Source organism: Cottoperca gobio, chromosome 4 (assembly GCF_900634415.1).
Source record: "Cottoperca gobio chromosome 4, fCotGob3.1, whole genome shotgun sequence".
NCBI classification, from domain to species: Eukaryota; Metazoa; Chordata; class Actinopteri; order Perciformes; family Bovichtidae; genus Cottoperca; species Cottoperca gobio.
Window position 1 is genome coordinate 14,645,066 of NC_041358.1, and position 144,179 is coordinate 14,789,244.

The 144,179-nt window shown below is 39.5% G+C and overlaps 9 protein-coding genes and 1 long non-coding RNA gene across 25 annotated transcripts in view; 7 read left to right on the forward strand and 3 right to left on the reverse strand.

Moving 5' to 3' along the window:
* Positions 1-6,530: 6,530 nt before the first annotated feature.
* dmbx2 (diencephalon/mesencephalon homeobox 2) lies at positions 6,531-9,568 on the forward strand. Its single transcript, XM_029430145.1, has 4 exons — positions 6,531-6,613; positions 7,302-7,480; positions 8,346-8,521; positions 9,246-9,568. Exons 2-4 carry the CDS (start codon positions 7,309-7,311, stop codon positions 9,402-9,404), a joined length of 507 nt encoding a protein of 168 aa, XP_029286005.1. The 5' UTR covers positions 6,531-6,613; positions 7,302-7,308; the 3' UTR covers positions 9,405-9,568.
* A 2,556-nt stretch (positions 9,569-12,124) lies between these two features.
* csnk1g2b (casein kinase 1, gamma 2b) lies at positions 12,125-49,493 on the forward strand. The gene is given in 13 exon segments (XM_029430543.1): positions 12,125-12,262; positions 15,677-16,471; positions 30,161-30,230; positions 38,797-38,945; positions 39,332-39,566; positions 40,766-40,851; positions 42,752-42,836; positions 42,950-43,098; positions 43,674-43,718; positions 43,720-43,758; positions 45,104-45,205; positions 47,149-47,255; positions 48,362-49,493. Coding segments are annotated over 12 exon segments (1,350 nt in total). The 5' UTR covers positions 12,125-12,262; positions 15,677-16,243; the 3' UTR covers positions 48,417-49,493.
* A 2,331-nt stretch (positions 49,494-51,824) lies between these two features.
* Positions 51,825-59,348, forward strand: mfsd12b (major facilitator superfamily domain containing 12b). The gene is made up of 9 exons (XM_029430542.1): positions 51,825-52,104; positions 53,168-53,378; positions 55,516-55,648; positions 55,729-55,911; positions 56,541-56,633; positions 56,713-56,805; positions 56,943-57,116; positions 57,945-58,039; positions 58,723-59,348. The coding sequence occupies exons 1-9, from the start codon at positions 51,834-51,836 to the stop codon at positions 58,856-58,858; spliced, it is 1,389 nt and encodes a 462-aa protein (XP_029286402.1). The 5' UTR covers positions 51,825-51,833; the 3' UTR covers positions 58,859-59,348.
* Positions 59,349-61,621: 2,273 nt separating this feature from the next.
* LOC115007601 (occludin) lies at positions 61,622-80,451 on the forward strand. 3 transcript variants are annotated; one of them, XM_029430540.1, is made up of 10 exons: positions 61,622-61,910; positions 64,778-64,920; positions 66,573-67,170; positions 68,424-68,615; positions 68,941-69,108; positions 74,047-74,210; positions 76,747-76,965; positions 78,307-78,478; positions 78,749-78,790; positions 79,222-79,320. In XM_029430540.1, exons 3-10 carry the CDS (start codon positions 66,592-66,594, stop codon positions 79,318-79,320), a joined length of 1,635 nt encoding a protein of 544 aa, XP_029286400.1. In that variant the 5' UTR covers positions 61,622-61,910; positions 64,778-64,920; positions 66,573-66,591. The 3 variants fall into 3 exon arrangements, with proteins under 3 accessions (XP_029286400.1, XP_029286398.1, XP_029286399.1); XM_029430538.1 differs by lacking the exon at positions 64,778-64,920; XM_029430539.1 differs by lacking the exons at positions 61,622-61,910; positions 64,778-64,920 and having other exon boundaries at positions 66,592-67,170; positions 79,222-80,451.
* Positions 80,452-81,669: 1,218 nt separating this feature from the next.
* On the reverse strand, positions 81,670-92,504 carry nr2f6b (nuclear receptor subfamily 2, group F, member 6b). 4 transcript variants are annotated; one of them, XM_029430213.1, is made up of 6 exons: positions 91,483-92,504; positions 90,652-91,340; positions 89,525-89,619; positions 86,775-87,109; positions 84,926-85,172; positions 81,670-84,127 (listed from the first exon to the last, which is right to left on the reverse strand). In XM_029430213.1, exons 2-6 carry the CDS (start codon positions 90,918-90,920, stop codon positions 83,853-83,855), a joined length of 1,221 nt encoding a protein of 406 aa, XP_029286073.1. In that variant the 5' UTR covers positions 90,921-91,340; positions 91,483-92,504; the 3' UTR covers positions 81,670-83,852. The 4 variants fall into 4 exon arrangements, with proteins under 4 accessions (XP_029286073.1, XP_029286074.1, XP_029286072.1 ...); XM_029430214.1 differs by having other exon boundaries at positions 86,775-87,106; positions 90,652-92,504; XM_029430212.1 differs by having other exon boundaries at positions 90,652-92,504.
* An 11,976-nt stretch (positions 92,505-104,480) lies between these two features.
* ushbp1 (Usher syndrome 1C binding protein 1) lies at positions 104,481-117,264 on the reverse strand. Of its 2 annotated transcripts, none has more exons than XM_029428812.1 (14): positions 117,104-117,264; positions 115,818-116,041; positions 115,469-115,605; positions 114,992-115,155; positions 114,572-114,760; positions 114,181-114,428; positions 113,179-113,319; positions 112,829-112,917; positions 112,485-112,617; positions 111,967-112,198; positions 107,961-108,119; positions 107,009-107,106; positions 106,297-106,419; positions 104,481-105,832 (listed from the first exon to the last, which is right to left on the reverse strand). In XM_029428812.1, the coding sequence occupies exons 1-14, from the start codon at positions 117,107-117,109 to the stop codon at positions 105,667-105,669; spliced, it is 2,109 nt and encodes a 702-aa protein (XP_029284672.1). In that variant the 5' UTR covers positions 117,110-117,264; the 3' UTR covers positions 104,481-105,666. The 2 variants fall into 2 exon arrangements, with proteins under 2 accessions (XP_029284672.1, XP_029284671.1); XM_029428811.1 differs by having other exon boundaries at positions 114,542-114,760.
* Positions 117,265-117,882: 618 nt separating this feature from the next.
* babam1 (BRISC and BRCA1 A complex member 1) lies at positions 117,883-125,024 on the forward strand. The gene is given in 10 exon segments (XM_029429304.1): positions 117,883-117,956; positions 118,943-119,442; positions 122,188-122,246; positions 122,333-122,453; positions 122,535-122,613; positions 122,724-122,748; positions 122,852-122,981; positions 123,149-123,235; positions 123,601-123,741; positions 123,743-125,024. Coding segments are annotated over 10 exon segments (1,242 nt in total). The 5' UTR covers positions 117,883-117,916; the 3' UTR covers positions 123,803-125,024.
* Positions 125,025-126,784: 1,760 nt separating this feature from the next.
* On the forward strand, positions 126,785-133,636 carry plvapb (plasmalemma vesicle associated protein b). The gene is made up of 9 exons (XM_029429303.1): positions 126,785-127,294; positions 127,704-127,880; positions 128,750-128,840; positions 129,539-129,740; positions 129,842-130,061; positions 131,569-131,718; positions 131,967-132,095; positions 132,572-132,640; positions 133,425-133,636. The coding sequence occupies exons 1-9, from the start codon at positions 127,091-127,093 to the stop codon at positions 133,431-133,433; spliced, it is 1,251 nt and encodes a 416-aa protein (XP_029285163.1). The 5' UTR covers positions 126,785-127,090; the 3' UTR covers positions 133,434-133,636.
* A 3,254-nt stretch (positions 133,637-136,890) lies between these two features.
* Positions 136,891-144,179, reverse strand: part of gtpbp3 (GTP binding protein 3, mitochondrial) — an 18,877-nt gene continuing 11,588 nt past the window's right edge. For all 10 annotated transcript variants that reach the window (XM_029429637.1, XM_029429641.1, XM_029429644.1 and 7 more), the window contains 5 exons: positions 143,341-143,484; positions 140,892-141,057; positions 138,924-139,054; positions 138,343-138,529; positions 136,891-137,745 (listed from right to left, as the gene is read on the reverse strand). In XM_029429637.1, coding sequence (XP_029285497.1) covers positions 137,514-137,745; positions 138,343-138,529; positions 138,924-139,054; positions 140,892-141,057; positions 143,341-143,484 — 860 coding nt within the window. In that variant the 3' untranslated portion in view covers positions 136,891-137,513. The remainder of the gene's footprint in view (positions 137,746-138,342; positions 138,530-138,923; positions 139,055-140,891; positions 141,058-143,340; positions 143,485-144,179) is intronic.
* Positions 140,949-144,179, forward strand: part of LOC115007007 (uncharacterized) — an 8,078-nt gene continuing 4,847 nt past the window's right edge. The window contains exons 1-3 of the long non-coding RNA XR_003832138.1: positions 140,949-141,084; positions 143,204-143,255; positions 143,343-144,179. The exon at positions 143,343-144,179 is cut by the window's right edge and continues 363 nt beyond it. This is a non-coding gene — a long non-coding RNA (uncharacterized LOC115007007). The remainder of the gene's footprint in view (positions 141,085-143,203; positions 143,256-143,342) is intronic.

Sequence of the window (144,179 nt, forward strand, 5' to 3'; positions counted from 1 at the left end):
ATTGTGAAAAAATGGGAGAGAAATGCTAAACTGAGAGGCCCATCTTTTCTTCGGTGTGTTTGCCTGTTAAGCTCCTCCCGTCACATGTCAGTATGTATTTCCCCAGGCCGGGCCACAGACCCCAGGTATTAAAAGAGCCAGTTAGGGATCAATACCTACACAATGTTCCAGTGACAGGGAGGGGGGCTTCCTAGTGTTTATTGAGTGTTGCAGAGATTTTGAACATGTGGAGCAAAGCAGCTTAGAGGGGTCGTCTTCATTATCAAATTCGATCAGTGCCTCTCTTTTTCTCTCCCCCGTGATCACCTTTTAACTAGCGGGGGTTACGAGGGGGAAGCTACAGGCCAGGGCCTCCAAAACTGACCCCATGCTGAGAGATGAAGAGCTGCATTATCTCACCGAGAGCCAGAGCAAATAAACATTTTACAGCCTGCAGACTGAAAGGATTAGTCGATTAACTGATTAGTCGATCTACAGAAAATGAATCAACCACTGTTTTGATCATCGAATAATAGTTAAAATCATTCAATTGAGCAAATATGCCAGAGATTCGCTGGCTACAGCTTCTGTTCTGATTCCAAATGTGAGTATCTGCTGGTTTTGTTAGTCTTCTATAATTATGAATTGAATATGTTTGGGTCTGGGATGTTTTGTTCGGATAAAACGACATTTGAAGACGTCACCTTGGACGCAAATCTGTGATTTTTTTTACTAAACAATTAAATGAGAAAGTAAAGATTGCAAATAATCATTAGATCCATTCAGCACTAATCCCAAACCTACTGCTCATGATACTTAGGGCTGCAGCTTCTGAATTTTATATTCTCGATTTATCTGCCAACTACTTCCTTGATAACTTTCATCTAAAACCTAAAAAATACAAAAAAATCTAAATCCAGAATCTAATGGGACATATTCAAATGTCTGGTTTTGTCAGACCATCAGCTCTGACCCCAAAGATATTCAGTTTATCATATGAGACAAAAAAAGCAGAAAACTCTCAGTTGCCAATTATTTGTCTGTCAATCCTCCTAGCCATCATCTGACTAATACTTTCAGCTCTAAAGGTATTTTAGGAAACCTTTCTTGAACTGTTGCATCCTTAAATAACCGACCGAATAATGAATCGGCAGCGCTGGAAAGATCAACGTTGACTAACTCTGACATTTTATACTCACTACGAGTAGGACCCAGATTCCCCTCAAACAAAACCTGCCTGTTTGCTATCCTGGCTTCAAAATGGTGGAACGACTTCCCCATTAATGTCAGGACAGCAGACAGTCTTCACACCTTCCGTCGCAGACTGAAAACTCACCTGTTTCGACTGCACCTCGGCGAATGAAGAAAACAAATGAACTGTTCTTTGTATGTTGCATTTATATTGGTTTGGCTTATTTATAGCTAATACTTGAATTTGTATTCTATTGTTTCTGTATGTAGCACTTCAAACTGGCTATTTGAAGACAGTGTTCACTTATACGATTGTACCTATTTGAAGCTATTGTACTTACAAGATTCTTGCTGTTCGGAGTTGTATCTCCATGATTGTTTGCACTTTTTGTACGTCGCTTTGGACAAAAGCATCAGCTAAATGAACTCTAATGTAATGTAATTAATGAACTGCAGAAGATGGTTAAAAGTCCATTCAAACATAGGGCTGCAACTAACGATCATTTTCATTATCGACTGTCTTGCGATTATTTCCGCGTCAGAAAACACTGAGAAATGTCCCTCCCAGTTTGTCAAATTCAAGGTGTCTTTAAAATATTTCAGCCAAAGATGTTCAGTTCAATATGATTTAAAACAGATAAGCAGGAAATCTCCTTATTTTAGAAGCTGAAAACAGCATTTTCATCCAAGTCGACTAATCGTTGCTCAAGAATCAAAATACTTCAGGCAGAAAACTTAAGAGAATGTGCAACAATTCCTCAAATGCATTAGAAACTGTGGGAAAAGATAAATAGTCATAATACACAGAAAAGAGGAAGGTTGAGCCATTAAATCCAGAAAAGTGAGAACATTTAATATATGTGCTCTTCCTCGGGCAACATAAGTATTTGTGCACTTATTTATCATATTAAATGTTCTCACTTTCCTGCACTCCACGGCGCCTCCTTTTTCTTAGGTTACTTCATTCAACTTCACTGTGGAGGAAACGCAAACCTAAATCTTTGTTTACACAGTTCGTATTATTACTGGGTCTTAAAAGATGGCGCTGAAAAGACGACGGCTTAAACAGGTCAGGGTCTGTTTTCTCTCTCTGTTGGTCCGAGTTCACCCCTTGCACCCCAGTCTGGCCCACTGTGGGTGCCCTTGGCCCTCAGGACACCCACAGCTGCCTGTCCCCCTCTCTCTCCGTCTTTAATCTATAGCACTCTCGCCCAATTAAGAGACTGATCTTTACTCAGTCCTTCATATTGATCTGCTGCTGTAGCTGCTTACTGCAGCGCTCCCAAGGGCTGCACACGAGATCATAAGAAGCTAATTGGAATGTAATAATGCTCGAGGTCTTATAAAGGAGGAATTATAAGAGTCTAATGTATTTCTCAGACTCATTTTAGATCAATAAAATCAGACTAATGTATGGGTTTGTTCACTTAAAAATGATCTTTCCAACTCTGCTCTCTATATAAAAGCCATGTATGTGTGTGTGTGTATGTTTGAGATTTTTTCTGTGTGTACTTGGTGTGTTTGCAGCCGGGTCAATGTCACTCTAAGCCCTGAGTGTGTCATAGCCAGTGTCAGGCCTCACAGTGTGATCCTGGGGCTTAAGAGGAGCGACTGACCCGCCGCCCGCTCCCCCTGTCTCCCTCAGGTCAAAGGCCAGCAGGCCCTATCGATTCCCTCCAATGAAGAAGTCTTTAGCTCTCCCCTCTTCGGCCCACATGCTCCTGGACTATCATCGCGGCCCCTGAAGGCCTCTCAATTGTGTCTTGCATGCCGATCGATCCAGTTGGTGTCAGAGGGGGGCCTTCCTTTGAGATAACTGACAACTACAAAGGTCCCCTCTTGACAGGCCCTTGTCAATACAAATTTCCACTATTGATAAGTAATTAAAGAAAGCCTGAACATAAGGAGAGGATTGCTTTCTGAAACAGCTGTTAAACAGGAGACATTAACAAAAACCTCTTAGTGACAAAAAGAAGAAGAAAATAAATTTAAATCCCCCTCCACCCTCATTCACTTCAACTGCCTCCAACTTTCCACCAATGCAAATTATATGAATACACTACTTTCACACTTTAGATTGAAACAACAGGTGCATTGAGTCAAGAGACATGATTAGTAGATGATTGCTTTGATAATCAGTCGTTTAGGTCATTTTTCAAGCAAAATTGCCAAATAATTTCTAATTCCAGGTTCTCGATTTTGAGGAGTTACAGTTTTTCTTTCTTTTATGTAATCCTAAACTTACTAATATACATTTAGTCATATCTCCACCCTGAACTGAAACTTTGGTTTAATGGTTTAATTATTTTCTACTGGTGCAAATATGTTGCCAGACGACCCACAGCTGAAATCCTGACATGGAATTTAAAGTTCACTATTCAAGTTTGTTTGTTCATCTTTTCTCTCAGCTGAAGATGTCACCCCCCCATGAAGTAATAAATGTTGCTAAAACCCACAAAAAATAATATTTTTGTCGATTATTTGTAAAAAATGTAAACAGAGGTTTTTAAAGCAAAAATGCTCAGAAAATCACTTTCATCTTTTAAAATGAAAACATTTACTGGTGTTTTTAGTCTCCTCCGATAATAAACAACCTAATAATACAAATATCTTTGGGCTTTGGACTGTTGGTTGTACAAAAGAAGCAACTTGAAGGTGTCACTTTGGGCTTTATATGTTTGTGCCGAGCCAAAGCAATGAATAACGAGAAGAATTGGCAGATTAATCAGTAATGAAAATAACTGCAGCCCTGATTCAGCCTATGTTTGTAACAGAACAGGGAAATTATTAGCCGAACTTTAATAACTTCATGTTATTTGCCATCAAGCAGGATAAAGACTGAATGTTTTGACGGTCACTATTCACGTTGTCATTTTCTTACTGTAATTCCCTCTTGCTATGTGACAACAGTTAATAAACCTGCGCGAGTTTCCACCTGCTCAGCGGTGACACTGTTGTCACTGATGTGACTTGGCCATTTGCCTTTTACATGCATGTCACTGTAATCCATGCATGTGTAAGTAGATCCTCTAAGAGCAGGATAACTCCCTTTAAGCAGTTTTAAACACTACAGGAGGGACTTAAATCCAGTAACTTCTTCTTTACCTCTGCACCTATAAGGCTTTAATGCAAAACACTCCTGGTGATTAGACCGGCTGCAGAGAGGCCTGTTTCTGTCTATGAATTACAAAAACAAGTGATTAACTTGATGGAAGATGAAGTTGCTCAGCGCTCACTGGTTGTTGCAGTCTGTCAGCAGGTTTGGTATGACGGGGCTAATTGAAGAGGCCATTACTCATTTAGACTGAACCCTGGTCGTCTTGAAGGGTAGGAGGTGAAGCCTTGCAGAAGGGGAAATGATCCAGGGAGGAGGAGGGGGCGGTGAATGAGTCAGTGGTGGCAGCTCTGCGATGGGGAGGGTCACACACAACCACACTCTTTGTGTGCCTCTAATCCCCCCAGCCAACACAGCTTTGGCCAGGTTTCATCATGAAAGTGCCATGAAATAACTACTTTTTTTCTCTCCTCGCAGTAAATCTCCCCTAATCCTGCGGGCTGCGGAGACAAAGGCCTCTGGGACCTAATCCTGGAGCTTTTAGTGGGGCTGAGGGGCTGGCCGACAGAGCCTCTTCTAAATGACTTATTTCTATCGGACACTAATATAGCTTGACAGCCAAGAACGGCGAAAGGAGGAGGAAAAAAGAAAAGCTAGGGGAATAAAGAGCACAAACATTTTCACATATTTTGGAAGTCTGAGCAGTTGATTGTGTGCAAGTGTTTTAGAGGAAGGAGTGAATATGTGTGCGCACCCTCAAAGTGCACAACTGTCAACACATCTCACATGTTTATCTGTGATCATTATTACAAAAATAAGCCATTTCTTTATGTGCAGTTGAATGGGGTGGAGGAATGTACCTGTACCATCGAATTTATCATCATTTATGTTTGTTAGATGAGAATGTAAACAAAGGGGAATGTCTCTACAATACTTAATGATATGCAACAAGTTGTACTCACTGCAAAGTGTTATTTTAGAGAATGTTACTGTAACAATTTTATGTGGTAAGAACATTAAGTGAATACAATTACATTTTAAATAAACTACACCTTTAAACTAATAATTACCTTCCTTTCTTCTACAAGTATTATCAACCTTTTAAAGTGCTTTTTTTTTCTTATCCAAATGTAGGATGTAAGGATAGACAGGGATGTTGAATAAGTAATAAGATATTTTCCTTAAGTAAAAGTAGCAATACCTCAGTGTAGAAACGTTGATTGGTGGGTATCTTTAATTAAGTCTTATCTTAATCTATAATAATACATCTTAGTTTCTTTGTTGATTATATTTTGAATCTGCCAATTAACTAGTAACTAAAGTCATCAAATAAATGTAGTGGAGTACAAAGTAAAATAAAATGGAAATAGTCAAGTAATGTGATTTCTTTCTTCACAGGTTCTTCACATGTGTGGGGGCTGGTGTATAGACATATTATTAATGACTATATAGTAAAACACAGTTGGAAAAGATAGAAGTTATAATTGTTGACAAATACTAAATATGATAATAATTAGTAAATGCTCTCTGAAACCTGAATCTGCAGTAACTAGTACATGTTGTCTTATAACTGTAGTATAAAGTAGCATAACATGGAAATAATAAACCTAAACCTAGCCTAAACTGTCATGAAGTAAATGCACCTAGTTATTCAGCACCACTGGAGAATAGTTTATCAAACGTACCAGAAGTGATGGTGATGAAAATGTTGAAGATAAATTGCCCCTTAGAAGACTTCATGTTGTTGATGATTTGATGTTTTTCCTGTTCCTGGGAAGACTTCTAATTATCTCAGCTGGATTTTTAAAGAAATAGTTCTCATTGAAGAGGTTCAGATTAACTTCACATGGTGACAGTTTATGGGCAAAATATGGTGCCTGTTAGCAAAACAAACCCTTTAGAGAAAACCCCCTCCGATGGGGAGACTGTCAGAGCCAGCGGTCTGAGAGAAACAGGACTGAGGAGAGCACAATCAAAGGCTGTTATTTTAATCTGTCCTGCCTCGGAGATTAGCCGACCACATTGTTTTAATTGTTTTAACGGGAGGGAATGAAACGCTCGCTTATAGGGGGATCCTTGGCATAAATCTCTCAAGTTCAATAGTTTCAAAAACTTGAGCTCCTTGCAACCCCCCTCTCTTCCCTCATCCCACCTAATCCCGGCTAATACCTTTCTTTCTATTGGCTAATGGCTGAAGGGAGCCTGGGTAAATGCTTCTTAAATAGTCGTGGGTGAGAATGGTTTCGGAGAAATAGATCCGCGCCACGACAAAGAGCGCTGCTGTGCGAGGATTTAAGGCCCAAACTGGACTAGCAAATACTGGACTACACGGCTCACCAGGTTTAGACTTCTGTGCGTAAAAGCGCACCTGCACGCTCCGGAGCTCAGGTAAACAGCCAAGGACACCGAAAAAACCTGCGCAGAAAAGAAAGGGGTTTTAATCTCTGAAAGAGAGGAGGATTCTTGTTTCTTAAATTTAATCAGAGAAATCCGATTTTGTTGTTACATTTGAGTTCAAAATGCTGCCATTATGGATATAAGATGCTCCATAGGAGTACAATTGGGTGATCTTGTAGTTTAAGAGCAAAGATGTCACCAAATCTGCAAGAAATGTAATACTTATCATAACTAAACATTTTTTAATTAATACTTTGAATCTCCCAAACGAATTTTACAAATTCACACAGACATATTGATTAACTTAGAGAACAGTGACTAGAGAGAAAGTCAAGAAAAAAGGAAAATAGACATTAATAATGATACTTTAAGGAGCATAAGACATAATGTTGGTCCCCCCTAAAATAACTAATGTTCTGTCACAGAAGATGTTTGTATTTATTGGCTTTTCATTCCAACAATTTATTAAATGAACAGATAATAACATATTTGTTATTAATTATGCAGTACTTGCTCCTTTGATCTCAAACATTTATAAATAAATTACATTTTTAGAAACTTAGTTTGAGACTAAGAGTATCCTACATTTCTTCTCCAGTATATTCTAGTGCTTGCTATCCAAATGCAGATATAAAAATGCAGCCTTCACCCAGTAAAATACATCTTTCTGTTTCCTCAGATTGAATATGAACTCCTTGAATTTCTGCGGGACGTCCAGCAGCGGTGGTGGTGTGTATCCCTTCCACGGTGTTAACTCCATGCTGTTCGACCTGCACCACCAGATGGCGGAGCAGTACCACGTGTACTCTGCAGCCAGCCCCGCAGTGCACACCCTCTCTGTGGCTGAGAGACTGGCAGGTGGGTCGTCTTGGTTCTGTAACACTTCAAGTCTCTGAGAAACTTGAATCTTACAGTTTAGTTTAAAGTTTAAAATATATGTTCTCTTTTCAAGACTATGTTGTAAAGTAGCCTACTGTGACTAATTAATACACAATGATGACAGTGATGAATACAAAGAGGGTTAATGGTGTCCAGTCGATGATCATAATAGGGATAACTATAATATAATAACAATATAAAATATAATGTAAACTGATTTGTTTTGGCGTTGTAAATGATTTACTAAAGTACTCTACTTAAGTACAATTTTTAAATGCTCTACTTGAGTATTTCTATTATGTGCAACTTCATAGGCTACTTCTACATTTCCGTGGCAAATATTGTACGTTTTGCTCCACTACATTTATTTAAGGACTGTAGTTACTTGGCAGATTCAGATTAATAACACAAAACATAATCAACAAATAAATTCACATGTATGTTTATAGCGTGAAAGGAGACATTATTGATCCACAGAGGTAAATTCACAACAATACCCAACAATTAAAGTAGCTAAAATTACCAGCTGCAACATTAGATGAACACATTAAAATCACTTCTTCCACACTGCTCATATCTGGCATCCATCTGATACAACTCCACTAATGCAAAGCCTACTATGAGTTCATTCATTATGTCAGACTAAGAAAGGAGGAAACTTTATTTCATCATATAAAAGTCTAAAATCAGGTCAAACCTATACTGCATCCCTGATAACAAAGAACATGGAAATGAGAAAATATCCAATGACTTCACTGTCATGCTCCTTATTACAGTCAGTTGGAGAGAACTTGCTGTGGACTGAGTGTTTATTTTAGTTTTTGTTTCTCTCTCTCCTGCCCAGAGCTTATTCTGGAGGCTCGGTATGGCAACCAGCAGAAGCAGCGTCGCAGCAGAACGGCGTTCACAGTGTCACAGCTGCAGGCTCTGGAGAAAGCCTTCGAGCAGACTCAGTACCCAGATGTCGGCATGAGAGAGAGATTGGCCGTCTGCATCAACCTCCCTGAGGCTCGCATTCAGGTGACAGCACACTCCGCCCAACACAGCTGAGTGTAAACCTGCTGAGTACTGCCTGTTTGTAGTTGTGTTCATTTATGGTACATTTTCAGCTGGGAAACATAAATAAAAACCTGCTGCATTTACCTTTTGATATTGATATACATTCTCAGACATGTAACCTTAATGGGGGGAATACATGGGTTGTTATGGATGAACACTAATACTAAGTAAATTACACTTACTTTACTTCAGAGGGAATTATTGTATTCTTACTCCACTACATGTATTTAGAAGCTTTAGATACTAGTTACCTTGCAGATTTATAATATACTCAACTAACAAATGATGACGTATTATTTTAGATTAAACCACCCAGGATCATTACAATAAACTGATGAAAACATTAATGCCTCAATAATTCTAATCCAATAATATAATATACATTATTCTGAAATGGGCCATTTTGCATGAGTACTTTAATTGTTGTTATCTTTGACAATCTTTCATATGTGGAACAAAAATGCTCAAAAGCAGCTTTAAAACTGTTATTTCCTGTTCATTTTCAGGATTGCCTCTAGATTTCTACACATTCGCATTTTGTATTCAGTCTTTTAAAGTTTTATTCTTTTTTTTCAGTTCACATGCTAAGTTTAAAGGTTTATGAAGCATTGTAAAACTGCCTTGTGTATGAATTGTGCCATATAAAGAAACTTACCTTTGCTGTTTTACTCTCTCGCTCATCCAGGTGTGGTTCAAGAACAGGAGGGCAAAGTTTCGCAAAGGTCAGAGGTGCGCCCCGCTCTCCAGAGACCACATTCTGGAGGAGGCCCCCCATTGCCAGCACGGTGGGACAGGAGGACGTTGGGACCGAAGACAAACAGGACATCACCACATCACACACTGACAGCAACATCCCTGCTCTTCATCGCTGTCCTCCTCCTCCTCCTCATGTGGATAAAACCATGGATGTTTGCCCACCTCTCGCTCCTTCAGACTCTGATGTTTTACGATGCCCCCTCCGCCTTCACTCTCCTCCACTTTTCCCCTTCATGACCGGGGAGCGCTACAGCCACCAACCTCACCGGCCGGTTGTAGGAATGCTGTCCACCGAGCTCGCCCTTCCCCCTGTGTTCTGGCCCATCATACAGCAGCACAGCTCTGCCCTCGGAGTTCATCCATCGTCGGTTACTAAAAACTGTAGCCTCTCCCTTCAGACTGCTTGCTCCATTAAAGGTGGGCTCCACCCTCACCTGGGGCTGTAACTGTAGACCTGCTCACCTGCAGCCCGACATCTCTGCTCCTTGTGGACTCAGGTGCATCTGAAGATAAGGTGGAGAAGCACTTACTGCCTTGTTCCTGTAAACATGACCACAGACAGAATATACATTTTTATTTAGAAATCTTTATTGAATCTGTTTAAAGGGATGTCAATCTGTAAAGTCACATATTTCCAGGTCTAATTTGGGTTTGTTTGCATTAACATCTAAAAGTTGGTTTTAGTTTGCAAGTGGTGTGAGTTTGAAAGAGGCTTTTGTTTAATTCATCACACGCAGCGTAAACTCCTCATTTAAAGATACTGTTGTCTCCTTCAGCATTATTTAGCTGCCTACACTACCAAGTAGCTACACAGTTATAATGTTGGTAAAAGCATTTGAGAAAAGTTCTTCATTGTAACTACGCACTGTAACATAGAAATGTGAAATAAAGTTATTTGTACCTGAATTCTCTGGGGGGACGGGGTTGTTTTGGTTTTTGTGAGGTTTAGTAGTGCTGCCAGTAGGACGGGTTTTTCTCACTTGTATGTATTTGGGACACATTTACAAGACTGCAAGAACAATATATATCATTTCAAGAAAAAAGATGCAAACTAATTGGTACAAGGCTGGGTGGTGATTTAATTGCATCATTTATCAACGGTGGCATTGTGTTGTGATATGATCATAACATATTTCCAACAAATGTATTATTTTAGACGTGATTTTGCATATATCTGCAATATGAATCAATCTTGGATAGATATAAAGGAATGTTTGAACTTTGGATCACTGCCAGCAAGGAGTGGTTTACTTACTCCTATGAGCTGTTCTCAAGATATAAGTAAGCAAACTAAAAAAGAGCCAGACAAATCATGTGGGCAGAAAGTCAGATGGGAGTTTTCACTTGACAGTGACCAAATTAGAAGGTTTGAAGTAACATGGATTTTATTCTTTTTAAATGGATATATTTCCTGAATGAAATACCTACCATATGATCAAAAATATTTCCAATATTAATCCCTGGGAAGTGAATTAGGTTTGGCTACAACTAATAGTTATGTTCATTGCTAATTAGTGTGTTACTTATTTAATAGAACGGTCAGAAAATAATAAAACAATGCCCATCAAATTTCCCCAGAGTCCATATATAAATGAATGGGTTGTCTTCCCAACAGTCCAAAAAGGTATTCAGTTTACTATCAAAGAAGACCAGAACAACGAATATTCACATTTGACAAGCTGGAACACATCAATTATTGGCATTTTTGCTTAAAACATAACTTAAACAAATAAATAATTTCTAAAAATAAAATCTAACCAGTTATTGTTAAATGAATTCAACTCTAAATGTGGTTTTCATCAAACATTTAACTGTAGCATGGGTGAGATCTACAGTGTGCACATTCTCATTTTTTGAATTGATAGAAAGGATAAACAAACTTCAATTGTTGTCGAATGAATCAGGTTTAAATTTGACATCAGAAATTCAGCTATGGGTCCTCTAGCAACATTACAGTATTTTCAGTTGTACAGAATATGTCCAAATATGACAAAGTGGGAACGGCCTGCTTTTGGTTTAAAATGATGATATCAGTGCAGAAATAACAGAAATTAAATATTGACTCCTAGTGAAAGTAACTAAGTACATTTAATCAAGTACTGTACTTAAGTGCAATTTTACTTGTACTTTAAACAGCTTTATACTTCTAATCCAAAACAATTCAGAGGCAAATATTGTACTTTTTACTCAACTACATATATTTATATACATAATAACACAAAATATAATAAACAAGTAAATGATTATGTAATATTATAGATTAAGATAAAACTGCACAGGGGGGAATTCACACGCGACCCAGCAGTGTAGTTAGAAGTAGTTAAAATGATCCACTCTTTTACCAGCTTCAACATTAAAGTGATGTACACATTAATAATAATTAAATAATATAATAAACATTATTTTGAAATGGGCCATTTCTGCATAATGAGTTTAAAGTCAAAACTTTGAATTGATAACTTGCAAGAGAGTATTTCTACATTGTGGTATTGCTACTTTAAACACAAGATCTGAATAAATCTTGCACCACTTTGGAAACACCTGTGGCAACTATACAATATTCCCTTATTTGTGTTAAAAGAACAGACAGAAATATAATTGTGATGCACACGTTTACCAGGTTAGATGTTTGAACGTCTTCACATTATCGTATCTTCAGTTGTATGTGTACATTTGTCAACTAAATAGAGCAGCTTTGAGCAGCTAATCAACGAGCTGAACACGTCTGATGTTTTGCTTTATTCACCAAACCAGTTGCGTCAGTGTTTCAGCGTAACACAGTGGTGTGAGCCGGCGTGACGCTGTGCCTGGGTATCGGGCAGCTGAGGGAGGCTTAAAGAGACAACAGCAAAATCATAGCAACTTGAGGGGCTAGAGAAACGAAATGAGAAAGATACCCACACACGAAGAACCATGACTTTGACTGTCTGTCGCTGAAGTTTAAAGGTAACACGCTTTCCCTTGACGACAGAAATGCATTGCTGTTGCTTTAAAGTAACCGTTCCGCCGTTCGTTAACGTTCTTGCTAATGTTTCGTGTGCTAGCTTGCTAAATGGCTAGCTAGTGAGCTAAGCGGTAAGAGATCCAGGCTGCCGATGGTGTGCAGTCGGTTGTTCAGGATTAAGGAGTTGCCCGTCCGGCAGTGGTCAGGGAAATGGTTATAGCTGGGAACTGAACTAAAAAAACGGCACTCTCAGGTGAAACAACGACCCGTTTTTATCATGAAGTCGGTGACAAGTAGAGTAGTTACAACGTCGCTTGGGACCTTGTTATTTCTCAGTTATTAAGCATTTACTAACCATGTTAATGTAGCACTGGGAATGGCAATCAATGAATATTTTATGCTCTGTCCTGCTTCGACTTGTTCAATTTGCATCAGTTCACTATCGGTTAGCTAGTTTGTGTTTTTAATTGTACAGTGTTGTTAACAGATTAGTCAACGTTACATCGTTTTTTACGAGGCGTTGGGCCAAGAAGAACCGTGTTTTTGGTAGGTGGTAGCTATGCTAGTTTAACACTGCCAATGTGACATTTCCATTAAGCTGCAACGTGAAGACAAATGTCTACTTTAGATAAATGTACCGATAATTCTGTTTTTATTTAGCTAGCACAAGCATACGGTTAAACAGAAACAAACTGACTGCGATTGATCGATATTAAGCTAATTTGAGGTTGCTAACTTACGCCAAGAGTATCTGGCCTAGTAACTTAACCCTTCTGAAGACACGTATTGACGGAGTTTACTTGTACAATTTACTTTTCTTTTTCACATATAATAATGGAAAACAAACCCGTGTGCTATCAAAGAGAGAAAGCAGGACATTTCAAACATCAGAAACTAACCTTACCCGCTTAATGACAGCTGCCAACAACTAACGTTATTGGTAGACAGTTAGCTACTAGCTAGCATTAATATAAGCTCAAAAGGTTGCTGTTTTGTACCATGGGAAATGAAAATGTGTCAATATGGTCCGGCTACGACCGCTTATTGCCGATTTGAGGCTCTCTGTTGATTGTTGGATTCACATTTATAACGTTTGAAATCGTCTTGTGTCGTGTTATTACTGGCTAACTATCGACTACAACGTGAATACCTAGCTGACGTGAGAACCGAACCGGTTTCGTCTCGGCGACGTATCATTCACAGGATTCTTGTCAGTTAGTTTATGTGCCACCTCAACACTTGGAATATATAACGACTCATTCACTATGTTATAAATAACGTGTTAGCGGTATCAAACGACTGACCGTACAAAACAATACACAACTTCCTGAAAAAAAGACGGGTACATATTTGGCAATCTTGGCCCACATGTCTAGACTGAGACAGTAACTTATTTAGGTCTTTGTTGTTTTCCAGGGACCTCTCTATTCTTTCTCATATTGAAACATTATCATTTGTGTTTTAAAAGCATGGACTAGTGTAGTTTTTGGGTCACCTTGACAAATGAGGTGCTTGTAGCACTTTGCTATTTCAGTAGTGGTTATGACCATTTTACTTTGCTGTTATCCACCCCGGTCTTTGTACTTCCAAATCTTGTGAACAGGTAGGCTAGTCTCTTCTTATTTCCTACAGTAAGTATCACCATGAGTCATGGTACACGCTACACGGTAGACATGTCAGTGTAATGATTGACTGCATACCTGATTTATAAATGTGTTCTTTTTCTCAGGTGTGGTGACTGCAGTTGTGAAAGAGTACAGACATACTCAAGGTTTCAGTGGATTTTTATTTGTTGTGTCATTGTTTACTCCACCCAGGGAATGAAATTCACTCCTGCCACCTGCCAAATACAGGGTAAATGTTAGCTGTGCCAGGAAAAAAATTCAGGTCACCTGCCACCATGTCATATTTTCCTTTTTATATTAAGACATAGAGCATTTCTTATTTTAAAATAGTCAGGTAGTAAGGTTACATGATGTATTTCATATTTCTTCTGTCTGGTACCACTGACTCAATGTTCACATTCTAAAGCATTCTACAAAGATTTCAGAAGTGGCTGACACAAAGAAATGTTCAGTCACCTGCCAGGTAAGGGAAAAACTTTATTTCTGACCCTGCCCACAAAACGAGTTCAGACGCTAGTGAAATTTTAAAATAGCCTCCTCAAAAAAATGCCATGTCCAATTGTTCATGGAATAAACTTTCTGTAGTACAGATTAAAATCATGAAAGTATCATACGTTTATAATAACTATTTATTTACATAAAACAATACTTGTGTCTGATTATACTGTTAGTCCTGTGATGGCTGTATTAGTTCTTAGTCTGTCAGATACAGATGAGTTAGCTGTAGGCTAGACCGTATCCAAATCCTTCCAATAATATGCTTCCCAATGATGCAAATGTTAGGATGAGATGAGGCATTACAGCAGTCATTGATCCGTATAAGTGCCTTTCCATAAGGAGGAGTAGCTGCCCGTTGCTAGTGGCTGCATTACCTTCTCTCTTCAGCACCACCAACATCTTAGATCATGGACATCGGGGAGTTATGAGAGCCGCTCTGGACAGAAACGTCTGCATGTGATTGTTAGCGAAAAGCTGCACAGAGATGGTCAATTTGCACTGCCATTGAAAACTGAAATTATAGTTCATTGACATGTGTGCCTGTCATTGCTTCTACAACAGTGTTTGTGTGGCTTAGTGTTGTATCTTATCACTTTTTTGACTTTTTTAATAATCCTGACCTCTTGGATTTTGGATCCACACATCTGCAAAACCTGTTGATGATTGAGCCTGAAACTTAGCTCAAGTGTTTAAACAACATTAGATACATTAGTCACGCTTATAAGAATTCAACTTTGTGATCTAAAAAAGATCGCTGTAAGGCTCTGTGTTTTGGGCTTTCAAAAATTGAGTTTAATTGCAACATATTTTTTTTCTCTCATGCCTGAGGTCCACTGCGGAATATTTCCGCACATATCGATTGCTTTATTGAGTTTGCCTTGTGCCTGTCTGGAGCAAGATTTAATTTCAGCTGTAGTAAGGAACAGCCACAGTAGACATCATTTGATCTTCAAGTTAAAGGTTAAAGTTTTATTCTGAAAATGTTGATCTCTTCATGGCCACGAAGTGTTGTGAGAGCAGATAATGATTAAAGTTTTCCAATATTTTGGCTAATATTGATTGCTTCACAGATTATGCTTATATAGTGTTTGACAGTACTTTTCATTATACGTGTAGAATGGGATAGCTACTGGAGAGGGTATTTCATCTGCAGTTAGTAAACATGGTGAACATCTGTTAAATCGGTTAACGGTAAAAAAGATATTGTAAGAATATGGAATGACAGTGTATTTCTTCAGATGGTCCATTTTGTTGTTACAGAAGACTGATTTCTGTATGTTTTGCTTTTTTCAGATATCCAGCTGACATCAAACCCACCAGTCTTTCCAATTGCTGTTTTCTCTGACTCTGGGTTGCCTTGTATGCTGTGGCCCTGCAACATGGAGAGTGTCCACTGTGTCACTGAAGGCTGACCAGAAGGAATGAGGCACTCCAGGAGATGTTCCCAAGTGGCCTTGTGGACGCAGTAGCTGGGTTTCGGAGTGCTTTTTTATGACTAGTATTGTATGTGCGTCCGTGGGCACATCCTAGCACAACCTGCCTATTCTTCAGGCAGGGACATGCTACTCTGAGACTGGAGCTGGAGAAACACACAAGAAAGGAGCCCCTCTGGTAAACAAGGAACACGAAGAAAAAAAGGAAGCACTCAGCAGGAGACCTGTCTGATAGACACACGGGGCACTTCAGCTCATTTAAGTGGCTTTTGAATTATTGCACATTTTAACAGCAACACCTTTCCTCTGTCTTGCGAGAGTGTGACTCCCTCCCCCTCCCTAAATCGTCCTCTGTCGTTGTTATTGGAGTTTCTATGGTTTGCAAGGCTGGAGAATAACCGTGGAGAGGCCAGGGTATCACAAGCTTATGGATTTTGATAAGAGAGGGGGCAAGGGAGAGACAGAGGAAGGGAAAAAGATGTCTAAGACAGCAGGCAGCCGGACTGGACATGGGGGCCGAAGTTCAGGGACCAATTCTGGAGTTCTTATGGTTGGCCCGAACTTCCGCGTGGGTAAAAAAATCGGCTGCGGGAACTTTGGAGAGCTGCGGTTGGGAAAAAATCTCTACACTAACGAATATGTGGCCATCAAATTGGTAAGTGCATCCTCAGGGTTGGTAACATAGTAATATCTATGAACTTACATTTCCATATATGCACAACACAACTGTTCTGGTACATCTCCTATATCAATCTGCATCCTATACCAAGAATCCTACTTGCCTTGTTTATTCATTTTTTAGCAGTTAAAATGATGTTAAAAGTTTGCAGCTGACTGTCCTAGTGCAGTTGACTCTTTGACCTAAGAGACCCAGACACATGAAGTAAATTGGACTGTCCCCTCCTCCCACAGCTTGGCCCCATGTGCTGTTAATGAGTCAACCATTCTCTTCTTGTGCTTCTCAAAGAGGCAAAGATGTGAAGAAGACTAGACTTGATGTCTTAAACCACATCTTAACTAGTGTGTTTTCCACTGGACATGCATCCATTTTTTTCTTTTACAGTATTTCAAAAAAGGGTGCAAACTATAATATACTGAATTTTCTTCTGAACATTCTTTCCTTGAAAAGGTTCTAAACAAGTTTGGTAAGGCTTACTTGCTGTTAGTTTTGTAAGAAGTAAACAATTCTCTTTGTAAAAGCCAACATTTCTAACTTCCTTTCTACCTATCCTAGCTTTATTTGAGTCAGAGGAGTTGATTTATATTCTTGTGGAAGCTCTCCCACTAATAAGCTTGCACCAGGCTCTATGAGCAATCAATAATTTACTGTCTTTTTGTTTTGTGTCAGCATGAACCCTTTTTTTTCAAAGTCACTGGTTTAATAGCATTTAAACAGGCTGTGAAAAACCACATGAAATGTCAAGGCACATTTGTTTTCTGATTCTAGGCCAGCAGGTGACTACTCAACCATTTTCTCAACCATCTTTTCTTTGCTATAAATGTGTTGCCACTTGTAGTACCGCTTTGATCACTGGCAGATATTTTTTGTCTCTATGGTAATACTTTAATGTAAGCAAGAACTCCAGTTAGGTAGCTCTACTGGAACTGATGGGTGGGCTTGGCGTCATCTCCACCACATCGTATCTCCAGCGAGGTCATTATCTCTGAACGGGCATCCACTGAAGGCTTTGCTAACCACATAGAAGGCAGAGGTTAGCAAACAGCTGTAATTGCAGTTGTCCTCTCCTCTGAAATGTCTAGTTGTGCTGGCTGCCTCTCCCCCCTTGCCTGTGAACCCTCCCATCTGTTTGGGTATTTTTATCTCCATGGCGTCCAGCTATATCTGGATCTAGCATTAGGGCCATAACACTCCTCCATGGATCTTGTGGCCCACTGGACCTGGCGTTTATCTGAATGTATAGTTGTGAGAGGGGGAAGTGTGGTAATGGTTTCAGTCAGCGCTACAAGGCTTGGCTAATAGTATGGCCTGATTGTGAGGGCTCTGGGTTTATTTAGGATTTTTTTTATTTAGGACTAATTTCAGATGGTGATTCATGTTTTCTTTTTATGTATTGTGTATTATAATTGTATTTTCAGATCTGCAATGATGACTCTAATTGTTTCCTTTTGATATTCACATCAACTATCTCTTTTAGGCTTGCATTTCCAACACCAAACTAAACAAATTAGTCTCTTATTGATGAAGCAGTTTTCAGGCCTTGCACTGGTGTTGTTACTCCTGACGTGGAGAGAGCTTCTCTCTTGTCGATTTTTCAGGTTAACCCAGACTCTCGCACAGTTGTCTGTCCACATGTTTCTGTCTGTCCCTGATCTTTCAGCTCCCTGGGGTAACCCAGTGAATGTCACTGCCCGTCCATTAGGGCTAAAGGCTTGTGTTTTGTCAGAGGCTGTTACTGAGCTCTTCCTTATGGACTAACACAAATAACAGCCCTCTTATCTATGAGCACCTGTTAACACATGCTCGACATGAGTAGTGTCTCCTCCGTTGTCTGTCAGTCACTTCAGTGGGAACTGCTCACTTATAGATATAATCTAAAAATATTGCTGGCAAAGTATAGCACTTGGGAAATGCTATTTGTTGATGATGTTTATTCATAAAGTGTGTTTTACAGATGGATATGATCTAATTTTAATTGGATAAGAATCAATATTTTTGTATTAGTATAGTATATTAGGGATGAAACTAATTATTAGTTTAATCATCTATTGATAAAAAAAAATAATGGTCATCACAATTTCCACAATCCAAGATGTTTTCATATTGCTTGTTTTGCCGGACCGATCAGTCCAAAACCCAAGGATATTTTTTATTCTATAAAAAGAGAAATGCAGCATTGACAAGCTGGAACCTGCTTGATACATGACTTAAATGATTAATAGTTTATCATAATAGTTTTGGCCATTAATTAATTTCTGTTAACCAACTAACTGATCATTTTGGCTGTAATACAGACTTTAATATAGACTACACTCCTTCCGATATTCCCCTTGTCATTAAAATCAAGAAGAATTCTTAACTGATCGATTGTTTGCCCCATTGAACCTCTAACGAAGTATGTCAATTATTACTTTGTGACTGGTTGAAGGAAGTGTTGTTGATAAACCAGGAAACCAATGAGGAAACTTTGTTTAGATAGCGAAGTGTGATTAGTTATCTGGCTGGTTAAAACTAGTTTAATCTCTCTCCTTTTGTTGCAACATAATGAATTGTAGACGCCAGCCTCTGCAGGAAAGCACATAGTGATTATTCATTGTTGAGCCAGTGACTTTATGTGCTGAGTGTACCAACTTGCAAAGTCGGGCATGTGGGTAGTGCCTGCCTGCACCTGGGACAAAGGTGAACACCAGTGTCACCCTGCTCCACCACGTGATGGCAGAGACAGAGATGTATGGCTGGCCAGTATGCACAAGATCCTCTGTCAGTGGATCTGGAACTGCTGTGAATGCGGCTGCAAAAAGCAAGAGAGAAGGGGGAAACTGCTGAGTGCTGAAAGGTCGTCTTTGTTAGCAGGCCTTGTCGACACACAGTGGTTCAGTCTTTGGTTCAGCTGGAGGCTTTCTCACACTGACAAACGCTTGTGTGATGGAGGCAGGACCATATAGCCACTGCTGTAAGTACACTGCAGGCTTTGCTCCCAGGGGGAGATCCCAGTGTCTTAAAGAAACGGCAGCATTTAATGTGTGCTTTCTGTCAAGGCCTACTGTAGAAACTCTCACCCATTAGGCTCATTTATAGGATAAAGGGATCCCATAAACACCATCAATTCACTCCCCTGGCATGGTGACATAACTGTCCACTGAGAAAATGACCATCTAATCATTTTGACCCTAAAACATTTTTCACATCACTGTGTTATTCTATTTTTATTTTAATGCTTATTCTATCTTGTTGTAGTGCTTCTCTCTCATTATCTTCAGGGTCTTTTCTTATCAAGGTCATCAGCCCCCTCTTAACCCCATCATTGTGTTAGCCTTGGGTGCAGGACACGTGCTCTGCACAAACCCATCTGATCCATTCTATGGGTTAAAAAATTCAAATCGAATCGGTTTTCACTGACACTTCCTCCAGTCCACTCTACAATGAGTTGAACATGCAAACTTTACAGCACATATTTTATTGTAGTCACTTTACATGTATTTGGTCATCCATTGACAGATAGGAGGTGCCTGTGAGACATGCCTGAAAAGCTGTTATTATCAGTAATAAGTAATAAACCAATTGGAGGCCTACTTGTGGTGACAAACCCTTTTGACAATGAAAACCCAACATGGGAGCAGTGTAATAAGTGAATGTTATACTGTTGGGACTTATTGTACGGCACAGTGCGCCTCTTGTAGCTTAGGGAGAGGGGGCTGATATTGGAGTGACCGTATAGGGAGACAAACACAGTAAACACAGAGAACTACTGTGCATTGTGTGCCAGCCATGTACATACAGAGCAGTGTTTGACCCTACGTTGGACCTGCTTGTTCAAAGCACAGATGGATTTCAGACTTGATAATGAAATTGCCCTTTGCCACCAAATAATACAATGGTAGTCCAGGCTTCCTAATTGTAGCCTGTGAACTTGATGGCTCCGACTGAAATTACAAGTGTCGCCGGTGGACTTTATCAGCTGAAGCTAATTAAGGTTAATTCCATGAGTTGGCTGTTGGCTGTTGTCTGACTGGTGAATGTGCTTTGTTGTTGTCTTTACCATTTACATTTGAGCAAAGATGTTTACCTAGATAAAGAAACACCACTCTGTCATTTTTGTATTTAAAAAGATACTAGACTATTTTTGCTGTTCAAAACAAATGACAGAGAAAAGGGTGTTATCGATGGAAAGGATCTAGCTGATTGCATCATGTAAGTTGGAGACAACCTAATTGGCTAGCTAGGTCTGTAGTTAAGTGTGCTAGGTCAAAGGACAGTGTGTAACATGAGAGGCGTCACCGTATAGATAAATCCACAGATATCACCTGACTCTGCAGTTCCCTTCAGCTCTACGGAGCGTTTGGTTTTGGTTTTCGGACTCTAATTTACTGTTTGATTCAGTCTCACTAATCACATCAGTTTTGTTTCCATCTGAAGCAGACAACTGTTTTCAAAGAAAAAGCCATGAGACAAGACCAAATGGAGCTATAAGGAAAGTGAATATTTGTGTGTGTCAGGTTGCCAGATCCCTGATTCCAAATAAATGCTAATGCTGCGTGTCTGCTGGATATGTAGGCAAATAACACGTTTGCTAACATGTCATAACCATAGCCATAGCAACGTTTTGAGGCAATACTATGTCAAATAATTGCGATGTTTAGCTTGAAGTTCTGCTCCAAAGTCCACAAAAAAAGATGAATGATACTTTAGATATTTAATAAAAGGTTGAGTGTTGCCTCCAAATAGCACATATATACTGTATGGTATTTAGTTGTACTGTATGTATATCAAAGGCTAGAAAGCCTGGCAGATTTTGAGTCAGTGATGCAGAGGCACAAGAGTAAGGTGGTTTAAGTGAGTGAAGCCACTCACATGCTGGTCATTCGTGATACTCTGAAGGAAATCTGAGGGGTTTTACTGAACTGTCCTGTCTGCCTCCCACAGAAGCATGCTAAGCAACTCTTGTTGCAGTCTAGCTCAGCAGCTTACACCAGCTCGCCATGAGGCAGTTGTCAAAGAACTGTGAAGGCACAAAAGCTCTATCAGTATGTTTGGCTGGAATTAAAGTGACATTTTGACGATTTAAGTTCTTCCTCTTTGGGCTCTCCAGAGAGCATGCTGGGCAGGCTATATGAATAAATCCTTGAATGTCAACAGCATGTAAAAGCCTACCTTCAGTCAACTAGCTAATCCTCTAATGAATCAGTAGCCAGCAGCAACACAGTACATTCACACAGACACATTGTTGCTTTAAGGATGATTTAGTATTATCTGTCATAAAACCTTCACAGTAGAGTCTAAACATTGCTGACTTCAGATTAGCAACAAGAACAGAGTTTACGTAGAAATACACAAGTGCAAAGTGTGACTGCACAGAAAATAGGTTTGAATATGGTGTAGGGTGTGTGCTTGTAGAGCAGTGAGTGCTGTGTAATTGTACCTTGTAAGTGTACATCCTGGTTCATGGCAAAGCACGTCACATTTTCCATCTAAGAGTTTTTGGTTTTTTTAAGCGCTACACTCACACTATATTCTTGTGTTTTCTAAATGATATGTAATGTTCAAGGCTATAGCAACAGTTAACCAGTTTCTCACATTTTCTTTATTGTGATTATGGTGTGACTGCTATGACTGCACTGTCCTGTCTTAGCTTTCTTTTAAAGCATCATAATTGAAGTGTTAAACTAGAGCCAAAATAACCAAACCAGAATCAGATGATGGTAATTTAAACAGAGCTGAAGCCAAATTGACCGCAGGTCTATTTTCGAGAGTTTGCTTTGCAAAAAGGCATGGTTTGAGGTTTGGAATTTAAGCAGCTTCATAATACAGAAGAAATTAAAATATGTTGCTGAGTGGCATGGGCTTGACAGGATATGTAGTGCACACCATGAGAAATAGGGGATGCTTTCTTTTGTTGTGTCGAGTCTGTTGATTTAGCATTTTAGAACAGGCTTTTTTCACAGCGGACATTTTAACATGTTATGTGAGGGAAAACCCTGTATAATAAATAAATGTAATAAGGGTTTTTCTCCATTTATCTGTTCCAGGGCCCTACTATTTTGCATTATGGCTCTCTGATATGGCTCACATAAAAGGAACAAAGCCAGCATTAACGGTAGTAATTACACCTTTTCTTCCCCTGCTACGACATGTCAAAATGTCTGCTGTGCAAAAGCCTCGTTACTATACCGAAAATTCAGCTTTCATTGGAGGGTGTTACATCTACATCAGATGAACTATAGGAATTGGAGCCCTTATTTCACACAGTACCCTGATCTTAGGGGAGCTACATGTTTTGCAACTAATTAAAATCTGCTTGAAAATGCAGTTAATGACTCCAAAGTGTTCAGCAGACACAGTTGGTATCTTCCCTGATGATGATGATGATGATGATCCCTCAGTGTTGTACTCCAAGTGTCTTTTGATTCTTGCTTGTTTTAGACTCGTTTTGCCTTCAGCCTGGTCTTCATCAAGTGACACTGATACACAGTTGGTTTGCTAACCAACTTAAACAATCAGGATCATTCCACTTTTTGGCCATAAGAAAATTCCTTGGTTGCTTTAGCTGTTTATTTAGGATCATTGTCCTGCTGCGTTGTCTGAGAATTTCATTGTTTAATTTCAAACCCAATAAACAAAGTAAACTGTACAGACTGTACATTGGAGATCCCAAACAACGAAAATAGCTCTCTGACCTACTATTTAGTGACTGTGTTTACTGTGTTATTACTCCTAGCTCCCATTTATATTGAGTACCGGCTCAAAGTTAAACAAATGAGGAAGTACACAATACAATCCATTGTACTTATGCCACGCCTCGCTCTATTAAATGACAAAGAAGATTTGCCTCTTGGGTACACGTAAGTGGAACTTCCCCTGACTGTGAAGATAATTGGCAACGTTGTTTGCTTTGTTTGCTTTCTTCTGACTATAGAACGTGCTGCAAAAGAGCCACTAAACCTCTAATTTACACAAATGTGGGGTATTGAAAGTTGATATGTTAAATTGACAGATGCTTTTCCAGCTATCAAAACCTATTTCCATTATAACATCGAAATACAATCTGAAGACTTGCAGTTTTTTTTTGAGAAGTACATGGCAGGTCTCTTAGATCCAGCCAAGGCCTGATAATGATACCAGACATTGTATTTGAACTGCTGTGGAAGACATCTTTAGTGTTGACAATAAGATGACATGATACACCATTAATTGTCTCTCCATTAATTTAGCTGTACCACACCTCTCCCATAGCTCCTTCGAATTAGATTTTTTTTTTTTTACACAATTTATGTTAAACATCTGGTCTAAATCATGATAATAATTGTCAGTTAGTACATGAAGCGAGCCTAGGTCAACGGGCCACGGTTACCCCAATCCTGTCAAATTCTCCAAGATATACAATTGATGTCAAATTCTGGCTGATTTTAAGCAGTGCCTGATTAACGCTTTGGGTTTTGGGAGGCAGCTGATGGCTCCATCTGGGTGTGTTAAATCTGAGCTGAAACAGGAGAAGTGCTGGATACCGGCCAGCTGTTGCTCACTGACACCACTCGCTCCTTAACACCACCTCCCAACCATAGACGCCTCCGATCATAAAGGGAAACACACACTTCAATCTTGTCCATTTGTTTTAGCCTTACAGTTAGCAGTTAGCATCATTAATACTTCTATGGAGGCTGCTGAGTAGAAATGCACTATGTTGACATTTGAGTTGCGCTGTCTAAGATGAGGGGAGTCATATGCCAGTTGCATATTGTGAAATGGTTTACTGGGTGTCAGGCAAAGGTCAGGGTCTATTCTTGGCCTTATGCATAATGCTGGGTCTGTTCCCCTGAACATATGCACACATTGAATGTCACACTGGCTTTACAGATGATAAAAAGCACAGATGTGTCAGTCTCTTTTTCTATTTCACCACAGCATGTTTCTAGTAAGACCACACAACTAAATGTGTGAAATCAATAATTTTAGAATATTAGTAAATTCCCAATGGTAATATTAACATTCATCAATTTATCAAGACAGGTGGCTGTAGGGTCGCAACTATTACATTATTTGTTATGGATATGTGTAAATGTACTGATTAATCTGATTGTCAAAATGGTATTCATCTTATTAATTTCATTTATTTATATCTCAGACAGATGCTTTTTATTACCCAATCTGTTTTTATCTCTAGTTAACTGTAGTGAAAACTGCAACAAAATAAATGTATTTTTTGTGTCACAAGATGAAAAATTAGTGATCAACAGAATTAGTGCCTAGATCTAGCGCCTTGAGAATGCTTTTAGCTTTGAAAGGCGCTTTATAAATACAATTTATTATTATTAGTGGACAGGCACAAAGTGCTGGGAATTTATTTTCACAGCTTTGTTCATAGGTCAGCAATATCACATTTGTTGAAATGTCTATATTCTTGTTTTCTTATTTTGAATGCACATTTTTAGTTTTGACTAGATACTGGATTATGCAGCACAACGTGTTTAGGCTGTGGTTTACTGTTGCATCTATCATTGATAGTTTTCTTTTTCCTCTCTTCATTTGGTGGTCATTACTCCATCCAGTCACTGAGGTCAATTTTGATCTTTCTCAGCTGTGTTGGAGCAGAGATCAGATTTAGCCCAGATGACATCATATGCAGAGTTGGTTAATCCCAGTAAGAGGACTTTGTGTGGTGCTGATGGCTTGCTCCATCTACACAACTCTACTGCGGCTACCACAGGTTAAAACACAGAAACCCCCCCCTAATCCGTCATGACATAATCAAGCTTCAAGTGTTTCACTCTAAGAGGGATCCTTCAAATGGCATGTAACATTTCATCTCACACCCGTTCCCAGGCTGTTGTAATTACAGGATTTGATCCTACTTAGGCAGTGTTTGCTGTTAGCGCTGATATTGACAAATCTGTGAGCTTTTCAGCTGTGAGCAGCAGATATTATACGTCAGTTACCACTATTTATATGCTCATGACCATCTTTCCTGCAATCGTCATTGTAATTTGACTGGGAAGCAAGCCAATGAGAAATGGTGGTGTCAGATTGCTTGTTGCATGTAAGGTTGTCTGTTTACAGACACATCAGTGTTTCCCCTACCATTGTCTTGGAGGGAGCACTGCGCCCCCCAATGGAACCCTGCACGATTCAAGGTGTTTTTTTAATTCACATCTCACTTTTCACATTGAACAGGTGCTCTTTTATTAAATAAACTAAACTCTTATGTTATTTATCTATTTATGTGCATGTTTCAGTGTCTACTGAGTTGCTTTGCGCATTCACATTCTCTCCTCTGCTCTGTTTTGCGAAGGGCGGGGCCCCGCTCCCGACACACACACATGTGCGCGCATACTTACAGTCAAAGACAGAGCGGCGGAGAATTAAAAAGTCTGCACCATTTATGTCATTTGATAGGTATGATGTGATAATAATTACATATGTGTCGAGCAGAAAATTAATCTGCAACAGTATCGATTATCTATTAATGGTAATTGAGTAATTTATCTTAAATTAAATAATTTATATTATTTTAAAGGCAAAGTAAATCACTGGTTCCGGTGTCTAAATTCTGAGGATTTTCTTTATATTTGTAAACTGAATATTTTTAGGTAGGGCCTTTTTTTCAATCATAGTAAAACATTTATATAAGTTTCAGACGAACATAAGCTGTCAAAAACCTGAACAGCCACAACAGAACAGTTCCAGAGTTCAAAGTAAGGATAGGTCGACACCTTGACTGAAAGACTGCAACAGAATACATCGCAGGCACGAGCAAATATATCAGGATATTACGGTATTGTCCGAGTGGTGAGTGGTGTGTCATGTCACTACCTGATGAAGGTTAATTTAGGTCCCTAAACTGAAAAAGCTAAATAACTTGTTTCCCTCCAGCAGGATAGAGCAGCTGCTATCTTTGTTGGAGCACATTATTGTGGTCTTAAAAATAGGTTCTCATGAAGCTGGAATTCAAATAATCTTAGATTCAAAACATGTCTCGTTGCTGGTCTCATGCAGAGACGATTTGGTTTCAGATTCACAAAAAACGCACACGACTGCAGTGTGGAACAGCTGAGGTGGAGAGGTTACTGTAGCAGCAGGACAGACAGGGAAGGGCCCTTCTAGCCTGCGGGTCAGCTGCCCTTGACACAGGCCAGCACACTTGGCAAAAAGCTCCTCTCTGCAAGACACCACACAGGGCAACCAAAACTTCCACTCCAGTTTAGTATTAAACAAGATGAAGTTAAAGGGCGAGTTGTTGAATCAGTACAAATAAAATAAAAATATTTTCTTTTCTTTTGACCTGCAAATGTTGCATCTCTAAATGTATGTAGAAGGCAACAGAGGTTTTTATGATACAAATACCAAGGGGATGAGGTGACGGGTGTAGTTTTGTATATGCTTGGGAAAAATAAACCCCCAATTAGGGCTATCATCAGATTTCCACTACACAATTATCTTTCCCGAAAGAATTCACAATAACGATATTATCGCGATATCTGTAGAAAATGTGAAATGTTTTCTACAGTGTTAAATTATGATGTAGTCAAATTCATCTTTAACTTGGTTTATTGTTTGTTTTGTCGTAAGGGGCTGGATTATTTACATGATATTATCATATGTGTATTATTAACATGATATCAAAATATCACGGTTTTCGTCACCCATAGCCCCAATACATTCCCTTTCACAAAAGCTCTGCTCTGGGTGCAGCCCTGCCATGCCCAGGGAGCGTGTCGGCACGGGGAGCAGATCAACGATTATTTGATATGGGCAGGAGCTGTGAAAAATCCTCATCATATGCAAAGATGTTGCATAAGACATTTGCAGCCTGGCCCCGGTCATTTACACAGCCATAGCTTAGCCCATCTGCTAGAAATAGAGTTGACTCTTAAGTACGTAAAGCTACCATAAGCCTGTGTTTCCTATTGTAAGCTGTTTTAAAGGGTCCTGTGGTTTTATGCCATCTGTTTTTACTCATTATTTATATATTTGATATTTTCTTTCCCTCTCCTCGTTGGCATGGCCTGACTTGTGAGACGTGCTCGTTGTCCGTGTTCATGTGGGAGGTGGATTGCGCTACAGCAGTTGCCCGCTCCGCCTCCCAGACTAGTCACGTGTCTTCCACCCACAGTCCTCCACTCCTCTGTATTGCCTCTTGTCTTCCACTCTCAACTTCTATCCCCCAGCATGCTAGTGGCTGATTACTTCTCTGGCACTTTTTCCTGTTGGTATCATGTTGGAGCAGGATCGCTCATCGGTTTTTGTTTTTTGTATGTATTGTGAAGTGTTGAGATAGTAGATTAACAGAAGATAAACACCACAGAGACACTCAAGATGCATTATGTATCTAGGGCTGCTTTGCTGTTGGCACAAGGATACATTTGGATGACGTATTACTGTAAAGGCTCCCTGCATTGAAAATATTAGTTTAGATGTTTTCTTCCACCAGAGGTTTTGATTCTTGCAAAAATATAACAAAAGTGAGAAGAAGAAAAAAGAAGCATTTCTCTTGCTAGACATTGCATGTTCTCTAGCTCCAAATGCAGCTCCCTCCCTCAGAAGACATTCAAACATACAAAACTGGTCATTATCATCAGCCAATCAGGTGTTTGATTACATTGACACTGGGTGTGTAATGATCCAAAGATCTGGATCGATATATCAATTCATTGATCATTGATCCAATATCATCAACACAAAGCGAAAACATTGATCCAGTTCAACATCTTTAAGATACACCTTTTATTTAGAAATTCCCATAGCACGTCTGTTTCACCATTTCCGTCCAAGCGTAAACATTTCTTCCTAAATATTAAAACAGTGCTAGCGCCGGTAGCGAGCAGTGCTAGGGGTTTAACGTTGGAGAGAGAGAGAGAGAGAGAGAGGGAGAGAGGGAGGGAGAGGGGTCAGAATTAACGGTTGAGCTGTGTGTAGCAGTGCAGTGTTTTTACAGTTTATTTGTTGGTGAATAAATGTTACAACTCCTCAAGATCCAAGCCAAGCTCCTGTGTCTTGCTTGCCCCCTGCTGATTAAAGTGAAGAGGGCTAGCCCCGAAGTTACCAATAATAACACCCCAGGCTTGCTTAAGGTGGGCTCAGCTTTTAAGGTGGACCAGCTATTCTCGTTTTATTGACAAGCTGGCCAGAAACCAGACCTCCATAACAGGAGGGCTATTTTTTTATTCTTTTTTAATAAAAATAATAAATTGTTTTCATTTACATGTCTAGAAGAGCCCAGTAATAACATTGTCAAATAATATTTTTGTTGATTTTTGTAAGTTAATATAAATGGATAAATGGATGCATATGATACGGTCTCGCATCGATCGCAGGCCGCTGAAATGAATAGAATCAAAATAGTATCGTGGCAGACTTTGGACAGCGATACAATATTTGCAGATATCACAAAGAAGTTAGGACTGAGAACGGCCATCACAAAAGGATAAAAAAGGGAGTATTTTTGTTGTGTTGAACACAGCTCATATATTGTGTGTGCACTCCTACGTGCTAGCAGGGCACCAGAAGAGAAAATGCTCCTGATTTAATAAAGGCCTAATGGAGTGAATGTGGGAGCTTAACAGCTTTCAGCTTTTAGTTTATATAATTTAAAATAGAAACGCTTTGGAATTAGATGATCATGGGAAACAATTTTTAAGATTAAATCTCACTTCAAGCATCTCTTGAGAAGCTGCTATGCTAAATAAATGTTTAGGCTTTTATGTTTATAAATATGTATTTAGGTTAAAACGGCAAGCTATATATTTCACAACTAATTGACTTTACTTGGTTTACTTAAATTCAAACGGCACCAACATTTACATTTGACTGACTTTGAGGTCATGGCTGTGTCATTCTGTTTAGCATATCAGAGTTTATTCTATCAATTTGACAAACAGAATAATGTAGGATACGTCCGTCGACCTATGTAAAGTGTGTGAAAAGGGGTACTGCATACTGCTATTGTGGAAATGGGCTTTAGCACAGGCTGTGTCAAAGCTATTGAAGATTAAGGAAAGGAATTAAGTAGGGTGTTTGTTCTATCCTCTTCACGTTTGTCTATAATGCCCTTGTCATCATAAGAGTGGCCGTTAATCAGATTACATTTTGGGTTGTAAAGCTGGAGCTAGCGATATAATGAACAATATGTCCCAGTGGGTTGATTATCGGCCATGTCATCACAAAAGCCTGCTGTTCACCAGCTGGAAATGCTCTTTATCCTGTCACATCCCATAAGTCTGACCTGAGACTTAATTTAAGTTATATTAGGCATTGAAATAAGAATAGCATTGTACTGTAGTTATTTAAGTTAATTGCAGGCCGGGGTAATCATGTTGATGTGTATGCAAAGGTTGTCACTACTTTCTTCCCTTGGGGTGAAGCTCTTAACACAGTCATTTGTGCTATTGTGGTGTTGTAGTGAGTCTATAAGTGCCCTTCATTGTGTGAACTGAAAGCCATTCAAGTATTGATGTTTCAAAATTTCGAATGAGCTTTTTTTCCCGCCTCTTTTTTGTTTCTATACACAACACTCTGTTTTCTGTATTGAAAAGAACCCCCTCCACAGGCTTAACTGATCCAAACAGCCAACATGTCATCATACATAAAGAATATGAATACTGTGCATTAACTCATTTGTAAATGATGTAATATTTAACACTTACCTTTCTTTCTTTTTTCTCTTTTCTCTTTCAGGAACCTATAAAGTCCAGGGCGCCGCAGCTCCATTTGGAGTATAGATTTTACAAACAGTTGGGAAATTCAGGTAAGAGAGCTGCAGTCTGTAGATTATTAGCCTCTGATCATGATGTTAAATGTGAATGGGCCTTTTCCCACAGCATTGTGCTGTGCAGGAAGAGAGAACTCAGACTATATATTCAGAAACAGACAATGGTAGTGGATAAATGTGATCACACTGTTTACATACGGAAATGACTTCCACTCACATGCTTTCAGGTCGCTTTTGTGTTTGAGATATTAAAGAAGGCAATGTTATTATTATCACAATGCTTTTAATGTTGTTGTTTTTTAGATAAATTAGCTGGCAGGTTGGGGTAGTCTGGTCTGGTCTCATGAGTGTGACAGGCTCAGAGTATCAGAGTTGGGTAATCGGGAATAATGGCCGCATGAAAATGGATGCCTTTTCTGAGAACAAGTGAACAAATGGGAGAGAGATAGAGGACACAGATTTAATCCCTAAAAAGGTTGACACTCTGATATGGAGTGAGCTAAATATGTTGATTTTATGCCGGGCCACTAGCATTTAGCTTGAATTTAATTGAATGCAACAAATATGATCGTATCCTACCTACTATTTTGCCTCTTATTTGGGAGAAATGGACATGAGTGAATACTTCATTTAAATGCCAGGTTTAATAAAAACATTTTTTTTGCAGTTTCATGTCCAATCAGGTTTTCATTTTGTATAAGTACATATATGATTTACCTTCCTCTGTAGTCCAATTGACACAGATTGTGTTTATTTTCCTCTCTACACTGGAATTACTCGATTTACAGCATCTATTCAGGAAAAGGACCGTTTATTTGCATGGTGTGGATACAAGGCAAACATGAAGAGGGAAAGATACATTTTCAAATGTGGACATGAAACATTGGGGAAACAGACAAACGAAAACAACTGCAACTTCCATTCTACTTAAGGCTAGATTTCAAAGCGTGTGTCTTTCCACATGTGTGGGAGCCAAAGGATGCAATGAAAGCCATCTTCCTCTTTTCTAATCCCATCTCTACAGTACCAGAGTCTTTCCTCTCCTGCAGCACTGCCAAACATGTTAATGTGCTATGATGCATAGCTGCAGTGGCTCCAGGGCAGCGGCTCTTTGATCTGGTCTGGTTGGTCAGTTCGTTACAGAGGGTGAGAGAGAAGGCAGAGTCAGATGTTTGGGAGGGACTGGGACTTGATTTATTTCCACAGCAAGGCCTGGCTGGCTGTTTTTGGAAAGGCTCACCTGTCATGTTTGCGTACGTTTGTGTAGATGCATGTGTTGATTTTACTGGCTCACCACACTCATGCTCAGTCTTTAATGCAGACACCATATGCAAACATGTTCCCACTGCTTAGTCAAATTGACAAGAGCAAAAGGTTTGCGCAGTCTGCAACCACTCAATACTGCATGCCCCATCAGTTCTTTTTTGGTCTCTTTGCCCAGACTAAGTTCTTTTTATAATAAAGTAAATGCAGGTACCAAGTCCCAATTGAAATTGTATTACATAATTTAGCCTAAAGTAAATTGTAAACCAAAGTGTTTTGATCATCAGTGTAACTGGTCTACATGGTGATTACTGTATAAAAATATAGATTTGAAAACTCATATTCATGTGGGTAAGCTTGTATGCATAAGTGCGTTTGTCATTCTCAGACTATTGCAAGTGGCCCTGCTCCTCTTGTTGCAGTGATCCTTCCCTGTGTCACAAATGTGTTTGTCTTGGTCTAATTTAGTGACACATGCCAGCTTCCTGGCTCCTTGTGCCAGAGCAAAAACCCTCCACTGTTGATAAGGAGGTGGGGCATTAGGGCAGTCCTTGACTATTTATAGACGGCCCTCAACAAGCAGTCTGGCCATTATGGTGTGTTTACTTGGATAGCTTCCCACATTATCCTCTGCCTCCCTGATTGACTATGCTGCCTGCAGATTGCAGGAAAACTCTAATGTGCATTGCTAACAGGGTGTGGCCACCTTTTCTTTTCTTTGTGTCTGTTTAAATCTGTCATTCTGATCTTACGCAATGCATGCCAACACATACATAAACTCAAAAGTGACTAATTGTCATCTCCTTTACCATTTTGCCTGAAAATAACAGAGGATTCCTCTCGTCCAGGCTTGTCTCTCTCTGCCTTTGGTTGTTTCTTCTGGTGCATTAAATAATAATAATAATAATAATAATAATAAGCTTTATTTGTATACCGTATTTTCCGCACTATAAGGCACACTTAAAAGCCTTTAATTTTCTCAAAAAGCGACAGTGCGCCTTATAATCCGGAGCGCTTTATATATGGATTAATTCTGGTTGTGGTTACTGATCACGAAGCAATTTTGTGTGGTACACGGCGCTCTGTCAAAATATTTTAGTACGACTTTGGTAAACTACATAGCCACACCGCTTGCAGCATTACGGCTACCGTAGTCCGCGTCGCAGAGTAATACATACTGTGCTTCACCATAATATTACAAGAGACACGCTTACGACGCGGACTTCAAACTCAAGGCTATCAGTCACGCAGTAGAACATGGGAATAGAGCAGCTGCGAGAGAATTCAACATTAATGAATCAATGGTACGGAAGTGGAGGAAGCAAGAAGATGACCTGCGCCAAATAAAGAAGACCATTTGGCGGTATCAGACTGTTTTTTTTACGTGTTACAACTGAACAAGGTTGGGAGTTATTGTGAATACGCTCATTAACGTTTGAACAATGTTGAGAGTTATTGTGAACACGTTTAATAAAGTTTGACTGACTGACTTATCTGACTGTTTTGTTTCGCTTAATGCGCCTTATAGTCCGGTGCGCTTTATATATGAAAAAAGATCGAAAATAGACCATTCATTGACAGTGCGCCTTATAATCCAGTGCGCTCTATAGTGCGGAAAATACGGTAGCACCTTTCATACAAGAATTGCAGCCCAAAGTGCTTCACAGCAAAAACATAGTACAAGATTAGACAGAGCATTTACAGTACAATAATCACAGTGTTGATGTAAATGAGTGTGAAGTAACATTAATATTAATATAAAAATAGCAGAATTAAAATAGTATAAAATAGCAGAATTAAAATAAAATAACATTGGAAATCATGCCTAGTTTCCGTATCTGTGCCGTACTTAACGACCCTCCTGAAACCACATTCATCACACCATTCTTGTAAAAGTTTTATACTATCTGAGCTATATCTTGAAAGCATGAGATCAACAATGGGCCCCTGTGGCCTTTCAACTGGTGTACTCCCTTTGCTACACATTCTTGGTAGTCTTCCCGTTTCATAAACAAACCCCAGTTTGTTAAGTTTTATGAAATTAAACCCATCCTGACCGGGATATCCCTTCTTCCATTGAGACCACTGCTGGCCTTCAGCCTTCCTCTTATTTACTGAAGCCTGGGGTTGTGCAACATGTAAACATATTCCTAGCGCTTACACACAACTAGTTCCACAACTAATGGAACAAAGTGATGTTATGCCATTTACCTGTTTCCAAATGCACGCTGAACATTATTACACTATTATTTGATTAGATTATTCATTTATGATTGCTGCTGCACACCTTTTTACGGATGTACGCTGCAAGTCAACAGTGTGTACAAGATTGACATGACTCTCTTCACTTTTAGAATTTCACGAAAATGAAATTTGGAAAGTGGTCCACCTTAAGTGAGCATGAGCCCGAGCCAAAGTTGTTGCTAACTTCGGGGCTCACCCCCTTCACTTTAATTAGCAGGTGGAAATCAAGGCAAGAGGGACTTGGCTCGGGTCTTGAGGAGTTGTAGCATTTATTCACCGACCAAATAAACTGTAAACTGCGCTCCGTTCAATGCTATAGCGTTACTGCTGACTTCATGCACACCGTCGCAGGCACAGGCTTACTATACACCGACAGAGTGAAGTTATGCCAGGTAGACACACAGCTGACAGCCTTGCAGCTAAACTGTTGAGATGTGGTAGAGATTTACTGGAAAAGTGGCTGCATGTGTCAACGCAGTTGTCTGTTTTGCGCATACACTGCAGCTGGTGATAAGTTTGTGCATCGGTTATTGTTGCAGCTGGGTTCAATTTCCTGCCACCGTGTTTCAGCCTTTTGCTACTCGCATGATACTTTAAACAGGAGACAGACTATTAAGTCGCCAAAATAAAGTTATTTAAATTATCAAAGAACAAAAATCAATTGTCAATGGATTCAGCTAAATGCTGATTCTATGTTTTGTCTTTATTCCAAAAAAGACAATATCTCTAGTAAGCTGTTTACAATTTAAAATCGAGCAGAGGTCTCCAGCTGATGACTGACTATGATGATATGACTGAAAAGCTCACTTCACTGTCTAGCATGGGAGGAGTCATGGCAATAGATTAAAACTACTTATGTTGTCAACTTTGCTAAATGGGGACATGTGACCCTGTTAGTCCTGCATCCAAGTGCCTCAAATATGTCACAGCGTGGAAAACGCAGCGCTTAACGCCCAGGAGGAGCTTATCTGCACACTGTTAATTCTCTTCTGTCCTGAACAGATCCCAGCAGGATCTGCCTCCCAGTTCACAGATGTTTGTGAACATTGACAAGAGACCTGGCATTTCAGTTGCTCTTATTAGTAATAGCAGCACTAATAAAATGTGCTGCTTATAGTAAAGCAAGTCTTGTACCAGCCAGCCTAAGAGTGTGTGGCTTGTTCTTCCGTCACTTGTTGTCAGGGGAATGGCTGCAGAGATGGTTTGCAGTTTTCATGGACCAGCTGTCATTTAACTGCATTTCAGTGGCTGATTTAGCTCATGCAGTCATGGATACACAATTGCATGGCTTTTACTGTAATTAGTGTCACATATAAGGAGGTTTCCTCTTGAAAATTATTCAGTGATGGTTATCATCAGCATGCCTGTGAATATTCATGAGCCCCATCACGACTTTTGAGGGCACGGTATATGCCGTGTCAGTCACACAAGGTCTATGTTGATGATATTATTTCATGCAAATCATGGATTCTTATACATGACATTTGGATACTTTTAATGATAAAATCAGTTTGTGTTGACTGCTGTTGTAGGATTATTCTAGGTTAGATTGATAATATAATTTTATTTTATACTTGTCAGAGCACAATGCAGATGGATGCATGATAGCAGCAAATAACATAAGAAATATCAAAAGGCAATTCATACAAATTGACATGGACATTTACTAGTTTTATTAAGTAAATATTTTGTCATGATTTATAAAAGTAGCCCGCTGCTAATTGTCACATTTTACATTGGCAAGATGATACAGTTTTTGAAATTGAGCGATTTTACTGTGAAATTATTATTGTTTCACTTTAATACTTTTTTTAATGGTGGCTTGACTTAGTGTCTATTAGTAGTGCTCAATTATGAATCATCTCAACGGTACAAGAGTCCTAATGGAAAGGATGCAATGTAAGAAAGCAAATTAGGCCAACTGTGGAACATTATAAAGCAGTGCGATGGTTTGTAATGAGAATGACGACCTGCTTATGGCTAATCTTAAAAACAAAAAGTCTAGTCCGTCTGATAAATAACCTACTTGTTGCTGGTTTTACTTGCAATAAATGAAAGAGTGCTGTGTGGATTCAGAGAACAACTGCCCTAGTTTAACATCAAATCATTGCTTCACTCATTTTGTGTGCAGCTACTGATATAAAAGCTGCAAATATCTGGTAGATTTAATTGTTAACTAAATAAAAACGAGTAGTGCTGTTTTATTCTTCCCCATATTTAGCCCTAGCGTGTTTTGCGGGATTGTTCTGCCCATGAGCTAGGTTGCATTTATAGGTCCAGGATCAGTCTATGCAAGCTCAAGTGCTGATCACATTTCAGCCTTGTGAGAACATATCCAGAGCACTGGGCCTAATGGAAGTCACGTCTTTTACTCCTCTCAGTGCTCTGGACTCCATGTTCTAAATCTTTAATACACACTCCCTTTACTAGACCCTTAACTATGACATTTCTTTGTAGGGCAACATTGTCTTCAGCTGCCATGATGCAGCCTCCCCTCTTACTGTGAGGCCCTGCCTGCAGATACAATAGGTTGAATTGTCTCGAATTCTCAAGACAGCTGGGGTCAGAGCATTGCTGACATTGGCTTGCATTGAAAGCCAGAACATATCCCATAATGCTGAAAACAGTTGGAAGTGTTTTTTTTATATGACTTTATATAATAGATTTACAGACGTTTATCATCACAGAACTGATTCAGTTTGCTTATTGTGTGTCCATTTAGACAAGCCAACTGCTGAAATGGTTTGTTTGGCCTTTTAGCTTATGAAGATAACAAAGTTGGCCGTCATGCTTCATCATTCTATTGCTTTTGAAGTGCTCACTGTTTCCTATTAGAGAACATTTGCTGAGTAATTTCACTGTTTTATTGTTATGGTTGAGTTTGTGTTAACCATCACATCTCACATGGTCTCACATATCCTATTTTACAAAGCTATTGTTTGCAAGTTATATCATATTATATATTAACGTTTAGACAGCAATGACTCCAAAAGAATGTGCTCAGGGCTTTTTTCCCAAAGATGGGTGCTTACACCTGCTGTAAAACACCAATCTTTGCTCTCGTTCACCAGCTGAAGATTGTATTACAGCGTGTGCTTTTCCTCTCGTGATGACTGTGCTTTGAATGCCCTCTAGATTTGGGCCAGGCTTTGATGAGTCAGCCATCCTAATAATCTCTCGTCACTGCCTCATCTGTCATGGGCTTCATTACTAGGAAAATCATAGAGACTAAAGGGCAGACAGGTGTTTGTGTGTGTGGACATACGTGTGTGTGTAGTATGACTTGTTGCCCTGTTGGACTGATGCTGAGGGTTAAATCAGATCAATCCGACTGAAAACTCCCCCCCGGCTCGCTGCTGACACAGAATCCAAACTGAATACTTCCTATTCTCAACTCTCATTTATCTTTATCACACATTTATTCATTTATCTTACAGACAAGTACAGTTTCTATGTCCCATTTTTAATCTGGATCTTTATCTCATTGACTCCCTTTATCTCTCTGTGTAAGTGTCTCAGTGCTGCTCCGCCTGCTGTTGTAGCATCACTGATGTGACTTCTCATGGTTAGTGAGCTTTCAGGCAGATGGCTGGCATGCAGATACACAGTGTTTGACACGTGGTTCAAAGGTCTCTGGATGACTTCCTGGTGACCAACTAACTCGACAAGGACTAACCCGGTAGCGACTGTGAACCTGGAAACGGGTGGTTTTGATTGTGGGAAAAGTGTTTGTAGAAACGTTCTGATACCTTTTTTTCTATCTCGATTCCGAGACCTTAACTTGCGCATCGGCCAATACCGAGTACCAATCTGATACTAGTGAGTTAAAAACTAAAATAGCTGTACGTTACTATTTTGCTAGTTCTGGCTAACGTTAGACTCTCTGCTAACACCTGCCTGATCGGCAGGGTGTAGTGTAAATGAGCTGATAAATTATATGATAACATGATATCGACGTATCGCATTTCCGATGGATCAGAAGTCAACGGATTCTCAGCAAAAGTATCCATGAAAGTCATAAAAGGACCCTGAAATTGTAACATGAAAGTAAATGAGTCTGTTTTTGCGTACGAAGCATTACTTATCTCTTTTCCAGTGAGCTGTTGCATGTTATTTAAGAGTGTTTGTGAAATCCGATGCTGGTTACTCACAGGACTTAGCGGTTCACTTTGTTGTGACAAAGCTGTTAAGTCTGTAGCGGGCAGACATTAGGAATCCGCAGCTTTAGGCCAGTGCTTTTTAGTACCAAATGGGGCGCCAAATTAGTAAGCAATGATTTTTTGAAAATACTCTTAGTATTGTTGAATCAGAAAGATATACTGTAGTGTTTTGCCACGCCCCTGTTTTCCCACTGTTAAAAGACTGATCAACATAAAAATAGCGCCTACTGACATGTTAATCCATCCACATTCTTCAGAAGTCATATACATAACCACAGAGTGGGTGTGGTGGTTTCTAGTAGCAAAGGCTATTTACAGTTCTTGACAGTGTGCTGCTCACGTCACCGGTGTTTCTTTAGACACCTTTCCCTTTAAATCCTACTTTGTTGGAAAAGAAACTGTAGGTCATGCCTGTTTCTGACACACCTGTTGAGTGAAGCCAACGGAGGTTTAGTTTGTCCTTGCTGCTGTACTCACAATGAAGAGTCTCCTCACACACTTTCTTATCATGGTGTGATGAGTCATGAAGCACCTTTCACGGCACTTGCAACGTCTCCTCACTACATATACATACATACATTAGTATTGTACCATGTGGCAATATTTTGAAAGTTTTCAATTCTGTCCATGGTAATAGTACTTGGTTTTGATTCATATGACGCGGAGATGACCTTGGAAAACGGTGCACTAAACACATTTGTATGCTACAAAGTTCCGATGACCTCAGCAGCTTATTCTTGTTGCTCTCTGCACCCTTATCTCTAAGCGACCCCGTGGTCGAGTGGTTGCTGGAGCTTTTTTTACACATTTGCTGTCCATTCCAAAAACTAAAAAAGTCCTTGTCGGCCAAAAAGAATAAAAGTGGCCATTAAAGAAAATATGTTATGATTACAAAGGTCCACTAACTTTATTTGTGTGTATTTGTGTCTCCACAGAGGGAATCCCTCAGGTGTACTACTTTGGTCCTTGCGGGAAATACAATGCCATGGTGCTGGAGCTACTCGGGCCGAGTCTAGAGGACCTATTTGACCTCTGTGACCGCACCTTCTCCCTCAAGACCGTCCTCATGATAGCCATACAGCTGGTAAGGCCTGGAGTAGGAGCGCTGCAGGCCTATATTTAGATGAGCTAGCTTTTGTGATTCAAGCTTTACAGAAAATATCGGGCAACTTTGATAACATTACATGTATTCAGTGAAGGGAATGCTAAGATGCTGTATGCAAAGCATTGAATTGTTAACACTACCCCTAGTTTTGAATAAATATTTGCATTTGGTCATCAAAAATATGTTCTACTTTTTAGCTGAAAGTTTTAAAGTAATAAAGCTATGATGTTTACTAAAAGTGTCTGTCTTTAGTGTATCCTCAGGTAAAATCAGGTTGCTTTCTCTTCATGTTTTTAAAAACTGTGGATAATTGAGTGATTTAAAATGTTCATTGACTAATCTTGACCTGTATATTGTTCATCTAGATAACACGGATGGAGTATGTCCACACCAAGAGTCTGATATACAGAGACGTGAAGCCTGAAAACTTTCTGGTTGGGCGGCCAGGAAGCAAGAGGCAACACACCATTCACATCATTGACTTTGGTCTGGCCAAAGAATACATAGACCCTGAGACCAAAAAACACATCCCCTACCGGGAGCACAAGAGTCTCACTGGGACGGCACGCTACATGAGCATCAACACACACTTGGGAAAGGGTAAGGAAGTCTCTGGAGCAGGGCTGTGGTTTGATTTGATTTGCATAGACAAGCTTTGCTCACATTTACATTCAGTTTAATGGAGATGTCCTAACTGTATTGTGTGCAAATAAATCATCAATATGTACACAGCATTGTAAACAAATAGCTTTTTAAAGCTGATTTTACACACAGTTATTTGTTTATCGATTGGAAGTTACTGTTCCTAAAGTGTTTCAGCATCTCCTCTTTTATTCACCTTGCTGTTGGTCAACAATGTGCCATGGAGAGCCAACAGTCTACATGATTAACGGAGCAGTGTGTAGGATTTAGTGGCATCTAGAGGTGAGGCAGCTGACTGAAGACAACTGAGTACCCCTCCGCTCACCCTTTTTAACTTTGGTAATTACAGTATGGAACCGCCACCACTTCTCTGAACTCCCTTAGTTTAACATAACGCATAGGTCTTCAACAGGGGGTCTGCAGAGGTACTGCAGGGGGGGTCGTAAAAAAAATGTTTTAATTTTTTTTTGCTTTACGCATTCCCGTCGCAGGACATCGTTCCCGACACACACACCTACAGTCAGAGACAGAGCGGAGGAAAGGAGAGGGGTGAACTAAACAAAATTTGTTTGTTTGCTTTTGTTAATCATTTATATTGTTGAAGTAAAAGAAACACAACCTTTTTGAATAATTCCTTTTGTCTTTTGTAGTCTGGTTTTAAGGGGGATAAAATCGGGTGTTGTGTTAAAAGGTCGGAGATTTTATTTTTTGGCCATATCGCCCAGCCCTGTGAAAGGCCCTCTCTAGAGCCAGCGTCGATATGAAGGGCTCATCCTAATCTAATAAATACTCAATTCCTAGTTTCAGGTGATTTCACACTAATGAAAAAATAGTTATGAATATTATATTCCATTGCTGTGAATAGATCCCCCTAAATCTTTAGGAGCTCAGGAGCTCAGCTCAGGAGGTGATTTCACTGATTAGTTGTTCCACTCTACTTGTTAGAGTGCTAATCAGTGGGGAAAAACCTGCAGACTGTTGGCTCTCCATGTCCCCTCCCTGCTTGGCCTTTTATAATGTACATGGTTAATTTGAACTCCTGGATAATTATGCTGCATTTCCTACTGCTCAATCGCCTGTTAACCTTTCCATCTGGCTATGACATTAATGTCTTTCTCACCAGTAACTTAATTCCTGTCTTATTCTTTCTCTTCCAGAGCAAAGCAGAAGGGACGATTTGGAGGCGCTGGGTCACATGTTCATGTACTTCCTCCGAGGTAGCCTCCCCTGGCAAGGCCTAAAGGTACTGTTGTGTATTATTTGACATCATCCAAATGTTGGCACGTACTGATTTACATCAGACTTCTGTAATCCTCTTAATGCTTAGTATAAAGTAGTACCTTTTCCTGCTGCACTCGTCAGTCCATTATCTCTCAGGGACAGAGAGCTAACAACATCATCCTCTCACACTGGTGACATTTCAAGATCTGACCCAATTGTTTAATCTGTATTGTTTATTGAACATAAAAGACCCTCTGTGTCACTCAGACACACAAACTATTGAGACCTCAATGATTGTTTAATTTGCTGTTGTTTCATTCAAACTTAATATCCTCTGCGGTGAAAACATACACAATGATGAGGTGCTCATTTATAGATGACAAGATGCAGGCATCATGAAGCAAAGTTGTGTTCCCTGTGCCAAGTCTGTTATTTTCTTTACCGGGACACTTTGGAGTTATTTATTTTCTATGGTCACTTAAATTATTATTTTTTAAAACTTTTTTATTTTGCTCATTTAGGGATTATTTTAAGTTAACTACCCAACATAAAGTGGATTGTAAGAATATCCCACTTGCCATATTTGAAGCATCATTTTTTTTATCTCACTTGTGTGCTCATGAAAGATCATGAAATATAGTTTCCTACTTTAGAGCTCCTACTGATTGTGTTAGAGCAGCTGGTCGCCTCTTATCACCCCAAACCTTTTCAAAAGTGTTTCATTATAAATCTACAGTAAAGAGATTTTAGTGATTGTGCTCTGATATCCTAAACAATAGCTACTATTGACTTCCTTTTTATAATGTAATTTGTCATTCATTTATGCGTGTCTTTATGTTTTCATGAGAAGTTTCCCCATAAGTGCTCACAATCATATCTATACAGTCCGTGACGAGAAAAATAAATACTCCTGTAGATGTGGGCTATTCCTGGCATGTTCAACACAAACATCTCCACACTTGCTTTGCATTTGAACAGTTTACTAAGAGAGCTTAAAGCACTAAGAAACACAGGTGTGATGACAGGTGGGGGGAGGTTATAGCTGCAGAGTTTCCAGGCTGTTTGCAGCCGTCAAAATCAAAGGTGTACATAGAAAAGACTATAAGACACGACACCTCATCTGAACATTTGCTATGTGGGAGGAAGCTTGTGGTAGATGAATGTGAGGGCTGTGTGAATGTGGGGGATGTCTGGTGGCTCGGGCCAAAACAAGTTCTCACCAACACACAACATGACAGCATCAAAATACAATGAAGGAGTAGAATGTCCAGATGAAGTATAACGTATACACAATCCTACAGGGTCATTGTTGTGTGGAGCAGCGGGTTAAAAATGATCATCACCAGACTGCTGATGAGTGGTAGACGTTTTTCTGGTCTGATGAATCCAGGTTGGTAGTCGACGATAGATTCAGTTTGAAAACCCATCATGCATAGTTGAAAATGTACAGGCCAGTGGGTCAAGTGCAACCATTTTGGATGCATTCGACTGGTGTAAAATGGGTCTATAGATTGACACTGTGATACGCAAGTTTACATTACATTACATTACATTACAGGTCATTTAGCAGACGCTCCTATCCAGAGCGACTTACAGTGAACTAACTACAGGGACAGTCTCCCAGGAGCAACTCAGGGTTAAGTGCCTTGCTCAGGGGCACAATGCTGGCAGCCGCTGACTCCACAATCTCCTAATATGTACAACATTTTTGGTGACTGGGTGAAAGTCTAAAGTGTCATGGCAGACAAAGATTCACAAGCACAAGCCCGTTGTGCTGTTCATATGACTAACCAGAGGATTTTCATTTGCCCAATATATAACACGTTTGAATGTTACACCTATTTCTTTACATTGCCCACAGCTACAGTATGTATTTGTTTATATTTTGAGTGTAATATGTATGTTTCTTGTCTCCCTTGTAGGCGGACACTTTGAAGGAGAGGTATCAGAAAATTGGGGACACCAAACGAGCGACACCCATTGAAGTGCTTTGTGAAAACTTCCCTGGTCAGTAGCACCAACCTGTTTCCTTTTGTTTACCGTGTTATTTCTGTTCTTCCTCATCCAACCAGATTTCAATTTCAAATTCAAATTTAATGATAAGTTCTTATTTGCTACAGAAGAGATGGCCACCTACCTGCGCTATGTGAGGAGGCTGGACTTCTTTGAGAAGCCTGATTATGACTACTTGAGGAAGCTCTTCACTGATCTGTTCGACAGGAACAGCTATGTCTTTGACTATGAATATGACTGGGTCGGCAAATCACTTGTGAGTGCCTCTTACTGAATCCGCTCACCTCCTTTCCCTCTGAAATCCTTTTGATTGGACCGTTGAGTCTCAAGGTTGCCATGGCTTTATTGCTCTCACTGTTATAATTTGTCACTTGGATCATAACTGATTGTTTTTGAAAACCTTGTTACGTAAAATTGCTTACAGTATGGGTGCTAAATATTTTTACATTAGCTTAATTTCAACACTGTAGTTTTTCTCTTTATTTCCTTTTAAGGTGACAGTTCACCCCCAAATCAAAATACATAGACTTCCTCTGACCTGCAGTGCTATTTATTAATCTACAGTGATAAAGTTGCCAACAAGTGAGCATAAACAGATGCACCCTTCCTTCTGCGTGGTGATACGATTGATGGGTCTAGTTTGGTAGAAAGAAAATAGTTCCTACATGAAACTGCTCATAACTGGGTCATGATTTCTGGAAAGCAAAACAATCTAAATTACTAAATAGCCCTGCAGGTAAGAGGAAACATGTGTGCTTTTGATTTTGGAATGAACTGTCCGTTTGAATTGTCTTACTTTTGACACTGTTTGTTTCATTGTCTTACTTATAGCCCACACCAATAGGCCCTATCCCCAGTGACACGCCCCTGCAGCCCAGCAAGCAGAGACAAAGCACAACAGCAGACCAAAAACCAGGTGAGGTCATCAGCTGTAAAAACAAACAAACATCACACCCACCCACCAATCTACCAACCGACCAACCAGCCAACCAACCCTGTCATTCAAGTTCCTCTGCCAGGCTACTCTTGTTGTGTCCAAGTGTTATCAACTTCCTGGAGAAAATGGCTGCCATTCAGTTCCACTTCTCCTTCATTCCTGTTCCTGTCTACAGTCTGATTGCTCGGCAGTAACATCTTTCCTCTAAGTCTCTGTCGGACAATAACACAAAATTGATGTTTTACCAGTAAATGAGCTGACGTGCACGATGATGAGGCAGCTGGGAAACGAAGCACCGTTTCCAGCTTAAATGTATCCATCACACCTTGCCACTCTAAGCTCCAGTCATTGCATGCACGAGTTGAAAATGCAAATAGCATTGTTCATACCAGTAATGACAAGCTATATACTTAGAGTGTGACAAAGTGTTGATTTTTTTTTTGTAAGTCCTTTTATTAGCATGCTATCCGAGCCTTGTTGTCTTTGATTGTTTAGTAGAGGGTTAATAATTCAAGAGTTTCAGTAGAAAATGATAATGAAATCCTTCTGATAGACTTACATCATGTGGTTTTACTGGATGAGTCTGACTCATTGTTACCCGTATAGCCAGACAGGGCATTAGATTTTATGATTGACTTATTACATTGGACTTACTGCTCTCTGTTTAACGTGATTGGCTGGAAAGCATCTTGCCACCTTTTTGAACCTCGCAAAGCAACACCTCCAGTTCCACGCACGTTGCTCATGACTGTAAAAACCTGTAACATCCTGATCAAAACAGTCAGCTGCATCAAAAGAAACACCTGGTCTGTCTCTGTAGGTACAGGTTATATTCGTTGATAAGAGGAAAAAGTAAATGTTTAGGTCGGCAAATGAAAGCACAATGTTAAAGAATAAGTACTCTAAATTGAACCTGATGTTCAAGTAATGCTAGTTCCCAAATACCCAATACTGTAGATAATTCTCTGTGTTGTATTGAATATGCAGTGCTAGTTGAGGTGATCAAGGCTGTTTTCTTTTACTCCTGCATGACTAGTGTGTTGATCTGTGCTTCGCATAAATTTTTGCCTCCCTCTACTCCTCTATTAACATAGTCTTGTCTTAACAAGCCTGCTTCTGCTTGGGAGATGTCTTTAATTTTTTTGTTTTTGTTTTCATTCACTCCCCTTCCTCCTTGTCCCTCCTCCCCCACAACCCCCTGCCCCACCCCCACTCACACAACATTGCCTCACCCCCGACCCCTCACCCCTCAACCTCCCCACTCCTCCTCCTTCTCCCCACTTCACGAACACCTGCCTCAACCCTTTTTGCTCTTTGCGTCAAGTCGCCTGAGCCCAAAGGAAGTGAGTCTCAGCCCACTCCAGTGACCAATAAGGAGACTCTGGGGTCGCACCTCACAGCTGAGCGGCTGGGGGGCTCTGTTCAGGTACTGCTGCTGCTGCTGCTGCTCTGGTGGCTAATGCATGAAGCCACATAGTTCTGTATGTGTCTGACCCCCTCTCACACTGACTCCACACTGCCTGCCTGTCAGGTGCGCTCTCTTTCTCTCTCTCACTCTCACTCTCGCTCTCTCTCTGTCTCTCTCTCTCTCACTCTCTGTCTCTCTCTCTCTGTCTCTCTCTCTGTCTCTCTCACTCTCTCTGTCTCTCGCTCTCTCTCAGTCTCTCTCGCTCTCTCTCTGTCTCTCTCTCTCTCACTCTCTGTCTCTCTCTCTCTCTGTCTCTCTCTCTGTCTCTCTCTCTGTCTCTGTCTCTCTCTCTGTCTCTCGCTCTCTCTGTCTCTCTCACTCTCTCTCTGTCTCTCTCACTCTCTCTCTCTGTCTCTCGCTCTCTCTCTCACTTTCTGTCTCTCTCACTCTCTCTGTCTCTCTCACTTTCTGTCTGTCTCTCTCACTCTCTCTGTCTCACTCTCACTCTCTCTCTCTCTCTCTCTCTCTCTCCGTCTCTCTCTCACTTTCTGTCTCTCTCTCTCTGTCTCTCTCACTCTCTCTGTCTCTCTCACTTTCTGTCTGTCTCTCTCACTCTCTCTCTCTCTCTCTCTCTCTCTGTCTCTCTCTCTCTCTCTCTCTCTCTCTCTCTCTCTCTCTCTCTCTCCTCTCTCTCTCTCTCTCTCTCAGTGCATCAGTGTTTGAATCCTTGTGTGTCAGTGCTTTGCCTGTTCTGTTCGCACTCACTGCTTCATTTGCCTTGTCTGCTGTACAAGCAGCCCACAGGAAGGGCTATGCACAGATGACATTCAACACAAACTGTCATGAAAACATATAATAATACATATAAACTAATAGATAGGCCAAAGGCCATATATTTGTTATGTCAACCCAAGGCCGATTGACTATCATTAGAAATCAGAGGATTCTGTTGTAAATGTGGCACAAATATGCCACCTAGTGTGGGCTAAGGGAATCGCAGCTTTTAAACGATAGGTTTACATTTTTCATTTCTGTCTTAAAAAAAAGTATATTCACATGTACACTGAAACGGGTTTTGTCTGGCCTTCATCATTCCTCCTTGTTCTAATGCAAAAAATTATGTTTTATCTGAAGCTAATGCGACGCTTCAGCAGTCTTGAATTTGTTAGATTAGGGGTTCTCAAACGTTTTGGGGCCATGGAAAAATGTATTCCAAGGACCCATTTATAATCGTAACTATGATTTAAGCACATGTATACTACCATTTGTACTTTTGGATACTACTGTTACTACTGTACTGTTAATACCACTTATATACTTTTAAACAGTTATTTAAACCAATTGCATTTGGATTAAACTTGACATCATTTATACTATACTCAACTAATTGATCTTTAAAGGCCTTTAATCTTTAAATTAACAGTAGCAAGACTGGCATAGTAGTTATAAATCCAGACATTTAAACTTGCGTAGCCTAAAGTGTAAAATAATGGACTTATTGCAGTGTGTTGCTATCGTATCAGAGTTTCTTTTGGTCCAAAGCTAACATGGGTGGAAGAAAGCCACATGTGGTCCCCATCTGTTGGTATGCACTTTTTAATGATACAGCACAATTTTATAATTTATAGCAAATGATATTGCGGACCCCCTAACAGAAGACATCGACCCATGGTCCTTCTTTAACCCTTGTCCTTCATCTCTAACATTAGAAAAGGACTTCTTAATGATCAGTATGTGGGCACCTAACTTAAGTTTTAAGACAAACATGAAAAGATGTGAACCGATCCTTTAAATTTCTGTGAAGTTGCTTTAGTCCGGGCATTTCAGGTTGTATACTGAGCTGCTCTCTTTATATGAGAGGGCAGATAAAAACAGATAATCCAGGTAACATGTTTATGTGAATGTCAGCGGTTCAAAGTGTTTTGTGTGATCAGTCTGGTGTCGTTTTTGTACTCGTGCAGGTGATGAGCTCAACGAATGGTGAGCTGAACACTGATGATCCCACAGCCGGACACTCCAACGCTCCCATCACCGCTCCCACCGAGGTTGAAGTGGCTGACGAAACCAAGTATGAAACAGCTGTACAGATGCTTAGAAAACATTCTGCTAGCAGTAGGGTTGGGCTTTAATAGCATGTTAATGAATCCAAATCCAGGGCTAAATGGGAAGCCACGTTAATTGTATTTATATTAAATAATAAAATATAAGATTTTGCCTCAAGAGGCAAATAGAAGCTTTTCCATTCCTTACTGAATCTCTTTAATTATTTGAAAGTACAATTTGGGTGATTTCAACAGGTGAAAGTGAAACCTGTGATCTTAATCGGTACATTTATGCCACATTTACAATGCATGATATGGCACGACTCGACACGCTCTTTTTTGTTTTTTCCATTAGCAAAAGTTGTGGATAGTACACGGTACTTATTTTACCTCGTCCGAGGTTCAAAGAGAGATAAGCTGATTGAAAGTTGAGTTAAAACACCGCAGGTTCATCCAACGTCTTTACAGCAATACAAAAATTAGCCGATTTAGACTGAGAGGCTACTTTTTGTTGGTTTCTGTTTTAGTCTGACTTCAAATGGAATTATTATAAATAGGAATCTCTCCTTTGCAGTCTTTGTCACGCACATGCATACTTGTAAAAAGCACATTAGAAACCTGGTTACCTGTACAGTGTTTCCCTTTAATTAATTACAGTTTCATAATAAACCAAAACTAAAGTTACGCTGGCCGGCTGGCCCTTAACAAGTGCATTTCCTCATTGCCGATGTTTTGCAGTGATGCAATGCGACCGGAACTAGGTTTGCTTTAAATTAAGTTGTTAGGGACTCTCAAAATCCTGTGGGAAATATTGCTGTATACATGGCCAAGAGTCCGCTTTCTACTACAGAAACCAGGTTTTTACATGTGTTTTAGTACATTACATTATGTTTAAGTAGCCAGCTTACAGCAGACAGCTGGCTGTGTGCATGTAAACACACTGAGTGTTTCACTCTTTGCTTATAAAGAAGTGAAGTTTGATCAGAGTTTAGTGACATTTTTCATTCTAATTTAACCAGCTATTGAAACCTAACCCTAACAAGCAGTATTGTTAAACCATTATCTTATTTGTATAGATGCTTCTGGAAATGTATTTTTTCCTAAATTGAGGTGTTCCTTTGTTTTCCTGCAGGTGCTGTTGTTTCTTCAAAAGGAGAAAGAGGAAAGCCCTCCAGAGGCACAAGTGAAAGAAGAGAATGGAGAGACTTGAAACATTGTGGTCACTGTCAAGTTTTAAATGGAAGCAACTACACAGATCCCCCCCCTGTCCCTTATCTCTTTCCAGCTTCCCCCTCACCTCTTTATCCCTCTCACCTTATTCCCACTGTCACTGTACCTCCTCCCCTCGCGCTCTCTCTTTCTCGTTCTCAGTGCTCCCTGCTACTGGCGAGTTTAAGGAATGTTGCAGTCCTACTGACTCCACAACAGACTCTTGATTCCTTTATTGACGAAAAATAAACGTACCTGCATTACAACGGGCAGGGGGGGGGGGGGGTGATTGAGGAAAAAGTAAAAAAAAGCTGTAACAATGAAACTCGAATACCGTGGCGTGAATATGAAAAGAGATACTGTTTGAAACAGTTGTGTATTCTAGATTCCATAAGAAGGTGTGTTGACAGCTGTTGATCAGGGGGAACCATTTGAGTGGTTCACGTGAAAGAAATCTGCTCCTTTTTTGGGATTTCTTTTCTTCCTTTGGTGTGTGTTTTGGGATCAAGGTAAAGAGGAAAAGGTGATCTATGCCGATGTTAAATCTGAGCGACACAGGAAGCATTTCATCTAACAGAATTTGGAAGAGTTTTATGTTTTTCTTTTTTATGTAATTGAATCCTCAATTTTTCAAAATCAAATCCCTGCATTGAAAACTTACTTTTATGTTGTAGTGTTCTGCAGTTCAATTATTTTTCCTCACTCTGGCTTACGTTTGTCAACATGGACTTTGTAGCACAGTCACTGGCCTCAGGTACTGTGGAAGATTGAGAGAAGCAGATATTAAGCTCTCATTATTGCACTTTTGGAAAAAAGAAAAACAATTACAGTGGAAAACTTAAAGGTTTGAAATTAACAATTAAGAAAACAACTTAATAAAGACTGATCTAGGAAGAGTCCTTCACAACGCTTATATCTGAGTTATGGCCGAAAAATGTTGTCGATTTACATGAAGAAAAAAAAGATATGTCTTTCGATTTTTATTTCTTACATCAAAAATAATTTACCAGGAAATCATAGTTTGTGCCTTTCTAAGTAAAATGTTTAAAGCTCAAGTGAGTGTCCCGCAATGACATTTTATCTAATCTGTCCCAAATGCTCACTGGATTACTGTGTGTGTGTGTGTGTGTGTCTGTGTGTCTGTGTGTCTGTGTGTCTGTGTGTGCTTGCAAATTTGGAGGTTTTTGTAAGTGAATGTGTTTTAATGACTGTGCACATCATTTGCTCTCACGTATAAGCAGTATACATCCCTTCCCTTCATCCTCTGCTGTGACAATCGACACATCTGTACAGTTGTGTTGATGGTTTGAGAGAGATCTGGACTGTGTGTGTCTGTGTGTCTGTATGTCTGTGTAAGAGGTCTAATGGACAATAACCCATTATCTATTATTTCATTGTGTCAGGAGGTCACAGACAGACATGCAGTTCAATGTGGTTTACTTGTTTGTGAGGTACATCCTGTCTCTGTTGTTTCTGAGCCTGAAAACAAAGGAACCTTTCCAATATTCAAAGTGCACTGAACTGGAAAAAACTATTGCTCTTTTTTGAGTTCCTTGCTGCTGCTAACAACTGTAGTTTCATGTAGGGCTGCAACTAATTTTTTCATTATCGATTAATCTGTATACTATGTTAATCATATGGACTATAAAACATTTAAAAGAATAAAACCGTAAAAAATAAAAAGCCCTATATAATATCTGATTAACAGTCAAAACACTAAAATACTAATTTCACTGTAATGTAAGAACAAAAAAGTAGTGAATTCTCATATTTGAAAACCTTGAACCATCAAATGTTTGGCATTTTTGCTTAAAAAATGACTTAATTAACAGATTAGTTGCTGATTAATTTTCTTTTAATCGACTAATTGTTGCAGCTCTAGATTCATGTATCTCTTCGATCATTTCTTTTATGCATGTTCTTTTTGTTTCCAGGCCAAGATGAGATGTATTTCTGGCGTGGTGCTCTGTCTGTGTTAAGGATTGTTTTAAATCTCCCCTAAAGTTTCTAGCTCATCAGAGATTGCAACTTTTATGGCCTTCAGTTATTTTAAGGAGTACTCAAGCAATTTTAATATTGTGCTTGCATAAAGTTGAGGGACTAATGCAGATTATTTGTTTGTTTTTTAAATGTGGTCTAAATCAAAGCAGCATGAGCCAAGATATGTTGACAAGCATGGGTCCAATTCCAAAAACACTGGATCCTACATTTCCCATAATGCAGCTGGATGGTGTCTTTCATTGGATATTTCCTGCCTCTGAAATCCATCCTCTTTTAACCCACATGCCCAGATTGTAATCCAGGCTTTTTGTTAAAAAAAATGTTTGTGCTAAACCCAGATATTATTTTCAGATTTAAGAAGGCTCCCCCCAGAGCTGAATAACTGGACTTCTGTGTAAACTCAGTGCCCTTTAAAAACACCAGCTGAGCTTCATTATCATGATTCGTTCAAGTTTAATTTAAGATTTTTAGATCCCACAACACTGACGACCAGTAATGTCACCACTGTGTGATGAGAAAGATGACCATGATCACCATAACGTGTGTGTCATGAAGGGAAGTTAAGGTTGTTTTCCACTTGAAACTTACAAAAGGACAATATGGTAAATGTATAAATCCATACTGATGGACTGCAAACAAATACTTGACTTCAGAGGCCAGCTAAAATGCTTAAATCCAACATGAATCACCCAAAAATATATGAAATCTTTACCCATCTGCCATTTTGCTTTCATTTAACCTGATCATCTTTTTACGGGTCTACAAACCTAATTGATTTTAAGTTATGAAGGAGGGGTGCATATGTGTTATTGTAAGCATGATTTAGAGGACTACAGTGGGTTTGAATCACTCGCCATGTGAAAAGCAGAAAGAGGAACCAACTGTACTTGGTAACGATGTTGTAACTCACGAGTTTTCACAGCCACTCATAACCACCGCTTGGTTATTCATTTAAAGTAACTACACCGGAGGCGTGTTGTCTACACTGCAGAGCTGTACAATAACTTTTAAGACAGAACAAATCTCCAGATGCTCCGAGGATGTCACGGTGCACCAGCAGCGCGCTATCGTGCGTGAAGTCGTCGGTGTGACGTTAATTTGAGTGCCGCTGATAGCTCAGAAAAGCTTTTGTTGGCGCATTAAATTATTCCTCTGAACGCTAAACCAGTTCAGCTGACCAGCATGGGGACCCAGCTTGGCATAATCCATTACATTGCATTTTATTATATGATTTATAATTAAGGATTTTTTTTTTTTTGGAGATGCTCAGACCAAGGTTGAACTGTGTTTTTGCTCTGTTAGTGTAACTATTTGCATTATGTATTTGTAAATATGACAACGACAGATCTCTAATTGTGAATAAAGGAAGTTTTATCACAGGAGTCAAATCAATCATGGAGCAGTTTGTGCCTGCTGATCGCTCCTTATCAGTCTGCAGGAAGGTATGTTACGCAGCGGGACATTTTCTAAACGACCTGTGCGCCTCTATGTGGTTCACCTACCTGCTGGTCTACCTCCACTCTGTGCTCGGCCTCCAGAGCACCTCTGCAGGTGTGATGCTGCTGATTGGTCAGATAGTGGACGGAGTCAGCACGCCTCTAGTTGGTTATAACTCCGACAGATCATCGTGCATCTACGGCAAGAGAAAAACCTGGCACCTGTTGGGTAAGTACCTGAGACAAGAATTGGACTTAAGTAAAGGTACATAAGTATTTCCAGCAGCGTACACTTAAAGTATCCTAATTATAATCACTGATGGAAGAAGTATTCAGATGCTCTACTGAAGTAAAAGAAATACTGCAGTGTAAAAATACTCAATTAAAATTCTTTCTTTCAAAACTTTACTCGAGTAAAAGTACTAAACTATTTGCATCAAAATACACTTGAAGGACCAAAATAACTCGTGCATTATATTACTGGATTATATAGGTGGGGCTGATTACTGCTGGGATATTTTATCGTATAATAATCTATCATATATTACTTGGTAATTTAAATCTTCAAAGTAACTAAAACGTCAAGTCAAAATATTTGCCCCCAATATGTTTTGGAGTAGAAGTATAAAGTAGCATAAAATGGAAATGCTCAGATCAAGTGCAAGTATGGCAAAATAGTACTCAAGCAGTCCTTGAGTAAATGTTACATTCCACCTCTATTTACAGAATGTAATACAGCAAATATGTTTGGATTATTATTGATGCAGCAACATGTCAGCAGCACTTTATGAAGCTGAAGTCAAACTATTTTTTGTACCACTATATATACTAGGCATATGAGTTTAATCTATTCTAATACATCATATATTATCTGTTAATTATATAGGTAGCTATCAAATAAATGTTATAGAGTAAAAAGTAAGTGTCCTTCCTCTGATATAGTGGAGAGTCAAAATTGCATAAAATGGAAATACTCAAGTGAGTAGGATAGCCTAGGTGTACAGGTCTACAACAACCGTGTACTTAAATACAAAGCTACATAAGTAAAGGTGCTTAATGCTTTCAACCACTGATATTAAAGGGTTATTATATACAGTTAATGTCCACACAGGAATGATGTATTGACTTACAAGAAGACAAGTCCAAAAGCCAGACCACCATATTAATAGCCCAATAATACTTATTATGGTTAGGCTATATGAGAAGGTCTATACAGTGATTTAAACTTAATCATCTTATAATGTTTAATAATATACTATAAATAATACAATTATTCCTTCTCTACTTTCCAGGAACTGTTTGTGTTGTTGTGTCTTTCCCCTTCATTTTCAACCCTTGCCTGGCCTGTAACGACAACACTCCTCACTGGGCTCAGATTGTTTACTTCTCCCCCTTCATCATCATCTTCCAGCTCGGCTGGGCAGCCACTCAGATCTCACACCTCTCCCTCATCCCAGAGCTCGTGTCCAGCAACAGCGACAAGGTGGAGCTCACCGCGTACAGGTGAAATGACGTTACTCAAAAGTTTACTCAGTTTTATTTTGAAGGAAGGATAAACTCATGACATGGCATCTTTTAGTACAAACACAATTGTTTTGATTTGAAGAAAATATAACTTTGCTTTAAAGGTTCAATGTGTAAGACAAGCCAGCATTTAAACTTAAAAGGAACTAACAGCAACAGTGTTGGCGTTATGTCGGACAGATCTTCTGTTAGCAGTGAGCAGATGATACTGATTTCTGTTGTTTCTGTTGCTGCCGTTACACAGGTTAGAGCCCGCATTGACTCCCGGTGCTGGGATATTCACCGGCCGTATCCGAGCCTAAATTAAGTTTTCCATTTAAATAAAAAATACAAAAGTTACTGCTACCTGCCAAGAAATGTTCCGACATACTATTAGCTAACTTCTCTCACTTCCCATAAAACACCAAATTGTCATTTTTACAATTTGGTTTCCGTATGAATTAAACAAACCAGAGTTTAGATGTGCTGGTAGGCAGATTTTGTGACCTTCAGACAGAGCCAGTCTAGCTGTTTCCCCCTGTTTCCAGTCTTCATACTAAACTAAGCCATGCATGGTTTACTGAATGGGCCTGACGTGCACAGGCCCAGGGGCCCAAAGTGTCTGGGGCCCCTGGCCTTCACCTTCAAAATGTCAAAGAGACAACTACCAACCACGAAGAGACTCAAAAACACTAAGAGACTAAAATAACTATGAACAGATACAATACAACAACAAAAAGGGGCATAACAATAAAAGTGTGTGTTGCTTACTCGTATGTAGAAGTGTCTGAGCCCAGGGGCCCATCGTCTCACAGTCGGCTCATGAGCTAAGTTAACCATCTCCTGGCCGTAAGTCTATGGCACTATTAAGTGGTATCTTTCTTCTGATTTATCTCCCTGCCAGAAAGAAAATATTGTTAGCATAATTCCCCAAATGTCTAACTATTCCTTTAATGCTATGTGCCTTAGGATGATTACCAGATCATCATCAAAATATGGTTAAAAATGTTTTTTCTGAATTCTGGGGGCTGCAGTTTCTCCTTTTCGAGGAATCTCTGATGCAGAATTTTACTGCCGTGGAAACAAGCACTCACATATATCCAATCAGGAAACATAGCCGGGGTGACTGAATCAGCAACAGTATCAGCAGTAAATAGTCAGTAATAAACTGGTGTGGTTAAATGTAAGCAAAATGACATGACATGTGATAACAGCTTTCAGACTGGAATATTTGACTTATTCTAAATCTGAAAACATCACTGATGGGGTCAGTTCTCCCGTTGTTTTTCTGCTCTTCATCCATCTTGCTTCCTTTGCAGTCTCTCATCTTTCCTCTGTACAACCCTCGCCTTATTCTCATCTTCAAACATTGTCACGACTTCTTCTAATCGTGTCCGAACTATAAGGGCAGACCTGCTCAGAGAGTTGCAACATCAGATTCATGTACCGGACCATTATTCTGCCAGTGGAAGTTGTTAAGTCATTTTTGGACTAATTCCTATCTATTAATATACATATATTAAAAATATATTCAAACCTTAGACTCTATACATAGTTTGATCCTAGACTATCCTTCTCAATTAGAGGATATTTAGGTAGGCCTTAGGTCTACTCACATCTCGAGTGTCAGGTCATCTCTCTAACACATATAGCTCATCTTTTACTGGAGCTGACGGCCCACAGCTGCAAGATAGGAGTTAAGATGGGCCCAGTGTGTTCAGACTGGTAAGGTCAGGGAGTTGCTATGACTGTCTTACTTAGAATGTGTTGACTAGGATTTGAGGAGCCACCGAGGGGATCCATCTTTAGGTAAACAACTTATGGAGTGCCTTGTTTTAGGATAAATATGGAGGGAGAGTGGCTGGTTGGCAGAATGGATGGGGGCAGACAATGTGACTGCATCTCTGTTATCGCTGGTATTGGTCATGATCTATTCTCCTTGTACAAGATTTTCCCTCACAGAAGTGAAACAATAAGGCGGAAATAGCGGCTAAATTCCTCTTCAAAATAAAAGAGAAGTAACTCTGATTTCATCATGTTATCAAGAGCAGTTCAAATGTCAAATATTTGTCTGTCTTCTGTTATCGTTCCTTTAAAGTTGTAACAAGTTATTGTTTGATTTATATTCCTTGTTTAGGTATGCCTTCACTGTGGTGGCCAATATCACAGTGTACACTGTGGCCTGGCTGCTCTTTCACTTACAGGCTCAGCAAAATGTGGACACCTCCATCACAGACAACCTGAGCCAGGTGGACATCCCCCTGTTCAGGGTAAGAAGAGAGATGCAGCTAGAGAGAGATACTCGTTCAACATCACTATGTTTACCCTATGTCACTCTCTCTGTCTGTAGACGCTGGCCCTGGTTATGCTGGCTATTGGAGCTTTATTCTCGCTGATATTCCACATCGGCACTAAAGAGGACGTGACAGCCTCAAGCAGCGAGAATCAGCTGATCACACCTTCCCCGCAGGAAGCTCTGCCTCGTCCTGTATTTCAGTGGAAGCAGTGGCTGAAGGAGCCCTCCTTCTACCAGGTGACTCCTGAAACTGTGCTGGGTAACTTTCTGCTGATTCAGAAAGTTTCTTGTATGTGAATGTATTTTTCCTGTCGTACCCAGGAACCGTTAGCTTCCATTAATTTCTGTATGTTGGGACAGTCCTTAAGATGAGGGTAGTTGTGTAATCCACAGGGAACATAGAGTCTGCATTCATTTGGGTCAGAGTTACAATAGCATCATCAGGTATCGCAGAGCAGGTTTTTCCAATTTAAACTGCAATACAGGCAATTATAATTATATAACATCAGCAGAACTAATGCAAACTTGATGTGACTGTGAGTGGTGCTGGATGTTGAACCTTAATAGGTTTTGATACTGACAGAAATGTGTTCATCAACTCCAGTGCAAAAAGCATTGAATGATTAGTCAAATTCTTAGTCTTAACCTAATTTCAATCACATCTTTCATAATTATAATGAGTTTTGTTCATTTTAGTATTTTCATCAGCTTTGTTTTAAGAAAAAAATGGATGTCTTCCCTTTTCTTTTCTTTTAATAAAGAAAAGTAGGTTTAAAGTACAACACATTTATATTCCTCAAGATTAGAAATAAAAGTATAATTTTGGTGTCAGTACTGAAACTCATTTGTGTTTGATTTTGTACAAGGTGGCTGTCTTGTACATGTGCACCAGACTAATAGTCAACTTATCTCAGACCTACATCTCCGTTTATCTCACCAACTCACTGATGTTACCGAAGGTAAGGTCACACACCTCATTATGTAGCCTCTGTGAAACGTATGTGTAGCAATTTAAAAACTAATTTCCTCTCTCCTCAGAACTTCATTGCCATCATACCTCTGGTGATGTATGTCAGCGGCTTTGTTTGCTCTCTGGCTATGAAACCAGTCAGCAAGCTCATGGGAATCAGTGTGAGTCTCTACCTAACAGGATATAGTTTATCAACAACACTCCCTTGTGTTATGAATTCATGTCTGTTGCATGATTAATACATTAGTGATTTGAAAGTAAGGTTTTATTAAAATGAAATGTATTTGTTTGTTGTCAGATGACCTATTCGGTCGGCCTGTTGTTGGTGCTTGGCTTTGCCACCTGGGTGTTTGTGGATAAGAGCATGAGAGCTGAGAACATCTACGGAGCCGCCGTGTTGCTGGGAGCCGGTTCGGCTACAATCCTGGTCATGTCTCTGTCCATGACGGCCACGCTCATCGGGGAGCAGACGGTAGGTGGAGGGGAACTAACCTACAACAGTTTATAGTTTTGTAGGAGAGTTGTTGTACGGAGGAATTAAAGAGAACAAGACCGGCCATATTCTGTAGTTTTCTTGTCATCAACAAATCCCATTAAAAAGCCAATACCAATAATGAATTAATCCTATTTACAATGTATTGTCTGTTTACCCAAAGCCTGATGTATATCACTCCTGCCAGCCTTATCCTTCATCAGTTGAGTGCCATGGCTGGGCTAACAGTTTCAACACAGTGTTTTACTAGTGTCAACCCTTCTTTAAAAAAGTACAACACATTGGGGAAGACAAAATAAAAAATCATATGCCACTTCATTCAATTTAAGTTATTTCCACTTTGGTTGAAGTTCAAGACAAGTGATTTCAGGATAAACCTCATCACGAGGCCGAAACAAACAGCTGTCTTTTTGTTTTAGATGTCACAGTAGAATCAGCCGCTCAGTCACAGGAGAGTTAACTGAACATCTTTAGTTCAATAAATGTGTGCTGTAATACTAAGAATATCAAATGAGTCAGTTCATTCTCGTGTCACTGGTTCACAGTCATGTTCGAACATGCTTTGGGAAAGATGTCAGCTGTATAATTAAATGGAAGGGTTTGTAGTTGTGTGACTGTATCGGAGCACATTTTACTGCTGTCACATCTCTTCTCTGTCTTTCTTCACTCACCGTCTGAAAAGAGATGAATGAAAATGCTCACACAGAGTCTATCGTGTGTGATTCACAGAGAATAGTGCTAGATTTCATTACTTTGTGCTTTGCTGCAGCGACTATAATAATCTTTGATCCCTGTCTTGTCTGGCAGCAAAGTGGAGCCTTTGTTTACGGATCGATGAGCCTCACAGACAAGGTGGCTAACGGTGTGGGGGTCATCCTCATCCAGAGCACACAACCATGTAGGTGAGTCTCTCCTCTGCCTTTCGCAGTCCTTTCCACTGATACGCCATTAAAAGTAAAGCTTGGAGGAAGCTACCAGAAAAGACGTGGGCATTTCCCACAGACTGATCAACCACAACACACTGTCTGCTTTCACTTCTCTCTCAGGCCAGAAAAACAAGGGAATCCTGAGACAATTTTAATGATGACAGCTGTTTTATACATATACTTTTAACTTCTTAATTTGAAGCAATATCTCCTTCTGGCTTCTTGTCACAGGTTGCACGTCTGTCTGTTTCTTTTGAATAATAAATAAACATGTTTCTGTGTAGCACTTTCTTTCTTCTTCTTTTCTACCTGGGTGATCAGCAAAGCGAGCCCGTTGTCCATTATTATCCAAAAAACTATTAAAAAAACAAATGAGTCACATCATTCTACTGGGTGACATGTTCCTTCATTACTGTGAATATGGACCCTGTAACCAGAATCCGCTCCAAATGTAATGGGTTCTTCCTTTGCCCATGCCATACTCTTCCACCAAGTTTCATTAAAATCGTGCATGTGGTATTTCCGTAATCCTGACAAACAGACCAACAAACCTACTAATTGAACATAAAACATAACCTCCTTGGTGGAGGTAATAACATATTTTCAAGATGTCAAGAGGCTTTATTGCACAAAGTTTCCTTTTCTTCTCTCTCCAACAGCACCGAGGCCTGCTGCCCCGACTGCGTTTGGTTTTATCGTGACGTCATGGCGACGGTGACCGGGGGCGTGGCTGTGGCTGCAGCACTTTGCCTGTTCACGCTTGTAATCTGGCCAATCAGGATACGGAAAAATTAGGCGTTCAAAATCTTCACTACACTCATTTGTAGCGATTGTGTCATATATGTGCCACTCATGTTAGAGATTTAACAACCTTTGATTATTAATTGTGTTATGTTAGAGGCAGGTGTGTTTAAATCCACTATTACTATTTGGACATTTGTATTTTATGTCCTGGATGATTATCTCTTAATCACTATAGCCTTTATATTACTAATATTTTGACATTATGTACTTTCATTATGATTTTTTTTTTCTAAATATTTTGAGGCTTTTGAGGACAAGCAAAATGGTGCAGAGGACAGAGCCATGCTACCACCTAGTGTATGAATCTGTAACTGTATCTGCTTTTCCTGGAGGGGCAAAAACATTTGCACAATGCACTGGTCATTTTTGATAGTTTGGGCTATTTTGCTTCCATAACATATCTTCTTTCAGACTAGTGGAAAGAAAACATATTTAAACATACGTTTATTTAACTAACTTCGTTTGAACTAACATTAGATAGTGCCTCCTTTGCATAGTTATACATAGCATTTCAGAAAACTTGAAACACAAAATGGAATTGTCCTAATATAAGTATTCAAATGGGGAAGTTTGTGACCAGAAAAAGATCTTTAAATGAACTCAGATGTCTAGAATAAATGGAAAAATGGAAATCACAGTCACACAGACTCATTCATTAGTACAACATATTATATTTCATATAGATGTATAGCAGTCTCAAGGGCAACTCATGAAAGAGAGATATAACATGACCTGGATAGCGGAGAATCATCACTTTTCATATAGATATACGTGATGAGACGCATGTTTGTAATATAAAGATCTCTGCCTCGGCTTTCTACTGTGAACGAAGCCAAAAGCTTTTGTTGACCTGGCAGAGATTTTTGGCGCTGATCCAAGGAACTAAACTATGTGAACTTGACTCCTTGTGTGTGTGTGTGTGTGTGTGTGTGTGTGTGTGTGTGTGTGTGTGTGTGTGTGTGTGTGTGTCTGTGTGTGTGTGTGTGTGTGTGAGTGTCTGTGTGTGTGTGTGTCCTTTATAATGTTGCATTCTTTTAAAACCATTTAGTAATATTTAAACACTATACATTTTCTGTTTTTGTTCTTTATCTTGTCCATGGCATGTTTTCAGTCTTTGTCTTGTGACATTTGTAAATGGTGTATTGGCTCAGTGAACATATTGCATCTCAAAATGTGCCTTTCCCAATTTATGAGCCAACTGATCATACCTGCCCCTCAAGGAGCAATGATAAAAATGTTCAAGTAAATCAGTAAGACTCACACTTCTGTGATTTAAATTCTTCTTGTAATGGAAATTGTTTTAGAAATCATTTTCAATTTCAGCTGGTTCACCATCATTTATGAGTCCAGCTTTCTCTTTATGGAGTATTGGTTCTCTGCAGTTAAAGCAAGAGCTTGTTTTTCACTTTTAAACTTTGATTTGTCACCTTCTCTGTGTCTAATTTTGTATTCATGGGTAACTCTTTTCTGTGCAGCTCCTTCTTTTTTATTTAGACGAGTGAAACGTTTATTTTTACTGGCCTAGTACAGCTAGTGAGGAAATTAGAATGCAGCGCAGTTATTTTGGCTCATAAAAACAGCATTCCTTATGAAGGAATGCAAATTAATTTATACACTGAAGCAAAGTTATGAAACTGATAACAAAAAACTCCTGAGCCAGTGTGATTTCAGTGACCACAGACACCACTGTTATGATGTTTTGACTCAGAAATTAAACGTTTTAAGAGATTTGTAATCGAATCTGACTTAACAACTGTCTAAAGGTGAAACCTACCTAAAAAAACCCACTTCACTTATAGTATTATCTTTACTGTAATCAATTGTGGAGGAACTATTTAGATCCGTAAAAACTCTATTGCAAAGAAAAGTCCTGCATTGAACATTTTACTATTAATTACTATTACTATTAATTATGTATTATTATTATTAAATTATGTTATGATTATTAAGTAATCAGGAAAATGTACTCAATGTAGAACAATTGCTTCTGTGACTGTTATGCTATACTGTTATATATTAAATTATTAGATCATTATTACTATTACTGAAAAGCTGGATTTTACTGTTTTGAATTAAGTTGCTGATTTTGGTTAAATTATTGTTTGGTTTGTAAAAAAATTGAAATATTGTGAGAAACTACCCAAAGTTACACCATCACAATGCTTGTTTACAAAATTCTAAATGATTATTAAGTAATTACAAAAAAACAGTTTCACCTGTACTTGTAGTGTGTGCAAAAATCTATTTGTAAAGTAAAAGTACTTATAATCAGTAGTGGAAGTAGAAATATTCAGATATTTTACTAAAGTAAAATGATCAATACTGCAGTGTAAAAATACTCTGTTACAAGTAAAGGTCCTCAATTCAAAATCTTACTTAACTGACAGTACAATAGTATTGGCACCAAAATATACTTAAAGTACCACAAGTAAAAGTATTCATTATGCAGAAATGACCCATTTCAGAATCATATGTATCATATGTATGTGTTACAATTAGTGATGCATTAATACTACTTGAGTAAATGTACATTGCAACACTGCTTGTAGCTCCTGCTGTTTAAGAACTATATTGTCTGGCGGAATACTATGATGACGATGAAAATAAGGTCTTTATTATAATTGTATTATCGATTTATTGTAATTAAAACGTGTTATTCCGCCAGTGTCTCTGTGCCCCCTATGGTCGCTGTAAGACCCAGAAAGCCCGACCTCTGGCGGTTCAACCTCGTTGGTGTAGCGGTGCTGTGCGGTGGGCCGGTGGGCCTCATCACCGCGGACAGGCGGGACAAAGCACTTGTTCAGAGGCGGATTGTGAAGGAAACCGTTGTCTCTGTCTCCGCCTGGATAGGCAGCTTAGAGTCGCGACTTCAAAAGTTAAATCAAGAGGTTCACTTAAATGTTAATATAACTCGGAGACAGGTTGCTTTTTGACGGAGATAATATTATTTTCTCAACTGTTCAAAAACTTTCAGGAGGAGAGTTTTGACAGGAAACAGGGACGGGCTGTTCTTGAGTTTTTATTCCCCTTCAACGATCCTCAGGTAAGACGACATGACGTTTAAAAGTTAAAGGTGATTTTAATAGCAGTATGTAGAGTTATTCTATCTGACTAAACTTGCATTGTTGGGTTTTTATCATGTTGTTCAAAGGCGCTGCCGTTAAAGTATTTGAGTGAAAGGAGTAATGGCAGATTTGAGCAGGTGGGACCCCTCATCTCAATCACTTATCGCCAGTTAGCTAACACCGTTATTGAGTTAGCAAGAGTAGGTTACAGTTTGTTATTGGGCCTAAAGGAGTCCGTTAAAACAAAGACAATCACATCAAGGAAAACGTATCTCTATAACGGTCACGTTAGTCTATATCAACTAATATACAATCTGATGGCTTTTTGATTAAAGCAAACTGGTTTGAAACACTAGTTAACACGTTAGCCAGCGGTGGAAGAAGTACTCAAATATTTTACTTCAGTAAAAGTAGCTATACCACAGTGTAATAGTATTAGCATCAACATATACATTAAGTACCATGAGTAAAAGTACTCCTTATACAAAATGACCCATTTCAGAATAAGGTAGGCTATATAATATTACTGCATTATAATTAGTTTTGCATTAATGTATCACTAATGTTTCATCTGGTAAAGGTGCAGCTAATTTCAGCTACTTTAAACTTCTGGGCAGCTTAATCTATAATAATGCATTATAATTTATTAGTTGATTTATATTTTGTATCTATAATATCTGAAATAACTAATATTGTAGTGGAGTACAAGTATAAAGTAGCTGAATATTTAAATACTCAAGTAAAGTAAAAGTAGGCTACCTCAACATTGTACTTAATTACAGCACTTGAGTAAATGTACTTACTTACAATGCATTAACATTAACAATTAACAATGCATTAACCAACCTGCGATCAATAACAAACCAAAATCACAGCAGTCTAATGATCTTTAATCCTTCATTTTTATGTTTTCTGAAGATGATGTTAAAGTGTGTTTGTATCTTTAATAGATTGTAAACACAGGACTAAAGCAGTGAAGATGCATAAAATACTTTGTGCCAAAGTGTAACTTAAAAATTTACTTTAATAACTAATTTATGTGGTTTGCAAAATTACTATTAAGGAGAGGTTGTTTTGTTTTGTAACTAGCTCATGACTTAGGTACACCTAGCTAAAACTATTGCATTCCAGTACAGCAGCCCTGCAAAAAATACTACCTTCATGAAGGGTAGAATAGAATACCACTTTATTGTATCCCAGAGGGGAAAGCAACACAGGAACATCCAACAAACAGTATAGCCCTGTAAATACCATTGAGTATAACACACAGTTCACAAATAAAAGAATGTGCATAAAATACATAAAACAAACAATAAAATATAAAATAAAACGCTTGCTTTTGTTCAGGTTTTATGTTGATTCAACATGGTCTACCGTCATAGATATTACTGGGGCGGACAGAATATATATATATATAACAAAAAAAATCTACTTATTATAACATAATACATATCAACAACACAATCGCCAAAATGACAATTGAGTTGAATCAACATCTCTATAAAACAGTTGTTGTATTTATTTACCTTAAAAATCTACGACTGAATGCACAGCATGTTTTTTTTATGGCCCAAGACATTTTTCAGTGGGGTGTTTTTGGGCAGGAAGTCTTGGCTGACTCCTGTGTGTATGCCAGTGGGTCCCAGCCTACATCAGGCAGGGGCCTAATTGTTTTTGACAGATGTGAGACATGTGACTGTATGACTGGAATTCCATTATCAGCAGCAGATGATAGAGTCTCTGTGTTTTAGAGGAGCTCAGGCTGCGGCTGGTGGGTGTCTGACCTGACCTGTGACTGTGGTCCAAAACACTGTGCTTTCTGCCCAGCATGAAAAAGAGATTTGTTATGCAGTTTTAGACAAACACCACTGTACTACTACTGATGCTACTACTACTACTACTACTACTACTACTACTACTACTACTACTACTACTGCTACTACTACTACTACTACTACTACTGATGCTACTGTTAATCATACTATTGCTGCCACGCTACTGCTGCTGCTACAGCAAAAAGGCTTTGAGTAAAAGTACACTACACTTTATTCAGGGAATTGTCTGTTAAATAACTAAAAGGTTGCCCCCTTAAGACAGAGCAAATGTCCCAAATAAGATATTGCGGTTTTGTGGGTCTTTACAACAGTGTGCAAGACCAGGTACTGAGTCTACAGCTGCAATAAACAATTATTTTCATTATCGATTAATCTGCCAATATTTTAAAAATGATCGATTAATCATTTGGTCAATAACATGTCAAAATTGTAGTACAGAAGTACAAAACCCAAATATATTCTCTTTACTTTAATGTAAAAAAAAAAGAACTAGCAGCAAATTCTTACATTTGAGAAGCTAAAACCATCAAATGTTTAGTATTTTATTCCTAGACAAATTATTCAAACCATTGCAGCTCAATAGTCCAAACAACTGTATCTGTGATTTCTGCCTCCCAAAAATTCACACTACTGTGAAACGCTTTAGAAAGTACTTAAATTATTACAATATGGAACATGCACCGGACAAAAAGCCCATTGGGGCTCAAAAAGTTGTACTTTTCCTCATGTAATAAAGTAGAAAAAGGGCTAATAGTGTTGTGAGGCCGTTGGAGGTAGAAATTAAAGTTGTTTGGTTCTAAGTGTAATTTAATTTCTCGGAAAGGGCATGAGCCCCAGATTATTTCCTGCCAGTTATTGATATAATCAAATACTGGCAGTAGAAATTAAGACCCACTGGTTTAAGAGACAGCCTGTTGATCAACAATTAAGGACACCTGACACCGCTGTGTGCACAACATCCACCTGTCCTCCCCTCTTTCTGTCTCTTTCTCCTACCTCACTCCACTCAGGAGCAGCACAGAGGAGCCCTTGTTTGATCCTCCCTGGACAGTGCCCCAATTTTCTTCTCTGTTTTTTTACCCCGACTCCATGGCAACATTGTTCCCGTGACGAAGCAGCCTTGACTTTTGCCCCTCCTGCTCCCGAAACAAAGGCAAGAAGTTAAGGAGGGAGGGAGAGAAAGGGGGGGAGGAGAGTTGGGGGACAGGGGGATGAAGGATATGGAGAAATGAGGGAGGGAATAATGGGAAGGTGTCTGGGATGGAGGCTCTGAGGCGGGACCTCTTCTGCTGTAAGTGCCAGAGTCCCATAATGAGAGGAGAGTTATTATCGGGGACTGGAGACTGTGAGCAGTGCCAGGGACTGTCTCTCTGTCCGTCCGTCTGTATGTCTTCGTTTCTGAATGGCTGTTACCTCCCTCACAATCCCTACAAGGTGACTGAACAGTAGCAAGATGTAGATGGAAGAGATTTATTTTGTTGTTGTTGTTAAAATCACCGCCACTGGAAGACCGAGTTTAGAAAGACAGAGCACTTTGCAAATCCCATGATAATGAATGAATTAAAACTGAAAAAATTAATCAAGTGCTGCAATTAAGATGTTGATTATTTTCTGAATAAATTGATTATCGTTTTGTCTATAAAATGTAATTAAATAATAATAATAAAAGAAAAATGGCCATCAAATTTGTGACATATTCAAATAACATGGTTTATTCTAAAATCAAATATATTTACTTGTCTATTATACAAAAAAACACAATAATGCATCGTAATGTCTTATTTTGTCCAAAACCCAAAGATATTCACTTTAATATAATATAAAACAGAAAAGCAGGAAATCTCCAAAATTGAGAGGCTGAAAACAGCATTTTCTGTTATTTTTTCATGAAAGATCCTTGCAGCTTTATCAATGACAAAAGTAATCATTAGTTGCACCCCTTGGATCAATTTATTAGTTCCCCTATTATGTGGTGTTTTAACAGATGACATGCAACAGTCTGTTACGAGCACTCAGCATTCTTTCAGGCGGAGATTAGAGTTGGAAAAAAAGGAAAAGAGACATTAATGTTCGTCTCATTTTTTGTTCTCTGCAGTAACTTTGCTCTTCTGTTTACATGCCTTTTCACACAACTATGCAAGCAGCCCCCCCCCCCCCCCCCCAATGATCCATGTAGAAGAATGGGCATTGTTAAGTCGTCTAAACTGTGGCCTTAGATATCTCTCTATAAGATTTGTAACCAGAAAGAAAACAAATATTTAGCTAGAGGGCGGGATGTGAAATGTTTAAAGTCTGGCTGGACATTGTGGGGGCTGGAGAGAGACTCCTACAGCCTGTGAAGAGGCAAAAAGGAAAGTATTGTTGTTTGGCTGCGCTCCCCGTCCTGGTACCGACATCTCCAGACTGACTTTGCTGGTTCAGAGACCTCAAAGCTTAAAGTCATTCCACTAATAGTTTTATTTTCTGTTGATGTAGGAAAGTATTTCTGATTTGTTTACTTTATGATATGATAATATTATATAATATTACACAACCTGACAGAAAGAATAAAAGTGCACAAACAAGCCTAACTTGTGCACTCATAAATCACACTCCCTTGGAAATGGTAAAACATTTACACTGTTCTGTTACTAACTCGTTACCAAAGACAGTCACGCCTAACTTTCCCATATCTCCACGTAGCATTACTCATATCAGTGCTGCTGACAAACAGAGCCGGACAACTCTTCCTAGCTTTGTGCAGTACACTTTGCTCTCTCACGACTATCCACAAATTCTTTTTGCTTTGTTGTTTTTGGTTTACAGTTCAGGACAGATTTGAGCGATGTTTGACAAGCAGCACTACGAGAGTCCACCCGTCTACAGTCCTCCTTTCAGCTCGCCATCCAACAACGGCTTTGGCCCACCAGGCAGCTTGCATGCCCCTCAGAGCGATTACAACGCATACCCTCCTCCGCCTGGATCGTACTACATTGAGGACAGACCGCAGCACTTCTACAAATGGCTGTCACCTCCCGGGATAGTCAAGGCCATGATGGCTACGGTGATTGTGTTGTGTGTGGCGATATTTGCCTGCGTGGCCTCCACTCTCATGTGGGACATGCAGTATGGAATGGGAATGGGAATGGGGTACGGCAGTGGATATGGCGGAAGCAGCTATGGCTCAGGATATGGTGGTTATGGAGGTTATGGAAGTTATGGAGGAGGCTACGGCAACAGCTATGGCTCTGGCTCCTACATCTCACCTTACTCAGCCAAAACCACCATGATTGCCATGGCAGCCATTAACTTCATAGGGTCACTGGGCTTCTTCATCGCCAGCTTCTCTAAATCCAACACTGTCCACAGTAGGAAGTTCTTTCTGGCCCTGATGATAGCCAGCATCATCATGGCTGTCCTGCAAGTAAGACTCATTCACATTTCATAGTTTCCTTATGTTTGTGCTGTTCCATTAATCTGTTGTTTATAGAGTCTCCAATCACTTCATGTGGAGGAAACATAAACATGACACTGGTGAAGGGGGATTAAAGTATTAGAGGCATAACATTTATGTGATTATAGTTATAAATAGTACAGTTTTGATTTACTGATTTTCTTAATTCAATACTATACCAGAATAAGGACATTATTTTACATGGATTTTGCAGCTCTTTGTATATTTTTAAAAGAAGTCTGTACCTTTTGTTTATTTTCATATCATACACTCCGAGTGCCCGGCCCACAGAGGCATACACCAAATATTGTATACTGGACATTTGCAATGGAGTGTAAAAACTTTTAAAATTTACACCACTAGACAAAAATGAGTCTCTCCTCTCATCTCTGGTAATCTTCTATAATCCCCACTTCCTAACCAAAACAGGTCAAGTCTATTATCATCATCCAGCTAAAAGACAACATACTTAATATTTAAATCATTGCTGTAAGGCACAATAAAGCTTAAACTGGAATTCATTTTCATTCTTATCTGAATCACACATAGCACACACACAGATTGTTGATCTCTGTTTATATGTGCATTAGCAGCGTTTTCCTGCTGAAACATCTCACATTTACAGTATGTCTAATATTTCATCCCAACTTACTGTTGTAAACGACTCATTCTGTTTGAAAGGTATTTAAATGTGAATGATTTCTGAATACCAGAAGTCTAATCTGAAACAGGACTCTGTGTACTGTGTGTACAGTATAACTCTGTTCATATCCCAGTACTCTATTTGCTGAGCTGGTTTAAACACATGTTAAAGATGTTCTGCTGCTTAGTATACAGTATATATATAATACTATTGTAAATCAAAAAAGTAATAGGCACTAGTCTTTCTGGGCTCTAATATATGAGTTAAATACAGTTGCATAGAGTTTCCAGCTGACTCCCACTGATTAAGCTCCAACAAAGTACTATTACAGACAGACTAGAAAACTCTAGTTTATTTAGTAATCATCTAAATAAATCTCCTTGTTGTTCTGTTCCATTTGCACTTACAGCATGTGCAGGAAATAACTGGGATGATATGATTGCTGCTGAATGTGGGTCTTTACCTGATCTGACAGGCTTAGTCATATTTGAACTGAGGGAGGGAATGAAGAGCACTACTATAAGTCATTTTCAATTAGAGACAGAGTTTCTAATTGTAGATATCAATGATTTTTTTCCAGGGCATCATAAGCATTGTCTACATTGTCGGGGTGAACCCCATGGCCCAGGGCACCTCCAGTATGATGTACAATCCAATGCTTATGATGTGCCAGAACCTCTACCAGACCGGCTACTCACAGATGGGAGGAGTGGGAGGCTTCCCCATGTACAACCAGTATCTCTACCATTACTGCTTTGTGGACCCACAGGAGGTGTGTAGATCTAAATTCAATACAATTAATGTAATTAAAATGTCACACACCATCTGTTTTATGGACATTTTGCTGTTAGAAATGTGGGAAATGAGAGGTAATCTGGACTCACCCACACATTATATCAGTCTCCCATATTATCAGTCCTGTATTGTTTTGTCATGAAGCATTTGTTACATTTTTGGGTACATGAAGCCACAAATTTTGACATTTCTCAGAATTACCCGACACATGTGTATTTGTGTACTGTTTGTACCAGGATAAACCAGCTTTATCTTACAGCTTATCTCCTTGAGATTTTATTCTCATTTTCTTGCTTTTCTAGGGAGTTGCCATGGTGTGTGGATTCCTGGTTGTCATCGCCTTTGGTGTTGCAGCTTTCTTTGCGCATAAAACAAGAGGGAAGATCTGGCGCTACGGAAAACCAAACATCTACTGGGAAGAGCCTCTTGTTGGCGGGAAGGCCTCAGAGGGCAGAGACGTAGAGGAATGGGTGAGAGATAACAGGATGGTAGTCACAGTTTTTATTTAATTATTTTAATTGGTGCAAAGGGCAGTACATAAAACAGAGGTAGTGACATACAATACATAGGAATAGACAGAAACAGGAATATAGACGAAACAGAACAAAACAAAGTCACAGTTTAATAAGGTTGTGTTGACATGGGATTTACAAAGAAAAATCACTTTTCCAACCTTATCCTTAACTGACCTTGAGTTTTTGCATGCACAGCTTGCAGTCAAATGAACTGGGTCACAGAGGGTTTAAATCCAGCCTAAGGAAAGTTGATGGAATACAATGTTCACAGAAGGATTTGATAAGATGATGAAATGATCAACTACGGTGTTTTTTTCTCCATCGAAGGTTCTGCTACCAAAACTGATTGACATGCGTTTCCCCATCTGTTACTAAATATGCTACATGCCAAATTAGTTTCCAACCATTTTTTTTACAATGCAAAGGAGGTACTGTAAGAAGTTAGATCATCAGTGAGGTAGTCATCCTGCTTAGGTAGTCATCACTTATAAACATAGGTTAGGTGACTGTGGTGATGCAGATTCAGTAAATTGCATATTCCCGAGGTTGGTTTGTCACTTGTTGCTGTTTTTTACAAAATATGTCCTGATGTTGTTGACAAGTTCAAACCTCTCATATGTTTTCATTGTTTATCTTTGTGAGTTGAAAGTCCAAAGTAGCATCATATACAGATCTTTATGAGTTTATAGGATCCAGCATGGAAATGGTCATATGACTCTATACTCTGACTGAGTAGCATTATTCAAGGTCAGAGCTGATAGCAGTCAGGGATTGTTTGCTCATGCTCTACTACCTGGTTTCACTCTGAGTAATCATTAACCACCTGTGAAGATAGTAAGCAGGGAGGAGGTTTCTAGAGAGCCTGCCTTTAGGTTTTTAACTGTCAACTTAGCTAGTCACATGATACTGTTACCTGAGATATGGGTTAATTATTGACTCGACCTGCCACTTTTCAAATGATGCCTGTTTCAATGACAATGTGCTCTTACATTTGTGTTTCTGGAGTGCCTACTAACACGCAAACTGGGAAATAAAAAGCCAGTTTCTTGTGGGCTGCCTCGATCTGAAAACATGGGATTCACAAGATTTGGCTTCACTTTTTATGTCACATGCAGGCTCATTAGAATATACCGCCCCCCATCTGAGAATCTCCACCCACAGCTTGAGAACTACCATCGCAATTTTCTCGCAAGCCAATCAGAACAAACAGGGCTTTTGTCGGGAGGGGGGCTTAAAGAGTCGAGCGCTAATGCGGAGCGTTTCAGATAGAGACAGAGTATATTCAGACGGACAGTATGAGAACAATTATGTGTTTATTGAACATTAAAGTATGCAAACAGGTTCTAGTAGAAACTCAGAATACAAGTGTGGACCTGAAAATGATCATTATTGTCATAATGTGCACCAACAGGGTAGTTTGCAATTCTGTAAACTAGGTTTAAAACCCCAGCACATATGTACACTTTTTTTGTTATCAAGTTTTTATTGTTTTGCATCTTAAGACAGGGTATGTAGAATGTCCACATCCAATGTTTGTTCAACATTGTGCAGGGGACAAGAACACAAATCCATACATGCACCCACATGACATACAGTACATGCATGCGAATCGAAAGTCAAAAAAATGCAATTAAATAATAAAAAGCACAATTACCTGAAGTAGACAATTATTAAAATATATATATATATATTGCTAGTTGACCTTTTCCTCTCACCCATCTATTCGACCATGCTTACTGACAGTGATAAGTCTTGCACACCTCATTTAAAGAGAGTGCAGTAAGTGTAAGTAGTTTACTTAAAGGAATCAGTAGTACTAGCTTGAGCTGCGAGTCTCACTTATCACTTATCTTTTGCACTGACATGTACTTAGCAACAAAAGCACTAAACAGACATGGTGTTATATTGGATTATATTGAGCTGTTTGTTTTTGAGAGTGCTTGTCATTGCCTAGAACATGGCATCATGCACACAGAGGTGTACAGGCAGAGCAGAGCAGACGAGACAAGCCTAGAGTGAATCCTATGACTAACACTAGTGTCGAATAATGGAGCCATGCACACTGATGTCATCAGACTTATTGTAGGTACAGTAATGATGATCATCATTTAGAAGTTTCTTTATATTCTTGATGTAAATACAGCTGCAAACAAGAGTAAGAGATATGTTTTGGATTATAAAGGTTGGTGAAAAGAGTTTCAAAGGAATATAAATCTTAGAAGATTTGATGTGTTTGATTTGATTTGATTCATTACAATCAGATCATTGTTTATTCAAGCAAGTCAGTCTCAAAGATTAAAACTTGTATGTTGGTAGGAATATATTTGTCTCTTGCACCGTGATGACTGAATTTTTTACAAAAGCAGGCCAAAATCTGCCGTAATTGTATATTAACTACATATTTCATCTTTGTAACAGCCTCAATAACCCCCTGTCATCATTTCCCTCAGATTTCTAATGTTCCACAATGCATTTCTTTTCCCTTCGTTGCTGCGCTACCTGTATACTGTATCTGTGCCACAAAATGAGTCATCAGGCTTGTTTGGCTCATTTAAACACAAGGCCAGTGACTAAGTCTATGGCTGTGGTTGGTCTGAGATTGGACCCATCTCTGTTGCTGAGCTCTGAGAGGCCTGCCTTGCTCTGATGACCTCACACACTGGTCTCATTCAGCTCGCCCAGGGGGGGCTGCATTGTGTCTGCTGCATGAGGTCATCACAGTCGATTTCTGCACGGCTGTCTGTGCTGGAAACACTGAAGTGTTGCCCAGTAGAATAAAAGCATCCTGGGCTAGTTTCATAGATAGATGTGGATTGAAACAATCAAGCAATAGTATAACATTTAACACATGTAATATGTAAAGAAACACAATTTTGTTGCACCATGAATAACAAAGATTTTGTAATAATATCTTCCAAAGTGGTATCCCTGGTCTGGCTGATGAGGGTTATTGTTTACCACCATTGCTTGTCATTAAGTGTCTTTTAGTGAAAGACACTGGTTGACCTGCTTATCTACTGCTGTCTTGCCAGCTCGACTTGCCCTTACAGATGTTGCAGTCCATGGTCGGCGTGTGGCTCTTATGATTTGAAAATTGCAGCATTCACTCTATTTTCTCTTTTAAATATGTCAATCACTGCTGCACAGTAAAACTTAATGTAAATATTTCCTCACTAACTTTTGCAAAGCACAAGTGCATCATCTTTGTTGAAGCACATTCCTGTAATTGAAAGTGTTTTTTGGTATTCAAGTAGAAACCTTTACCCTTTTCCATCATGACTCTTCTTGCGACCTCTCCCTCCCTTTAGCATGCCTGCCTGCTTATCTTTCCTCGTTCTTCCCTCTTCAACATCCACACCTTCTCCCTGTCTCTCTCTATCTTTGCCTTCATGCTTTTCTTCACCAGGTCCCATTATTACTGTGCTTACACACTCTGCTCACAGCCCAGCAGCCGCTGTGCTGCACACTGAGAGGGCATTGTTGGGATTCCTACATAAAGTGCAGTCTTCAAATGTGGTTCTCCTGCAGCTGCAAGAAGAGCAGCTCTCCCCAGGCACCCAGGCACTCCACCCACCATGATTATTGTTTTTCGGGGGCTAGGCTGATGCTCCTGCACTGTGAGGAATTTAGGAGGTTGCTCAGTAATGTACTGTAATGTTTTTTAGGGTTGTATATATTTGAGAAATAGTCAATTCTCACCTTCTCACGCAGGACTGTTGCGGAAATACATTATAGACATGTACATGAAATAGTAATGCTTTCTTGTGCAGGTGCAGTCGATGTTAGATGTCTTATTTCAAATGAATATATCCAGAAATATGCATTTTCAAAAGTAACATCGCCCCAAACATTTTCAGTGCTATTTCAAGTACAAAGGCAGAAACTGTGCGCCTGCTTAATTTAAAACCTACTTCCTTATTTATACAATTTATTATTTGAACTTTAGTCTCCTTTTTGTTGCGTTTTAGAAGCCTCACTCCTCTTTGTGTTGCTACATTTAAAAAACAACCATGTTTTCTACTTACTTTAAGTCCGTTAGCTTCCATGTAGCAGAGAAACAGTGAGAGTTTAAAGTTTGGACTCAACTGCTTTGTGTAGAGCTTGTGTAAAAGACATCTAATGATTGACATACTTACTGGACCTGGTGGAAGTGGCAGAAACAGTGACCACCCCTGAGGCCTTCATTGTGAGGAATTCCCTCATGCAGGCTTTCTGAGCTCTCAGGAAGGACTTGAAAATACAGATTATGGGGAATTTATTTACATGACACACACAGTTTCCTTTTGTTTGAAGTAAAAAAAAGGAGGAGCATATCCGTTCCAGGTGTTTACAATGACATAAGACAATAGAAAGAAGTGAAAGCAAAGCTGGAATTATTGTCAGACATTTTTGGGTAAATATTTTATCCTTATGACTGATCTTTTGAGGTTATGAGGTCATAAACAGTCTTAAAATATGGGAAAACTTGAGAGCATACTTCAAACAAGAAACTTTCTATCCATATATCCATTTATTTATGTTTAGTGTTGGGTTTATTTTTACAATTAGCCTGAAGCCATTCTTCTTTTTCTTTTCTCTTGACCTTTTCAAGCACGGTGAACAAAACAGGTAACCCTCATTTTGCTGAGCAATTCGACTGTGTTGTCCAATTACATTCCTGACTGCTCTTTCAAACTTTAAGCACTAATTACCATACTCATGTCTCTGGTGAAGACATACCTTTTCCTTTCTCCTAAAGTTAGGACGTAAGGACAAGAGGGGAAAAAAACTGTTTCTTTAACAGGATGTCAGTCCTACAATTAGCCTGTAGCGTGGCCTGCTCTTTGTGAGTGCTTTAGTTGTTTGTTTGTGTTTGCTGAGTCGGATCCTTCTGTTTTTTCCTGCCTGCTGTAGGTGAACAATGTGGAGGAAAGCCGCAGTGTTCAGGACGCCCCTACCCTGCTGGTGTCAGAGAAGGGAGCCGGGCTGCTCAACGCCTCAGCGAACAGTGTCATCTCCTTCCCCCCGGCCAAGGTGGACAGCAGCTCCTATAATGAAGACACCTACGACAACAACGAGTGGGTGAACCCGTATTCTCAGTTCAGAATTCTACATACTAATTAGATGAAGCACGTTTTCTAAACAATTTCTTGACGTGCCAGTGAAACAAAGGTTAGAGTGTCTTCATCTTCTATACTGTGATGTCTTTATGAGTGAAATTAAATATGTGTGCGCCGTTTTATGGGAGGGATTTAAATTCCATCCCTTGATTGGTTGGCTCAAAAGTGGGTGTTGTTTTGCAAACACCACGATATAGAGCTGTAGAGAGGCATGAAGGAGTTGTAGAGGACTACTGGCTTCCACCTACACCTCACTCACCTGTGTTGTTAGATCAGGAGGAAGAGAACGAGAGACAAATGACAGGAAAAAACACAGGCTCATTTAAAAAATGTAAACAAAGTTTTTCATTCAATAACTTTATTTGTACCCATTGGGGGGGGAAATGGGTTTTACAGCGGTGGGACATTTAGCACACGTAAAACACAGGGCCCATAAATACAATACTAATGCCAATAATCCTAAACTAATAATTTAGGAGAGACATGGCAGAGGGTATAAAGGAGTGTTTAAATGTATTGGTTTTAGCGAGTAGAAGTCGGAGGAGGACTCCAGATGTCAGCAACTGAAACTATTGATGTAAAGGATGGGAACAATCAGACAGGATGGATTTCTTATATAACTTTGTTGTACAGTAAAGATCCTGCAAAGTTTGCTGTACACTGCCGGTTATTCTGCTGCAGACATTGACCACCTTATCGAGTACATTCAACATACAAAATATTAATTAAACATTTTCACCAGGGTCCTGTCGACCTGGAATTTAGTTTCCGGAGACAAAAGATGATATCCATCATATCACTCTGCTACAAGAGCACGGTCATATGATGAGTGAGGTTATCAAGTTGCCCCAAATCACATTTGATTTTGATAAATGTACATATACGCCCCTGAATTCAAGATGAGTTGTCAAAAATATTCTAATGTTTTACAGGCAGAGAAAAGAGAGGCGTTGTAAGACAACAATTCTCAGAATGATTTGTTTTGATATTTGGCACATCAGAGCTTGTAAAATATTTTATTTGACCGTTTCTTTCATAAATATTTAAGCTGTGAATGTCTTTCCAATTGGACAGATGTGAGGAAAGTCCAATATCAGAAACGAAACTAGCTGCAACATTTGACTCTGTACACTGTATAGATTCCACACAAACAATGAACCTCTAAACATGGGACTTACTCAAGCAATATCTAATCACTGCTCTGACCCACAAAATGAGCTCTGTTTGTGACCTTTGAGCCCTGGTTGGATTAACTTTCCCTTGTTTTTTTCCCCCTCATGTTCATTAAAATCTCAGGAAGGGAAACGGCAGGATGTTTGTGAACAAATGTATTTGCTTTTCTCCAAAAGCTAGAAATGATTTCTCAAGCATCTTGTTTTTGTTTGCATTATTATCCTCAAGGCTGCAGTGTGTGTGACGAAGTGTACATTGCACAGTTTCTCAACATCTCAGTACCTTTTGAAAAAATCAAGCCCAGCTCGTATCAGAAACATGCTCTGAATGACCTGATAAGGTGGACTGCACTGCATCTTATGTAGCAGGATTTAGATTTGGTTCAAAGTACAGAATATTATTAATATTTTTATGATTTCCTCTCTCACAAAGTAAAAATAGCTGGCAGTGCTCTGTTGTTGACATTGTGCAGCCTTTTTTGTAAGAACTGGTAATATCTGCACCGCTGGATTTGGATTCCTTTACAAATCCCCACAGATCTACAAAATTGAGCTTGTTTCCTGTTTCACGTTATTAAAAAGCTGTACCTGCTTCCTGGTCACTGAGGGCTCTCCACATGGCACAGAGTCAAATTGTAGGGTGTGAGCAACAGTAACCATTAGCGGTGTTTACCTTCCTCCATATGGTATCTGTCTGGGCCATATCTGTTAATATTTGTTTTCGTTAGGCACTGTCTTATATTATACCTTTACTTAAGTTGTTATTTGGGTCATGATGTTCTTTTTGCATAAATTGGTTTATATGGTCAAGGGCATAATTTCCACTGGGAATTGGGAAATATTCCTCAATTCCCCCCACCACACACACACACACACACACACACACACACACACACACAGAGTTTCCATTTCATTTGCTCAGTGGGATTTTTAGTGCGCTTGTTACGTTTTATCGTAAAAATCAATACAGCATAGTATTGCAATATCGCAAATACAAATGAAACTTTTTAGTAACAATTGCTTTTCCGGTCCACTATCGCACACTTTTTTTTAAATCGCAATCGGATCCAATCGTGACTTAAGTATCCTATCATTATAATACGTATAATGATGTGAGTGATTCCAAACCCCTGGAGACAGTGAAAGACACCAAACTAATTGTTGCTTCCAGTCACCTCCCTAACCACTTTGAATAATATCTCTTCAACAAAATCGTGGTCCTGATGCTGTTTTGTGATCAAGACTTTCTCATTATTATTATCAACTTTTGTGTGGATGCCAGTCATTGCAGATTTTTTCATGTTTATGTTGCTGTCCTGCAGGAACTCAGACAGGACCACCAGCAGACCATCAGAAGCCTTCTCCCACGGAGGAAGAACCAGCTCCAGCCCTTCAGAGGAAACCAGCGGGGGCCGCAAACCCTCTGCCAACCGAGGCAAGAGACGCAGACGTAACCCAGAGATGGATGAGTCTCAGTATGAGACAGAGTACACCACAGGAGGAGAAACGGGCAATGAACTTGACGGAGAAGAGTGGGAAAAGTGAGAATGTACTATTGTTTCTCTGTGCAGCTCATACTTTGTCTGGATTAGAGATGGAAATGTCATTATCTAAAAACACAGAATTTAGATTGCAGTCGCTCCCGCAGGACCAGACCTAAATTCTTTCATTTAAATGAAATGAATTACTGTAAGCTCAGAGAATCAAGCTCACATAATAGTGACATAATAGAACATCTTTTGGATAGAAGTACAGAATAGTAAATAACAGATGCTTTAACCGCAAAAGCGTGGAAAAGGGTTCAGTCTGTCCAGGAGAGTTAATCCTCTTAGGCATGCCAGTTCACATGGGCTGTACTCAGGAATAATGAGAGAATTGGGCCAAAGGTACAAAACATGGGAGTAAATGTAGTTTATGAGAGAGCAGTTATATTTGGCTGTGGTTCAATCCACCCACAGTATTCCTCCTTGACGTGTGCACTGCGTTCCTGTGGTTCAGTAGTAAACCTGAACCTCGGTGAAGGTCGTATGGTGAGATGTTCTTGTGCACGAACATTCAACATGTTTTTGTGTCTTTCTAGACTCTTAGAAATAAGGGTTTGAAAAGAGTTCTTCCTAAAGGGCTGAGGTTATACCCAGAACCATTTGCTACTGAAACAACTTGAAGAAAGGGTTCTTTAAAGGTTGTAAGACTAACAGTTCCATTAAGAACCCTTTTCACCCAAAGAACCCTTATTGAAACAAAGAGTTCTTCAATAATTGTTGAAAGCATGGTTGTTAAAAGATCCTCCCAGCTGACACCCCCCAAAAACTGTGATTGTGAACAATGAGTGTTGTGGGTTGCACTGGACCACATCAGTCCGGCCCTTTAATTAGCCGTTTGAAGCCTAAGTCAGCTGGATATGGTTCCCATGGCCACATGCTGACATGTTAAAGTAAAACCAATGTTAGGGGGATAGGGTTACCCTAACCACAATATACTGTATAGGATTCAATAATTGTTTGCCTTCATCTGTAGAATACAATATGGTTCTTCGTAGAACCCTCAGAAGAAAAGAGGGTTTTCTGTGAAACCTTTGTGAAATGCTATTTTAGAGCCCCATTTGTGGGTTCTTGATGAAACCCTTGGAATTTAAAGGGTTCTCTGTAGAACCCCATGGGTGGGTTCTTGTTAGCACCCTTAGAAACCACAGGTGGTTCTAGGCATTACATTACAGATTCTACTAGGAACCAAAAGGGTTCTCCTATGGGAACTAGCCGAAAATTCCTATATTGTTCTGGTTAGCACCTCATTTCTAAGACTATAGTGACTGATGTAGGTTCATCTCTGATGCTGATTTTAACTCCTTTTTTCCCCTTTCGCCCCTCCTGCTCCCCCTCCAGTACGTACCCAGATATAACATCTGCTGCTCAGCGTCATGACTATAAGAGAGAGTTTGATGCCGACCTCAGGGACTACAAGCGCATGTGTGCTGAGATGGACGACATTAACGATCAGTTGAACAAACTCAGCCGGCAGCTGGACACAATGGATGAGACCTCTGCCAAATACCAGGTCAGATACACACAGTGCTCACCTAAACTCACAAGACAAGCATGTATGAGCCTAAATTACAAATCATGAATGCAATATCCAACTCTGGGTGGAGATGAATAAATAAGCCATGAATAAAGAACATATAATTCTTGTGTAGCATATGAACACTGGAGATCCTCAGTTGGCATCAAAATGTTATACTGAAATAGAAGTTTCTTTTAACGTTCAGTTTTATATGTGAGGGACATGGGAACATAACACAGGTTTTTTTTTCTCATTTTTCCACAGGCTGTTGCAGAGGAATATAATCAGTTGAAGGATCTGAAGCAGGTGAGGAGACGTCTCTGATGATACATTTTATAAACTAAACTCCATAATAGTGCAGATTATTATAATCGTTTTATTTTGTCAGTCCAAACTCACAATTAATAGATTATCAAAATGTGGGATTATTGTCTCTTAATTTGACTAATTGTTGCAGCTCTACTCTTTCAAGACTTATTCAAACATTGCAGTTATTTGTGGACACATTAAAATCTTAACATAAACGCTAGAAAATGTTACCTCATTTAGCTTTCATTGAATTCTTTTGTTTTCCTTTACAGTCTATCATAGAGCTTGTATTACTTTGTCTTTAGAGCAGAAGAGATAACATTTCCCATGTCGTATTAATAATACTCTAGTATTATTCAAATAACTTGTGCTTGTATGCTCTGTTTTGTATTATTGAATGAGTGTCTGGTGCTCTCCCTGCTCTGTAGACATCAGACTACCAGGCTAAGAAGAAAGAGTGTCGCAGCCTGAGACACAAGCTGTTCCACATCAAACGCATCGTGAAGGACTACGACAAGAATCACTGATGAACCCACTGAGTCCTGACACTCAGCAAACACTCACATACACACAGGCTAAGATACACTCCAAAACAAAAGACTCATGTGATATGCCGAGACCAAAGTTACCTGTACAGAACCAACACACACACACACACACACACACACACACACACACATATAGGGAACATACTGTATGTTAATAATAATGCTCTTGATCAGTTAAGTATAAAAAACAACATTTTTTTGTAAGAAAATAGAAGCAGTGCGCTCAGCTGTAGCCACTTCCACAGCAAACACTGCCCTTTCTCTAAAGATTCAGCTCAGTGGTTTGCAGTGTTCAGTCACTTGTGAGGAGCAGAGGGTGTGGGGAAATGTCATTTGAAAGTCAACTTACCGTCAGTCTCCTGGGATAACACTGTGCTCGGGCTCTGTTTGCTCTCCAACTTTCCTTTGTGTTATCTCCACAGATTAGAGGTGGAGCAGTATTGTAGAGAAAGTAGTAATGGGTGAGATGGGTTGCTGGGATAGTTTTGTGAGTAGTTATGCAGTTTCTTTAACCCTTGGCATGCCGTTATCTTTGTCACAAATTAACTTTAGTTGTGCTTTTCTCATCTTCTGAGTCTGCCGGGACCGTGTGTCTTCACTGGCTTTTCTAAGACTAAGATTTTTATACTGATTATCATAGCTGCAGTGACACCAAAAAGGGGACAGACTGGCCGTTGAGATATGTGTGAAATTGTTTTATTGTATATACTTTTAATAAATCCTGTTCATACTATGTACCAAGAACACATTTACAGTTATGTATCTGTCTATTAGATTCAGCAGATATCTTAGCATTTGTGATGACATTATCTATTACTTGTACATACTAAAGACCCATGGTGGCTTGTTTTTTAATCATTCAAAATGTGTTTAAGCTATGCAAATGAGTAACATCCAGACTGTTTTTATATATTTTTATCATGCTCCTCAGCAAACTGGAAAACACTGTTTCTGTCACTGTCTATAAGCTACTCACATCTTTTCATTTGATTCTTTGCCAATGAAAAATGACCATCTGCTGATTCCATGTGTGATAATTTATGTATTAATCCACTTGATGTGCAAAGTGTTCGGATCTCGTGTGCATTATAAAATTGTTCAGACACCCTTTTGATTTGTCATGCATTTGTATTTTCTACAAAGAACATTGTTGTTATTTTACAAACCATTTGCAAACCATTTATTTTTGTATGAATTTATTTTCTTTGATGCCATTACAACCATTTTTGTAACTGTGTACTTCCATAAGGTATGATGTCTAAAAAAGTATTGAGTTCAATAATAATAAACATTTCTAATTCTCTTAAAATTAGATAAACATGGCTCATATTTGTTCCACTTCCATGTTTTGCTGACCCTGCTGATTTGCAGATATCTGCAGCTTTGTGCATCTGCAGCGAGCGTCCAGCAGGGAGAGCAGGAAGACTTCAGGGAGCACTGTTGATCCAATCACAGTCAGTTTAAGGTAAGCTGTTGCTGCCCTCTTTTGGTCTTTTTAAAAACCTTTTCCTAGAGCTATTCAGACCAGTATTTGTTGTGTCCCAATTCTTACACACTAATTGTATACTGTATGCGTTTCTATTACTGTTTCTGCAGTGCAATTGAAAAACTACGGAAATGATAGAAAACACAAGTCACATAATGCGACTTCGGATTGCCACTACCAATAAAACTTTGCAAAGAGAAAGCAGAATAAAATACTTACATTACTCTATATTATATTACTTATATCTTTCAGGAACTGTTTCACCACCGTATGCAATTTATTTGACATTTTTATCAGCTGTGTGAAGTGCCTCTGCTTCCTTTTATTCCTCCATTATCTGTCTGGCAGGTCGGTCTCAGTGTCCTTTTCTGAATCGAGGATCAAAGGTCAGAGGGTGTGATATGCTGTACTGATTGTTAAGCCCCTTCAGGCACATTTGTGATATTGGGCTACATAAATACAATTAACTTGTGTGTTTAATGCAAATGTGAACGTCCAAAATAAGAAAAAGAGCTTGAACTTACGATACATTTCACTATCAGCTAAACTGTTTGTTTTTGCGATTAATTGATTAATAATTCAGTCTATAAAATGTCCCCAAAAGTGGAAAAGGCTCATCACAATTTCTGAGGGAAATGATATAAAACATAGAAAAGCAGAAACTTCTCACATTGAGAAGCTGAAGCAACCTTTTGTCTTTTTATACTTCATTAGAAAAATGTAACATGCGATTCATTTATTCATTATTTCAGTTGAAATTAAAATGACCGGCAAAGTGTTTCTGATTTTTACCAATGTGTGCGGTGTCTTAATGTCTCAGATACGCAAATCATCCACAGAAGGAATGTGCATACTTTTATTTCTCGTAATGCAAAATTAACCAGTCATATTAACTTGTTTTGCATTTTTTAGGTTTGGCATGGTCATAGAAACATACTTCTTTTAAAAGTACAGCTACACAGTCAATTCACTTACATCATTTACATCCCAACAAATAACAACGTGATTCAAGGACAGCATGAATAGCTGTGGATGAAGTTGTTTATCAGCATCAGAGATTATTGTTTCCTTTTTATGATGAGTAATACAAAAAGTCATACCAAAAACAAGTTTGTCCCCCCAATTGTCTTTTTCTTTCAGTCAGTTAATTTGGCAAGAAAAACATTTGTCACATTGAGCTGCACTTCATGGCAATAACGCTCGTGATTGTGACTTAGTACCTTTTATCTCAGTACCAACAAACACCATAACCTTTACAACACTTACAACACTTGGAGTACCTTGCACACACATAATAATTAACTGAAAGTGACCTCTGTCCACTTTAGGCCATGTTTTAACACATTGCTTTTAAAAGGGGACCACAAATGTGAAAGAATAAACTACCTCTTCTTCCCCAGATTGCAGAGATAATTCAGAAGGGTTACTTTAAGTCAAACTATGGGTGTCTTCTTACATTACACATTACATTTCAAAACATTTTCAAATATATTTTGGCCAAAGTCTGGTGGACAGACAAGTATATAGGGGATTTAATTAGTGTTTACGGTCTCTGATAAAGATACATTGATCCCTTTATATTTATCTTTAGCACATGAATGTATAATCTTTGTCTTTGATGTATAAAACATGAGGTAATAATGTTTGAGAGGGATGTGACTGTCTGAGGAGCCAGGGTGTGTGAGTACTTTCACCTCCACTTCCTGTCGCAGGAACATTATTGTATAAGAAACTATATTGAAGAAATAGCTCAACATTTTGGGGAAATATTGTTATTCACTTTCTTGCAGAGAGAACAGTGAACATGGAGTTAGAACCAGCAGCTGGTTAGCTTAGCTTAGCATAAAGACTGGAAACGGGGAGCTAACCTGACTCAAACCTGGTAACAAAATCCGCCTACCAACACCTGTAATACTTACTAATTAACAAGTTATAGTGTCTGCACAAAAAACAATGTGCAGAAATGTCAATTTTCTCTTTTACAGGGATATCTGGCTAACCAGTGGAGTTCCAGAAAGTTACTAAATAGTCCAGCACATAACCCCGTAAAACATGTTGTTTTCACAGCTTTTGTTCAGATTACACAAAGGAGACAACATCTTAATTAGAGAACTGGAGAGGTATTTACTTTGTTACCTTTGATCAGAGCCGGGCTATCTGTTTCTCCCTGTTTCCAGTCTTTATGCTAAGCTAACTAGCTGCTGACTGTAGCTTTATATTTATCGTACAGATATGTAAGTGCATTCGATCGTCTCATCTAACTCTGCAAAAGATTTAATAAGCGTATTTCCCAAAATGTTGAACTATTCCTTCAAGTACATCACATAGCCTACAAAATAGACTGTCTTGTATATACAATACTTCATATACAATATACAATACAATACCCATGCCTCTTCTTTGTTTTAATGCTGTACAAGGTGAAACCTTTCAGTCTTCACAAATACATTTGGTAACAAAGGTTGATATTTCATCGCATTTATCAAACAGGACACGACTTAGGTACGATCTGCGTGACATGTCACAGATACAAAGCTCTGCCTGTAAAAGTTGCACCGCTATGGCGTCATTTTGGCTTTTAAAAAAACAAAGCAGAGGGAAAACACACAGAGCCTGGGTTCAAACTGAGTCCCATTAGGGGTGATATGGGAGGAGGTAGTACAGGCACATAGCCTCATGTTAGAGTCTGCATTTTAATTAAAGCCTTGGGTTTTTTGTCCAGAATGAGACAGAGAGAGATCAGATGGAGGTCAGAGCAAAACTGACAAGTGCTGCAAACATATACATATAAAGACAAATACAAAAAAATGTTCACACTGAAAGCAGCGTTTTGGTGTGACTTTCACCAAACTTTACAGAACTAATGTGGGAAAAGCTGACCTCTGCACTCACAAACAAAGACCATAAACGTCTGAGATCCCAGTTTGTATTCATAACATTCAGTTTGTCCTTTGTATGTAATCTTTGTGAGCTCTAATTCCTCCAAATCTGATCTCAGTCCATCTTACTCTGGAGTCTCCAGGGTTCACTGTCCTGGTACGTAGGGCCAGCTGATGGAGCTCCCTGATAGCTGCATGTCTCGGATCAGCGTCTCAATGGGTGTCTTGCCCACCAGTCGCATGAAGAAGAGCTGAGAGATGAGGTTGGCTGGCACGGCGCGCAGAGCTGGAAGGCGCAGCAGTAAGCGGCCAAAGCGCTGAGGCTGGTTTGGGTACTGCAACCTCTCGTACTCTGTTAGGGCGACCTGGGCCTTCTCCTGCAGGGACTCCACATGGGCCGGGTCTGTCAGACCACAAGCATCTGTGAGGCAGAGAAAGATAAGATTAGCACAATTAGATTATTCTGTTGCTCTGTTTTCGCATTTTTTCCATTTTACTCTTGTGGCGCATTTACTTCTATGTACATTTAAATATGAAATTCATGCTTTATATACATTTTAGTTCCCTTTAAGGAATAATGAAACATTTTGTGGAAAATATGTTCATTTGCTCTCGTGCCTAGAGTTAGATGAGAAGATCAATCCTACTCTCATTTCTGCAGGATAAATATGAAGGTACATCCAGCAGTTAGCTTAATTTAGCACAAAGACTGGAAACAGTGGGAAGCACCTAGCAAGCAAGACTTGGTTGTTCATGACCAAATTACAAGCCAACTCTGTCACTACAGTGTTATCCATGTCATGTCCTGCCTCCTGCATGCTCTACCCAGGTGCCTTCGCCTAAACCAGTCTCTATGCTAAGCTAAGCTAACCGTCTCCTGGCTGTAGCTTCATATTCAATGGACATGTAAGTGATCTCAACCTTCTCATATATCTCTTGGAAAGAAGGTGACTAACTGTACGTCAAAATATTCCTTTGAAGGAAATTCTTTCTTTGTTTGTGCCCCCTCAGTGAGGTCAGAGGACACGTTTCTTTCAAATCAAAGGATCCCTGGAGCTGGTGGGGATTTAATGTTTTGCTTCAGAAACCTGAACCCTGCCCCTCATACATATGATTTTGTTTTGGTCTTTTATAAAAACACCTGGGATCAGTTTACATCAAAGACATCCAGTTACAGCAGCTTAGATGTTAGATAACCTTGTTACAAAACCTGACTTACCAGGTGAAAAGAGTGCAATGGCTTTTAGGCAGCTGTACTCGGCGGAGTCCACCTGCAGCCGGTTCAGCTTCTCGACCTGGTCCTGAAAAACCCTGACCTGATCCATAAAGGACACCACACGCTCAGCAGACATGGGAGATGAGTGGAACCCGGCAGCTGCCAGCAGAGGAGCCATGTGTAGAGGCAGAGCAGACTGAGCTGCGTTCAGGATGAAGAGCTCGCTCCAGCTCAGCCTCAGCAGCGCCACCTGTAGTTTCGATTAAGAAAGGGTCACTTAGAGTATCGAGTCCCGTTAGGACAACTGCGCTCCTGACAACTTGGAACTCGAAAATGTCCGAATGGAAATCCATCTAAAGCAGTTGTCTGACATCACACAACAATGGAACACCGTTAACGAGTAATGCGTATTTATTTCACTTAATTTCATTAAATCTGCCATCTTTTATATTTACACCAAGGGCACAAGTTCCTGTGGCAGAGGTCTTATACATTTTCACAAACTAGAATGATTTGCATCCAGTGCTGTAGACTCATGCAGAGTAGGCAGCATGCACAGCAAAAATATTAATATATCTGAAATGAACAAGGGTTGTCAATAAGCTTGCAAATCTGCAGCAACATGCTTGATAAGACGAGAACAAAAGAGACTGCACTGCTGAGAGGTCAACTGTGTGTACACTTGCTATAGAAATATACATTTGTCACGCTCAGCAATGTTTTTTGTTTACGTTTAGTGTCGTGCACCTGGAGGTCGGAAGTTGGAAAAATGTAACTGGGTCATTCCTTGACTTTGACTGGAACGCAGTATTCGATTAATGAGTCCCAATCTCAGTCTTTTTCACACTAGACATTGTTACTTGTCATAGCTAAGGTGTTACTAATAACAATAATGGTGGCTCTGTTGTATTCAAGTGTCCCAGTGAGTCATAACAGTGTAAAAGGGACCCAGCATGCACGATACCAGGACCCCGAGACTAAAGAAGCTAAATGCCATTCAGCCATCATTAATTGTATTAATAACACCTATGCTTCTCCTATTGTGACTTGTCAAAAAAGGCCTCAGAACCACCAAAGGTAAGTAAGATCAAATTAAATCTGAGGGGCCACAAGACGAATAAATGAATAAGAAAGAATGCAAACATTAATCTTTTAATTTTATTTATGTTTTCCTTGGTTTTGCTTTTTTCTTGATAACAATGGATACTTTCACCTCTTAGGTCTCTAAAAATCCTTCAAATTCAACAATCTATCTATTTTATAAATGAAACGCATCGCAAGACATGTTTTTACATCAATATATGAATTTACGTTGGCGGTTTAAACAAAGCTGGCTAACACTTTTTATAAAGTTGAGATTCTAGACCACTGAAGTGAGTAAACCAATTAAGACCAAGTTGCGTCTTTCTTTCACTCTCTTCCAAAAGAATTGCACACGCTAGCCAGATCAAGAACTTTAGGACGAGGCGGTGGTACTCATGGGAAACACTACCGCTTTTTTCCACAGGGACTTAACACATAATGAAAGTTCCTTGTAGACCAAATGCCAAGGATGGCAACAGATGTAATGTTTGGTACTGCTCGGGAGATCCTTTTGTGTTTTGCGGACCTAATTTTAGGGAAAATAGATGAGTCTATGTTGAGTCTATAGAGGTCACAATTAGTGGATATGACATTGGAACTATAGGCTCGTTTATGGTTTAACGTTAGGCTGAAAAGATGGGTATGATTTTATATTGAAATGTCGGCTTCTGTTGTTTAAACTGTAATATTTGCACCTGAATCTGCACTGAAACCGTAACCTGTGTTTTAAAACAGAAGAAGTCACCAGGTACTGTATATCTTGACTCACCTGCTCTGAGACTGGCAGTTCTGGGAAGTATGGGATGTTTCTGGCCCACTCAATGGTGCTGAAGAGAAGCCGGGCAGCCAGCTCACAGATGCTGTCGATGCCCATGACGGAGGCTCCGCTCGCAGATGCCTGCATCTGTGCCTGACCGTACGGGGTCACGTATCGGCTGCTGGGGTACGGCTCAGCCCGGAGGAGCTGGGAGATGAGCTCTGACACCGGCTGCCCGTTGAAGTAGTCCGCCCCAATGTGACCGGGCCCTGCTCCTCCAACCCCACCTGCCAGGGAGTTGGGACTGATACCTGAGTGAGATGGAGGGATTCGTCCCCTCTGGACTGCTGCGGAAAGAGAGGGAGGAGAGACAACACAATAAAGGTCAGAGTCAGGGACTGAACATCCTTAATTGTTCAATAAATATTAAATTTAGTGGATTGTGCAGCATTGGTGGAGGTGTGCGGGCTCTCTTACTTGTCTAGTCTAGTACTTGTCTCTAAAATGTTTTGTGGTTCTCTTTTGATTCAATCACTCAATAAATTACAGTTATTAGTTTGAATTGTGATTTGAAGGTTGTACAAAAGAGATTTGCATTTCTAAAGTAACATGAAACGGAAGGTTTTCTTTTCCCTCATCATCATTCAAGCTGTATTCTCTATTCAGCTTTCTGACAAGGTTTTTCAATCATTTCTTTAGCTGAAAATGTTCTCAACCTATAAAATAACTTTTGGATGTGTGCTTATGATCTGGCATCTCGTCGCTACGTTTTTATAGAGGTTGACACCCAGAAACGTTCCCAACACAGCAAAACATTTCAAGGGAGAGGGCAGAGTCTCTGCAGATACAGACACCGCCACACACTTCTCGTGGGTCATAAGTGATGATTGAGAGGGACCATATTTTGTATGAGTATACTTTTCTTTTAGGAAAACCCTACTCGATGTGCCTTTTTAAAGAAATGAGCGTGTGCTTCCCTGACTGTGGTAAAGGTGAAACAGACGTTTCCAGGTAATGTGGAAACAGTGCAATCTGCGTCACAGGCCGCGGTCAGCATGGTTCATTAATAACCAGGCTCAATATAGCCCCTGGCACAGTGTCACCTCAGTGCACATTATGTATGGGACAGCGGCTCGTGGTGTCCTCTGACACAGACTGAAATACAAGTACGGTTATAGGCGACTAGAATACAATTACAAATGCTTTTGAAAGGTTTATGATGTGATAATGAGGGTAGGATTGCTGGAATGAAAATAATTACACCAGGGGAACTGGGAATCATCTCTTCTTACAACTAATCAACCTCACAGAAATTAAGCCAATCATAGCTGTTATTAAAATGTTGTTATTAAATGTACATATATATATATATATATATATATATATACCTATACATACATAGAGACACAGACATCTCAAGACAAGATGGAGCAGAGTGAACTTGTCAACTTGTTGTTTTTTCTGTTAAGCAAATCAAACATAGTTGCTCGTCCCTGAAGCTCAACAGCTGCAGGGAGTCGAGCTCTGGGGTGAAAACATGCTTCGGTTGACAGTATAAATATTGTGCTTGGATCACTGGTAAATGTCGGTGGCTGTTTTTGTCCATGTGAGCGTTTTCTCAGAGTTGCTGGGTATTTGTGCTTTGCTGAGGGGTGTTTGTACATGAATCAGGGTGTTTGTTTTAAAGGAACGGTTATGATTGGTTTGAACCTCCGTGCTGGAAGGTGACTACATTTGCTGCTGTTGCTTTGAAGATTATGAAATTATAATATATATATGTATAATATGAGTATATTATGAATATTACAAGTCATTAGATACAACTAAAACTAACCAACAGTATATAAAGTTGACAAATTAAATGTATCAAAATGCTGCTTAAAAAAATACATCAGTAATAATAATAACTATGAAATGGGCCATACTACAAAGCAAGCACTGTTAATAATTTATAAGCAATTTTCTTCTAATACCTATTTATTTAAGTAACATTTTTAATGCAGAACTTTAACTTCTAAAGGAATGAGTTTACACAGTTTTTACTCTTTAAAATTGCAGTTTTTTTTTTTTTGGGTCACTTGGAGCAGCACAACAAGCTGCACACATAACACTGGCATGCAGTATTATTACATTTTAAATTGATCTGGCAAATGTGTTAGCAAGTAGTTGCTTATTTACACATCCAGCAGTTACAGCGCAACATTAGTGTTCATTTGAGGTAAATCCAGTTTCCCTCTGTTCTGGTCAGTTTTTGGTCTCCACCCCCTCCTGAGGGAATTATCTGTCTCTTTAGCTGCTAAACGTTGTATTCACCAGCTATCTCTAACTGTGTCTGTCTGCTGTTTGGTTTTTGCCAGGCGGCGTACAGAGGGTTCATCAGAGCCTTCTTTGTTGAAAACATCTGCATGTTGATGTGGCTAATGGGAGCGAACCAAAAAAGTTAAGTTGTTGGTCGTAAAAAACAAAACAGTGAGCTGAAAGATGCTAAAATGGTCCTTACAGCTGACTTGAACTACAGAGTCAGGTGATAAATGTCTTTTTGTCAGTGTCAATTGAATCCATTATTAACATAGAAATAGCAATTTGTGCAGCTTTAAGTAAAGAATCTTCCAGCATTGTGAAACCTAAAAGTACAACAATGAGCTCAGACATCCACATGACACAGTTCAGTCTTTACCTCTAGCAGTAAAACAATCATTCATGTGTGTACTTATCCACAAAAAAACACCTTGCTGTGCACATGAGGGACAAAGCTTTGATACCTTCTTTGCGCATTCCCACACGGAAACATTTCTTCAGGCGACAGTATTGGCACTGGTTGCGGTGATGTTGGTCAATTTGGCATTCTCGATTTGATCTAAACAAAGGAAACAAAAGATGAAACACTTTACAAAAAATACCAAAAGATATCACATATATATTCATGGTTAATATCCTAATAGTAAACAAGAAATACTTCAAAAAGCTAATACAGAAAATAAGTTTGAGTCTGTTCTCCTGCTCCCTCTCTCTCCCCCTCTCTGACCCCTGGTGAGTGAACTGTGTGAGCTGGCATGGCTGAAAAGCTATCAAGGCTGTGACCTTTGTAAATCATCGGCCTTACACGCCCTTGTGTTGCCTTTTACAGCACGAATGAGGTCTGCCAACTTTTCACAGAGAGCCATTTCTTTGTCCTGGATGTGACAATCTGACTGAAAAGACACCTTCCATTCAGCGTTAGTGCATTATTATGTGGAATAAATAACTACATGCAGAGAGTAGTCTTACCAAGAGCAGAACATTGAGTTGCAACATTGTGTTTCTGTGGTAAAGAATAATGAGAATGTTAACCTTCTGAGGCAATCCATCCTCACATGACTGACCTTCAGGGCTTTCATTTCATTTCTTTTTTTTCTTTTTTCTCCTGAGGCTCTTTGTGAGACATATCCAAGGTTGGAGCATATCACTCTGCAGTGAGAAATGGACTAATCTGCTGTGTCTTTTTGTGAAACCCCTGCCACATTATAAGCACTAAATAAGCATTTAATAAATAGCTAATAACCCACTATAATGAAGTAGTTATAATTACATTTTAGGTGTTTATTATTCAGTATTTGTCAACAAATATAACTTCTCCAATAAAGACATATTTTATATTATTACGACTTTATTATATGATATATTATTATCACTCATTGGGTGCTCACAAAAGGAGTTATAGCTTTGACAAATACATTAATAAAAATGTGTATCTTCTTACAACTACCTTATATTGTTATAAACCATATTTAAAGTCAAATTTAAAGTAAAAAGACACTTTAGTCCAACAGAAGAAAAAAAAGGACATTTGCGTTCTTTAACGCCACTGTTGAATGCATTAAAATCATTTAAATCTCCCAGCAGCTCTTACCTGCAGGAGTAATTGAGGTTTCGTCTGATGCTCCTCTTAAAGAAGCTCTTGCAGCCCTCGCAGGTGAACACGCCATAGTGCTTCCCGCTGGACTTGTCTCCGCACACCACACAGTCCACCACGCAGGACTTGTCCTCGTCCCCGACGTCCACATCGCTGCTCCCGGCCTGAGGCGAGCCCTCCTCTTCCTCTCTCCGTAGGTAAGCCTTCTCCCCCAGTCCATTAGTGTCCCCGTTGGGGTTGCCCCATCCCCCGCTCACCATGGCCATATTCTCTGAGACACGCAGCCCTGTGAGTGGATCATACACAGACCCACCCTGTCCCCCGGCTTCCAACTACCCACAAACTCTAAAAAAGGGTTCCAGACAAGAAAACAGTGCCTCCAGGTTTGTATTGAAGGCAGGTTTTGTCCAAGAAGATCTAGAAGAAGGATAAAAGTCCTCCCGGACTTTCCCGTGTTGACCTTTCTCCCCTTTACCGTCTGGTTGTAACGACCTGGAAGTCCTTCCCAGTGCTGTTTTCTCTCTCGCTCCTCTTTAATCCCTCTGCTCTCTCTGTTCTTGTCTTTCACCCTTGTGTTCTCTGCCCTGACCTCCGATCAATGGCTCCCGAGTTCTGAGAAACTTCAGACACACATTGAGTGGTTCAGAGTTCAAGCAGGGGAAAAGGGTGCAGCCTTGCTCTTTTCACTGGAAACAATAAATTACACTTTGACTTCTCTCTTTCTCCCTCCCTCACACTTTTTCTCTAAGTCTCCCCCCTGGAAGAAGTAAAAAGAAAAACACCTCACCTATCCCTAAGTATAGGGACAAGGGACAAAACAAGACTTACTCTCCAAATGAAAAAGAAGCCCCTTTCTCAGTGCTCGACTTTCTCCCTAAAGGACAAGCAAGTGGGAGGAAAATAAAACACAGCTTTCTTTCAGGCTGGGTTGAACTGCCCTGCCCTCTCCTCCAACTTATAAACTAGTCCAACCAGTTCCTGCCGTGCAGAGGTGTTATCTGCTGATCTGAGGCAGTTCTAGTCCAGACTCACTCTTGACTTGTCTGGGCTGTTATAGAAGCAGAGGTGATAGTGATGAAGAGGAAAAATATGACAATATTTTGCTTTGGAAATGCTCAGTCATATATCCCAAAAGAAGAAGAAAAAAAGACTTATGGAGAGTTTTTGGAATTGGATTGTGTTTCTTTTCCACAGAGCAACTTCAGCTTTCATATACAATAAGTATTTTGGTTTAGTGTGCCCAACACATAGCCAAAAAGATCCAGCTGCAAACTAATTCCACACTTGTCATTAAAATAAAAAGTGGTGACAACGACAATACACCACTTTCACTCCTGGAATAATGTCTTTGTGGTCTCTGCAGCAACAAAGCGAGTCAAATAAGTCCTCCTCTTCTGTCTTTGTGGTGAAATTATGTTTTCTTGTGGCTCCTCCAACTCTTTAGAGTCTGTGGCGTGAGAGGCTCGAATGTCACAGAAAAGAAACCGAGCCAAAACAAAAAGCAGAGTTGAGAAATCTCCTCCTCTCAAAGCTGCACAAAGTGTTGTCTCCTGTTTTGTCAGTGCTTGTCCATCCAGCAGTAACAACCAGAGGCCAGAACCTCTCTGCGTTCCCTGTCAGCAAGTCGGGGTGTAATGTTGCACTCTTTACTGTTCTGCCCGTCCTTTTTCTTTTTTCTTCTTCTCCGCCTCTCTCTCTGCTGGCCCCGGCAGGAATAAATTAGGCAAACAAGCGCAGGAAAAACACGGTCATAGACCTTTTAGTGAAAGCCAGACGCTGCAGTGGAGAGCAGCTCAGAGATAGCTTCCTCTGCTGCTCCTCTCAATCCCCTCTCTGTGTCTCTGCCTCACTCCCTCCTTTAGGGAGAATGAACGTGTGTCTGTGTGCTGAGGGATTTGACACTGCTATTCAAGCCCTGCCGTTGCCATGGCACTGGATGCCTTATAAGGCCAGCAGAGTCAAAGAGCACAGAGTGGGCTGCAGCCACACACACACACACACACGCACACGCACGCACACACACACACACACACACACACACACACACACACACACACACACACACACACACATAGAAAGAATGCCTGGCTGCCTGACTGGGTGCCTGTTTCCCCCCTGACCCCGGGCTAGCCTTGGAGCAAAAGGGGAGTTAACCCCAACACTGCCGTGAAACAAAGAGGGGGCCTCTGGTCGACACACAGCGAGCGCATGGCACTCACACTCATGTTCTCCACTTCACTCTAATCCCTAAGAATTCCTCCGACTTTGTTGACCCAATAATAACAGGGAGGGCCTGTTGTTGTTGAGCAACTTGTCAAAAGGTTATATGATACACCGCTGGCTCCTTTTCACACCTGCTGCACACACTCACAGGTCTGTGTGAAGGATGCCAGAGATCCTGGTGAATGGCGGCATCTTGGATGGTACTGGTTGAGTTTGTGTGTCAACATTTTAAAATAGTATTGTATGTCCAAAAACTTGTTGGACCGGTAAAACGGACCAAAGAAAGAAGAACCATTGAGATAGTCTGACTGCTATAGCCCATGTCTTACAACCAGTCCAATGTCCCTATAGGATCTACATCTATACTGGACTATTCTACATTTCACGATTTACGCCCAATGCAAAAGTTCAGAGCGAACTCAGGAAGTACAGTAGTGTGAGGTCAGGGTGGTGTGTGAGCATGTAGCACGCCCAACCTTCATGCATAAGACCAAAGTTCATCTCCCACCACAGACCTGCAATAATGATTGTGTTTTTATGGACTGAAACCACAATGTTTCTCTAACCTTAATCAACTGTTTTAACTGTCATACCTCAAAGTAACATTATGTAACTATTTTACCTAAAATAACAGCTTCAAAATCATTGTAATACTACGCTGACTTGCAATAGGGAGAATGGTGTCTCCTTCAGTCTCACTCCGGCCCCTAACACCTGTTCTTTCACAAAGTGATTTTAGTGAGCGAGTCAGACAATCTCCCGGGAGAAGTTTTAGACTTTACAGCATTAAGTTGATTTTGGTGGAACTGGATAATCTTTTTTGGAGAGCATGTTTTCTGGTTTTTCGCCTGATGTCCTGCAACATCTTTGCCTCAACTCTCTGTGATTTACGCAGTTTCCTGATGGACAGAAAGCTGTCCATCAGGTGATTGTTTCCTGATGGACAGAAAGCTGTCCATCAGGTGATTGTTTCCTGGAAACTTTTTTTCCTGTGAAGGAGGAGCTAAATTTCTAAAGCGCATATGAATGTTCTGGAGGTGTTCATGAATACAAAGTGCAGGACTTTGACAGACTCACATCATGATTCCCGCAATAACAACAAAACATTTAGCATTTTTTAGTTGCTATGATTGGATATTATAGGAAAACCAATGAAATGCATTGTAAACATTTTACATTCAGTATGAACAATTTGTGTCTTTATAGATGTTAATTGATGTTTCATCATTATCTTGATAACACTTAATCTTGGCAACACTACATTTCCTAAACTGATCTTCATATGTAAAATTGATTTCCCCTTAAAATGGCGCAAACAAAGGTATTGTTACATGCACATGCTGCTCCCATTTTAGAAACCTAAAACCCATCGTCTTAGCAGTTTGCAATGCTCCTGTGGAATTTTCTGGCTTGCTTTGTCTGTCATACCAACAGCATTGTCATGTGAAGGGAGGACAAAATAAACAATAAGGGCATGCACCCAGGTTTCCAATAACAGCCTCCAAATACAGGAGAAAAACAACAACACAGAAGGTATTCACTTCCAAGCATGCTTGTTAATAGAAGCTCTATGCACCAAAAAGGGTTTGCTCATCACATGGTTTTAGAAGAATTCCCAGAGTGACAGAAGATTTTGTCCTAATGTCTTCAAAGGAATGTTTTGTCTCTCAGAAGATGCATGAAAGTTAAAGGACCAAAGAGGTAAAAATTGATAACAAGGCTGACGGGAAGGGGAAGGATTTCTGTCATACAATTTTCAGTCAGTGACGTTAATTCAGCCTTTTAAAATGTGAGCATAAGGTAGGCTAACTTTAACCCACATCCGTCACAGCGAGACTCATTGTGCATGGATAGGCCTTTTGTTTGGTTAAGAGGTTATCCGGGCCAAGCTAAGCTGCTGTAAGTTGAATTAGTGTTTTCCTTTAAGCCTCGGTGTTCGTCTACTAGCAGAGAACAGACCATGTGGCATAATATTCACTAATAAACCTGTGAATATTTGCATATGTAAAGATTTGAATTTAAACATCTTGAGTCTAACTGTCATCTGTTGTTTAAAAAAAAAAAAAAGCTCTGTCAAATTTTAGAGAACACCTTTCTGAGAAGAGGAATATAAAAAAAGTATAATAAATAGTTTAAAAAAAGAGAGACAAATTATTGCAAATAATAATTATGATCATGTATATTAGCAAAATAATATATTATTATCAGTTTGTCATAAAAAGTGTTTGTTTTCATGTAATATCAAATGCGACATGGAAACGTGATAAACTTAGACTGGTTCAGTTAAACACTTTCAAGGTACACTGACTGAAGTTAAAATGAAAATTAAAAGAGATTTTGTAAAAACTTTGCCTTGTTGTTGTGAATGTCCTCCAAAGTTCAAAGGTTCATTAAGTTTTTGAGTCTTGTGAACAAAAACTCTGACCCAGTGAAAGGGAGAACAAGCTTTGAGACGTGTGGAATAAATGAAAACATTACAGGATTTGGGTCAAGTACAATAAAATTGTTTAAAAAAGCGAGACAAATGATTGCAAATATTAAAAGTGAACATGTATATTAGCAAAATAATATGTTATTGCCAGTTTGTCATAACAAGCAAACCACAGTAATGAGTGCAGTGTGGATGAAGGAGGTTTGACCATTGACCTTTCTGGCTACACTACGTTTTTATCACCAGGATTCTCTGAAGCGTTGGTGTGTGACATTAAAACCAGAGTGTCCATGTTTGCAGCTACTTCGTTTGTGTGTGTGCAAACAGACACAGTGCATTTATGCATGGTTGAGTGTACATATGTGTACATGTAGCACATGTGTCACTGTGCACTGAAATGTTTGTTTTATATATCTGGGGTGAGCGTGCACGTGCCCCTGTGAATAAGTACATATGCCTTGTATATCTTCTATAGTGTAGGTGTGTGTGTGTATTTGTGTGTGTTATTTGCTCTTTGAACTACAGGTCAGGAATGCAGCTGCTCTCAGTGTGAAGTCAACTGTGGAGGAGTCTGTGCTTTCTCAACACAGTTAAGAGTCCAGAGCCACCAGAGTGAATCAGACAAACCTTCAGTCAGTACACTCACCTGAACACACGCACACACACACACACACACACACACACACACACACACACACACACACACACACACACACACACACACACACACACACAGTCATGGGGATATGACAACACACCTCCAATGTAATTCAGATGTTCCCTTTAAACCTGTTCCTCAGTTTATAAAAAAACTAAAACGTTTTTTACAAAATATTTAGTTTGGCACAACATGGCTGCATATTTCCATCAAATGAAAAAGATCTACAGTAAATGTCACTGGAATATTTCCCCAAGCTTGACGGATTTGCCATCAACTGTTGTCGGTCCAAATTGTCATGGTATCAAGGAAGGAGTATGTGATATATATTATAACATTTCAAATATAAGTGTACAAGTGGTTTTATGTGAGCTTGTGCTTTAGTATATGATCACATTATCATCATGGGTTATGTACTTTTAAATAAAAAAGTTTGATGTTAAAAGTCTGTATGCTTTCCTTGTTTCAAAATGCTGCAAGACAAATTTCCCCTTAGGAACAATAAAGTTAAAGTTAAAGCTGAAGTAAGCCTCAAAAAGGCTTCTGTAAATATGGAAACACACACACACACACACACACACACACACACACACACACACACACACACACACACACACACACACACACACACTCAGTCTTATCGACATGATATGTCCATACAGGTTCAACCAGCTGAAGCCCTGTAGGCTGTATGAGCTGCTGAACTGTCAGCTGTTAAACAAACAGCTCCTGAACACCTGGATAGAGACTCAATCTACGCATTATATATGTATTGCTTTTTAGAGAAAGTGTTAATTAATGATAGAAACATACAACCAATTGGTTGTTTGAAACCAATTGAAACTTGTAAACTTGAAACTGCTTGAAACTATTAAGGTGATTCTCTGCAAATGGCGGCCTGATTATTAGTCTGGAAGTGTGCTAACTGCTAAAGTGCAGAGGAATTTGAAAACTGGGGTTAAACTTTAACTCTGAGGAGTGACTCTGGGTAAACGAACAAGAGCACATGACTCCCTGCTCCTTCCTCATTAGCCCCTGTTGCCCTTTGGCCCAGAGGCCACAGGAAAAAAATCATCCTCTCCCCCTTCTCTCTCTCTCTCTCTCTCTCTCTCTCTCTCTCTCTCTCTCTCTCTCTCTCTCTCTCTCTCTCTCTCTCTCTCTCTCTCCCTTCTCACAACACTCTCTCTCTCTCCCTTCTCACAACACTCTCCCCATCTTTGGGCATTTGACCTCGAGCAAATGATGGAGCAATTTAAAAAAAACAGGGTAGTGGAACCTGCCAAAGAAAAACATCTGCTGCGGTGACTCCACAGCAACACACAGCGTCCAATCAATATTTACCCTCCTCAGTCCCCGCCCAGGTCCTGCTGGAGACGGTGGGAAACCTTCCATTTGGTGTGTGTTGTTGTCATTCAAATCAGCTATCTTGTGTTCGCTGTGAACAAGGTATCAACCCATTGTTTGTAAAGGAGTCAATACAACTGTTTACTATAATGGCAGTGAAGCCACAGCTACAGTTGTATTGACTCCTTTTTTGACTTATTAATATTGACTTAATATTAAGATTAACAATAACAATTTTACTCTTTCTTTTTCAATAGCTTCAAAGTTACATTAAGCATTTTCCCACACTTTCTGGAAATACCCTATACTGCCCACTTAGGAGACAGGAATCCGCCATCTTTGTTATAGAGAACACGTTTATCTAATGTGTTTAGTCTGTACAAAAACTGTAGTGTAAAGAGGAAAATTAGCAAGACACTTCGCCAGCAAGAAATCCAGCACATACATCCATATAAAACAATTTAAAGTAATGTTTTCTATGTCTGGTTGTATATGGAGTAATCAAATGAGATACAGCATGTTAAGCTTTAGAGGCGCTGGTAGACCTATTTTTTTTACTTTGGGAAACACCAAAGCTAGCAAACCTTTACTTTTAAAGCAACACAAAAACATTGACATACAGTGTTATCAAGTTGTTACTTTAAATGTGTTAGCAAACAGTTGCTTGTTCAAACAGATACGGAGCAACATCGTGGCCTACTGAAGGATGTAAGTCCAATATTCATACTTCTTGCTGGTTTCTGTCTGCCGTTTGGTTCTGGGCGGGAAGACTGCAGGTTGTTTTAAAAAAAAAAACAAGATTTTGCTGTAAGAGAGAGAGTGAGAGCAAATAAAACCTGTAGTGTCTAAAGAGCTGAAAGATGCTGAAACACTCAGTAGAGTTGAGGGAAACTGCAGAGTCGGATGATAATTCTCTGCAGCGACAGCTTTCATATCACCTGTGGTTATTTGACCCATTGTGTGTTGTAGGTAACTCCTACAGTAAGTAAAGTAATGAATCATCCTCGTTTACTCTGATGTCGCTGAAAGTTGCAAATACTGACCATCTATCGACTGTCATGCCATTGTTCCAACTTTACATATATTGAAATATTCAAATTGGCTGGCTTTGAGGTCTCTTTTATGTCACCTGTTATCTTGTCATGAACAAAGCATCACAAATAATTACACCCATGACCTCCTGAGCTTTTAGGATATTCAAGATGACATATGATGGATCTCAACTAGATTTTTGAAATGAAACTGATGGTTGGACCTGTGATTGTGCAGACAATAGAAGTTTAAATGATGGGCAGGATCAATGTGGTTGAAGAGGCTGATGTGTTCTAACTAACATTACTTAGCTTTAGATGTAAAATGATTACCGTTGACAGATTGTCAATAAGTTTTCAGCAGATAGCCCATTTGAAAGACAATTATTTTTGCTTTTATCCAACCATGACGCCTGATATTTTCAGACAGGGCATTAACCTAACTCCCTGTGTAGCAACATCAATTTGATCATGTTCCCGATCACCAAAGTTAATCTCTTGCAAATCTGAGTCCAATCTGTTGCTCGTTGCTTGTGCCCTCTGCTATCGGCAGGTGTTACGTTCCACTGCCTCTCCCAGCCTCTTGCAAGAGAGCTGTGTGTTTCTTTGCCTTTGCCTAAAGGTCAACTAAGGTGCTTAGGATGACAGAAAATTAACCCTAATCAGCTCTGTGAAGATGACTCAAATGCTTTAACGGGATTATGACGAGGCCACTGACCTCTTTAGGTCATCTGCCCTGTTGTTGGTCTGTGATCTGTATTCAGCTTGACTCCCATACGATGGCTTTGTCATGTAAGGTACATCACAAAAACATGCTAAACTCCTTTCAACTGTCAGGCTATCAAGTTCAGTACAGCAAACCAATGCTTGTAATATTTTAGTTCATTTACTCACACTAAGGAATTAATGTGATACTTTTCCACTGCACATCATACTAGATTTTATGAGTTTATTTCCCAATCCATTTATATTAATGAGGGTCGGCTAAAAAACAATTACACCTGTTAGCACCACAAACTACATCCTGCGAAATAACCTTCATGGGGGTCAGATTTATTGCAGGATTGTTGTATTATGCTGCATTAGTTGTACCTAATAAACTGAGTGTTTGATTAAGTCAATCCAGCACATCATGCCTAAATTATTTTTTGTCCATTATGAATTTTTCTGTAGCCTAACAATCTGCTGTAACTGTGTAACCATATGACAAGAACACAACTTGGCAATTAGAAAAATAAATGTCTAAAAATTGATTCCTATCTCGGGTAAGCATTATTTATTTTCTTGGGAGACGATTATTTCCACAGTTTGAATTGGGAGAGTATAACAAGTGTGTGCACACTCATGGGCAGTGAGAGAAGGTTTTCAGTGAGAGTGAGGACTGACTACAGGTGAACGCTTGCTACACCTGTTGGGGAAAATTTAAATAGAAACTGAAACTGTGAAACTGTGAAACTGAAGGGCTATTTCACTGTAGACGGCAGCCAAAAGAAGCTGAAATGGGAACATTTTGAGATTGAAAGCTGAATAAAAAGAGTAAACAAATTGATTTACACTATTTTCTTTCTTAATAACTAGTCACTGTCCACATACTCTTTTAAAGTTGTTTATTTATTTGGATCCCCATTAGCTTTTACCGGCACAACAGCTCGTCTTCATGGGGTCCATATGAAAACAAAAACTATAACAATTTCAGCTGATTATCAGAATCAGAAATTCACACAAATTGACCTTGTTACAGCAAACGAACATATGAAGTAAAGTGGTGAGCATACAATAATTAAATAGAATAAAAATAATATAAGTACAAAGTGGTTGATAAAAAATTGTAAAAAATGAATATTGCACATGGCAGTGATAATTGCACAACAGTGGAATAGTCTGTATTGTGTGGTGGTGTACCAGGGGCCGTGGTGATGGTACAGTCTGACCGCTACAGGGAGAAAGGACCTACGGTATCTCTCTGTGAGACACCGCGGGTGAAGCAGCCTGTCGCTGAAGGAGCTGCACAGTGCTGACAAAGTGTCCTGGAGGGGGTGGGACATGTTTTCCAATAGAGATGACAGCTTGGCCGTCATTCTCCTGTCTCCCACCACCTCCACAGTGTCCAGAGGGCTCCAGGACAGAGCTTTTTTACATGAAAGAAATGATGTAAATAAAATTAAGTAATATTACATGCATGTACATGTGCTTACATATAGTATAACATAATATAAAACAAGGTACAGTAGTTTGTAATATATTCAGCAATACTGCAGCTATATGATATGCTGCAATCAAATATCCATAACTATCCAGTCTACAAATATAATATAGAACTGTACACTATATTTTTCTTATATATAATATAATATAATATATATATATATATTATATTTAATATATAATATTTATATAAGTTCTATATCAGTCTGGGTAAATCGACCAATGAGTAATCTCTTGAACTGTTTTAAAAAAGTGATCTTTAGGGATTTTATGATAAATGATGTACACTTTCTTTAAAGCATTAGTTCTGGCATGTGGAAGGGCTACCTTATCCTTTGCTTATTCTTATTTTGTAAAATCAAAATATCCTTTTAAGTTTTGTATTAAATAAAACAAAGCCTTCCTGCCATAAGTGTGAGTGCTCATTAAATTAAACCAAGGATCCAGGATGAGGTTCAGGCATTAAACAAACAACTTTCCTAACCTCTAGACAAGCAGGCATGCAATCCTTTAATAGGAGCTTGAGCATGAGTCCTCCATAATTGGACTCAGTTTCACCGGCAACAAGATCTGATGTGTGTGAGAGCACAAGGCAGCTCTGATCGGCCATTTGATTGAGGTCAAATCTCTTTTGCGCGCCTCCATGCCATTTGTACCCCCCATCCTCGTGACCTCTCAACGGGCTGACTAGTGTCATAAAGCTCAGGAGAGAGGTGTCAGGTCAGCGTGGCACAGAGCAGAGAATAGAGAGATGAAGAGAGGAGGAGGGGATGAGAGGGGATATGAAGTGGTTGTGACAGGTGAGCTAATGGCTTTGAGAGAGAGAGGGCACAGGCTGTGATCTCTTTATACAGCTTACAGCGGGACAACTTATTAAAATCAGGAACGGATGCAGAGAGTAAATGAGTTGACCTAAAACCCCTAGGTCACTGCTCCTCCCTTTCTTGTGTGTGTGTGTGTGTGTGTGTGTGTGTGTGTGTGTGTGTGTGTGTGTGTGTGTGTGTGTGTGTGATTGCCTCCACCCCCCACAATGATTGACAGCCTCTGTCATCTAATAATGGTTTGAGTATTTTTCCCAGGCACTGAAAAACTCCCCTACAGGCTCAAGTGCTGGCTGTTACATGTGGGGGTTTAAAAATGTGTCCGGAGATGTGGAGCTTAAATGTTACCAGTGTTAAAAGCTTGATACCGTCAAAAAGTTCTAATTTTAATCAGTCCGTTCTCATGTTCTTTGTTTGACTTCCTTATCGCAGTTGTTCTTTTGTGCACGTTTACAAAAATGTTTTTAAATGTGTATTGCATCACACACATATACCTACAATCATTTTATCATGAGCGAGATTAGATTAAACCTCTCATGTTAGATCAAGGTTAAAATAAGGTTTTAGTTATTCAACATAGAAATGTTGAAGTAGGTTTGAATAACATTTATTTAAAAGCAGAAACCTCCAGCCGTGTGATAATGTTATATTCTCAAATACTGTGTTGAAGTAATATTTTATGTACTTTAATTTAGTATTTCCATTTGATACTTTAAACTCCAGTACTCCACTGACAGTCATATATTGTGTTAATCATGAGAATTTTTTTTTATTGTATTGTTTACTCCATTTATTTGACATCTATACTTTACTTATTGTGATTTTACATTACAAAATCGTGCAATGAGCTTTTGAAATACAACGCAGTGGTATAAATGAAAGTAATTAACAATATATAAAGTGGTCAAAATGAGCATGAATTAACAATCTTATATTGTAGTATATGATAATGAATAACTAACCAAAGTACATTTTCACATAATGTAGGCTCTTTGATATAAGAGTCACCCTGAGGTTACAACAGTCATGTCGTCTAAAAAACCTTTGATGAACTCAGAAGCTTAACATGGATCTTAGAGAGAGCGTACACCAAAAAGAATGATAATTGTATCATCTGCTCTAATGGCAGCTATTACAACAATAGCGATGGTGACCTGGAGGTATGGGGGGAGCGGCGAGGACAGGCCCTCTGCAGTGACCTCTGCTCGGGAAAGGGCAAGCTCAGGCAAGAGTCAGGGCGTCAGGGGCCCGCCACATCGTCTGGCACTCTGAACTCTCCATTCACAGGCTAACACAACAGCTAGGCATCACTGTGACCCTGTGGGTGTGACACGCAACCTTTGCCTTAACCTCCTGACCGCCGGTCACAGCTGCAGCTGACCTGCTTGGGTAGGTCGAGGCAGGGGGGTCGGCTGGAGAGGGGATGGAGATGATTGAGAGATGAGTGAGGAGAGAAGATGGATGAGAGGAAATAAAGGGTAAAGGCAGAAAATGGAGGTATGAGTGAAAGGTAAAAAGGATGGTCATGAAGAGAAGTTTTTAAAGGCTTTGCTCACCCAAACCCCACAATTCTTTCCCCCACGATTACCTTCAGATTGATCTGTTTGCACAGATAGTTTTTGGTTTTATTTCTACAGACTTTGAAATATCTGTGTTTTGCATTGGCAACAATTCCTGTTGTTCTCTTTATAGGCTAAAGTTAAATCCATGGTTGAAATCGGCAGGAGGAGAGCTAGTTAGCTGTTAGCTGTTAGCTGCTAGTAATTAACTCCCTTAGTAATTAAAACTACTAATACCAAAACATTTTTTTTAATCAAAGCAGATATTTTCTTAAAATAAAATCATTAATTTGGTATTGAATTGGGTATCAAGAATCTTGAAATAAATAAAATAGATTTACATTCTTATTTCCAATTTATTTAAAAATTAAATTGCTAATATATTATTTGAATTTATAGTCAATATTGTTTCATGTAAATTATCATTTTTTTTCTCGTAATTTCTGTCTCTGTTTGAGGCTAACAGATTGAGGCTACATTAGCTGCTACTAGCATAACACGCTAGAATCTCTGAACAAACTGTTGATGGTCGCATTGCATTGTGGGTAATGTAGGCGCCAGGTTCTGACAAGGAAGAACAATTTGTTGAATGAAAAAATTGTTACACAGATTTCTTGTTATAACTTTTTTGCTGGCTATAAGTCAAATGTTTGGTATCTTTAAACATTCCCTCGGTACATCACAGCACCGTTTGGAATGGCATATCTCATAATGTCTTTAAATTATTGCATTTACATTGTTTAAGATAAGGACATGAGTATGTAGTCTACCCTGTGGCTCTCAGCCCCAAGCCCATTCATTCCTGCTGAAGTTGTACATCTAGTCACAAATATATAGTTTTATATATTAAAAAAAGGGTACTCAAGCACTCAAACAGAAACACCTTTTGAATGCTAGAAAATATTTATTGGATCAGGACAGTGTATGTGGGATGGACCCAAATTAGGTGCTCATTTCATTGTGCTGAAGGAACATATCAACGAGTATATTGTGGTGATGATAAAAATTAAAAGTAGTCTATGGCTTTTATAAATAACTGTGAAAAGATTTTTTTTGTGTAAGTTGTTTGACCATTTAAGATAAGTGGAAATAGTTAAAGGCAAAGAGAGAGCAATATGGGGAGAACTATGAAAGTGCTAAGAAGATAAATGGGCTTGCCATATATTTTGTGTGCACATCAGCCATTGTCCTGGCCCCCATCCCCCTTCTCTGAGCTTTGTGACAGCACGGCCGCCCGGGAGTGGCTTTATACAGTTGGCTCGTACGAGAAAAAAGGACATGTGAGCTCTTGAGGTCAGTCCCGAGGTCCTCAGTGGGTTCAGACCTTGAATGAGCCTCACACATTCATGACTGCATGACAGCTGTTTCTCTGAAATAAGGAATGTGTCTTGTGACGTGTGAGTCCTGTTAGACAAGTTAAGCTTTGAATTACTGTGCAGTTTATCGGTGACTCTCACGAGGATTGAAAAGGCAGAACTGACCATGCGCTTCATGTTCTACTGCCCTACATACTCTGTATATACTTCTCAAGAGCGAAACAATGCCTGAACAAACTGCTGTAGATGTCCTTTATGGGTTGACAGATAAATACATGAAAAGATACATATCTCTTTACAAGGACAGAAAACTTAAGTAACAATATAACTTTTACATTACATTTGTCATTTGGCAGACGCTCTTATCCAGAGCGACTTACAGTGAACTAACTACAGGGACAGTCTCTCGGGGTAAAGTGCCTTGCTCAGGGGAACAATGGTGGCAGCCCTGGTATTGAACTCACACTGTGTTCTATTTGGAAGCCTAACCACTACCAATGTATTAACATATCTTATTAACAAGACTAAGTAATAGTTATTTTAATTAGGAAAGTTCCTATCTGAGTGAAATAATCCAAAAGTATCTGAGTGGCCTGCATGATAAAAGATGGTGAAATACTCAAGGCTACGTTCACACTGCTGTCAAAAGTACATTTTTCCCCCGCATATGTAACTTAGATCTGTTTTTTTCAGAAAAGCATGAACAGCACAAATTACATGGAATCTGATCTTTTAAATTCTGATTTGGGGCATTTTCATATGTGATCATAAATCAGATGCTGATCAGATTTTTTGCAATCCAACCGCAATCTGAACACTCATATCGTAATTCACTTTTACGTCACTCTAGATCAGAGGTTTTTAAAGTGTGAAGCAGGCTTTCCCAGGGGGGCTACGAACTGTTTCAGGGGAGGCTCAGTGAATGGAAGTGAAAATAAATGACATTAGTTATTACATTAGTTGAAAGAAGATCACATGGAAGAGCCTAAATGTGTGTAATTTGGTTAAAAAGATAGTTCAATGATACGGTAGTTTTGAATTGTCTTTCCCAATTTCCTCGAGAGGGTGGAGGGGGGGGGCTGCTCTAGATCAACATTTGTTACAATTCTGCGCTGGTGAGAGTCTTGTGGAAAGGCATGTAGTTAACAGCCTTGAAATCCTGACATTTTAGATGAAATCTGTTTCAGGGAAGTCACGACCCCGACTCCACACACACCTCTAGCATAAATGCGAAGGAAAAGTGCTTCAATGCTTCCTTTCATATGTCCTTTAGCATAGGGTACACTGGATCATCCTTTACGAAGGGAAAGGAGATGCTGTCCCACAATTCCTTGCAGCAGCAACAGCTAAAGCGACTGTCCATTATAGTTGATGTGGGTAAATTTGACCATTACAGTCGGACAGCTGATTCTCTGACGGAAAAATCACAGAATAGTCTCTTCCCTCCTCCACTCCAAGGCCTCCCCTGCAACTTTTATCGCTCCACTTTGGTGCTGGTGACTCTCGGTCATGGCCACCACTTTCTGCTCCAGCCTCCACACCTGCTCCCGGTACTTCCTGCGTATCTGCCGGTACGAACTCAAGGCTTTACTGGAATAGAAGTTGTACATGCAGAAAGATGATCATTTTGATTTAGATCATTTAAATATTTCATGTCCAAAAAGGAGTAGGAAGAAGTGAATACTTATCAAGTCGTACCATTTAAAAGAATATTTAGAATAAACTTAATGTTAAACATAAATATTCTAGCTTTCCATCTCAGTGTTCAACATACACACCTTGATCAAATCAAATGAAAATGAAGCATTCAAAACAAAGCAAGAACAATTCAATCAGAATAATACAACCTACATATCCTGTTTCCTGTCTTACTCATAGACTGTATAAAATACTTACTAAGTCTTACTAAGCCAGTTCCTCTATCCGATTATCCATCTCATAGCCATTCAATATGTTGTTTTTAATAACTTGTTTAAACTTGTTGAATGTTCTTCATGTTTTCTCCTCTACATAAAAATCTGCAGTTTATTAAATACTTTTCTTGTGATACTTACCTGTGAGCTTGTGTGAGCCGAGCAGTCTGCTCTCCATTGTCCCTCCTGTGCGAGTGGCTGTCTGACAGAGCTGAGTTTAGTGAGTCTTGGACTAAAGCCAGTCTCTTCTTCAGGGCTTGTTCCCTGAAAACAAAAGTAATATCAGATCAAAGAAAAGGGAGAACATCATGTCAGCCTGTTCATTTTGCTTAAGGCACTAAAGATCCTTACGGTACATAAACCATTTATAAAACCTATCTAAAGAATCATAAATGTCTTTATGATGAGTCTGCGACTTAAGAGCGAATGTGATTAAGTGTGTGATGAGTGCAAACAGCAGAGCTATGTTTAGAAGTATTGCACTCCTCGAGGTCAGAAGAGAAAAAGGATGCTCTCTGAAGCACCTGATGGAGAGAACAAGAAACCCTTTATGTACAAAGTCTGCATTTCCTGCTGATAGTGTTCCTAAGCAACAGATAAAGCCAGGCAACAGATGTCTGAAGGATTAATTTTCTACACTGATTCATCAGGTTCCTTTAAAAATAAATACATCTGGGAAAACCCAGATTTCACCACATTACAGTCAATCATTTACAAGGTTTCCTTTAATATATATATAATATTTAATATATAAATGTATTTTATATGTGCTATTACTGATAGTATTTATATTTGCAGTGTTAGTACTTTAATCATTGGACTGCAGTACGCAGAGCAATGACAGATGCCTCACCTTTGCAGGACGGCCTGCAGCTCTTTCAGAATGGGTCTGGTTCGAGGATCAGCGATGTCCCCATCATTACCTGGGTTAGCTGCATTTTCACAGAGCCTCTGAAACATAATATTCAATTAGGATTATCTTTAAAGCTCAAACCCCGCTTCCCATTCAATGATATATTAATGAACATGCGTACACATTTATCTAAAGCCGTGTCACAGTGTTGTGAGCAGTTCAACCAAATAAGGATTTTTCCCCTCAAAAATTGTTTAATTTTAATGGGTTTTAGAGGCCTGGAGGGGTCAACGTATCCAATATGTTACAAAAGAAAATCTTCTTTGGAGCAGAAATGTGTTTTTCTTATTTCCCATTTTGTTAATCACCTTGTGGCCATTATGATTTATCTTTGTGGGGACCTGACCTGTTGGAAAATAACAGATGTTTTATGCTGCAATCAGAAGCCATTGTCATTCTGGCTGAAATTGTTAACAGGAAGTCTGTTGTATAAATTATTGAGTCTGACCATATGCATCTAGAAAAGCTTTGCTCTTTTAAACCATTAAAGAAATATTGAGGAAGAAAAGACACCAGTTTTAGAGAGACATTTTAACTCTCTATTGTTTCTGATGCTCTGCGTCTACAGTAATAGACAGAAAGCTTCAATCTTAAGTAGCTGTTCAGCTCTTTCTCATTTGACAATGACAGAGGTGTGTGGTGATGCGCTATGAATCTGTGCTGCGGCGCCAGGACAGCCCAGCAGAAGACCTTGTGGAACCAAAATATCCCTCTTGGCCTGGAGGGATTCTGCTTTGGTAGATGTGTGATTTCCCATGTGGGACACCCAGATTTGAATCGGGTCTGTCACAGTAGACCAACGTCCTGCTCCCTCTTGCTCATTTCACCTTGACTTTGTATTATTTGAAAAAAAGATTAAAGTCTCTGTTACTGCTATAGGAGTCTGTACTACCTGTTGTTCAGTCTTACGATCCTCCATCTCATCTCTGAGGCTTTCTGGGACGAAAGCTCCAGCTGCTTCCTGGGCCTTCTGGGCCATTAAACCCCACTCCAGACACCTCAGCTCTTTCTCCTTGAGGCGGATTAGTGCTCGCAGATCTGACATCTCCTCCTGAAGAAGTTAATCATGGTATACAAAGAGATTATCGCAGATACAGCATAAGAAAAGCTGTGTGTGTAGTAGTGGCAGAATAACATGAGGTAGATGTTTTATCACCTTCACTTTTGAGGCTGTTGGGGGAGGTCAAAGCCCCAATGTGTAGAATATTTTCAGGATTTCTGTATTGCTCGTCCTAAGATTGTAATAACGTGTAAATTCATGGTAATCTGTCATATCCCAGGTCCCGTGCTGGAATCAAACTGTGGAAGTTGGGATATGTTGTATGTGCCATGACAGTTAGACTATCAGGATGCCCACACTTTTAAAACAATTTAAATCAACAAGATCCATCCATCCATCCATTGTCTACCGCTTATCCGGGGTCGGGTCGCGGGGGCAGCAGCTCAAGTAAGGAACCCCAAACTTCCCTTTTCCGGGCCACATCCGCCAGCTCTGACTGGGGGATCCCAAGGCGTTCCCAGGCCAGTGAGGAGATATAATCTCTCCACCGAGTCCTGGGTCTTCCCCGGGGTCTCCTCCCAGTTGGACGTGCCTGGAACACCTCCCTAGGGAGGCGCCCAGGTGGCATCCTTACTAGATGCCTGAACCACCTCAACTGGCCTCCTTTCAACGCAAAGGAGCAGCGGCTCTACTCTGAGTCTCTCACGGATGGCTGAACTTCTCACCCTATCTCTAAGGGAGACACCAGTCACCCGTCTGAGAAAACCCATTTTGGCCGCTTGAACCCGTGATCTCGTTCTTTCGGTCATGACCCAGCCTTCATGACCATAGGTGAGGGTAGGAACGAAGATCAACCGGTAGATCGAGAGCTTTGCTCAGCTCTCTTTTTGTCACAACGGTGCGGTAAAGCAACTGCAGTACCGCCCCCGCTGCTCCGATTCTCCGGCCAATCTCTCGCTCCATCGTCCCCTCACTCGCGAACAAGACCCTGAGGTACTTGAACTCCTTTGCTTGGGGTAAGGGCTAATTCCCTACCCGGAGTAGGCAATCCACCGGTTTCCTGCTGAGAGCCATGACCTCAGATTTTGAGGTGCTGATCCTCATCCCAACCGCTTCACACTCGGCTGCGAACCGATCCAGTGACTGTTGAAAGTCACAGACCGATGATGCCATAAGGACCACATCATCTGCAAAGAGCAGCGATGAGATCCTCAGGCCACCGAACTGCAACCCCTCTCCTCCACGACTACGCCTCGATATCCTGTCCATGAAAATCGAGTCCGACTTACTGCCGAGTATCCGGACACAACTCTTGTCTTGGGCGTACAAGGATTGGATGGCCCTCAGAAGTGACCCCCTCACCCCATACTCCCGCAGCACCTCCCACAGTATCACCCGGGGAACCGGTCATACGCCTTCTCCAGATCCACCAAACACATGTAGACCGAATGGGCGTACTCCCAGGCCCCCTCCAGGATCCTTGCGAGCGTGAAGAGTTGGTCCGTTGTTCCACAACCAGGACGGAATCTGCATTGGTCCTCTTCAATCAGAGGTTCGACTATCGGCCGAACCCTCCTTTCCAGTACCTTGGAGTAGACTTTACCAGGGAGGCTGAGAAATGTGATACCCCTGTAGTTGGCACACACTCTCTGGTCCCCCTTTTTGAATAGGGGAACTACCACCCCGGTCTGCCACCCCCTAGCACTGTCCCAGACTTCCACGCAATGTTGACGAGGCGTGTCAACCAAGACAGCCCCTCAACAGCCAAAGCCTTCAGCATTTCTGGACGGATCTCATCAACCCCTGCGGCTTTGCCACTGTGGAGTTGTTTGACTACCTCGGTGACTTCCATCAGGGAAATTGACGATGATCCCCCATCAGCTTCCAGCTCTGCCTCTACCATAGAGGACGTGTCAGTCGGATTCAGGAGTTCCTCAAAGTGGTCCTTCCACCGCCCGATAACCTTCTCAGTCGAAGTCAGCAGGGTCCCACCCTTGCTGTACACAGCTTGGATGGTTCCCCGCTTCCCCTTCCTGAGGTGCCGGATGGTTGTCCAGAAGCACCTTGGTGCCGACCGAAAGTCCTTCTCCATAGCTTCTCCGAACTTCTCCCACACCCGCTGCTTTGCCTCTACCCTGCAACTGTTTCTGGAGTCCTCCCGGATAACATAACCCGTAAGGACTCCTTCTTCAGTCGGACGGCTTCCCTGACCACCGGGGTCCACCACGGTGTTCGAGGGTTACCGCCCCTTGAGGCACCTAAGACCTTGAGACCACAGCTCATCACTGCAGCTTCAGCAATAGAGGTTTTGAACATCGCCCACTCAGGTTCAATGCCCCCAACCTCCACAGGGATGTCTGAAAAGCTCCGCCGGAGATGTGAGTTGAAGATCTCCAGGACAGGGGCTTTCTCCAGACGTTCCCAGTTCACCCTGCACTACCCGTTTGGGCTTACCAGGTCTATCCAGAGTCTTCCCCTACCCCTTGATCCAACTCACCACCAGATGGTGATCAGTTGACAGCTCCGCCCCTCTCTTCACCCCAGTGTCCAAAACATGTGGCCTCAGATGATACGATCAAATGACTAGCACAGACGTCCAGCAACAAACGACCGTTCAGGTTTAGATCAGGGAGGCCGTTCCTCACAATCACGCCTCTCCAGGTGCCTCCATCGTTTCCCACGTGTGCGTTGAAGTCTCCCAGCAAAACTACGGAGTCCCCGACTGGAGCCCCTGAAGGGCTCCATTCAGGATCTCCAAGAAGGCTGAATAGGCGAACTGCGGTTTGGGGCATAGGCACAAACAACAGTCAGAGTTTTCCCCGCCATAACCCGAAGGCATAGGGAGGCGACCCTCTCGTCCACCGGGGTGAACTCCAACGTAGCGGCGCTCAGCCGGGGACTTGTGAGTATCCCCACACCCGCCCGACGCCTCACACCTTGGGCAACTCCGGAGAAGAATAGAGTCCAACCCCTATCCAGGAGTACGGTTCCAGAGGCAAGACTGGTAGCGCTCCACCTCCCACACTATTTCCGGCTCCTTCCCCCACAGAGAGGTGCCCGGGTCTGATCCGTCGAGGTCCCTGACTATCACTACCACCAGTGTGACCGCGCACCCGACCCCATCGGTTTTCCCCATGAGTGGTGGGCCCACAGGATGGATGGATGGGAGGCACCACATAGCTTCTTCGGGCTGTGCCCGACTGGGCTCCGTGGCAAACCCGGCCACCAGGCGTTCGCTGTTGGGCCCTCCCTCTGGGCCCCGGGCTTCCTCTGGGCAGGGTCTCTCCTTTCCTTTCCCTCTGTTTCATGAGGTCGTTGTTGAACCATTCTTAGTCTGGCCCCTCGCCTGAGACCAATTTGCCTTGTGAGACCATACCAGGAGCACTAGGCTCCAGACAACACAGCTCTCAGGTTCATAGGGACACACAAACCTCTCCACCACGATAAGGTGATGGTTCCCAGAGAGGTAAACCAACAAGATAAAACATGTTAATTAGAGACTTTTAGAGGTGATGGTAGGTGGATTTTGTTACATTTAGACAGAGCAAGGCTAGTTTCTCCCTTGTTCTGGTCTTTGTGTTCAAAATGTCAAACATCTTTACAAGTCTCAGGCCTCTCAATGCTCGCTCACCTCACTAGCTATATAAGATGGAGATCTGCCAGCAACGTATCACACACATACTGTATGCACACTTCGAACACTATGTTTTGACATTGTGAGCTAAGTGTAGTATTATACAAAATATAGATTTTGCCTCGAAGATTTCAAAACAGCATTAGACATTAAGACAAAGGCCACTTTTATGTCATGATCTATTTGCATGGAAGGTTTTGGCTGCTTTTTTTCATGTTCAGGATCTTGATTTTTAAACTGTAAATTAGGACACACAGTTCTTACCCTGACAGAGATGAGTTGGTAAAAGGAAGCCTTCTCTTTCTTGGTATCAGGAGGTTTGGCGTTATCTTTAGTCACTTGTCCTCCTCTTGATCTAGCCGGGTGACCAGTTTCGTGGCTCATTTTGCCCTCAACTCCTGGGCTCGGCTTAGGAAGACAAATGGCAGCCCGGTCCCTCTTCAGGCGCTCAATTTGCTGAAGGAGAACAGCCTCTCGCTCCACCAGCTCAGGTGTCCTGTGGGGTTACAAGTAGTGAGTGACCTGACAAAAATGTGACATTTTTTTAATTCAAAGATTTTTCATTGTTGTCAAACTTCATTGAGGCATACTTGATAGCTTTTGAAAGATGTAGTTAATAGCATGTAGGTATTTGGTGGTGAGACAGAATGATATATGCAATATTTAAAAAAATGTTATCCTTTCTTTTTGTGATTTCGGTCTGTCAACATTGACACGCATTTTCCTTTCTATCCATTCCTATTGCTGTGCTTGAATGCACAAAGAGCACTTTAAAACGTCACCTCTGCCCTGTGTGACTCTGTGTTTCCGTCTCCTCTGGGACTCCTGCTGTTGAGAAGGAGGTGGACAGCTCTTCAGGTCCCATTTCCGTGAGCTGAGCTGGACTTTCAGGCTGCTGCCTGTCACTGACCGACTCTGATAAGATACAAAAACTGTGAGCCTGTGTGTGTGTGTGTGTGTGTGTGTGTGTGTGTGTGTGTGTGTGTGTCTGTGTGTGTGTGTGTGTGTGTGTGTGTGTGTGTGTGTGTGTGTGTGTGTGTGTGTGAATGACATGCATACCTACTGTGTATATAAGTGAATGTGTGCACTGAGTTGTAAGCAGTACTAAAACATGGTATTCAAACACCTGCTGAGTCTGTCTGCAGAGGAATGCTTTGCTGCTTCTTGGCGTCATAAAGTGACAGCAGCTCGCTGTAGGCCTCCTCACACTCCTCACTGTCAATCACAACCACAAAAATAAAATACCACCTCACAACATACTGCAAGAACCTAGACTAATACTGTTAGATTGCGGACCTGCGCACATTAATACTAGGATGGGTTAAATGCAGAGTCTAAATTTCACTGTGTGTGCTGTGCTGTGTACATGTGTGTAACTATTAAAAGAGGATTCAAATCCTCAATTTCTATTGAATTATTTTTAATGTCCTTGAATGGCCTTTGTACTTGTGTGTCAGGTGTGTTTTATGTGTGTACCAGTATCTGAGAGCCATCTGTAGGGCAGAGCAGTCCGCCTCCAGTCTGTTTAGTGTAATACTGATCTGCTCTGACTCTCCCTTCCTTTGCTCCAGAGCTGCAGTCAGACGTTCATTTCTGGCCCTCAGCCTCTCAATGCACCTGTAATAAAGAGGGAGAGGGTTAGAAGTTATTGAAATACTTCACCCACAAAATGATCATTTGTATATCAATTACTCATGTTACATTGAATTCTTGAAGAAATCTTTGTTTTTCTAGTATGCCTCCACAGTGAAAGAAGAATCCAAAAATGGAGAAAGGTTTTTATAAATTGATGTAAATGGGGGCCGCGTTTAGAAACAGCCAAACTAAAAACATCTATTTACAAACTCTCACACAACTCGTGCAGTATAATCCAAGTTTTCCATTCACCAAGGATGCATGCGAGAAAAACAACTTTGTTCTTCACAGGCGAGTAATTGATGACAAATTATCATTAGATTTTTTGCCATTTATCCATAATATAAATCTTTGATAAATGGCAATCTATGTTAGCTAGTTAGTCCAGGTGACATTCACTTGCACTAATTAGCTAACCTTAATGACTTATTCAGTCAAGCCTTATATGCTCAGCCAGAATAACTGTTGTCTGTATCTGCATAATTCACAATCCTGTTCACATGCTTTACACAGTAAGTGTGTGTGTCTGCACCTTTGTCTTGGTATAAATGGAAGAAAAACAGTCAATATACCAATATAAAATCAATATACCTGTTTAGTAACTCAGGTTTGTTTTTCAGTTATATGAATACAGTTTATACAGAGTGAGTTATGCATGACAAATGATCTTTACTCACATGTATACAGACAGTAACAGAGAAACAAACATACACTGCCATTATTGTTTGACTTGTATACAATGTTTGATGCCTGACAAAGGTTACTGGACAAAAACATATTCAATAAATGTCAAGTGTCGACAGTGTGCTGTGGTTGATTTTTGTTATTGTGAGACGTCCTCACCTGTTCAGTCGTTCTGTCTCAGACTCCAGGCTGATCGGACTAGGACAAGGACTGCATGAGTTAACAGAGCCCGCTGGAGAACCATCCCCACCCACAGACAGAGGTGTTACAGCTCTGGATGTTCTTCTGTGGAGTAGTGGTGAACCAGGGAAGGGAGGAGAGGCCCAGTCTGGACTAAGAGTTCCTGCAGTGGGCCGACAGGAAGGAGAGCGACAGCCTGACCTCCAGGCCTTATGGAGACCAACCAGCTGAAAGACAAGAGAAGGGGTGCTACATTTATTTTTATCTTTTTGATCTTAGATTGGTATTTATGTACCAACACTTCCTAAATAAATGTATGCTTTTTTATATTTCTCCTTACCCCTGTCTCAGACAAAACCCTCTCTTCTACCTTGTTCTTCTCCTCCTCCATCTGGCTGATGGTGCTTTGTGCTCTCTCCAGCTCCTCCTGGTGACTCTGAAAGCTGCTCACGAGAGCAGAGTCTCGCTTCTCCAGATCCAGGAAGTCCTCCTGATACTGGTCCTTTGGCAGGCCTGGTGGGCATGAAATCCCAAACTCTATTTCCATCTCCTCCAATATCTGTAACCACCACAGAGCCCAAATTAATAAAGAGACTAAAGATGAACAATTATATTTTTTTCCGTTTAATTGATCTATTAAAAATGTGTATTTATATTTTTTTATTTATAGTATTTTTTTTCAGAGAGCAGCTCTTATTGATTTTGGGAAATGTGCCAGTACATTTGCAGCTTTACTAACACAAATTCAAATATATCTCAGAATATTGAGAGTTTGTGACAGTTTTGATACCTGAGTGGCCTGAACCCAGCTCTCCTGGGCTGCTCTCAGGTGCTCTCTGTGCTTGTTCTGGTCAGAAGCTGTGATGGGGGCGGCCCAGGACCTTTTACAGCTGATGGAGTCCTCGACTGATGTTAAAACCTCCTCAAGTTTAGTCCACACTACACCACCGCCCCCTAGTGGATGAAAAGCAGAGGTGCAATTAATCAATTTTAAATATGTCAATTTTAATATTGACATATTTCTAAGACGTAATCAAAAATGTAATCAAGTAATACTTGACAATGTAACAATAATCAAAATGTGAGTTTTTTCAAATGTACTCTAGGCTGATTATAGTAATTACATTTTTGTAATCTGATTACGTAATCCGATTTCATGTAACCCGTTACTACCCAACTCTGTCTACATGCAGTAGAGATGCAAAGCATCCAAAAGATGTGTTTGACCGATTAGAAACACAGTTATGTTAGCTGTGGCGGTGCCAACCTCGGACAGTCAGTGGAGGTTTAGATGTGGCAGTAGAGGCAGTGTTCCTCTCTGGGCTGCTTCTGACCAGCCTGTGGGACAGGAGGTCTGGAACCAGAGGCCTGGATGGTCTCGGTGGTCTCAGGTCTCCTGGTTCACTGCAGAACACCAGCAGCATTAACATTTTCACTAGTAAATACCAATATGTCTACTGTGAGACAAGTGATGAGCAGACCACTATATCCTTTACTGATGAGAAAACATGCAAGAACAAATATAATATAGAACAATATAGAACAATATTGTGGCTCATATCAGTGTCAACATTTTTATAAATCATATATCTAATTACTTTCTTCCCTAATGTTACCTTGGTGCCTTTAATGACCCCATCTTCTTGTTCAATTCAGCAATGATGCTGAGCAGCGTGCCCACTTCAGCCTCACACTGAGCCAGTTCTGCTGGTGAAGGCTCCAGGTTTGTTGTGGGGTCAGAGCCCTCAGGGTCAAGGGTCATATGGTCGTTCAGGGTCATCACCTCGCTGTCACACCCTGACCCAGCATCCAGGCTGTCACATCGGACCAAGCAGGAATCCTACAGACACATGAAGTTGTATTTGGTTTGTAAGAAAATAACATGCCTTATTTAAATTGTTATTTTTACTTTTACTTTTTACTGACATTAGCAAATGTCTTCCTTTTTTCAGCAGTTCTACTAATATATGTGTACCAATATAATACACATAATGTATCTCCTTACATGGATTGAATAAAAGTCAAAGTTGTTTGAGTTTGCAGAATTGGTTGCAAAATTATTGTTTTGGATATTTGAGGTAAAGAATATTGGTTATATATATAATACTGGCTGCCTGTAAATAATCCTCCTCCATTGAAGAGTGGCTCATAATTAAGCTTAGCAAAATAATGTGTTATGCTCTTGAACCAGACATTGTTGCTGCACTGTTTAGCGGCTATTGTTTTGACCAGCGGAAAAGGAGGAAACTAGAACATCCTGAGATCCAACTTCCTGCCTAGCAAATATTTGTGGACCAAACCATCTTTTGTTTTGCACAAAGAATGTCGGCTAAATTAAATTAGTACAAATTGTTTCTCTTTTATTCTGCTATAAAGTCGATATGATGCCTATAAATATGCCAAAATTCTACAATTTGCAACATCTATCTTTTGAATTTAACACATATTGTGCAGGCGATAGTTGTTAACACACTTTAAATTCCTTATCCAGCCAGTAATACATCCACTATACCCAAGCATGCACTGGGCAAAAAGCAAAGCTTGGATAGAGAAACACTCACGTTTACAAATTCTGGCAATTTAGAGGCTCAAATTCACCGGAGTATTTGAATGTGGGAAGGATATCACTTATATAATGTATATGTATAATACATTGATGGCACTCAGTCAGCAATATTAAACATTCTGCTCCTAATTTACAATAGTCAATGGTCAAAGGCTAATGCGAGCTGCTGTAACTATTCAGTTAGTAGATCTTGTTTAAAGACAAAGTGCATCATCTTAGCAAGCCGCTTCACAGATGACGAGTTTAAAGTTCTCTACAGTTTTCTGTCAAATTTACCCAGTAAACATAAGTGACCTATGTTCGAGACAAACACTGCATAACTTCATCATAACTTACCTCCATACTTCTTGATCCTGATGTCTGCAGCAGTGAATGTGTTCCTGTTGAGACTGTTCACTGCCTTCAAATAAACATTTGACAAAATGAGAGGATGTTTTCTTCAGTCCTTTTTTTTGCGTTATTTCCTTATAGTTAGTCAGTCACTGCTGCAGTTGGCTCTTTGCATGTCTGCGTAAGTGAGGTAAGTGGAAACCACTCAGAAAGTCATCCCCACCCATTCCCCGTCACTGTGTGTCCTTTCCTGTTTTGCCCACATTTAGCTTCAATGCCTTTTTATAGTATGTCTGGATGCATGCTGTAGCTGCTCTGCAAATTGAATTACAGAACTATGCTGTTATGTAATTTAAAAAATGCATAAATATAAAATCAATTTGGACCAGGACACGGATTTAAGAGACATATTAAATGGTGTGTTTTTTCTATCTGTGCAGCAAAGACAGTTTCTGCTGTAACTGATAGTATTGAGCCAGATTCTGCAGAATGGTGCCAACAGGTCAGCAACTAAAAACAAACAAAATAAATTATACAAGATCATATATTCAGCACCAGTTTGCTTTTAATTTAGGGACTTATTTTAAATCTAGTAATACTTTAATAGTAATAATAATATTTTATATTTGTTCAGCCTGGTGAGTATTTGTGCATCAGGCAATACAGTGGAATACAAGATGTGCAAAATGAATCATTTTCAGATTTTACTAAATGAATTCATTTTTTTACAATTTAAATGATCACTATAGTATCCATTAGGAACAGAGGAGGAGAAGCGACAGAAAAGCATAACCTTCTCGTTAAACTTCATTACCCAAAATGCACTTACACTTCCCAGTTCCGGATTTGATCATTTCCGGTAAGGAAGTTGTCCGATCAAAACAAATGTTAGCTCGTCGTTGAAATATTTTACAACTTTCAATGACTTTCACTCTATTTGAATATTAAAAGTGTCACAGCTACTTATCACGTAAGTCTACTTGATTATATTAACATAAAACATTTCATACGTCTCGACTCGTCTGCTTTGCACTAATTTCTCTTGCAGCTAATGCTAACAGCTCACATTGCTATTGCGCTGTCATCAGACATCACCTGTGTTAGCTGGGGGACTCGCTGTCCGGCTTTCTGGACGCATTGATTGATGCTTTTCTGACTAAACTATCCATCATGTAAAGCTGAAACACTTCCGTTGTTGTTATTCCTGTTAGCTACAATGTTGCATTAACGCACATCTGGACCATCATCTCTGTACATAATTGCACATATTCTCCATACATTATACTGTAAACCTTTGCACATTATTGGACAATATTTGACACATTCCTTCTCAAAACTGTACAGCTCTTTATTTTCAAAACAGATACATTGAACATATTTTTCACTTTTTCTATTTTATTTGTGTGTAACTTGACTGTTCCAATACTTGTCTTTTATTTACTCTAACTATGTTTATTGTTATGCACCAAACACCAATGCAAATTCTTTGTATGTAATACCTACTCAATAAACCAAATTATGATTCAAAGGAATTGGGGTTACAGATGTGATTATACTTTCTTTATTTTTAAATTGGTGCAATTACTACAATTACAACATTTTAAAGAGATGTAAGGCAATTGGTGCAATAAAGCATTACTAGAAGACAAAGGACAATGGGACAGTGTTAAAACATACAGGCATTACAACATTAGGACACGTACAGTACAACAGTTTATATTGAACTGGGTGGTTGAGTTTGGCTAATGTTTGGAATTGTTTGGCATATAAGATTAGGTAAGATAACAGTTTCTTCTTCATGACTAAACTAACTTGCCATCCAACTGATCGTCTTCACTTCCGTAGCAACCTCCATGGAGACGCCAGAGCCGGGCCCAGCAGATGGAGAGGAGCATGTTGTGGAGTTGCGACCTCGGACACGCTCCAACCCTGAAGGTGCTGAGGACCGTCGCAGCAGCACGGGCAGCCTCGGAGGAAACAGTAACCCCAACATATCTCAGCCCGCTGTGGGGAGTCGTGTTGAGGGCGAGGGCGAGGCTTCAACCATTGACATTCCTCCCAGTTCCACCACCACGACCGTCTCGACAGCTGCAGCTCAGACTCCAGCCCCTGTTGCAGTAGCAGCAGCTGCAGCCAGTGCAGCAGCAGCAGCAGCTGCAGCAACAGCAGCAACAGCAGCAGCAGCAACAGCTGCAGCCACTGCCACAGTGCCACTATCCACTGCTGCGGTTGCAGCTAAAGAGAGGCCAAAGCCCACACAGCAGCAGCCCACATTGACAACCCCCATCCCTCCACCAGCAGAGTACCAGCTCAAAGTTCCCCGTGTCAACTGTCCAGAGAAAGTGGTAGGCCCACATTACAGTTTAGATTTATGTTTCACATGAAAATCAAACCTTACTTTCAAGTTTCACTTTAAAGGGATAGTTTTGGAGTGGGGTTGTATGAGGTACTTATCCATTGTCAGTGTAGTGCAGGCTATTGGCAAGAATCTGGCGATGCAATACATATATGATACAGAGATTATAATTGAATATACTGAAATACTGTAAGCAAGGCGATATGTTGTGATTTAAATAGAAATTAATAGAAACTAACCCTTTAAAACACCAAATACTAGCGGCAGACCAGCAACTTCCATGTTCTGCAAGTTAAAATGACTGTTTTTGTCAAAGGAGTCTGGTGGCTTTGAAGAGAGACTAGATAACGGCTTCAGTTTCTCATTTGAAAGGGCTGTCTGACAGCAAGGTAAAGCGAAGAAAATATTCTTCTTATAGTTTACACTTAAACTTATATTGATTTTTTTAGGTGGCTAAAATACATTTGCCTGCTGCCTCAGTACACAGACGTACATTGTTTAGCTTCCGTGCTGGTACTCCTGTCTGTTTCTCCAAACTGCCATCTACTGTAGGTAATAAACTGACTGGATAATAATAATAATAATAATAATAATAATAATAATAATAATAAGCTATATTTTTATAGCACCTTTCATACAAGAATTGCAGCCCAAAGTGCTTCACAGCAAAAACATAACAATTAGTACAAGGACAGAATAAGAGCATTTACAGTACAATAATCACAGTGTTGATGTAAATGAGTCTGAAGTACCATTATAAAAATAGCCGAATTAAAATAGTCTAAAATAGCTTGGTTAAAGCCCGCTTCATAAACAAACCCTTGTTTGTTAAGTGTAATGAAACCTATCGGTTAAAGCCAGTTTTTCTCCAATATATTCTTTAATCTTTCACTTTTCCACTAATTGTGTAAAGAACATGTAAACACATTTATCAGAGAAACTTCCTCTTGTTCCCGTGGAAACACAGTCTATTTGATCTCAAGTTTTTCAAAAATACACACTCTGAAAATGTATCCTAGTTACCTTTACACATTCAATGTTAAACCAGTAATAATTCACCATTAAAAGGCTAAAGTAAAGAGATATAAAATATCACCATTAAAAGGCTAAAGTGAAGAGATATAAAATATCACTTTTAAAAGGCTAAAGTAAAGAGATATAAAATATCACCATTAAAAGGCTAAAGTAAAGAGATATAAAATATCACCATTAAAAGGCTAAAGTGAAGAGATATAAAATATCACTTTTAAAAGGCTAAAGTAAAGAGATATAAAATATCACCATTAAAAGGCTAAAGTAAAGAGATATAAAATATCATCATTAAAAGGCTAAAGTGAAGAGATATAAAATATCACTATTAAAAGGCTAAAGTAAAGAGATATAAAATATCACTATTAAAAGGCTAAAGTAAAAAGATATGTCTTCAGTTTACTTTTGAAGATATTGAGCGAGCCTGCCTCCCTAATGTCTGCAGGTAAAGTGTTCTGTAGCTTTGGTGCATAATTGCTAAAGGCTGCATCCCCAGTTTTCTTTTGGATGTTTGTGGGAACATTTAATAAACCAGTAGTGGATGATCGTAATGTTCTTGGGGGCACATAGTTTATTAGAGAGTTGGCAGTGTAACTTGGTGCAGTTCCGTTTAGGGCTTTGTATACAAGAAGGAGGACCTTAAAGTCAATTCTAAAAGTTACTGGAAGCCAGTGTAGAGCGGCTAACACTGGACTGATGTGGTCTCTCCTCTTGGTTCTAGTCAGCAGCCTCGCTGCAGCGTTTTGGATGAGCTGACTTGAAATGCAGTCGAATATCCGCTTAAAGAATGCTGTAGGTATCGGGTCAACACAAGAGGTGGAGGAGTTACATTCCATCACAGTTTTATGAAGCTCAGTTAATGTGATGCAGGTTAATGTTCCCATGGTTACATCACAATGTTTGCAGATGTGTCTGTGTCTGCATCATGAGTGATGCTGGCTCTGATTGAAGTTATTTTATTATTGAGGAACAATGCGAGTTCTTCACACTGATGCAGAGGACTGCGGAGGGGTGGGGGCAGTGTTCAGTAGTTGGTTAATAGTATTCTAGAATTTCCAACATTCTCTGTGATAATCTTAGAAAGGTAATCCTTTCTTGCCAGCTGCATTGCTTTACCATAGGCAGCCATTGATTCTTTGTAGATATCATAGTTAACTGTGAGCTTAGTTTTCCTCCACCTTTGTTCAGCTGCTCTACAAGTCCTCTTAGTCTGAGTAACATTGCTGTTGTTTAACCATGGGGAGATTCTGTCAGTCGATTTCTTTTTGACCTTTAATGGAGCAACAGTATCCAGGGGAGATGACAAGGTGTTGTTTAGATTTTCAACCATGAAATTTAAGGAGCAGTCTGAGCATGGCTCAAATGATCTCATGATGTTAAAGAATGTTTCCTTTGCTGTGTCATCTAGTATTCTTGTTTTGACTACTGTCTCTCTTTTGGTTTTAGTGTGTTACCATGCTGATGAGTGGGTTCACTGATATTTTGTTTTAGATCGTAGCTGTCTAGTAACTTTTCAAGTTCAATAGTCTTGGGATCATTCTTCTTATTTACGTGAATATTTAGGTCATGCAGGATTATTCTTTCACATCTAGTGATGCTGAGTGAAATCAGCTCTGAGAATTCCTGATTCCTCATTCAAACCCATTTCAAAAACATCCAAACTATCCCTTTAAGTCTTATACTGGTGTTGTCTTCCTCATGGCAGATCATCTGCTTGGACCTTTCCGAAGAGATGTCTTTGCCAAAGTTGGAGTCTTTTAACGGGTAAGCTACAGTACAGCAAAGTAAACCTTTATTCCTCAGTGCTCGTATTTCATTGCCATCACTGCCTAACTCATCTTTCCATTTAGGACTAAAACGAATGCCCTGAACATATCCCAGAAGATGATCGAGATGTTTGTCAGAACTAAACACAAGATCGACAAACGCCATGAGTTTGCCCTGGTAGTAGTCAATGATGACGCTCTGTGGGTAAGTATTTTAATCTGTTCCAAATATTACATACCGTATACTAGAATACTGTCTTCTAATATTTGTGTGTATGTGCCTCAGTTGTCAGGCTTCACCTCTGACCCCAGGGAGCTGTGCAGCTGTCTGTATGACCTTGAGACCAATGTGTGCGAGTCCTTCAGTATCCTTTCATTCAAAACAAACAACTCTTAAACAATGAAGATAAATGTGATACATTGGACATTAAATACATTCTAGTTGTTTAATGTTAGCCTTAACAGTCCTCTGTAGACCTTGAAGATCTTCTTAATGTAATGTAAGTTATGTCTGACTATAAATCTTTTTGGTCTCTACATGTAAATACATGAAACGTGACATAGAAGTGTTTTCTGTCATCTCTTCTTCTGTTTTCTTCGTAGTCGTCAGAAGATCGAGCTCCCGTCAATGGACAATGTTCAGACCATCCCTCCTCCATATGTGGTGCGGACTGTGCTCATCTACAGCCGTCATACAGGACAGCTTCAGTTCAACCCTTCAGAGGCTTTTACTGTAAGTATGATGACTGCTGAGACATCCCTCTTATTCCTTTTGAGTACATTTATTTATTTTTAATGTTTAATGATTTTTTCTCTTTTATTATGTTGAAGGTTGTTTTGAGAAGTGCATTTACTTTACATTGAAGTGAAAGTCTTGCTCGTTCTTGTTTCCTGCCACAGAAAATGCTGCAGTCTCCATATTTCTTCTTTGATGTGGTGTACCTGCACAATGGTGTGGAAGAGCAGGGGGATGAGAGCAGCTGGAGGGTGAGTGAATACACTGATGAAGAGACAATGATCTCTTTTGATTTTGTACCAGAATGCTGAAGTTTTGGCTGAAGTTTGTTTGTAATGTCAGTTTTAAATGTATAGCCCAATATCACAAATCACAAATTTGGCTCAAGGGACTTTCTTTTGGTGTGGTGTATCATCAGTGTGTTTCAGTAGTACAGAATACAGTTTAACATCTGGTATCAGTGCTGTGAGAGAGACCGCCAGAAGGTCACATTGGGAATTTCTTTCCTGAAATTCTTTTGTGAATTACTTTAAGTACTTCTGTCCATCTTACTAAGCCTGCACAGTGTGAAGGGATGTTGTGAGTTTCAACTATGTGGTATGTTTTCTGTTTCCAGGACAACTACACCTCCTTCTGCAACCTGGACTCTAAGGGCATGTGCTATCGCTTCGAGGTTTCCCTGAGTGGACCCGCCATCGAGCTGCACAACTGCATGGCCAAACTTCTGGCTCACCCTTTACAAAGACCTTTCCAGAGTCCACGCCTCTTACAGCCTGCTGGAGGGGGAAGACCCCCAGGACATTGAGGCAACGGTCTAAAACTGGACACACTCACAACGCCCTGTTTCTCTGTGAAATTCGCACACTGTAGTTTATTAGAAAGGGACGGGGATTTTCCAAGTACTACTGAGGTTTTTTCCATTAACTGATTGCTGCAGAGCAATACTTTGTAAGAATATTTGGGAAAACCAGGTGTTTTACAGAAACCAAAGGGCGTCAGCAGATCACGATTAACTCAAACATTGTGTTTCCATAAAAGAATGAATGGGGAAGAAATAAAATGATCCAGTTGTTAGCTATAAAACTGGGCATGATGTCATTAAGTGGCTTTCAGATGGGACACAAGGAGAAGATAAAGAATAAAGAAATGAAGATGGTTAAAGCATTAGGCTTTGTTAAACTCACTCCCTTGCCATTTGTTTTTTTCTTTCAAATCTTCGAGCACACTGATCTGTCTAAGTCTTAAAGGGTGAAATCAGTGCATGTGACAGTTTTTGATAGCTGGCCTTTTGAGACGAACTGTTATATGATGTACTGTATCTTCTGTAATATTGCCTTCCCTTTTTAGTTGTTAATTTCCACCTTTTGTTGCCTGTCTTAATGTATTTTCTATTTTATAAGGGGTTGTTTTTAATCTTTAGCTGATATGTCACGGACAATGAAAGAATGTACAGTAACGTAGAAGCGGCCCCTCTTTTGCCAATGATCTCTGTGGCATTGATAGATTGATTGTGAAAAAGGCCCCTCGTACTGCCAGTCTAGCTGCACTTGAAGCACATTGTTCGGATCAACTTTTTGAAGTCGTTTCTGAATATAAAAAAAAAAAGCATGATCACATTTTTCATTTTCATATGTGCTTTCTATGTTTTTGTCAGGAGATGGCAGCAAAGTCCCTCCAGAGATCAGAACCAATTTAAAAGCTGCTGTGGTTCATGAGGGTAGAGAGAAGTCACATTTGTTTTATAGTCACTACATCCAGGTGTCAGCTTTGATACATTTGTTTCTGCTTTGATCAGTCAAAGTCATCATTCTGTCTGTTTTGCTAAACTTTAATGCGTTAAATCTCCATATATCTTCACTGTCGAGCTTCGTCATCTGTGTCTAATTTCTGAATCTACAGACCTGTGTGATTAAGCAGCTTCTGTTGAAAACCTTATCTGTTATCCACCTATAGCTTGAATATTACTTCAGTGGTAAATATATATTTTCTTGTTACCCTACATGTGTCTGGTCAGTTCACTAAAGAGGTCAGTCTTCAACAGTTTGGTTTCCTGTTTTTGTTCAGAAGTTTATCCAATGTCTGCCCTGGCTCCTGATAGTTACTCATTTTCTGTCACTCCAATATAAATTAGTTTTTTTTTTCCGGTGAAGACAGGTTGTCAGGGAGACAATGGGGAGCAGGAAAACCCCAGCTCAGAGGACCTTTCCCCTTTCCCACACATCCCCAGAAGAGCCGGCTGTTCCTCACGTCATCACCACTGAACAGCGTGGGGGGGATCCAGTGTGTCTGCACTGCAGGGAGAATTTGTTATTCCCTCATGCCTGAAGAATGACAGGTCCCTATTGTTTTCATTCTTTCACTCCTCCACTGCCATGACTCCTTTCCGTGCTTGGAACAGGATATGGTGGAATTCTTTTTGTTTTTTGTTTGGTATTTTCTGCTTTACTCCTCACATGGCTTACATTGTTCATCCACCAACAGGGGAATATGATCAGGAATTATGTAGTATATTTAAATATGGCACTGATGGGTGATCTTTAATTTCTTTTGCAGACCGTGCTGGAAAATAACTGCATTTACTCAAGATACTTGTGTATATATACAAGATATTCAATATTTACATTTGATGATATTTTATGCTTAGACTACATTTTAGAGGGCAATATTTACTCCACCAGAATTATCTGACGACTTTAGTAACTTTTGCAACATTTTTGCATATAAAACGTGATTATTAAAAAAATGTATGATGCATTATAATTTGGTAAAATACCCAGCTTGCCTGGAATAACTAGTGAGGGGGCCCCGGAACAGAAATGTGTTTTTGGGCCCATGTTGCCTTTTTGCTAGGTGGTAATCCAGCCTTACCCAAAAGTATATATGTATAAATGAGCTAAAATAAGTTCTATCTTGGCCAAATTCAACATTAAAATCCTGCAAACGTGCGTCGGTAATAAGAATTCAATATGCAAAGTAAATACTTTTGATACTTCAAGTACATGTTGCTGATAAGGTGATAACATTTTGGAATGCAGGACTTTTACTTAAGAGTATTTTTACAGTATAGTATCTTCCAACACTGCAGAGTAAGCAGCAACACAAATCTGTCAATCTGTTCACCATTGGTTTGTTTTATTCTATTATCTGATTACAGGAAGCAAAAGCTTTTACACATATACATAAGAAGAGGAAAAATAAGACATGAGCACCTGACCTTTGTTTAAAAAACATTTTTATTGATAAATAAATGTTGATTGTGTGAATTCTCTGAACTATTGAGTTGCTCACATGCACACAAGAGAAGCAGAGACACAATTACTGCAGCAAGTATTCATGGGCTCAGAACATAATGATGGTCCATTTCTTTCTTTCTTTCTTTCAATCCAGGTGTTGATACTCAAAATAAGACTTTGTATCGGTTAGAAAGGCTGCTAATGCACATACTCTGAGAATGGACTTTTAAGTACAGTGGAGGACCTCTTTTGTCAATTAGTTAAACTTTTGAAGAGAAAAAATGTTTGCATATTCAAAGCTCCAGATTTTCTTTTCTATTTAAATCATATTAGACACAAATTATTATTCCAAGCAGAGTATTTTTATTTGTCCTAAAGCATGTCTGAAGGGGATCTTAAAACTTAATTTAATCTTTCTGTCACAACAATCTCCCAACCACCCGGAACATTTGTGGTAGTTTTGTTAGTGGTGCAGCTGGAGGCTGTAACTGTGACAGAGGTCGGTGAGGGAGGAGAGGGAAGAGGAGGGGAGGGAGGGGAGGGCCAGGATGGACTGGAAGTGTGTCTCCAGCAGCATTTATAAACATGGCCCCTTTACACACCTACGGGTCATTGTTTACATCCATCCATACATGTCATTTCTGCATGTGTTTCTGCACCCTGGCAGTGTGGCAGAGCCCCAGAAGACGGAGAAGCCAACATCTCACCACTGGTCTTTCTTCCATTTATGCTCGATAGCGTTCACCTTGAAGCCTCAGCACCTGCTCTGCAGAAAAGATCACATTGGAACAGAAACCTTGTGGATTTTTAGCAAAAAATAGTTCCTGCTTAGATCTTCAGTAAGCAGCTGCCACCATTTCACCTCCAACAGTCATGTACAGCTCCAGCTACTCCCGGGCCAAGTTTGGCTTGGAGGCAAGGCAGCCCCTGCACAAGCCCAAAGGAAAGAGCTGCGGCTACTACATGAGGATCGTCTTCTTCTTTTCCTCTCTGATCCAGTCTCTGATCATCGTCAGCCTGGTGCTTTTCCTCATTTATGGACAGCCGGAGAAGTCTGCAGAGGAGAAGAGGGTCCAGGTCAGTGGTTTCTTTTACTCAGTTTCTTTTGACAGATAAAGGTCCCCCTCAACTTGTTTTGAGACTTGGCTTTCAATAATAATTTGTGTCTGATATAGTTTCTCCACAAACAACTGTTACAATTCCATCTACTTCCAAGTGAGGTAACAATAAGCAAACCACATGTTTTAGTGGAAGGGGACTAAAAGAGACTTAATAAGGCTTTAAGAATCAGAGGGAATTATTTGTGCAGAAGGTTTTGATCAAACTGTTGGTGTTTGTGCAGGCAGCATTCATCCTCCCTCGTCTGTTATGTTTCTGACACACATTATAATATATAAAATGTGTATATATATTTATATATATAATATGTTCAGAGCTGTAAAGTACAGCGATGATAATGCTGGCGGATCTGATTATTATTCTGAAGGACCTGGAGTTGAACTTCAACAGGCTGAGTGAGAACAACATCCAGCTGAGAAAGGAGAAAGGCGAGCTGGGAACTCAGCTGGGAGCTCGCACAGCTGAGAAAGCTGCTCTGGAGACAGAGTTGGTGAAGCTGAAGACTGATGGCAACAACACAGTATATACGCTAAAAAAAAAAATAGTAAGTAGATGACTGATTGATTGATGTAATGCAAAGAGAAGCAGATCGTTTTGTTCAGCTGTTTTAACACCTCTAAATCATCTTTGAACAATGCTCAGAACAAATGAAGGTAAAAAAGTAAGTTACAAATTATTCAACATGACTATTTCTTTAGGCTTTGATCAAGTGTTCCTGTTGGTGACCAGTGTTGGAGGAAGTATTCAGATCCTTTATTTAAGTAAAAGTACTAATACCTGTCTGTAGAAATATTCCATTAATAGTTAATGTAAAAGCACCCTTTTACTGTTGTATTTGTGCAGGTATTTATTTTATAAGGCTGCCACTGATGATGAAAGATACTTTTCTTAGTTAATATATTGGTTGATAGTTTGGTTTGTAAAATTTGAAAAGGAAATCAGAATTTCACGCTGCTTGATTCGTCCAACTATTTGACAAACAGAAAAATAAAATAGCCTAGAATTATTAAAATAATCACACCTAAAAACAACAACCTCGCATTAGAGATGCTGGAACCATGACCTGTCAATCGTCTCATCCATTAACCAATTAAACTGTTGAATCTGCAACAAAGCATCATACTTAATAAGATGTGTTGTACGCAAAATCTTCATTTTTAAAGTAACTAGTAACTAAAGACTTCAGATAAATGTAATAGAGTATAAGATTAATATTCTTCCCTAAAATGCGTTGGAGTAGAAGTATAAAGGAGCATAAAATAAAAATATTCAAGTAAAGCGCCTCAGATTTGTACTTAAGTATTAGTAGATGAGTAAATGTACTTATATTATAGTTATAGTATATTCCACCACTATTAATCACTATGTTAATAAAATAAAACTGTGAATTAATCTATATTTTTTCATGTATAGGCTAACTGTGAGAGAATGTTTACATTAACACAAGGCATGGTGCGTTGTCCCATGACTCCGATCCAGCGCCCTCCTGTGGTCACTAATAGCGGTATGTACTCTAATTCTACACTTTATTCTAATGGGGCATTTAGTCAAATGCTTTAATACTGAAGAAATGCAGTCAATATTGAATTTATGTGTAATATAATATATACTGTAGGCCTATATGTGGAATAAATGTAAGTTTATGTGGAGAATATAAGACTAGATGGTTGCAAGTAAAGTAAATATAAATATTGGTACCACTTCCTAATAAGGCACCCTTCATACAGGGTTTGTACATTTTAATTAATGGCTTTATTATGGTTCATCTTTATTTCTTTATTTATATATTACATGTTAATGTTGTATAGGTCAGTTACAAGACATTAATAACTTGTGGCTTGTAGGGTTATGAAAAGTCTCTCTGGCTGGTATTTATTGACGGTTTAGTTGATTATATCATACCCTCTTTTAATTACTTATCAACACTTATACTGGTAGACTTATAAGAAAGTGAGAAGATGAATAATAACCTGATTATTAGGGACTTGTTTCACATTTTTCACATCCTGGCAACACAAAAGTTCATCTTACTATTGTTTGATCTATAAAACATTACTAAATGATTCACTAAACATTAGCAGCACCATTAGTTACACTTTGTAAAGAGTGACTTATTAGAAAATAATACCCGAATATCAATAAACACAGAAAATGTCTATTTATGCTTTCCTGTGATAAAACTGTTTTTATTGCACTCTCCAGGTGAAATGAAGACTTTGCAGACTCTGAACGCTCAACAGAAAGCCATGATAAACCTCATCGGGGCAAACTTCACCCAGATGGTCCAGTACCTGAGCCAGGAGAGAGACGACGCCCGCAAAGACCGAGACACGCACCACCAGGGGGTCGTCACCCTGCGCAGGGAGAACACCCTGCTGAAGGAGCAGCTCACCACCTACACCAGGTACTGTCTGTTTCTCCGTCTGCTCCTTGTGTGTTCATCTGAACATTTGAATAATAAACACGTTAAAGTTTTTGATTTCACATTTTGAAACGCTCAACCAGGAAGTGCAAAGAGGACTTTGCTCACTCTTTGGACGGGATCAAAACGGTGACCAGCGATTTCCTGAAAAAGATCAACAACCTGTTCCCTCACCAGCTGACCTTTCACCTCACCTGCGAGAGTCAGCAGGAACACATGGAGAAGATCAGAAACAGCTGCACGAACCTGTCCAGAGACGTGGAGAACAAGTTCCAGCTGTATTTAGACAACGTGGGCAACAAGGTGTGTGCACCATATGTTATGATTCCAGGACGTGTAATGATTTGATGTTATTATTTAAAATGACAGATGGATGGACTCCACTCAGAGTATACTGGAATACACAGCCTCAAGAGAGAGTAAAGCGTTTATAGAAGTTTATATATAGACTCATATATAAGTATATCATAAGGGGGAAGACATACTCGGATCGTCTACGAGTAAAAGTTCTGCATTCAGAATCCTACTGAGGTAAAAGTACAAAAGTCTCATCAGCAACAAATCCTCAAAGTATCAAACGTAGACTAGTTACTAGAAGTAGTACAAATTGGAATCTAGGGGACTACTCCTTTGAGAGTATCACAAGATAAATCCAAAGGTCTCATGATCATTAATGAGGCAAGTTAGAAGAAAATAATTCTGCTTTACACATTAGTTTGTTTGTTCTCACAGTTTTGCTTATTTAAATGAAACTGATCAGTTTACAGGGGAAATCGTTCAAAGGGTAGGGAACCACTGGTCTTATCTTTAACAATAGATTGTCTTTTATAAGCTTATCCTATGTTTAATGGAATATCTTAATCAGAAAAGTAACTTGCTGTCAAATAATTCCAGTTGAGTAAAAAGTAGAATAATTCTCTTTCAAATGTAGTGGAGTAGAAGTATAAAGTAGCATAAAATAGGCTTACTCAAAACAGTGCCTTGATATTGTAATCAGTTTTCAACCTGCTTTTTAAACTCTGCTTAAACTCTGATGGAATATTCCAAAGAACAAATTGAATAGGAAACCAGTTTCTCTAGGGAGGAAGTCTATCCGCTTCGTCATTCATGATAAATCTACAGCTAAAGAGACATGCGTCATCTGAGGCAAACTCAGGGTCAAAGCAGAGGTGAAGAGTGTGTCTCTGCTGATACAGCAGTACAGTGCAGGACAACAAAACGTACCCTCAGCAAGCAGCTTGTTTTGCTCTTCAGAGCCAAATGTAATTAATGTGTTGTCTCCTTCTTTGTCAGAAGTCAGCTGGTAATTGTAAACTTTTTTGAAACCTTTTTTTATCATTTTATTCCCCATGCAGACACAATTATAAACCAATTGTATTCTATTCATGCTTGTTTTTATAGGGATAAGTATATATAACATGGGCCAACAGTACATACCGCAGCATTTGTAGCCAAAGCTAGTTTGCAGGGCCCGTTCCGAGATAGATCCCTGGATTGGCTTTTATATAAATACACAAAACTCAATAAGAATTACAAACAAGTCACAGGCACCTCAATGGCTGATTTAGAGCAGCATTAACATTGCTGTGTCCCTAAGGGAGAATTTCAATGTAAATGTGAAGAAACAGATAGAAATAGACACATGGAAAATCAAAACGATTATGTAAAGGCACCTGGTAACATATTTGGTCCAGTCGAAGTGACACATTCTTCAAGCACATTATAACTCAGTGACTGAATTTGTGCTGCAGTCTACAAAAACAGTACATTTAAAAGTGGCATCAAAATAAAAATGCTTTTCTTCCTCCAGGTGGCTGAGATCCAAGCCATGTCCAGTCGTCTGGAGGTGCAAAACTCACATTTGACTTCTGAAATGCAGCAGTGTGAACGCACTCGCAGACAGACGGCCAACGAAACCGCTAATCAACTACAGCTGAAGCAAAAGACTCATGACGACCAGGTAGTTTATGTTTGTGCAAAGATGTGTGCATGTGCTTGTGTGGGTGGGAAATGGGAACCAAGGGAGAGATCCATGGAACAAGCTGATTTCCTCAGTATCTGGATATAAAACTGTGACTGCTATTGTACAATGAATGATAATCTTCTCCTGTTTTGTCTGTTTTAACGATACCTTTAATCATACAGCATGAAGGACATGAGGGGGTAGTATGACCTTTTTTCTTTATGCTTTATCTATATTTTGTTCAGGTGGAGAAATTACTGATTGAGCAGAACAATCTGAGACAACAGAAGAAGCTGCAGGAAGAGAGTTTGGCCTTGAGAGATAGAGAGCTTCAGAACCTCCAGCGAATGCTCTCTGCTCAGCCCAATGTCAAGGTAAAATAAACACAGAGCCATTTGCTCTGTACAAACATGTGAAAGGAAATTAGGGAAGGCAGCGCCCATAAATGGTTTCAAGCCTTCATTCACTCATGTCGGAGAATTGATCTAATCTACTCTTAAAAGAAAATCGAGCTAAATGTGTTGTATTTGGCTCTCTGAGTGTATGCAACCCCCGTGCTTTTTAATAAGATTTACTCAACAAATTATTTAGACAGCAGTGCAGAGGTAAGGTTGTGCGTGTGGACTCAGCAGAAAAGAAGAATCTGAGGGTGGCAGGAAGGATGGACAGGCAAGATAACAGAGGAAAAGTTCATAAGTCATAAGTTCACAAAATGCCCAATTTGAAACCCCACAGTTATGAGTGTGAGGTGTAGGTGTCCATGCACAGTCTGAAAAAGCTGCAAAGATGTGAAACTGTATGTTATGTTAAATAATACTGAGATTATCTTTGTTTTTATCTTGTTTTCCAGCCCGGTGTTCCTAAAGCTTCAAGCCTACAGGCCTCTATTGGAGCACCTGGCGTCATCAAAACTCCAACGGTAAACTTTATATTAGAATAAATACCGTAATCAGTGTCATATTTTGTGTTTTTGTTGACTGTACAGACCATGCAATTTCATTTAGGTCTAATATGAATAATGAGCAAAATACAGTAACAGTTTCATCTTTTATTATAGTTATTTGTGGTATTCATTGCGAAACTGCTGAAACCTTTATTATTATATTATATTATATATTTTATTATTTGTAATATGAGGCTGTACAGCGGTGCTTTGAGCTTAATGCTAACGTCGGCATTCTAACAGGTTGATGTTAGACAGGTGAAATGTTTACCATGATGCTAACATTAGCTTATTTGCTCTCTACAAAAAGAACAGCTGAGGCCTGATGAGAAGGTCTTTAGTTTTGCAGTTTTTTGTTAATAAACCAAAGTATTGGTCAGTTTACATATTTTGACCTGATGGTAGCAGTATGTGAAAAGTGAAGGGATCACCAAAGTGATTGCAGTTAATCCTGAGGGGGACATGAATGTGTGTCCCAAATTTCAATGCATCCAATAGTTGTGAACATAATGAGGAAAAGTCAGAGGATCACCAAAGTCAGTAGGATTCATCCTCTGAGGAACATGAATGCATGTCAAAGTGGTGGAACGACCGACAGACGTTATGGTCCCTGGAGCCGTGCTAAAAACAGCACAAAACAGACAAACTTTAGCCCTTTCTCAATGCTTGCACCTCATATTGTATATATTTGATTTTGTAAATGCCCTTAACATTGCTGTCATTGATATTTAATTATAATTATCAATGTTTTGTCTTGAAGGGGAGATGAAACGAACCGGCAGAGAAATAACTGAAGGAACAGTGATCAACATTTAGCCTTTAAAGAATTTTTATAAGGACATGTATATATTTCTAATACAACACACTTCAACCTGTAAATACTCTGAGGCCACATGAACAACATTTACTGTTGTTGGCCTGTGCATGCTTTGTTTGGCTCGACTTGGAATAAAAGATTCATTTGTGTTTTTACTTGTGTTTGAGTTTCAACATTTACTGTGAAAAGCCTTGGTATCTTCCAAGGTAAATGTAATAATGTCCATGACACTGGTGTAAATATGTTCTATTAAGTGTCATTGTGGTTTCTGTAGTTCTGCAAATCTTTTATTTGGAATTAAAATAAATTAACCAAAACTGAGTCAGTCCTGAACTGTAATGTCCTCAGTCTCGTTCGTCTCTCCGTCATAACAAATTAAACAAAGGCTCAGACAGGACTTTGGGCAGCAGCTGCTCACTGGCTGCTATAAACAGAATGCTCTTAAAATAGCGCCCATTCACACAGAATTTAATGTTTGAATTTCTTCCGATACCCGGATAACAATACATACAGCGACCATGACCAAGTCATAAACTCATCACATCCCTAGAGCTGTGAGCAGTCCTAAATATTAAAAATCAGAATTCAGAAGGAAGAAATCTGACATGAATAAGACTGGAAGTTCTAGTTGTTATGACTAACTCAGTGATGAAAAGTTGTAAGTAAATGAATTGCCATTTTTATGGTGTATTTTACAAGTTCAGTACAGTAGCTGTTATAGGAACTGTTCTCAAGCTTTACTACTTCCCTTTCCTATCATAAACTGAGGACGATGAGATGTGACGGCTCTGAGCCATAGGACTACCTGCTTTGGCTTGCTTCTGTTTCCCTCTTTCAGTCCCCCGATAAGGATTGGTCTCACCTGCTGCGACCCTACTGTATGTAACTTTAAACTATTACGTTTTTAATGACATTTTATGGCATAGTATACTAGGACTTTTACAGTATATTCCATTAAGTAGTTGTCTGAGGGTGAAGTATGCAGATAGTAAAGAAACCAGCAACACTAGCTCCAAAAGTCGCTTAATCTAGAGATAAAGTCCCTAAAGTGAGGACACCGACAGCCCCTCCCTTCAGGCCTATCTCCAAAGCAACATGGCTATCTTAGTACTCACAGCTGTCAAACTAGCTGCTAGTGAAAGACTCTGGTGACGTGCATTGAGTGCACGAGCAGGGTGCACGCAGGTAGACAGTCTGTCCAATCATTCCATTCCAACTTTTCAGAAAATTGCAGCGAACATAATGTACGTTTTCATCAAGACTGCGGCAATTCATTTGCAACCGTTTGCAGACATTAGCTGAGTCATGTTCCAAAATGAAAAAAGAGTGATGAGCATTAATCTGCGTCTCATATCTTTAAAGATTTGTCCATTTATTTAATTCACTTAAAAAGGTATACATTGAGGGTTATGATGACACAATTCATACTGAATTGCTTTGTTAAAATCTTAAAACATACTTATTTATTAAGTTAAATGTGGTCCTACATATTCACATCTCTCCCTTCACTGTAATTTGTCTGTGGTGTTTATTCACCACTTTGGTAAAGATTGAAATATCTCAACTATTACAAAGATTGCCAAACTAATCTTGTTGACATCGGTGCTTTTTAGTGAAAGGTTTTAAAAATGAATGCATGAAATTTGGCACAAATATGAAATCATAATGACTTTGGCGATTCCCTGATTTCTCCTGTTAGCGCCATCCATTATCCAGTGAAACATCTTAATATGTAGAAGATAGATTTAAGCAAAACTTGTCATTTTATTATTTTAAATAATTTTAACAATCTTACTCAATCTGTGTTTTTATATTGCTTTGTCTATTCTGTGTTTCTTGCCTGAATGTCTTGGCTGCGTGTCTTAAAATAATACTAACATGTTTAACAGGTTTAATGTTTATATGTCACCTATCATAATCACGGTTTGTTTAGCATGCTAACACTTGCTAAGTAGCAAAAATCATAAAGTACAGATGAGGCCGATCGGAGTATCTTTAGTGTTGTAGTATCGGAGAGGTCAAATTGTTGATCTGATGATGGGGCTTGAATAAAAGTTATAAGAAATAAAACAAGTTATTAGAATTCCTTGTGAAGGGCACATGAATGTCTGTACTAAATATTAATGGAATCCATTCAATATTTGCTGAGATATTTCAATCAAAATCACAAATTGAAACGTCATGGTGGCACTCGAAGAAATGTCAGAGGATCACCAAAGTCATTGGGATACATCCTCTGTGGACCACGACTGCACTGAACTTTAAGGCAATCCAGATAATATTGTTTAGATATTTCCGGACCAAAGTGGCCATTGTTTACAAAAAAAACCCAGGTTTTGTATTGTCAATTAGTATTTAACACATTTTCACAGTTGTGGTAAACATATGACACAAAGGCACTACTTCAAAGACAAACCAGGCTCCAAAATTTACTGCCACTAGTTTGTATGACAGCAAGTCCCGCTTTTAGCTGTAACTCCCTGTGTGTGGTAATTAATCAGGGAGAACATGAAAGAGGACAAAAAGGCTGACGGAGCAGTGCGGAAAGAGGAAAGGTCAGGTAGCAGAGACAAAGTGGGGAGAGACAAAAAAGGTAGCGAGGTGGGCAGTCATGCTGGTGTACAGCAGGGCAACTGTCGTCAGAGTAGAAACCGACTGGGGAAGAAGGGTGAGAAGTTCAACGAGGAAACATAAATATTTGATCGGGCCCACATTGACAAGGGAACAAAGGGCACAAAGAGCATCGCCTCCAAAAAAAAAGTCCCCTTACCACAGCGCAGAGGGGAGAGCTGGGTCACTGACTTTCTGTACATGTGGGATGTATATTATGATGTTCTTTATGGCTGAAACTGGAATTCAAATGTATCAGAGCCTATGCATACTTATACTCAATCCGTCAACAGCTACTGTGTAGCAAGGAATTAGACCTAAACTATTTAATCATTGTAAGAACAGGTAATACTTATTTTATGTGATGAAGGTATTATGAACATGGGAAGCACAGAATGTGGTATCTGACTCCAGGAAAGTGCATACAATCAAGTGCTTGATGTGCCTTTACTGAAGCCTTACATTCATTTTAATTAAAGTAATTAACTGATGCATCTTTAAACATGTAATAACATGTAAAAACGTATTGGACAGAGACACAATGACAATATTGCTCCCTGTCTGTTGGGTGTGTAAATAAGCAACTCAGTCTGTGTCAGATCAACTATAAGAGGATGTTAAAGTTGTGATTACATCCTGTAACCCTGCCTCCTGTTTATCAAAATTAAGAAATGATTACAGGTTTAAAGACCATCAGCCCTTATCTCTAAGATTGTGGTCTCTATTATCCCATTTATCACAAAGAGCCCATGTGACATGTATTAATTATGTATTAAATAACTACTGAAATAATCTCAAATAGTCACATAATTTCATATTTATTTGCTAATTAAATAAATGTGGCTTTCACATAAATTGAAGACTGTATCTAATGCATACATGCATGCATAGAAAAAACTAAACATAATTGCGTATATAATACAACAAACAGTACATTTAAAGTAATAACATTTCAATTTGTCCTAATTGTCCTGCAGCACAAGTAAACATCCAAATGTTGAGTCCATGACCTTGCAGAGGTCTGCAGCTGGCAAGTATCTTGGCTGTAATGTTGCGACCCAAGAGCCCAATGTTCACCTATCAAAGGTTTCAGAAGCTATTTTTAAATTAGGACTCAAGACTTGGCAAACACTTGTCCAGCACATGGGGCCTCAGAGGCACCTGTCATCACATTAAAACTATTTCAGTCTGTTACAGGGCATCAACAGAAAACAAAAAAGTTTGTGTCTTGGGAGCAAAATGACCCTGCAGTCAAGAACATGACTTTTATTCTCTTCAATTTTGCTGTGGCATAATGCCGAGGCGGTGACCTTTTTGTCTCGTTTTCTTTACTGATACTCTGGGACCAAACAAGAATGCAGCCTTCCTCTCGGAGCAGGCTGACATCACACGTATTTCATGTTTTCGTTGACACTCATCTGACTATTTTCCAATGCAGAAGTCTTTGAAGATGATATCCAGGATCTCTTCTGCACCGACACGTCCAGTAATCCGGCCCAGGCTGGTGAGAGCCAACCGGACACCCTCGGCTGCCAGAGCGAGGTCGATGTCGCGATACCGCTGGTACTGAGCCAGGGCCGCAAAACACTGCTGCAGGTGGGCCCTGTGGCGGGCCTGGGTCAGGGTGGGAGCACCAGACAGAGGGTCGCCACACCTAGAGAGGAAGTTAGATTTCAAAATGAACCAGACACATTTCGTACTTTAGAAAAGGGTGAAAACCATTTGCAGGACAAACATTCTGCTTTTTAGTTTCATTTTTTGTATCTAAAGAGTTTTGTGACCCTCGTGGTAGTATCAAAAGACACGGCAAGTAGTTTAAACAGATCTTCACAAAACTGGTTATTGTGTGGTATAAATCAGTTTAAAATGAAAAACAAAAACATAGTAACAGTGCAAAACATCTGTGAGTTAGATGCTATATACACACATGTAAAAGAATGATTTGGATATAACGCCTTATGTACATTAAGTTTTATATCATGTCAGGTTTTAGTTTTAATGCCACAAAGTTCATTCAGTGGACTTACAGAGAGCACTTATTCAAAATTCCACAAAGGTAATGGTAGGTTACATAAAGCGGATGGCAGCGTCATATGATCATTAACACATACATGTTTTTGTACATGCTGATGTACATTATGGTTTGTATAAATGCATTGCAGAAGAAATCAATCTTTCTGAGACAGCATTTAAATGAGACATGCAGTCTTTGCTCTGCCACAACACAACATCGTAAATTGAAGCTACTCACAGAGTCTTGACACTGCTGTGCAGCACTGTGAGGAAGTCCTGCAGTCCTTCATTAGTGTGGCAAGAGATCAGACAAACAGGAGGGAACCCAGAGACCCGTCTCAGCTCCCTGTCCAGCTTCTGCCTCTGCTCCTCAGGCAACAGGTCAGTTTTATTCAGCAGCAGGAGAAACCTGTCTGCAGCAAATACTGTGGTAAGAACGGAAGGAAGAAAAAATGTTGATCAATCACCAATGACTCAACTATTTCTCTTCAGGCAGATAGATTACTCCCGATGACGTAAAACTCTCCTTCCAGCCTGTACACTCTGGAATACTGCTTAATGGAGGATCTCAAGTAAGGAGTCCTTGAATTACTCTCTGGTAGTTAAATAATGCATGATGGAGTTGTAAGTGAGCAAGTGGTGTCACAATACATTGCATTCTTCAGCTAAAGAGCAAACAACTGATGTTGTTTGATGGGGACAATTTTGTAACTTTGTGGATCTTTACCAGAGACGCCATATTTACTTTATTGTAATATGGTTGCAAGAGTCAGTGACAGTCCAGGTGAAGCAGGAGATGATGTGGCCATAATATCGTACCTGTCTCCGGCTGCTCCTGGGTGGGCAGGACACTCCTGAGGTGCTCCTGAAGGAAAGCTGCAGCTTGCTGTGCATCAGAGGGGAGATGAGCACAGTCCACAACCACCAGGGTCAGATCTGCCTGTTCCACTCTGGGAAAAGCCTCAATTTTAGAATTATTTATTTATTTATTTATTGTTTTATATATATATATATATATATATATATATATATATATATATATATATATATATATATATATATATATATATATATATATATATATATATATATATATATAGTAATATTGTATATATTTTAAATATATACAAATCAAATTATACTATTCTAGATACTGAGATGTGTGTACTGATATAAGTACAGATATGATATTAGACCATATATCTTAAATTCTTTTTACTGTTATATTATTACACACCAGTTGTCCTTTTCTAAAATGTTGCACTATAGTTGAGGAACAGTTTTCTACACTCATTCGTCTGTCCTGGGTAAAACTAATTTGTCCAATTCTTTTATACAATGCTGCTTTGGTTTACAACCAAATAACTGCACCACACTTACTGAGGGTTTTCCAGCAACTGCAGCAGTTCCCGGTTGTACACCACGGACACCTCCAAGCAGAGGCTTGCCTCTCTGTTGTTTTGTTTAAGAGAACATTACAGTATGCCCCGCAAATACTGGGAATAATGGCAATGGAGTATTTTTAATTAATTCTTAATGGTATTCACTTAACACTCCTGCCTCTTGGTCCTACTGTGAGGTTAGCAGCCCCAGCGGATGCTTGTACTCACCACTTCCTTCCTGTAGTGACCCAGGTCATGAGCCTTTGACCTGCTCCCTGAACAAGAAGTTTCCCGTTGAACACAAACTGCCCACCCTTCCTATAGAGCCACCAGGTCGGCAACATAACTTAAACAAACAGTAAAGGAATTACAGAAGGTTTGCTCTGAAAATAGTATTTTTGTAGTCACATCATCTGGATTTTCATTGATGTTTTCCATCAGATTTTTAAAATACATTTATTCAATTAAATGGTGGGGCAAGTCTCCTTACATTTCTAACAAATTGTACTGTAATGAAGTAACACCTAATCTGATATATCCTTTATCCCCTGCTAAGAACAAGTACTTGGGGAAACAATATTGACATATTTTATACTGAATGTTTGTAGAACTCCTTAAGTTGTGTAGATCAAAGTCAACTATCAACAGTGTCAGCAACACACTGTATTGGTTAAACACTAAAATGTATATAAAACATTGCTTTTATTTTTTATACACAATACAAAGACGGTAAACTTTAATATTACATATAAATTCATTAATAATCAAAATATAAATAAATAATATTGTGTGTATGTGCCAGTGTGCCCATTCGTCTGGTTGCCTGTTTGTATAAGATAGAGCAGGGATGACGAGTGTTACAAGTACTGCTATTCTTCCCTGGTGTAAACAGTGGAAGCAGCTGTCAGTGAAATGTCATATATGTTCATTCTCTGCTCCATGCATGAAGAACCTCTTAATGGTAAATACTCTAAAACAAGCAAAGGAGGCTCTTCCTTACGCAATCTCCTGAAAGTGTTTGTCCCATGTATTTATAACTGTTGCTCAGCAATAATATAAACTCTGGAGGTTACAAACGTAGACATTACAAAAATATAGCAAGATGTACAGGGGGAAAGCAATGACTTATTCCTTCCTTTCTTTGTTTTCAAGGACATATTCCATTGGTCCCCAGGCTAATTTTTTTTGTGTTATATTATAAACACTTGAATAGTCCCTGAAGCAGCAATCTACCTGTACTATTACACAGGATTGACTCTACATGTGTTACTATACTGTAGCTCAAATGTTCCAGCATTAATTTTGTTAACATTTTTGGTCTGCCTCATCAAATTCTTGAAAGCGAGAAATCTGAGCTAAATTACTTTTTTGGAATATTTAAAATAAAGGGGCTTCCTCCCCATACCTTTCTCGAGCTCGGCGGACCCCCTCTCTCTCCACCAGGTCCTGGCTCTCTCTGAGGCCGGCTGTGTCACTCAAGAGGACAGGGAATCCACCGATGTCCAGTGCCGTCTCTACTATGTCCCTTGTGGTGCCGGCGATGGGAGACACAATTGCTGCAGGTCTCTGGCCTGGATGTAAAAAGATTAAAGAATAAGGTTGGCAATATAATATATTTTCTTATTGTCAACAAATCCCATGAAAAGACTAAAACTAACAATGTGTTGGCCTGATTCTCAAAAGTTTAAGATTTCCTGTCGTTACTACTGAAAAATTAAAGAGTAAATAGTGTAATGGTTGGGGACTATATTCTGCCGCGAATTAGGGCTTTAGCTACACAGACAATTCTTGTTAGTAGGATACATTTGTTGTTCATTTTGGTGATTTTGTGACAATTTTTGACAATACAGAAAAATATAGAATATCACTAGACCAAAACTAAAGTACAAACCAAAAGTAACTGTGGTATAATGATGATAAGACTTAAATTGTAGAAAGAATCCCTCTATAAAATATATATATATATATATATATATATATATATATATTTTAAATATGTATATATAAAAATAAATATATATATATATAAATGTATAAAATATATATATATAAATGTATAAAATATATATATATATATAAATAAATATATGTATATAAATGTATAAAATATATATATATAAAAATAAATATATGTATATAAATGTATAAAATATATATATAAAAATAAATATATGTATATAAATGTATAAAATATATATATAAAAATAAATATATGTATATAAATGTATAAAATATATAATATTTAAAATATATATATATATATATATAATATTTAAAATATTATATATATATATATATATATATATATATATATATATATATATATATATAGTATTTAAAATATATATATATATATTATAGTATTTAAAATATATATATATATAGAAATACATATAAAATATTTAAAATATATAAATAAAAAATATATATATAGAAAAAAAATATATATATATAAAAAAATATATAATATATATATAGAAAAAATATATATAAAAAAATATATATATATATATATATATATATATATATATATATATATATATATATATATATATATATAAAAAAGAACTTGGCTGACCACCTCTATAGATCCAACGTCAAGTAACGCTGCTGGATCATCAATACGTGTCCGTGCTGACTGGGTGTGAGCACAGTTCACAGGAAAGACTAATGAGAAGAGGAAATGATAACAGGATTTTATCTGAAGTTTGATAAATACGTCTATTATTAAAGGAAGCTTTGAGGAGACCATGCCAAGCCCTCTCTCTGGATAGTTTATATAGAGTGATTCTAAATGATTTAAGGACACGATATCATAAACAAACATAACCTTAAACCATAAACAAAGGGCTCATTAGGTTGACACCAAATGTGGATAAACAACTGAGGAACTGATTTAGAATAAGAAAATTGACACATTACAATTTGTGTTTCATGTGGAAAATATTAAGTGTTTACTTCTATATTTATGTACATATTTCTTCATTAACATTGCTGCAGTCTGTTGCAATTTAAAGCAGACTGACTCTGATAATGTCTGACGCGCGGCCAGAATCTAAATTGGAAGCAATGAAATCTGTATTCGGAAAAGTCAAAATATTGTAATTCATGTGTGCCAAGAGCGAGATCTAATGTTCACAGATGACTTGTTGTGGTGATTATTTGATAACGTTCCTGCACTGGGAAGAGATTATTATAATATGTAGCACAAATCGGAAAGACTCGTTTGACCTTGCTGTCTTTTAACATGAATACTTTGGCTCTTGTAACAGGAAGATTAAACAGCATCTGAAAAAACAACATAAGCACAAGATCCATTAGTTGTTAAGTAACGGGGGGTTTCATCCATACGACACAAAAGTGCCAAGAAAAATGGAAATGTGATCATGATCCAAAGCTCCAGGACAGCTACTTATGCACCTTGTAGTGATACCGTTTTGTCATCAACTGTTGCTACATTCTTGCTAAAACGAATAATGACTTCTGAATAAAATAACAACTCATAAATGTTTTACATTGTTTGAAACTGAACCGCGTTTTTTGGAGTTGAAGAGACTTTACGCCCATTTATACAACCCCAATATCTACTTCCATACTGCTTTATTTCAAAGTCAGGCGGCACAAAATTCTGTCTTGTCAAGGAAACATATTTCTCTCACTTCCTGTGCATGGAGCATATTATTTGCATTTTAATGAATAAAACATTTTGTATGACAGATGTTGCATTCTTGCCCACCCAAACCATGGCTGACAGCGGTATGATTCAACAGTAAGTAAGTCTGTATTTAGAAGATAGTAAGTCATATTTAATGGTAATCCTATCACAAATTGTGTGTGTGCACTGGTTTTCTTACAGAGTGTGTTAAGAAGGCTACTTTTCCCTGCATTGGTGGCTCCTGCGATGACCACCTGGACTCCGCTGCGTAACCGCTCGCCCCGCCTCTCATCCTTTAGGTGCTGCTCCATCTCTGCTTGCAGATCACACACCCATCTGTCCACTTTGGGGGTTGAGAGGGAGATAAAGAAAGAGGAGGGAACAGGACATGACGAAGATTTCTGTACAACTTCACTTTCATGGCCTTGTGAAGGGAATTTTTGTCCTTTGAAGGAAATAAGCCTGTCCGTCGTCTGGACGAAAAATGGGTCATGGACCAGGCTCTTTCCGCATATGACTAAAGCGGAAAAATGCTTTTGACAATACAATGCATCAACAATTCCGTGCTTTTTTTTTTACGTTTAACCTGTAGATTCTTGACTCAAGCACATTATTCCTCCAACTTATGATGACTCGAGATAAAACATAAGGAAACTTCAGATATAACATAAGCCATGTCATTTTCTGGTGGCGATGGAAAGTATTTATTCCATATTTTCTATTTTTGGAATAGTCTATTATTTTTTTCAACTGAGGCGTGAGCCCACATACCGTGCCACCAAAATAAACAATCTTTCCCAAGCTTTATTGTGTCCAAACTTCACAACATCTGAGGCTTCAGAAGGGCTCCGTCAGTGCCAGACAGCAGGCGACAGACTCAGGGGGAACATCCCTCACGCACACACACGTTCGCACACACACACGTGCGCACACACACAGCCTCATATACACTGTGAGAATGGGAAACCTGGGCACAGAGTTGGACTGTACATTGCTGCTGACAGCACTATTCCTGTGAGCGACATGTCAGGTTGGCTT

Coding starts and splice junctions, on each gene's coding strand:
- dmbx2 (XM_029430145.1), top strand. CDS start 7,309: ATGAACTCCTTGAATTTCTGCGGGACGTCCAGCAGCGGTGGTGGTGTG. Junction 7,481..8,345: donor TGTGGCTGAGAGACTGGCAG/GTGGGTCGTCTT, acceptor TCTCCTGCCCAG/AGCTTATTCTGGAGGCTCGG. Junction 8,522..9,245: donor TCCCTGAGGCTCGCATTCAG/GTGACAGCACAC, acceptor TCGCTCATCCAG/GTGTGGTTCAAGAACAGGAG.
- mfsd12b (XM_029430542.1), top strand. CDS start 51,834: ATGGAGCAGTTTGTGCCTGCTGATCGCTCCTTATCAGTCTGCAGGAAG. Junction 55,912..56,540: donor AGGAGCCCTCCTTCTACCAG/GTGACTCCTGAA, acceptor ATTTTGTACAAG/GTGGCTGTCTTGTACATGTG. Junction 58,040..58,722: donor CAGAGCACACAACCATGTAG/GTGAGTCTCTCC, acceptor TCTCTCCAACAG/CACCGAGGCCTGCTGCCCCG.
- LOC115007601 (XM_029430540.1), top strand. CDS start 66,592: ATGTTTGACAAGCAGCACTACGAGAGTCCACCCGTCTACAGTCCTCCT. Junction 68,616..68,940: donor GCTTTGTGGACCCACAGGAG/GTGTGTAGATCT, acceptor TTGCTTTTCTAG/GGAGTTGCCATGGTGTGTGG. Junction 74,211..76,746: donor GACACCTACGACAACAACGA/GTGGGTGAACCC, acceptor GCTGTCCTGCAG/GAACTCAGACAGGACCACCA.
- nr2f6b (XM_029430213.1), bottom strand. CDS start 90,920: ATGGCCATGGTGAGCGGGGGATGGGGCAACCCCAACGGGGACACTAAT. Junction 87,110..89,524: donor TGTGGGAATGCGCAAAGAAG/GTATCAAAGCTT, acceptor CTCTTTCCGCAG/CAGTCCAGAGGGGACGAATC. Junction 85,173..86,774: donor AACTGCCAGTCTCAGAGCAG/GTGAGTCAAGAT, acceptor TCGAAACTACAG/GTGGCGCTGCTGAGGCTGAG.
- ushbp1 (XM_029428811.1), bottom strand. Junction 115,156..115,468: donor ACCTCCACTGACTGTCCGAG/GTTGGCACCGCC, acceptor TTCATCCACTAG/GGGGCGGTGGTGTAGTGTGG. Junction 114,429..114,541: donor GGGTTTTGTCTGAGACAGGG/GTAAGGAGAAAT, acceptor CTTGTCTTTCAG/CTGGTTGGTCTCCATAAGGC.
- plvapb (XM_029429303.1), top strand. CDS start 127,091: ATGTACAGCTCCAGCTACTCCCGGGCCAAGTTTGGCTTGGAGGCAAGG. Junction 130,062..131,568: donor TAGACAACGTGGGCAACAAG/GTGTGTGCACCA, acceptor TTCTTCCTCCAG/GTGGCTGAGATCCAAGCCAT. Junction 131,719..131,966: donor AAAAGACTCATGACGACCAG/GTAGTTTATGTT, acceptor TATTTTGTTCAG/GTGGAGAAATTACTGATTGA.